General features: G+C 54.2%; 3 protein-coding genes across 20 annotated transcripts in view; 1 reads left to right on the forward strand and 2 right to left on the reverse strand.

The window, feature by feature from the left end:
• Positions 1–24140: 24140 nt before the first annotated feature.
• On the reverse strand, positions 24141–33050 carry MRPL55 (mitochondrial ribosomal protein L55). The gene is made up of 3 exons (XM_075315896.1): positions 32915–33050; positions 30483–30678; positions 24141–27862 (listed from the first exon to the last, which is right to left on the reverse strand). Exons 1-3 carry the CDS (start codon positions 32968–32970, stop codon positions 27710–27712), a joined length of 405 nt encoding a protein of 134 aa, XP_075172011.1. The 5' UTR covers positions 32971–33050; the 3' UTR covers positions 24141–27709.
• A 75-nt stretch (positions 33051–33125) lies between these two features.
• On the forward strand, positions 33126–88000 carry GUK1 (guanylate kinase 1). 2 transcript variants are annotated; one of them, XM_075316929.1, is made up of 9 exons: positions 33126–33289; positions 58747–58837; positions 69568–69681; positions 69774–69815; positions 70816–70912; positions 73172–73310; positions 86350–86434; positions 86544–86629; positions 87453–88000. In XM_075316929.1, exons 3-9 carry the CDS (start codon positions 69570–69572, stop codon positions 87486–87488), a joined length of 597 nt encoding a protein of 198 aa, XP_075173044.1. In that variant the 5' UTR covers positions 33126–33289; positions 58747–58837; positions 69568–69569; the 3' UTR covers positions 87489–88000. The 2 variants fall into 2 exon arrangements, with proteins under 2 accessions (XP_075173044.1, XP_075173042.1); XM_075316927.1 differs by lacking the exon at positions 58747–58837 and having other exon boundaries at positions 33127–33289.
• Positions 88001–104156: 16156 nt separating this feature from the next.
• OBSCN (obscurin, cytoskeletal calmodulin and titin-interacting RhoGEF) overlaps positions 104157–142219 on the reverse strand; it is an 882373-nt gene continuing 844310 nt past the window's right edge. For all 17 annotated transcript variants that reach the window (XM_075315914.1, XM_075315911.1, XM_075315913.1 and 14 more), the window contains 10 exons: positions 142081–142188; positions 141804–141971; positions 139477–139599; positions 137956–138123; positions 126287–126371; positions 124913–125152; positions 123344–123567; positions 123048–123123; positions 112930–113073; positions 104157–106000 (listed from right to left, as the gene is read on the reverse strand). In XM_075315914.1, coding sequence (XP_075172029.1) covers positions 105823–106000; positions 112930–113073; positions 123048–123123; positions 123344–123567; positions 124913–125152; positions 126287–126371; positions 137956–138123; positions 139477–139599; positions 141804–141971; positions 142081–142188 — 1514 coding nt within the window. In that variant the 3' untranslated portion in view covers positions 104157–105822. The remainder of the gene's footprint in view (positions 106001–112929; positions 113074–123047; positions 123124–123343; positions 123568–124912; positions 125153–126286; positions 126372–137955; positions 138124–139476; positions 139600–141803; positions 141972–142080; positions 142189–142219) is intronic.

The raw sequence follows: 142219 nt of genomic DNA on the forward strand, positions 1-142219 counted from the left end.
TCTTCCATGTCCATGGACAGTTCGTCCTCCATTTCTTCATGTTCTCCTGCACCTTCCTCAACATTTCACCTGCTACCATGCGCCCTTGTTGATCCCTGTCCCCCATGGTCCCATGCCTGCCGCGTTGGTGATGATGAACGTCTGGACGTTGGTGATGTTGTTGTGTCTTGCGCATATGAATCCTCCTGTAGTTCCTCTCCTTCCTGTTGTCCCACCGCCTGACTCCGAATAGTGTTTAGCGTGTGCTCCAGCATGTAAATGACTGGAATTGTCATGCTGATAATGGCATTGTCAGTGCTAAACATATTCGTCGCCATGTCGAAACTGTGCAGAAGGGTGCATAGGTCCTTGATCTGAGAGCACTCCATCAGGGTGATCTGCCCCACCTCTGCATCTCGTTGGCCCAGGCTATACGTCATGACGTATTGCACCAGGGCTCGGCGGTGCTGCCACAGTCTCTGTAACATGTGGAGAGTCGAATTCCAGCGTGTCGGCACATCGCATTTCAGGCGATGAACCGGCAGGCCGAAAGACTTCTGGAGAGATGCAAGTCGCTCTGCTGCGGCGGTTGAACGGCAGAAGTGAGCAGACAGTTTTCGTGCCCTGGTCAGAAGGCCATCTAGGCCGGGATAGTGTGTTAAGAATTGCTGGACAACAAGGTTCAACACGTGAGCCATACAAGGCACGTGTGTCACCTTGCCCAGGCGAAGGGCCGCACCCAGGTTTGCAGCATTGTCGCACACGGCCTTACCAGGCTGCAGGTTGAGTGGAGACAACCATTTATTAAACTCGGACCGCAGAGCTGACCACAACTCCTCAGCTGTGTGACTCCTATTCCCAAGACATGTCAAGCTAAAGACCGCCTGATGCCGTTGCGCTCTGCTGCCAGCATAGTAATGAGGGGTGCGTGATTCCTTCTGCGCAGTGAGAACGCTGGTGGCCTGACCAGGCAGGCTTGGGGCGGAGGTGGAGGACCCAGATGAGGTGGAGGAGGCAGAAGCAGTGGCGGAACTTGGACAGACAGAGGATTGACACACAAGTCGTGGGGACGGCAAGACTTGTGCAGCAGACCCTTCACCATCTATCATCATAGTTACCCAGTGCCCAGTCAGCGACATGTAACGTCCCTGTCCATGCTTACTGGTCCAAGTATCGGTGGTGAAATGCACCCGTTCACACACAGAGTTTCTCAAGGAAGCGGTGATGTTGTGTGCGACATGCTGGTGTAGCGCGGGCACACCTTTCTTAGAGAAGTAGTGGCGACTAGGCATCTGGTACTGGGGCACAGCGACAGACATAAGGTCTCTAAAATCCTGTGTGTCCACTAGGCGGAAAGGCAGCATTTCGGTAGCCAAGAGCTTACAGAGGGATAGAGTCAACCTCTTAGCTTTGTCATGGGTCGCAGGAAATGGCCTTTTATTTGACCACATCTCAGGGACAGAGATCTGGCTGCTGTGTGTACACGGTGTTGAGTAGGGTGTCCCTGTAAAAATGCAGGTTTGTGAGGAAAGTGCAGGTGGAGACATGATGTTGCCTTCATCCAACGTTGGTGCTATCGATGTCTGAGAGAGCTGTACACACGCACTTGTTTCCCCTTCCAAACCAACTGACCTACCAAGCAAACTGCCTGTTGCGGTTACAGTGGTGGAAGTTGTGCGTGGAAAACCAGGTGTGACAGCTGTCCCCACAGTCCTAGAAGATGAAGAGTGCGCGGATGCACTGGAAGGGGCAGGCCGTGGATGGTTCGCTCCGCTAGGCCGCATTGCAGCACAGTGAGCTTCCCACCGGGACCTATGATATTTATTCATGTGACGATTCATGGAAGAAGTTGTCAAACTGCTGAGGTTTTGACCTCTACTAACAGAATCACGACAAATTTTACACATCACATAATTTGGGCGATCTTTTTCTATGTCAAAAAAGGACCAGGCTAGGCAAGGCTTAGAGGGCATGCGATCTGCTGAGCCCCCCCGACTAGTGCTCAGAGGCAGAGTGGTGGCTGATGATGCAGTTGTAGACGTGCTACCAGTGCTCCGACTCTGTCCAGGAAGGCGCAAGGTAACTTCGTCGTTGGTTGCATCCTCCTCCACCGCCTCTGTTGACCTCCTCGAGTGCCTGACTGGGGGTTGACAGTAGGTGGGATCTAGAACTTCATCATCAATTGTTGTGTTTGCACTCCCCTCCCCCTCAGACCGAGCCTCTTCTTGCCCTGACCGAATATTTAAGTTGTCATCCCAATCTGGTATCTGGGTCTCATCGTCATCAGTATGTTCCTCATTGTCTATAACCACAGGTGTTACAGTTTGTGAAAAAGGGTCAACATTACGCTCAGAAACTTGGTCCTCACGGCCTGAATCAGAGTCACAAAGGTTCTGGGCATCACTGCAGACCATTTCCTGGTCTGTACTCACTGTAGCTTGGGAGCAGACCTCTGATTCCCAGGCTATAGTGTGACTGAACAGCTCTGCAGACTCAGCCATCTCAGTTCCACCATACTGTGCAGGGCTGATGGAGACTTCAGAGCTGGGAGAAAGCAAGTTTGATTGGGATGACAACTCAGAGGACTGGTGTTTTTTGGATGCGGTACTTGAAGTGGCTGAGAGGGCACTTGTTGGACCACTTGAGATCCATTCAAGCATTTTCCTTTTTTGGCCATCATCTAGCTTTGTTCCTGTTGTTCGTGTCCGTAAAAAAGGGAGCACATCGGATTGTCCACGGTAAGTAGTAGACATCTTACTTTTGCTGGTAGATGGTCTATCTTCAGCAGATGATAATGGAGCTTTGCCACCTTCCCCACGGACAAACCCTTTTTTTCCTTTTTCACCACGCCTCTTCCCCTTTCCACCAGCATCTGTCATTTTGCCACTCATGTTGATTGCGACAAGATTGTGCACTGAAAATGTGGTAGTAAAAATTGAGAGGTGGTGTAGATTGCAGCGGTGGTCTAGCTTTATTAACAGCAGAATAATAAAGAATAAATATCCCTGACAATGCAACTACGGCCCTTAAACTGGCAGCATCAATTGCTAGTATAATGGCTTAGTAACAATGAGTTGGAGTGTGCAATGCAGGCAGACGTGCTGCAAATATCTGTGCACTACTGGGACTATACAGAAGTCCAACAGCCACGTTTAGGATGACACTAAGTTCACTCAGTGTTTGCTAGTATAATGGCTTAGTTATAATGAGTTGGAGTGTGCAATGCAGGCAGAGGTGCTGCAAATATCTGTGCACTACTGGGACTATACAGAAGTCCAACAGCCACGTTTAGGATGACACTAAGTTCACTCAGTGTTTGCTAGTATAATGGCTTAGTAACTATCAGTTTGAGTGTGCAATGCAGGCAGACGTGCTGCAAATATCTGTGCACTACTGGGACTATACAGAAGTCCAATAGCCACGTTTAGGATGCCACTAAGTTCACTCAGTGTTTGCTAGTATAATGGCTTAGTTATAATGAGTTTGAGTGTGCAAAGGGCAGGAGGGTACAGTGGCAGGGTTGTGGGTCTCTGGGTAGAGGAAAGGAAGCCTGCCTTTCTATCCCTCCTAATGGGGAAATGCAGCGAGGAAATCCCTGACCTTAGCTACACAGACGCTGTCATCTTGTGTAGCTGTTAAACTCTGTTTTCACGGACCTATCACCTATGGCTCTGACCCTGCCGGTATTAGCCCTTAAAAGGACTGATAGAAAGTGCTCTCCCTAAGCTGTCCAGCGCTGTGTATGGAGCGTATACAGCAGTATCGGCGATAGGAGCTGCACCAGTGATGTCTGTCACCAGGGACGCAGAAGGCAGATAATGGCGTGCTGGAGGAAAATGTCCGTTTTTATAATGCAGGGACATGTGACATGGACATCCTATCACACATGCCGTTGCTTCTCTGGCTAAAAGTCCACTTAGCTGTGTGTGTGTCTGGGATTGGCTGACATGCTGGCCCGCCACACTACACGCACGCGCTTAGGGAAGGAAGACAAGGAAAAAAAAAAAAAATTGCGATCGCCATTATCCAAACAGCAGTGATCTGAATGCGCTGTTCCCGCACACTATACACTGAAATGTCATAATAGTGTGAGTCACAGAGTGACTTACACTATTACAGCGGAAAGCCAGCTAGGAATTAGCTGGGTTTTTTGCTGCTAGAACCGTTCTCGAACGTATCTAGAACTATCGAGCTTTTGCAAAAAAGCTCGAGTTCTAGTTCGATCTAGAACAGCCCCAAAAATCACTCGAGCCGCGAACTGGAGAACCACGAACCTAGAACCGCGCTCAACTCTACTCAGTAGGCACAACACAGGACTTAGACACGGCACGATGTCCAAGTACCTGTGTAAAGAGGCTTTTCGCACTAAGTGTGGGAGCATGCTCAGTAGCCTGAACCGAGGACTTAGCCTCAAAAATGGCACTATCAGGCTGAGCATGCTCACTAGGCGAAACACTGGACTTAGGCTCCGGCTGGGGTAAATCGGGGCGCTCATGCGCACTAGCCGCCTCTCCACACTTAGACGTGGAGCCAGCTGGACGACCCGAGGCACGGCCAAAAACGGCAGCTGGCGCCTGGGTGCAACAGGAACCGCAGCAGGCGGCTTGCGGTTATGGCGGCGCCGATTTGTAACAATAACACAGTTTGGTACATTTCTTCCAATTTGTATGAGATATGTTTTGTTTTTTTTTTTAAAAATCTTTTGCAATATTTAGATATATCTAATATTTAATGTTATATTATTAACAAATCTTAACATGTTTTTTTCTTGGCAGATGACTGTATCAGGAGCTTCAAGAAACATCTGATATCTTTAGAATTGAAAGAAGATGATTGTAGTATCACAGAAGACACATGTACCGACCGGCGTGCCGACATCTCAGATATATCCCCGGCCGTTCACAGCAGAGATCGATCATCTGATTATTTTAATGAAGTATTATCTCCGAATTTATCACAGACTAATTTACAAAATAAAAGTCACAAAACAAATAATGAAGATAAAAGACATTCTACAAGGATGAAGCCATATTCCTGTTCAGAATGTGGGAAATGTTTTACTCAGGAATCAGCTTTTAATAGACATGAGAGAATTCACACAGTGGAGAAGCCATATTCATGTTCAGAATGTGGGAAATGTTTCTCATGGAAATCAGCTCTTGTTATACATGAGAGAATTCACACAGGAGAGAAGCCATATTCATGTGCAGAATGTGGGATAGGTTTTATTCAGAAATCAGCTCTTGTTAAATATGAGACAATGCACACAGGAGAGAAGTCATATTCATGTTCAGAATGTGGGAAAGGTTTCACTCATAAATCAATTCTTATTACACATCAGAGAATTCACACAGGAGAGAAGCCATATTCCTGTTCAGAATGTGGGAAATGTTTTACTCAGAAATCAGCTCTTAATAGACATGAGAAAATTCACACAGGAGAGAAGCCATATTCATGTTCAGAATGTGGGAAATGTTTCTCATGGAAATCAGCTCTTGTTATACATGAGAAAATTCACACAGGAGAGAAGCCATATTCATGTTCAGAATGTGGGAAATGTTTCTCATGGAAATCAGCTCTTGTTATACATGAGAAAATTCACACAGGAGAGAAGTCATATTCATGTTCAGAATGTGGGAAATGTTTTACTGGTAAATCAAATCTTGTTGTACATGAGAGAATTCACACAGGAGAGAAGCCATATTCATGTGCAGAATGTGGGAAATGTTTTACTAATAAATCAGAACTTGTTATACATAAGAGAATTCACACAGGAGAAGAGCCATATTCATGTTCTGAATGTGGGAAATGTTTTATAAGTAAATCACATCTTGTTACACATGAGAGAATTCATACAGGAGAGAAGCCATATTCATGTGCAGAATGTGGGAAATGTTTTACTCAGAAATCAGCTCTTATTGCACATGAGAGAATTCACATAGGAGAGAAGCCATACTCATGTTCAGAATGTAGGAAATGTTTTGCATGGAAATCACTTCTTTTTAAACATGAGAAAATTCACACAGGGGAGATGCCATATTCATGTTCAGAATGTGGGAAATGTTTTCATCAGAAATCAGCTCTTATTGCACATGAGAGAATTCACACAGGGGAGAAGCCATATTCATGTTCAGAATGTGGGAAATGTTTTGCATGGAAATCATATCTTGTTATACATGAGAGAATTCACACAGGAGAGAAGCCATATTCATGTGCAGAATGTGGGAAATGTTTTACTCAGAAATCACAACTTGTTGTACATGAGACAATTCACACAGGAGAGAAGCCATATTCATGTTCAGAATGTGGGAAATGTTTTACTGCTAAATCAAATCTTGTTATACATGAGAGAATTCACACAGGAGAGAAGCCATATTCATGTTCAGAATGTGGGAAATGCTTTAGTTTGAAATTAAATCTTGTTACACATGAGCGAATTCACACAAGATAGAACATATTTTCATTTTAAGAGTGTTTTGCTCAGAAATCAAGTATAAAGATGCATATGAGAATTCACACAGAGATGACATTTTATAGTCTGAATGTATCAAAAGTACACAGCGTCTTGAGACCTTAGGTTTCTATGGTCCTATCACTTTTCTGAAGTGACTCTCCTGCTCTTAAACTCTTTGGCTACAAGCCACCATCATAGTTACACAGGCGGCGGTCACTATGATAATCTTTTGTTGCGGCTCCACACCGGTAGTAATCTACCACAAGCGGGAGGGTGATGGCGCCTCTTCTCATGTACAGAAGTCCCATCCATCTCATGTGACCCTCCAGGCTGCAGACGGCAGATACATTACTCACATTTCACTTTCTCACAATTGATGAATGTTCTTCTTGTGAAATCTCGTTCCTGTGACTGGAAACTGACAATTTCTCTTTGCTTTTCTGTGTTCTGCTCTTCTGTCTTCAGCATTATTGATTATGTGCACATTAGATCTAAGGTTTCTCTCCTGATGCCTTTTTCCCGCTTTGTTTGTTACTCTTTGTGGCTCGGGGAAGATACCGATATGATACGATGAATCTTGTAGCCACTGACCACCAATAAATGAAGCTTTCTGGCCACACACTGGTTTGTATCGTCCTTGTCAGACGTGGCAGCATCATGGATTCTCTATTGGAGTTCATGGTATGATTGGAGAGTCGCGGACAGGGGGCCGGATCATGGCAGGGGATCTGCTCGGGACACTCAGATCCGGAATCATGGCTGGGGCTCGAGTGGCAGCCGGATCCGAAGCTCGGACAGAGGCCCGTCCTCACAACTTTGAAAAAGGGGGGATAGGTTTGATGATGTATTTACAGGGGATGATGATGATAATTTAAGTTCGTGACACCACCCGTGGGTTGCGGTGATGGTGAGTAGCACCGCCGCTGTCGTGATATGGGGGTGCTGGAGCTGATGGAGCGAGGGCAGCTAGGTGGTATCCCCTCCACAGGTAGGGCAGGTGTAGTCCCAGGACCAGAGTGCAGGTGGGATGGAAGGGTGCCGGGGCGCACTCAACGGGGCTGGACCAGGTGATACCGGTGTACTCACAGTTCTTGAATAACGGCACACGAAGACAGCCAGTAAACCAAAGTGCCAGTGACCGGTAACCTCCGGCGGTTGTATCCGGTCTCCGCACCCTGGTACGGCAAACCGGGGTCCCTTCCTCCTGCACTAAGTGTTGGTGTTTTCTGTTCTGACTCCTCCGCTTGGAACGGGGGAGTCCGCTCCCGGTACTTCTTCATGTTGGGAGCTGTGGCCCGCGAAAACTGACCAGTGGGATCTCTGTGTGTTCTGGTGGACACTCTTTCCCCCTTGGTGGGCTTCCGTTTCGCTCTCTGGGCTGGTTGGTGGGACAAGACGTGCAACCTTGCCCTCGACTGGCTAATTGGAGAGGTGCTTGCAGCGTTCCCTCGCCTTAGGGTCCAGGTATCCCGACAGTGTGTGACACTCCAGGGTTCAGATGCCATAAATATACCTGTACCTGGGGAAGGGAAGGATCTCCACACCAGGTAATCCCACAAACAACACTTCCACTCCAAGCCTGGAGGGGAAGCTCTACAAGCTGAGTTCAGTTGAAGTCCCCTTTAAATCCAGGTTTGGAGGTGGAGTCAGACAGACAGTTGACAGTTGGAGAAAAGAGACTGTGCGAGCAAAGAGTGAGGGAAGACATCAAAATGGAGAGGGCAGTGTTTAGCCCGTACGAGTAGCTGTGTGACAGCCTGAGGGATCAGGAGTGAGGAAAAAGAGGAGTGACCGGGGAGGTGGAGCCAGACTGGTTCACCCCCCAAGGAAAAGCGCTGACTACCGGACACCGGCGTCCGAGATTGTGAGGGTGTCGCGGGCGGAGGAGGGGACGCTGCGCTCTCCCACTGCTCGGGTCCGGCTGCCGCTGCGGCCGCTGCTGCTCAGTGGTGGCTCGAGCGATGGGCCGGATCCCGGGGACTCGAACGGCGCTACTTGCCCGTGAGTGAAAAGGGGTTTGGTTTTGGGGATTTATTGTCCGTGATGCCACCCACGGTTGTGGTGATTTTTGGTAACACCACCGCTGCTCTGTATGGGGATCCCGGGAGCGGTGACAGGGAGCAGCAGAGTTGTTAGTTCTCCCCTCCGTGGGTAGGGGTTGGTTGTCCCGGGGCCCAGTGATGGGGTGGAGGATGAGGGATGGCAGGCCAGGTGCGGGGCCTGGTGAGGTGCAGGGTCGCGGGGGGGGCAGCGTTGTGCCTCACAGCACTGTGGTACTCACTCAGCCTGAGGCGGTGACACAGTTCTCGGTAAAACACACGGCTGGAAAGACGGTTCCCACGGACAGCTGCTGTTGCTTTTCCCCGGTAGTTAACGGTGACTGTCTCTTTCCCTGCACCTTGTGTAATGTTGGTAGCGATGGGTTCCCACCGGTAACCCGCTCCCCGACTTGGATATGGGCCGGAGGAGCCCCTCTTTGCCCGCAGGCGCTGGCCCTGAGAAACTGGTGCCTTGGCGGTGACGGTGTCTCTCTCATACGGTTGGACTGTTGCCTTCAATCGGGACTTAGTTGTTTGGAAACCCGGAGGTCCCCTTCACTGACGGATTTGGCAAATTTACGGCGACTCCTAGCCTTGCCGGGATCCGAAAGGCCCCTGCCAATGGTGCTGGCTTTTCCTTGTGTACCGGTCCGGTACCGCCGGGTCACCACCCGTCCACGGTCCTCACGGCACCTCCGATAGGCCACTCCTGCAGACGGTCACCGCCGTCTGCTAACCTTGCTGTCTCCGTCCGGGCCACAGACCCGGACTAACTTCAGGCTCTTAAGCTGTCACTTTCCTCTTTTCACTTCCTCCTCCAAACTCTGTCTCTCCTCTCACTTCCCTAGCTTCACTCTCACTGCCTGTGTTCTCCCTCCTCCAGGACTGTGAACTCCTTGGTGGGTGGAGACCAACCGCCTGGCTCCACCCCCTGGTGTGGACATCAGCCCCTGGGGAGGGCAACAAGGGTTTCTGGTTTAGCTTTGATGTGCCTAACCGGGGTGTAGGGTGTGGTGATGTCATTACCTGTGACCCCTGGCTTGTCCAGGGCGCCACAAGGGATCTAATCTGCCCAGCAATAAAGACCGGAGTCCAGGGAGACTGCAGATCTCCTGGCCGCAGCAGCACCTGAAGGCAAAGCCGCTACACAGAGCTTAGGGACCGCAGTGAGTATAGCAAGGCCCCTTAGAGAAGCTCCCGCCGCCTGCCATACAGGTGAAGACAGTGCGAGAGGGACAAGGTATGGCTCCAGGCACCCTAGTACCAAGGAGAGACACAGCGCAGCAGGGAGGCCACACAACTGACCTGGTGCAGAGATCCTGAACTGTTCCCAGATTACCCAAAAACTGTCACATCAGAAACTGAACCCATTTTTAATAACACCTGCAAGTAAAACCTGGTCAGAGTTAAAGGGAACCTGTCAGCAGAAATGTCCCCTAAAACCTAACAGATTCCCCCTCTGCAGCTCCTGGGCTGCATTCTATAAAGGTCCCTGTTATGATTGTGCCCACTTTCTGACCGAAAAAAAGTGTTTATAAAGTTGTACCTTTTTGGCTTCTGATTCTGTAAATCCGTCACGGGGGCGGGCTGCCTGATGGCCGTTATTCTGCCCCCTGGTCCTGTATGCCGCCCCCATCGCTGATTTCAATACTTCTGGACGCCGCCCACTGCTCCAGCCATCCCCGCGCATGCCCAGTGCCCATCTCTCGGGGATGAGCACTGTGCCCAGCGTCACGTGCACGCAGGGTTAAGATTATGGGCGGTGCTGTGATGTTTATTCCTAAGCAACCGCCCATAATCGCGGGACCGCGCTTTCGGTGTAGTCACTGCTCCGCGCTCTTCCCATCTATTTCCTGCCTCGGGGCAAGATGGGAAGGAGGCGAAGTGAGGTCAGCAGCAGCGCGCTTGCGCAGAAAGAAGCAGGCCGAGGGGGAAAGCGCGGTCCCGCGATTATGGGCGGTTGCTTAGGAATAAACATCACAGCACCGCCCATAATCTTAACCCTGCGTGCACGTCACCAGCGGTGACGCTGGGCACAGTGCTCATCCCCGAGAGATGGGCACTGGGCATGCGCGGGGATGGCTGGAGCAGTGGGCGGCGTCCAGAAGTATTGAAATCAGCGATGGGGGCGGCATACAGGACCAGGGGGCAGAATAACGGCCATCAGGCAGCCCGCCCCCGTGACGGATTTACAGAATCAGAAACCAAAAAGGTACAACTTTATAAACACTTTTTTTCGGTCAGAAAGTGGGCACAATCATAACAGGGACCTTTATAGAATGCAGCCCAGGAGCTGCAGAGGGGGAATCTGTTAGGTTTTAGGGGACATTTCTGCTGACAGGTTCCCTTTAATGAATTGGTGTGAAGTGTGAACCCCTCACCTGCAGCGACCATCTCTGGGGCCTCGGGGACTTGTCTCCACCTCCAGGGACGCAACAGGGTCTTCACGTGCTGGAAATCTTCTGGCAACAGGTATGTCAGGTTAACTTCAATAGGAATCGTGACGCCACTCTCGGTTTTGCGGTCAGGGTGATGAGGGGACCGCCACTGCAGTTTAGCGAGCGTCTGGGGCTGATGGTATATGCAGTTAGATGGTGTGGCCTCCCGAGAGTAAGGCTGGCCCCAGGGGCTTGGGTGTATGTGTGTAGTACCACAGGTCGCAGAAGAACTCACACACAGTCCAGAAATGTCTTTTAGGGTTTTTACTCACGTTCAGTTGTTCACTGTGAGGTAACCCGGGCGATGCTGAGATAGACTGCAGGGGGAACAAGGTATCCTTCAGGCTGGTCCAGGGGTGACTGTCAACTCGCTTTCCTAGCCCTTCTTGTTTCGGATAACCCCTAAATTGAAGTATTGCGGGATTCACCCAGGGAAATCGCAACTGCCTTTCTCCCCTTTCTGGCCTGTTTGCTGGCAGCGTGGACCAAGTAAAGATGGCTTCTTGCCCTATCTCACTTATGGGCCCCCTCGTTGCTGCTGATGCTGCGGACTCTGTGTTGGTCGGTGAGGCACATCCAGCTCCCTCTCCGGCAGGTTTAGCAGACTGATTAATTGGCTTGCTGCTCTAGGGACCCGTTTCCCCGTGCGGGCCTGGTCCACCAGGAGTCCCCGTACTCAGTCACTCCGCTTCTTCCTGAGGGGCCTTTCAGGCCGACTGTGTGGCAACTGAACTCCCCCGCCGACAGCCAACACACGTGCAGGGTCTGACTAGTGACCCCGCGCACGTCCTCCTTTTGCGACTGCACGCTGCGCTTCCTCACTTCAGACTGGTTCACTACTGCCTCCCCACTGTGCCTGCCACTGCAACCTAGCAACCAGCTTCTCCACCCACCACTAGCTGGGATGTGGAGGCCACGTCCCGTCCTGGGTCTGCCCAGGGGTCCCCTCTATGGTGTGTGTGTGTGACCTAGTCACTATGTATCTGTGTGTCCACACCCTATTCCAACAGGATTACCTGTTTGTACTGACCCAGCGTGGATGCAGTATTCAGTGGTGCCTGACCAGGTCAGGGGCGCCACATGACGCACTTTATTTCTTCATCTGAGGAGCCATAGGCTGCTGCACTAAAGTGACAGTTGAAAAGGCTGTGAAGAAAAAACGCCATATCTGTGTAGAGACTGCTAAAACTGCCCTGGGGACCCCGCTTCACCTACGGGAAGCGTAAACAACTGGCTGCCTAACCATCACCCCAGAGGTCTGACCTGCAGCCCCAGTCACCATACTGGAACCGTAGGTGGCGTCACAAAATACTTTTATTTATTTATTTTTATTATTTATTTATTTTTCTTTATTATTTTTTTATTTTATTTTTAATTATTATTATTTACTGACTTTCAGCGACCACCAGGGCCACAGGATCGGGCACAGGCCCCCGTGCCATAATCCCATTAACTAACACCCAGAACCGAGTACCCCACGGCCCTGGGGGCGGGTCAGCTTTTGGCGTCACGAACAGGATGAACAAGGCCCAGTTACCCTGGGTAACGTGTGCCTTAAAAACTGTTTAATAATAACTGAACTTTGCCGCCATTTTGAGCATTTGAAATATTAACTGCGCCACAGTGAGGATGGAGACGCAAGGCGATGCTGATGCCGCTGGAGCAGCTGCAGCACCTGAAGCTGTGGCCCCGATCATGCCACTTGTGTTACGCCCTGGGCACCCAGTGGTCACATGTAGCTACATTCACCACATACACCCCCACACTAGAAAGGTACCACCCATCAACCACAAAGACCTGATTGCCTCCCTCAGTCAGACAGGCACACCAGGTGGGCGGAGTCAGGCGGAAAGACACGCCCTCTGAGGACTGTGCCCTGCATCATCTCCCCAACCGGGCCCCGGGACCAACCGCCCCTACCCACGGAGGGGTCAACACCTAGCTGCGCCACTACACCGCTGCCGGGAGTCCCCGTACCTTCACCGCAGCGGTGGTGTCCACCATCACCACAACCCGTGGGTGGCGTCACGAACAACCATCCCAAAACCAAACACCCGCATCCCCCGCGCATAGCGCCAACCTCCCTTGCAGAGCGATGTGACCCCCGTGTCCATGAGAGGCTCGAGCCGAGGCCGCGGAGCGGTACACATCGACTCTCCTGGCTTCACAAACAGGATCGACCCAGTCTACTTACCAGTAGAAGTGCGCCTTGTGGTTCCCGTTAGCGGCGTCCCGCTGAAAAATCTGAAGCCCCGCCCCCAAAAGAGAGAAGTGCCGAAGAAAAACAAAGGGGGGGGGGCGGGTGAAGAGCTGGCCCCATGTGATCCCGGGGATAAGAAGCAGGGATGCCAGGACTCTGCACCAGTCTTGTTCTTGGACCCCGAGCAAGAAGCATGTCCGCCCCGTCCAGCATGCCCGAGAAGCCCGAGACTCCGGAGCCTGCGCCTGGAACAGCGGCGTGGATGAGAGCACGAACTGCCGAGATTAGTCAACGCCACCGGAGCCAAATCCGTCTCCTGATGGAGCAGTGGACCGCAGAGGCGGAAGAGCTGGCGGCGATCGCCCGGGGGCATGAGATGGAGGCCATTTTAGCAGAGCTGGTAAGTGACCCACGCCCCTATGTCCCCAAGGGACTGGCCGCTGCGGCTGAGGGACCCGGTCTACCGCCGGCCCCTATACGGTCTCCTCCGTCGCCCGTGCTGACCGCCGCTGCTAGTCTGCCTGGTTTGCTACCCCCTGCAATGGCAGTAGGACCTGAGGCGCCGCTTAAAGAAGGTCTGGAGGTCAGAGAGGCTGAAGGAGCAGCGAGCCCAGAGGCTGTGGCCGCTGGCGGCAACCCGCCTGATGCAGAGGGCGGGACGGCCCCGGCAGTCCGCCTGGCCCAGATGGAAGCAATACCTGACCACGCGGAGACGGATAGCCGTGACTCCGGGCCCGATACAGAACCGGTCTCCGACTCAGAGGAGGCATATGAAAGCAGCCTTAACGGCAGTGCCCCAGCTGCCACTTACATCCTGCGGAGCCTGCTGCGTGTTAGAGATGTTTGAAGCGGAGGTCGAGTCTGCGTCGGAGGAAGAGCTGGAGTAAAGTTAAAAAGTTACAGTCCACTTTGCGACCTACAAGTTTTGTGGTAGCCCGTTGGCTGCTGAAGTGCCCGTCCCTGTTGGGACTGATGTTGTCCCTTTTTCCTAAAGACAAGGCTGAGAACTTGCAAGCCACCCAAAAACTATTGGGCTTATAAATAGTCCCCAACTGCCCTTTCCCGCAATTGTCAGGCTCCGGAGAGGCTGGTTGGAGGATGGACCCGCAGCAGAGCAGGCTGGGGCCCGGTCACCATCAAAACAAGTGGCCATCCTCCGGATCAGGGGTCCCCTTGGACGTGGGGCCTCTGAATGACTGCCGGGTGCGTATTACTGTACTGGTTCTCGCTTGGGTGGCCTGGGCCAGTTCCCGTTTTCCGAACTGGGGAAGAGGGGTGCTGCCTGTTTCTTAGGGGCAGCATCAAGGTTCAGGTTGCTTGGGTGGGAAAGCGGATGGACCCGTTCCCGAATGTTATTAAAAATGTTCCCGTTTGTAACGGTTCAAGTAATGTGCCTCCCGTAAGGGAAGAAATGAAAATGCTTTTTGAATGTTTACCTGTTATTTATCTTTTTGCAGTTAACAACAAAATAAACCGGTGTGGACGGGCAGCCCGCGGACGGTCTGCATTATACCAAGGGGGAGTGTGACGCCCTGGGCACCCAGAGGTCACAGGTCACTACATTCACCACATACACCCCCACACTAGGAAGGTACCACCCGTTAACCACAAAGACCTGATTGCCTCCCTCAGAGTCAGACAGGCACACCAGGTGGGCGGAGTCAGGCGGAAAGACACGCCCTCCGAGGAGTCTGCTGGCCTGAGGCAGGAAAAATAATAGACAAGACAGTACAGTACAGTACAGTTCAGTACAGTGGAGTGGAGAGTAGCAAAGTACAGCTCTGCGCGGGGCCTGGGCAGGAGCCTAGGACCCCCAAACAGTCAGGCAGGCAGACGGCAGTGGCCGCCTGCAGGAGACCGGGAATACGACCGGTGGAACCGTAAGGGACCGGGTAGTGGCCCGCCGGAACTGAACCGGGGAGCCAACAGGATACCGGAGCACCAGGCAGGGTACTCAGACCCCGAACTAGGCTATAGGCCACCACCATAGTCGAATTAACTGATTGAGGTCTGGACTTTAGGTTCATTCCCACCAAAGTCCCGATTGAAGGCAACAGCCCAACCCGTCCGGATAGTAGCCACCGCCAAAGGCCAGAGATCCAAGGGCCAGCGTATGCGGGCAAAGGGGCTCCTACGACACATAGACGCCGGGGTGCGGACTACCAGTGCTCAGGCACAGTGGTCAAACTACAAACACAGGTGCAGGAGAAAGGCGGACATTGCCAACTCGACTAGGAAACTGCAGCCGGCTGCGGGCCCCGTTCATCACTTCGTTTGGTTTACCAGTGACTCTGTGTGATTCAATCGTGAGTACACCTGTGCCCTCGGGCACCGCACCACGCCGCACCGCAGCACTGCGCCCTGCATCATCTCCCCAACCGGGCCCCGGGACCAACCGCCCCTACCCACGGAGGGGTCAACACCTAGCCGCGCCACTACACCGCTGCCGGGAGTCCCCGTACCTTCACCGCAGCGGTGGTGTCCACCATCACCACAACCCATGGGGGGCGTCACGAACAACCATCCCAAAACCAAACACCCGCATCCCCCGCGCGTAGCGCCAACCTCCCTTGCAGAGCGATGTGATCCCCGGGTCCGTGAGAGGCTCGAGCCACCACCCTTAGAACGCAAGCACGGATCAGAGCGGCTCGGCGGTCGCAGCCGAGGCCGCGGGGCGGTACACATCAACTCTCCTGGCTTCACGAACAGGATCGACCAAGTCTACTTACCAGTAGAAGTGCGCCTTGTGGTTCCCGTTAGCGGCGTCCCGCTGAAAAATCTGAAGATCCGCCATCTTGGGCGTAAAAGTTTCCCGCTCGAGTCGTCTTCCCCGCGCAGTGAAGGTGCAAAAGTGAAGCCCCGCCCCCAAAAGAGAGAAGTGCTGAAGAAAAAACAAGGGGGGGGCGGGTGAAGAGCTGGCCCCATGTGATCCCGGGGATAAGAAGCAGGGATGCCAGGACTCTGCACCCGTCTTGTTCCTGGACCCCGAGCAAGAAGCATGTCCGCCCCTTCCAGCATGCCCGAGAAGCCCGAGACTCCAGAGCTCACGCCTGGAACAGCGGCGTGGATGAGAGCACGAACCGCCGAGATTAGTCAACGCCACCGGAGCCAAATCCGTCTCCTGATGGAGCAGTGGACCGCAGATGCGGAAGAGCTGGCGGCGATCGCCCGGGGGCATGAGATGGAGGCCATTTTAGCGGAGCTGGTAAGTGAACCACGCCCCTATGTCCCCAAGGGACTGGCCGCTGCGGCTGAGGGACCCGGTCTACCGCCGGCCCCTATACGGTCTCCTCCGTCGCCCGTGCTGACCGCCGCTGCTAGTCTGCCTGGTTTGCTACACCCTGCGATGGCAGTAGGACCCTGTAACTTTGCAGGCTTGATCATAAACATGTGGAAACTGGGTTGTTAGCAACCAGGCTGCAATGCCTGCAAGCTTCGTGGACCCGCCGATCCACTGCAAAAAGTCAGTAAAATTTTTTTTTTTTTTCCGGGGAAGTACCTCTTAGGCCATTGCCCTTAGCAACCAGGCTGCCATGCCCGCATTCTCCACCATAATGTGAGGTAGCGGCATTGCTTGGGGGAAAACGTGAGGCAGCAGCGTGTTCACACCAACAGTCTATTTATTGTTGCAGCATAAATAGATCCAATTTCCCACAATCAAAGTCTCTTCCGGATCACAGCCGGTGCATATAGACAAATCCTTGGTATAAAAAGTCTTGTTACCTTAGGACCCCGTTAACCGCAGGGGTCTTGTTAAGGTTCTCCTAGGCTCACACTCTTAGCCTGTGTTCACTCCACACAGAGCCAGCTCAGCTCACACAGCATGTGGTAGCTTCACCAAGCCTGGCTCTCACCTGAGACACACCCTGCTGTGCTCTGCATGATTTAACCTAAAATGCCGGACATGAGGATTGCTACAAAACCTGGACTGGGAGGAGGGATCTGTCTCCCTGTTACCCTTTGTGCTATACTCCCAGTAATAGCTATAGCAAACTCAGAGGGTTTCCAGACATATTCTGGGGGACACATAGCGGCCTTCAAATATTACCCGTCACTGCCTCACACTATATATATATATACTGGAGTCCATGCACCTAGTGCAAACATTATGTTAACTTTTCTTAATCTGGTAAGATTCTCTGTTAATTAAACCCGGTGTGATTACTCAGCATTTTTTTTTTCTATAAACAATACTATTTATTACTATTCAAGAAAAATAAACTATGGAAAATAATAAAGGAAAACACAGATTTTCTTTTATCATTGCTAACTTTAAATGGCCGGGTCCCGCACCATGATTCTTTGCGGCAACGCACCACGGACGCCAGCAAGAACTCCTCCTCAACCATCACTTGCTTGGTTACATCCAGGGCATAGTACGTAACCATAATGGCTCTAGATTCCACCCGGGGTGTCCCCTGGGGAGGTGCGGTGCCACATCCCGCCGGGACACAAACACCCCAGCTGTGAGGCCTGCTTCTCGGATGAACCCCCATCCGTGGTTGGGGTCAAAACAATCCACGAGGCCACAGCACTGCGGCCCTCGGACTCGGGAAGCATAATTTCTCACCTGGTCCTCTTTTTGGGTACGGGTGGCAATCTCCCATAGTCGCCGGTCTCGTGTCGTTATCTCCTGGTGTAGCTTACGCTGGTATTGTTCCCAGTAGGGGGAATCAGCGTCCAACCTCGCCTCCCTGCTGGCATGGGTTGTAGGTGTACTCCTGCGGCCCCAACTGCTGCTGGGTTGCAGCGCGGTGGCGGAACCGGTAGTTCCTCAGGTTCCGCCCTTGCCACTTCATGAAGAAGGACCGACTGCTCCACAGCCGAGGGTGCAGAGTCCGGGTGCTCCGTTTCAAGGTGCGGGCCCGGTGATGCGGCCGGGTCTGGTCGGGCCGGTGTCGGGGTGACCGCTGTCATGGCCTGGTCGGGTGACGGGGCCGGAAGCTCCGCAGCTGGCTTCTCATAGATTGGGGCTGAAGGTTCCGCTGCCGTGGTTGGAGTAGGCAGCTTGGCGTCTGCCGAGGATGGGGGTGATGGTGGTGAAGAGCTTGCCATGAGCGGGGGCGGTCCGGATCCCACAGCCGCATCGGCCGGATTAGTGGAATCAACTGGGACTGGGTATCCGCTTACCCGCTCCTCACGTGGGATTTCAATTTGACAGGCTCGCACTGCCACTGCTAGGCTCCTCATCTCTTCCCTCCAGAGGTCCAGTATGAAGAGGAATTGCGTCCGCATCCTGCTGCAAAGCTGCTCCGTCTGTGGCCTTGGGTCATCCAAAAAGCGGGTTAAGATCTTTTCCCAAATCAGGCGTTGTGGGGCTCAGCTGGTGACGTTGGTCGAAACTCACCTCACAAGGGACATGGCTAAGTTGGTGAAGAAACCATGGGTACAATGGGTGGCACATACATTTCACACCAGCTATTCTAGGGGAGATTCCCTTTTGGTACATAGATCTGTCCGGTGGGAAGCCAAAGTGGTTAGAAGAGACCCAGAAGGGAGGTTTGTATTTGTATCTATAGATTCCGGGGACTATGTTCTATTATGTATTTATAATCCTCCACCTGCCCGTACTTCAGTTCTCAAACAAGCGCTGAGCTTCGCCCTTAATTATCCGGATGCGTATATCCTATGTATGGGGGACTTTACCTTAGTGGTCGACGAGGACTTGGATAGGTTTAGGCTAGATGGGGGGGCGGTCCGCGACCTCGACTTTGCCTGACCTAAGACAGTGCATAGAGGGAGGAGGGTGGGTGGACCTCTGGAGGCTGCGACATCCTAATACACGGGAGTTCACCTGCCATTCTTCCACGAGACGCACGTTGTCCCGTCTGGACTATATTTTTAGGTCGAGCAACGTAGCAACCTGGGTAGATAATGTGGTCCATGGGGTAGGGGGTATTTCAGACCATTGTCCGGTGACCCTGACCCTTAAATTTGGCCAGACTATTAATAGACCTTCCTGGCGGCTAAATCCCTTTTGGCTCAGATTAATTGATCAAAGTGACAGAACCCCGCTTCAACTAGAGGAATTCTTGGCAGTCTACCCTAAACCTCGAAATAACTTGGTATGGGATACCCTCAAAGGTTATCTTCGTGGGTGTCTGTCCTCGACTATTACATATATAAAACGGCTGACTAAACAAGAAGACGAAGAAATTGAGGGGCGACTTAGGACCCTAGAGGCAAGGTATAGATCAAACCCGACAGTGGGGATTAGGATGGAATGGTTACATTCATATAGAGCGTATGTGCAGCACTCCGAGACCAAGTCTAAGCGTGAACTGTTCTTTACTCGGCAGTCATATTGTGAGTTGGGGAACCAGTCCAGTAAAGTGTTGGCATATATGGTTAGACAGCATAACGCCTCTAATACAGCCCTGGGTGTGCGAGAAGCTGACCGTACGATTGCCACATCCCCAGCAGACATTGTACAACGTTTCTGCACCTTTTCTAAAACACTTTATAGCTCCAGAAGCGTTCATGAAACCCAGGACTGCTTACACTGTCTTGCAGATTTAGAGTTCCCCACTTTGAGTCACAGCGCCGCCACTAGGAATTTTAGGGCCCCATACTGGCAACATTTTTGGGACTCCGCCCAGGCTCCACCCCCAGCTCCGCCTCCACCACTCAAACTTTCTACAAGTCTCACTGTCACTCTTGCAAAAACATATATGTATGTACAGTATAATTATTTATCTAATATATAAAGCTGAATGTTTGTGTGTGTGTGTGTGTCCCTGGGATTGGCATCCGCACCGTCGCAGCTACAGCCACAAAATTTTGCACACTCACACGTCTGGACCCCAAGAGCGTCATAAGCTATGTTTTGAGGGGAAATTTTAACCCCGCGCTTTACAGTTATTCACCAAAAAACCTGCCTCCATTAAAGCGAATGGAGCTGGGAGCCACAGTGCAGCCAGAACTTCAGAAGAATGCACAGCCACGTCCTTATATGGAATGTTGGCGTGTCACAATGCAGCCAGGGAAAGAGGCAGACACAGACAGGGAAAGAGGCAGACACACACAGGGTAAGAGACAGACACAAAGAGACAGACACAGACAAAGAGACAGACTGACAGGGAAAGAGACAGGGAAAGAGAGAGACAGGTTAAGAGACAGACACACACAAAGAGACAGAGACAGACACAGGGAAAGAGACAGACAGGGTAAGAGACAAACAAAGACAGGTAAAGAGACAAAGACAAAGAGAAAGAGACAAAGACAAAGAGAAAGAGACAAAGACAAAGACAAAGAGACAGACAAAGAGAAAGAGACAAAGACAAAGAGAAAGAGACAGACAAAGAGACAGACAAAGAGAAAGAGACAGACAAAGAGAAAGAGACAGACAGGGAAAGAGACAGACAAAGAGAAAGAGACAGACAAAGAGAAAGAGACAGACAAAGAGAAAGAGACAGACAGGGAAAGAGACAGACAGGGAAAAAGACAGACAGGGAAAGAGAGGGATAGACTGACAGGGAAAGAGATTGAGACAGACGGAGAAAGAGACAGAGACAGTCAGAGACAGACAAGGAAAGAGACAGACAGACAAAGAGATAGAGAAACAGAGATATATACAGAGGGGGAGACAGACATTATAATTACATTTCTATCTATTTGTTTTGTGGTGTGCAGAATACATTTTTGTTAATACATTCTATTTTGTTAACAGCAGTTATTAACCCGGGCGAAGCAGGTAGTACAGCTAGTATATATATAGATATATACACATATATATATATATATATATATATATATAGATATATAAACATATACATATATATATAGATATATACACATATACATATATAAAGTCATGGCCAAAAGTGTTAGCACCCTTGAAGTCGTTTCCCTCAGAAAATTACACAGACTGTATACACAGACAGACTGTATACACAGACAGAAAGACAGACTGTATACACAGACATATAGTATACACAGACACACTGTATATACAGACTATACACAGACAGACTGTGTATAGTATCTGTATGTATATACTGTGTGTATTCAGTCTGTCTGTGTATACTGTCCGTCTATACTGTGTATGTCTGTGTACACTATCTGTATGTATATACTGTCTGTCTGTGTATACAGTCTGTGTATAGTATCTGTATGTATATACTGTCTGTGTATTCAGACTGTATACACAGACAGACAGTATATACATACAGATAGTATACACAGACATACACAGTATAGACAGACAGTATACACAGACAGATTGAATACACAGACTGAATACACAGACAGACAGTATACACAGACAGTTTTTAAGACAGACAGTATATACAGACAGACAGTAAGTATACACAGACAGATAGTATACATAGACAGACAGACAGTATACATAGATAGTATACATAGACAGACAGACAGTATACATAGACAGTATACATAGACTGTATACATAGATAGTATATATAGACAGACAGCTACATATTGCACACTATACAGGACACACATATCTTATACATAACACATACAGGCAGCACATAACACAGACAGCACATTACACAGTCACAGACAGCACATTACACAGTCACAGACAGCACATTACACAGACAGCACATTACACAGACAGCACATTACACAGACAGACAGCACATTACACAGACAGCACATTACACAGACAGCACATTACAAGGCAGCACATTACACAGACAGCACATTACACAGACAGCACATTACACAGACAGCACATTACACAGACAGCACATAACACATGATTCACATTATACTCACCTGCTCGTGATGCAATTCAGCGCCCTCCCGCGCATCTAGCTGAGGTAAGGCAGGGGTTGGGGTCGGCAGCCCCCCCCAGTCTAAGATCAGCTGAACCTGGCTGGGATCAGCGCCCCTTTACCTGGTCTGAGATAAGCGGGCCCCCCCGGGCTGAGATGAGCGGGCGGGCCACCTCACCACCCCTCTGGGCTGAGATGAGCGGGCGGGTCACCTCACCACCTCACACACCCCCGGCGAATGTCTTCAGCTCACAGCGCTTACCTGTCCCCCTGGCTGCCGCGTCCTCGCCACCTCTGCCGCTGTTACTTGCAGGAGTGTAATGAGGTCGCAGAGTGATGACCTCACTACACTGCTGCAAGGCCCAGTGATGACGCGCCGGTGCCCTGCTCCATTGACTCTGCCTCCACTCCACCACATGGCTAATTTGCATGCTCCGCCCCGTCGCATTTACATTAGTCATGTAAGGAGGTGAAGCGACACCGCCGGGCCCCACTGCTGCTGCTGTGACTGGGGCCTGGTGAAGAGGAGGGGCCCGTCCTGCCGAGGGCTTAATAAAGATAAGTATTTACTCCGGGCCTGGCCGGGCCTCCTCTCTTCACCGGGCCCCCTACACCAGGCACAGTAGTAATGCCCTGATGGCGGCCCTGTTGAGTCAGGCACAGCGCGAGTTCTTAGATGCAGATATTACAATAGAAGAGATAACTACGGCCATATCTGAGATGGCAAGGGGGCAGGCCCCGGATGGCTTTCCTATAGAATTCTATGTCAAGTATTCTGAGACCCTGGCCCCGGTTCTTCTGGAGGTTTTCTCGCATTTCTCTGATGGTGGTTTGTTGCCTGCTTCCTTCTATGAGGCACATATTATTGTTTTGAAGAAAGAGGGAAAGGACCCTTTGGAACCCTTGGAGTGTGGATCCTATCGACCTATATCATTAGTTAATGTTGATTATAAGATCTTCACCAAAATATTGGCATCCCGGCTCAACTCTGTCATACTGGACATCGTACATCCGGATCAGACCGGCTTTATGCCAGGGATAAATACCTCTAGAAATATTAGACGGGTCCAGTCTATAGTGCAGTACAGTACATTGGTTCCAGATAACGAGTGGGCCTTGGCTTCGCTGGATGCGGCCAAGGCATTTGGCTCGGTGGAATGGCCCTTCTTATCAGCTTGTCTTCAGTTCAGTAACTGGATTCACATGTTATATAGATCCCCTACAGCTAGACTCCTAGTCAATAACGTATCATCTGCACCTTTTTCTTTGGGACGAGGTACATGTCAGGGGCGCCCTTTGTCTCCTGCCCTATTTTTATCGAGGCCTTGGCAATTCAGATCCGTACTCATCCATCTATCACGGGAATGGCGGCTGTGGTGTGTGGGGAGCTGGTGATGTCTGTATGAGCTCAGTAATGGCGGCTGTCGTGAGTGGGGAGCTGGTGATGTCTGTATGAGCTCAGTAATGGCGGCTGTGGTGTGTGGGGAGCTGGTGATTGCTGTATGAGCTCAGTAATGGCGGCGGTGGTGTGTGGGGAGCTGGTAGTTGCTGTTTGAGCTCAGTAATGGCGGCTGTGGTGTATGTGTTGCTGGTGATTGCTGTATGAGCTCAGTAATGGCGGCTGTGGTGTGTGGGGAGCTGGTGATTGCTGTATGAGCTCAGTAATGGCGGCTGTGGTGTATGTGTTGCTGGTGATTGCTGTATGAGCTCAGTAATGGCGGCGGTGGTGTGTGGGGAGCTGGTAGTTGCTGTTTGAGCTCAGTAATGGCGGCTGTGGTGTATGTGTTGCTGGTGATTGCTGTATGAGCTCAGTAATGGCGGCTGTGGTGTGTGGGGAGCTGGTGATTGCTGTATGAGCTCAGTAATGGCGGCTGTGGTGTGTGGGGAGCTGGTGATTGCTGTATGAGCTCAGTAATGGCAGCTGTGGTATGTGGGGAGCTGGTGATTGCTGTATGAGCTCAGTAATGGCGGCTGTGGTGTATGTGTTGCTGGTGATTGCTGTATGAGCTCAGTAATGGCGGCGGTGGTGTGTGGGGAGCTGGTAGTTGCTGTGTGAGCTCAGTAATGGCGGCTGTGGTGTGTGGGGAGCTGGTAGTTGCTGTATGAGCTCAGTAGTGGCAGTTGTGGTGTGTGGAGAGCTGGTGATTGCTGTATGAGCTCAATAATGGCGGCGGTGGTCTGCGGGGAGCTGGTAGTTGCTGTATGAGCTCAGTAATGGCGGTTGTGATGTGTGGAGACTGAAAGTTCAGGAGAAAAGACGGTGTGCAAAATAACAGGGATACACCTGTATAACAGTACAAAAAGGTCTTTATTTATAACATATTATGTGGACACAAACATGTTAAAACCACTTAAAAAGGCGTATAGAGCCTATATAAATCATTTTATCCCCTGTAAAGGATAAACAACATCCCCCTGGCACAATAAAGAGGTCACAAGGTTAGCCCAGTCAGGCTGTAGCTGATATAAAGTGGATCCTAGTAATACAGCATTATGATAGATTTAAATGTGTTAGTTTGGGACGGCAAATGTAGTTACCCAGAGCAGCATAGATCACAATAACAATGCAGGGTAACAGCATAGATAGTAACCCAGACAACATAAAGCTGATAGTGATATAACCACCAAGTACCATAGATCCCCCAAGAAAGTCACAAGGTTAACCTGGTAAGGCTGTAGCTAATACATAGGAGATCCTAGTAATGCAATATCATGATAGATATAAACAGCAGATGTAATTACCCCAAGTAGTATAACCACCATAGATCATAATAGCAGTACTGGGTATCACTGCAATAGTGGCCCAGATAACATAAAAGCTGATAGTGGTATAGCCACCAAGTACTATAGATCACAATAACAGTACAGGGTATTAACATGAATAGAAGCCCAAACAGCATAAAGCTGATATAAACGTGTTAAAATACACAGGAAGATCACTTGCATAGGGTAAGACAATCACCAGGATATCTTTACAAAGTAACAGCATAGATAACAGCCCAGAAAATACAAAGAGCCCAGGATAATCAGATTACCAGCCCATACTGAGGACACCATGTAGAGATTCAAATAATAGCCAGGGTGGAGTGGAAGAGTCCCCACGCATATCGCTGTCCCCTAGGACAGCTTCATCAGGGGTAGGATGTGTGGAGACTGGTAGTTGCTGTATGAGCTCAGTAATGGCGGCTGTGGTGTGTGGAGAGCTGGTAGTTGCTGTATGAGCTCAGTAATGGCAGCTGTGGTGTGTGGGGAGCTGGTAGTTGCTGTATGAGCTCAGTAATGGCGGCTGTGGTGTGTGGGGAGCTGGTAGTTGCTGTATGAGCTCAGTAATGGCAGCTGTGGTGTGTGGGGAGCTGGTAGTTGCTGTATGAGCTCAGTAATGGCGGTTGTGGTGTGTGGGGAGCTGGTAGTTGCTGTATGAGCTCAGTAATGGCGGCTGTGGTGTTCGGGGAGCTGGTGGTTGCTGTGTGAGCTCAGTAATGGCGGCGGTGGTGTTTGGGGAGCTGGTAGTTGCTGTGTGAGCTCAGTAATGGTGGCTGTGGTGTGTGGGGAGCTGGTAGTTGCTGTGTGAGCTCAGTAATGGCAGCTGTGGTATGTGGGGAGCTGGTGATTGCTGTATGAGCTCAGTAATGGCGGCTGTGGTGTGTGGGGAGCTGGTAGTTGCTGTGTGAGCTCAGTAATGGCGGCGGTGGTGTTTGGGGAGCTGGTAGTTGCTGTGTGAGCTCAGTAATGGTGGCTGTGGTGTGTGGGGAGCTGGTAGTTGCTGTGTGAGCTCAGTAATGGCAGCTGTGGTATGTGGGGAGCTGGTGATTGCTGTATGAGCTCAGTAATGGCGGCTGTGGTGTGTGGGGAGCTGGTGATTGCTGTATGAGCTCAGTAATGGTGGCTGTGGTGTGTGGAGAGCTGGTAGTTGCTGTATGAGCTCAGTAATGGCGGCGGAGGTGTGTGGGAAGCTGGTAGTTGCTGTGTGAGCTCAGTAATGGTGGTGGTGGTGTGTGGGGAGCTGGTAGTTGCTGTATGAGCTCAGTAATGGCGGCTGTGGTGTGTGGGGAGCTGGTGATTGCTGTATGAGCTCAGTAATGGCGGCTGTGGTGTGTGGGGAGCTGGTAGTTGCTGTGTGAGCTCAGTAATGACTGCTGTGGTGTGTGGGGAGCTGGTAGTTGTATGAGCTCAGTAGTGGCAGCTGTGGTGTGTGGAGAGCTGGTAGTTGCTGTGTGAGATCAGAAATGGCAGCTGTGGTGTGTGGAGAGCTGGTAGTTGCTGTGTGAGCTCAGTAATGGTGGCTGTGGTGTGTGGAGAGCTGGTGATTGCTGTATGAGCTCAGTAATGGCGGCTGTGGTGTGTGAGGAGCTGGTAGTTGCTGTATGAGCTCAGTAATGGCGGTTGTGGTGTGTGGAGACTGGTAGTTGCTGTATGAGCTCAGTAATGGCGGCTGTGGTGTGTGGGGAGCTGGTAGTTGCTGTATGAGCTCAGTAATGGCAGCTGTGGTGTGTGGGGAGCTGGTAGTTGCTGTATGAGCTCAGTAATGGCGGCTGTGGTGTGTGGGGAGCTGGTAGTTGTTGTATGAGCTCAGTAATGGCGGCTGTGGTGTATGTGTTGCTGGTGCTTGCTGTATGAGCTCAGTAATGGCGGCTGTGGTGTGTGGGGAGCTGATAGTTGTTGTATGAGCTCAGTAATGGCGGCTGTGGTGTGCGGGGAGCTGGTGGTTGCTGTGTGAGCTCAGTAATGACGGCGGTGGTGTGTGGGGAGCTGGTAGTTGCTGTGTGAGCTCAGTAATGGTGGCTGTGGTGTGTGGGGAGCTGGTAGTTGCTGTGTGAGCTCACTAATGGTGGCTGTGGTGTGTGGAGATCTGGTAGTTGCTGTGTGAGCTCACTAATGGTGGCTGTGGTGTGTGGAGATCTGGTAGTTTGCTGTGTGAGCTCAGTAATGGTGGCTGTGGTGTGTAGAGATCTGGTAGTTTGCTGTGTGAGCTCAGTAATGGTGGCGGTGGTGTGTGGGGAGCTGGTAGTTGCGGTGTGAGCTCAGTAATGGCGGCGGTGGTGTGTGGGGAGCTGGTAGTTGCTGTGTGAGCAGCTGGTAGTTGCTATGTGAGCTCAGTAATGGCGGCTGTGGTGTGTGGGGAGCGGATAGTTGTTATATGAGCTCAGTAATGGCGGTAGTGGTGTGTGGGGAGCTGGTAGTTGCTGTGTGAGCTCAGTAATGGCGGCGGTGGTGTGTGGGGAGCTGGTAGTTGCTGTGTGAGCAGCTGGTAGTTGCTATGTGAGCTCAGTAGTGGCAGCTGTGGTGTGTGGAGAGCTGGTAGTTGCTGTGTGAGATCAGAAATGGCAGCTGTGGTGTGTGGAGAGCTGGTAGTTGCTGTGTGAGCTCAGTAATGGCGGCTGTGGTGTGTGGGGAGCTGGTAGTTGCTGTATGAGCTCAGTAGTGGCAGCTGTGGTGTGTGGAGAGCTGGTGATTGCTGTATGAGCTCAGGAATGGCGGCGGTGGTCTGCGGGGAGCTGGTAGTTGCTGTATGAGCTCAGTAATGGCGGTTGTGGTGTGTGGAGACTGGTAGTTGCTGTATGAGCTCAGTAATGGCGGCGGTGGTCTGCGGGGAGCTGGTAGTTGCTGTGTGAGCTCAGAAATGGCGGCGGTGGTGTGAGGGGAGCTGGTAGTTGCTGTGTGAGCTCAGTAATGGCGGCGGTGGTGTGTGAGGAGCTGGTAGTTGCTGTGTGAGCTCAGTAATGGCGGCGGTGGTGTGAGGAGCTGGTAGTTGCTGTGTCAGCTCAGTAATGGCGGTGGTGGTGTGCACAGTCAGACACAACTCCATGTTGAGCACAGAATTGGTTTATTACGTCCCCCCCCCTCGCTCATTTTCCTGATCACTTCTTCTTCCAGAACTGACTGTATTCCTCCGGGTTAAAGTCGTCGTACACTTCCTTCTCCTTCTTGGCACCGGTCTTCCGGATCTGGTTCCTCTGACGCACTCGGGCTTTCCGCTCGTCTTCTGACAACGTGCTGATGTCTATGGGCATCTGAAGAAAGAATAGACACCGCAGGTCAACACACAGAGGGGGGGAGGGAGGGCAACACACACAGAGGGCGGCGGGGAGAGGGATGGCAACACACACAGAGGGCGGCGGGGAGGGGGGGGAGAGGGAGGGCAACACACACAGAGGGCCAGCGGGAAGGGAGGAGGGACATACAGAGGGCGACCCACATAGAGGACTGGAGGGAAGGCGGAAGAGTGTGGGACACACACACACACACACACACACACACACGGAGGGGGTCAACACACAGAGGGTCGGCGGGGAGGGGGGAGAGTGTGGAAGGGGACACATACAGAGGACCAACAGGGAGGGGAGAACAGTGTGGGGAGGACACACACAGAGAACCGGCGGGGAGGGGGGGGGGGGAGAGGGTTTGTGTGGGGGGGTGGGGCACACAGAGGGTTGGATGGGAGGGGGAAGAGTGAAGGCGACGCACACACAGGGCTGGCAGGGAGAAGAGTGAAGGCGACGCACACACAGGGCTGGCAGGGAGAAGAATTAAGGCGACGCACACACAGGGCTGGCAGGGAGGAGAGTGAAGGCGGCGCACACACAAGGCTGGCAGGGAGAAGAGTGAAGGCGACGCACACACAGGGCTGGCAGGGAGAAGAGTGAAGGCGACGCACACACAGGGCTGGCAGGGAGAAGAGTGAAGGCGACGCACACACAGGGCTGGCAGGGAGAAGAGTGAAGGCGACGCACACACAGGGCTGGCAGGGAGAAGAATGAAGGCGACGCACACACAGGGCTGGCAGGGAGAAGAGTGAAGGCGACGCACACACAGGGCTGGCAGGGAGAAGAGTGAAGGCGACGCACACACAGGGCTGGCAGGGAGAAGAGTGAAGGCGACGCACACACAGGGCGAAGAGTGAAGGCGACGCACACACAGGGCTGGCAGGGAGAAGAGTGAAGGCGGCGCACACACAGGGCTGGCAGGGAGGAGAGTGAAGGCAGTGCACACACAGGGCTGGCAGGGAGGAGAGTGAAGGCGGCGCACACACAGGGCTGGCAGGGAGGAGAGTGAAGGCAGTGCACACACAGGGCTGGCAGGGAGGAGAGTGAAGGCAGTGCACACACAGGGCTGGCAGAAAGGAGAGTGAAGGCAGTGCACACACAGGGCTGGCAGGGAGAAGAGTGAAGGCGACGCACACACAGGGCTGGCAGGGAGAAGAGTGAAGGCGGCGCACACACAGGGCTGGCAGGGAGGAGAGTGAAGGCGGTGCACACACAGGGCTGGCAGGGAGGAGAGTGAAGGCAGTGCACACACAGGGCTGGCAGAAAGGAGAGTGAAGGCAGTGCACACACAGGGCTGGCAGGGAGAAGAGTGAAGGCAGTGCACACACAGGGCTGGCAGGGAGGAGAGTGAAGGCAGTGCACACACAGGGCTGGCAGGGAGGAGAGTGAAGGCGGTGCACACACAGGGCTGGCAGGGAGGAGAGTGAAGGCGGTGCACACACAGGGCTGGCAGGGAGAAGAGTGAAGGCGACGCACACACAGGGCTGGCAGGGAGGAGAGTGAAGGCGACGCACACACAGGGCTGGCAGGGAGAAGAGTGAAGGCGACGCACACACAGGGCTGGCAGGGAGGAGAGTGAAGGCAGTGCACACACAGGGCTGGCAGGGAGGAGAGTGAAGGCGACGCACACACAGGGCTGGCAGGGAGGAGAGTGAAGGCGGTGCACACACAGGGCTGGCAGGGAGGAGAGTGAAGGCGACGCACACACAGGGCTGGCAGGGAGGAGAGTGAAGGCGACGCACACACAGGGCTGGCAGGGAGGAGAGTGAAGGCGACGCACACACAGGGCTGGCAGGGAGGAGAGTGAAGGCAGTGCACACACAGGGCTGGCAGGGAGGAGAGTGACGGCGGCGCACACACAGGGCTGGCAGAGAGGAGAGTGACGGCAGTGCACACACAGGGCTGGCAGGGAGGAGAGTGAAGGCGACGCACACACAGGGCTGGCAGGGAGGAGAGTGAAGGCAGTGCACACACAGGGCTGGCAGGGAGGAGAGTGACGGCGGCGCACACACAGGGCTGGCAGAGAGGAGAGTGAAGGCAGTGCACACACAGGGCTGGCAGGGAGAAGAGTGAAGGCGACGCACACACAGGGCTGGCAGGGAGGAGAGTGAAGGCGACGCACAGACAGGGCTGGCAGGGAGGAGAGTGAAGGCGACGCACACACAGGGCTGGCAGGGAGAAGAGTGAAGGCGACGCACACACAGGGCTGGCAGGGAGGAGAGTGAAGGCAGTGCACACACAGGGCTGGCAGGGAGAAGAGTGAAGGCGACGCACACACAGGGCTGGCAGGGAGAAGAGTGAAGGCGACACACACACAGGGCTGGCAGGGAGGAGAGTGAAGGCAGTGCACACACAGGGCTGGCAGGGAGAAGAGTGAAGGCAGTGCACACACAGGGCTGGCAGGGAGGAGAGTGAAGGCAGTGCACACACAGGGCTGGCAGGGAGGAGAGTGACGGCGGCGCACACACAGGGCTGGCAGAGAGGAGAGTGACGGCGGGGCACACACAGGGCTGGCAGAGAGCGGGGAGAATGAGGGCGACATACAGAAGGCGCAGGGGAAGAGCTCCTGATGCCGGCGCAGTCTTACCACCAGCATCCTCCGCGGCTCCTTGTACTCTATAGTGATGGTGGATCCGTCCGGCTGCAGCAGGAGGACGGGGTAGCTTCTCAGGAAAGTTGTGCGGCCGGAGCGCCCTATGCCGGCCCTGTTAGAGTTCTGCTCTGCAGCTGAAGTGTGAACCGGACAGGAGTCAAAACTGCGGATCACGGAACCAGGAGCAGCACTGCGAGGCGGGAACACAGGAGGAGGAACATCAGAAAACCACAGCACTGACGACAGCAGGAGGGGCAAATGCTCCCCAACGCCTGTATAATACTCCAGAGCTGCACTCATTATTCAGCCAGTGCAGTATAATACAGGAGATAACTCAGAATCAGTAATGTAATGTGTGTACACAGTGACTGCAGCAGCAGAATAGTGAGTGCAGCTCTGGAGTATAGTACAGGAGGTAACTCAGGATCAGTAATGTATGTACACAGTGACTGCACCAGCAGAATAGTGAGTGCAGCTCTGGAGTATAATACAGGAGGTAACTCAGAATCAGTAATGTAATGTGTGTACACAGTGACTGCACCAGCAGAATAGTGAGTGCAGCTCTGGAGTATAGTACAGGAGGTAACTCAGGATCAGTAATGTATGTACACAGTGACTGCACCAGCAGAATAGTGAGTGCAGCTCTGGATTATAATACAGGAGGTAACTCAGAATCAGTAATGTAATGTGTGTACACAGTGACTGCACCAGCAGAATAGTGAGTGCAGCTCTGGAGTATAATACAGGAGGTAACTCAGGATCAGTAATGTATGTACACAGTGACTGCACCAGCAGAATAGTGAGTGCAGCTCTGGAGTATAATACAGGATGGAACTCAGGATCAGTAATGTATGTACACAGTGACTGCACCAGTAGAATAGTGAGTGCAGCTCTGGAGTATAATACAGGAGGTAACTCAGGATCAGTAATGTATGTACACAGTGACTGCACCAGCAGAATAGTGAGTGCAGCTCTGGAGTATAATACAGGAGGTAACTCAGGATCAGTAATGTATGTACGCAGTGACTGCACCAGTAGAATAGTGAGTGCAGCTCTGGAGTATAATACAGGAGGTAACTCAGGATCAGTAATGTATGTACACAGTGACTGCACCAGCAGAATAGTGAGTGCAGCTCTGGAGTATAATACAGAAGGTAACTCAGGATCAGTAATGTATGTACACAGTGACTGCACCAGCAGAATAGTGAGTGCAGCTCTGGAGTATAATACAGGAGGTAACTCAGGATCAGTAATGTAATGTATGTACACAGTGACTGCACCAGCAGAATAGTGAGTGCAGCTCTGGAGTATAATACAGGAGGTAACTCAGGATCAGTAATGTATGTACACAGTGACTGCACCAGCAGAATAGTGAGTGCAGCTCTGGAGTATAATACAGGAGGTAACTCAGGATCAGTAATGTATGTACACAGTGACTGTACCAGCAGAATAGTGAGTGCAGCTCTGGAGTATAATACAGGAGGTAACTCAGGATCAGTAATGTATGTACACAGTGACTGCACCAGCAGAATAGTGAGTGCAGCTCTGGAGTATAATACAGGAGGTAACTCAGGATCAGTAATGTAAGTACACAGTGACTGCACCAGCAGAATAGTGAGTGCAGCTCTGGAGTATAATACAGGAGGTAACTCAGGATCAGTAATGTAATGTATGTACACAGTGACTGCACCAGCAGAATAGTGAGTGCAGCTCTGGAGTATAATACAGGAGGTAACTCAGGATCAGTAATGTAATGTATGTACACCGTGACTACAGCAGCAGAATAGTGAGTGCAGCTCTGGAGTATAATACAGGAGGTAACTCAGGATCAGTAATGTATGTACACAGTGACTGTACCAGCAGAATAGTGAGTGCAGCTCTGGAGTATAATACAGGAGGTAACTCAGGATCAGTAATGTATGTACATAGTGACTGCACCAGCAGAATAGTGAGTGCAGCTCTGGAGTATAATACAGGAGGTAACTCAGGATCAGTAATGTAAGTACACAGTGACTGCACCAGCAGAATAGTGAGTGCAGCTCTGGAGTATAATACAGGAGGTAACTCAGGATCAGTAATGTAATGTATGTACACAGTGACTGCACCAGCAGAATAGTGAGTGCAGCTCTGGAGTATAATACAGGAGGGAACTCAGGATCAGTAATGTATGTACACAGTGACTGCACCAGCAGAATAGTGAGTGCAGCTCTGGAGTATAATACAGGAGGTAACTCAGGATCAGTAATGTAATGTATGTACACAGTGACTGCACCAGCAGAATAGTGAGTGCAGCTGTGGAGTAAAATACAGGAGGTAACTCAGGATCAGTAATGTATGTACACAGTGACTGCACCAGCAGAATAGTGAGTGCAGCTCTGGAGAATAACGCTAAATGCGGCGCTGTTCGGGCAGATATGAGCAGTTACCGGAGGAGGGCGCTGATGCTGTGGATCGTGCGGCTCGTCCTCACCAGTGCGGCCATCGGAGGTCACCTCTGCATCTAAAGAAACAGGAGAGAAACGAGGAGGAAACGCATGCAAGGAAAATGTCGGCATCTGACGTCATCACTGTGCGCCCTGTCATAAACACTACAGCCGCCATGTTATTGGAGCCCGGAGGTTAGAGGAAGTGACGTTCCCCAGACCGCATTTTAAGGACCGGGCGTCACTATGGTGACAGGACACGACCATTAGGCTGTGGCACTCCTCGCTGCAAAATCCCGTGCACGCGGCTCCGCCCCTCAGTCCAGACTGATGCGTCCATGAATCGGGGGAGACTCCTGAGAGCCGCAGTGTCTGCAGGTACGAACCCCCCCCCCCCCGGAGAATGGTGCGGCCCGGTGTATGTAAGAAAGCCCCCCCCCCCATCCCGGAGAATGGTCTGCCCCCCCTGTATATAACGAGGCCGCCTGCTCCCCCAGTTATGTCTGCCCCCCCCCCCCCCCCCCCCTGTATATAATGAGGCCGCCTGCTCCCCCAGTTATGGTCGGCCCCCCCCCCCCCCCTCCCCTGTATATAATGAGGCTGCCTGCTCCCCCAGTTATGGTCTGCCCCCCCCCCTGTATATAATGAGGCTGCCTGCTCCCCCAGTTATGGTCTGCCCCCCCCCCTGTATATAATGAGGCTGCCTGCTCCCCCAGTTATGTCTGCCCCCCCCCCCCCCCCCCCTGTATATAATGAGGCCGCCTGCTCCCCCAGTTATGCTCTGCCACCCCCCCCCCCTGTATATAATGAGGCCGCCTGCTCCCCCAGTTATGGTCTGCCCCCCCCCCTGTATATAATGAGGCCGCCTGCTCCCCCCAGTTATGGTCTGCCCCCCCCTGTATATAATGAGGCTGCCTGCTCCACCAGTTATGGTCTGCCCCCCCCCCTGTATATAATGAGGCTGCCTGCTCCCCCAGTTATGGTCTGCCCCCCCCTGTATATAATGAGGCCGCCTGCTCCCCCAGTTATGGTCTGCCCCCCCTGTATATAATGAGGCTGCCTGCTCCCCCAGTTATGGTCTGCCCCCCCCCCTGTATATAATGAGGCCGCCTGCTCCCCCAGTTATGGTCTGCCCCCCCCCCTGTATATAATGAGGCCGCCTGCTCCCCCCAGTTATGGTCTGCCCCCCCCTGTATATAATGAGGCTGCCTGCTCCCCCAGTTATGGTCTGCCCCCCCCTGTATATAATGAGGCCGCCTGCTCCCCCAGTTATGGTCTGCCCCCCCCCCTGTATATAATGAGGCTGCCTGCTCCCCCAGTTATGGTCTGCCCCCCCTCTGTATATAATGAGGCCGCCTGCTCCCCCAGTTATGGTCTGCCCCCCCCCCTGTATATAATGAGGCCGCCTGCTCCCCCAGTTATGTCTGCCCCCCCCCCTGTATATAATGAGGCCGCCTGCTCCCCCAGTTATGGTCTGCCCCCCCCCCCCTCCCCTGTATATAATGAGGCTGCCTGCTCCCCCAGTTATGGTCTGCCCCCCCCCCCTGTATATAATGAGGCTGCCTGCTCCACCAGTTATGGTCTGCCCCCCCCCCTGTATATAATGAGGCCGCCTGCTCCCCCAGTTATGGTCTGCCCCCCCCCCTGTATATAATGAGGCCGCCTGCTCCCCCAGTTATGGTCTGCCCCCCCTCTGTATATAATGAGGCCGCCTGCTCCCCCAGTTATGGTCTGCCCCCCCCCCTGTATATAATGAGGCCGCCTGCTCCCCCAGTTATGGTCTGCCCCCCCCCCTGTATATAATGAGGCCGCCTGCTCCCCCAGTTATGGTCTGCCCTCCCCCTGTATATAATGAGACCGCCTGCTCCCCCAGTTATGGTCTGCCCCCCCCTGTGTATAATGAGGCTGCCTGCTCCCCCAGTTATGGTCTGCCCCCCCCCCCCCTGTATATAATGAGGCTGCCTGCTCCCCCAGTTATGGTCTGCCCCCCCTGTATATAATGAGGCCGCCTGCTCCCCCAGTTATGGTCTCCCTCCCCCTGTATATAATGAGGCTGCCTGCTCCCCCAGTTATGTCTGCCCCCCCTGTATATAATGAGGCCGCCTGCTCCCCCCAGTTATGGTCTGCCCCCCCCTGTATATAATGAGGTCGCCTGCTCCCCCAGTTATGGTCTGCCCCCCCCCCTGTATATAATGAGGCTGCCTGCCCCCCCAGTTATGTCTGCCCCCCCCTCTGTATATAATGAGGCCGCCTGCTCCCCCAGTTATGTCTGCCCCCCCCTCTGTATATAATGAGACCGCCTGCTCCCCCAGTTATGGTCTGCCCCCCCCTCTGTATATAATGAGGCTGCCTGCTCCCCCAGTTATGGTCTGCCCCCCCCCCTGTATATAATGAGGCCACCTGCTCCCCCAGTTATGGTCTTCCCCCCCCCTGTATATAATGAGGCCGCCTGCTCCCCCAGTTATGGTATGCCCCCCCCCCTGTATATAATGAGGCCGCCTGCTCCCCCAGTTATGGTATGCCCCCCCCCCTGTATATAATGAGGCCGCCTGCTCCCCCAGTTATGTCTGCCCCCCCCCTCTGTATATAATGAGGCCGCCTGCTCCCCCAGTTATGGTCTGCCCCCCCCCCCTGTATATAATGAGGCCGCCTGCTCCCCCAGTTATGGTCTGCCCCCCCCTGTATATAATGAGGCCGCCTGCTCCCCCAGTTATGGTCTCCCTCCCCCTGTATATAATGAGGCCGCCTGCCCCCCCAGTTATGGTCTGCCCCCCCCCTGTATATAATGAGGCCGCCTGCTCCCCCAGTTATGGTCTGCCCCCCCCTGTATATAATGAGGCCGCCTGCTCCCCCAGTTATGGTCTGCCCCCCCCCCTCTGTATATAATGAGGTCGCCTGCTCCCCCAGTTATGGTCTGCCCCCCCCCTGTATATAATGAGGCCGCCTGCTCCCCCAGTTATGGTCTGCCCCCCCCCCCTGTATATAATGAGGCCGCCTGCTCCCCCAGTTATGGTCTGCCCCCCCCTGTATATAACGAGGCCGCCTGCTCCCCCAGTTATGGTCTGCCCCCCCCCCTCCCCTCCCCTGTATATAATGAGGTCGCCTGCTCCCCCAGTTATGGTCTGCCCCCCCCCTCCCTGTATATAATGAGGCCGCCTGCTCCCCCAGTTATGTCTGCCCCCCCCCCCCCTCTGTATATAATGAGGCCGCCTGCTCCCCCAGTTATGGTCTGCCCCCCCCTGTATATAACGAGGCCGCCTGCTCCCCCAGTTATGGTCTGCCCCCCCCCCCCCCCCTGTATATAATGAGACCGCCTGCTCCCCCAGTTATGGTCTGCCCCCCCCCTGTATATAATGAGGCCGCCTGCTCCCCCAGTTATGGTCTGCCCCCCCCTGTATATAATGAGGCTGCCTGCTCCCCCAGTTATGGTCTGCCCCCCCCCCCTGTATATAATGAGACCGCCTGCTCCCCCAGTTATGGTCTGCCCCCCCCCCCTGTATATAATGAGGCCGCCTGCTCCCCCAGTTATGGTCTGCCCCCCCCCCCACTGTATATAATGAGGTTGCCTGCTCCCCCAGTTATGGTCTGCCCCCCCCCCCCTGTATATAACGAGGCCGCCTGCTCCCCCAGTTATGGTCTGCCCCCCCCCCCCCCTGTATATAATGAGGCTGCCTGCTCCCCCAGTTATGGTCTGCCCCCCCCCCCCCCTGTATATAATGAGGCTGCCTGCTCCCCCAGTTATGGTCTGCCCCCCCCTGTATATAATGAGGCCGCCTGCTCCCCCAGTTATGGTCTGCCCCCCCCCCCTGTATATAATGAGGCCGCCTGCTCCCCCAGTTATGGTCTGCCCCCCCCCCTGTATATAATGAGGCCGCCTGCTCCCCCAGTTATGGTCTGCCCCCCCTGTATATAATGAGGCCGCCTGCTCCCCCCAGTTATGGTCTGCCCCCCCCCCCCTGTATATAATGAGGCTGCCTGCTCCCCCAGTTATGGTCTGCCCCCCCCCCTGTATATAATGAGGCTGCCTGCCCCCCCAGTTATGGTCTGCCCCCCCCCTGTATATAATGAGGCCGCCTGCTCCCCCAGTTATGGTCTGCCTCCCCCTGTATATAATGAGGCCGCCTGCTCCCCCAGTTATGGTCTGCCCCCCCCTGTATATAATGAGGCCGCCTGCTCCCCCAGTTATGGTCTGCCCCCCCCCCTGTATATAATGAGGCCGCCTGCTCCCCCAGTTATGGTCTGCCCCCCCCCCTGTATATAATGAGGCTGCCTGCTCCCCCAGTTATGGTCTGCCCCCCCCTGTATATAATGAGGCCGCCTGCTCCCCCAGTTATGGTCTGCCCCCCCCTGTATATAATGAGGCTGCCTGCTCCCCCAGTTATGGTCTGCCCCCCCCCCCCCTGTATATAATGAGGCTGCTTGCTCCCCCAGTTATGGTCTGCCCCCCCCCTGTATATAATGAGACCGCCTGCTCCCCCAGTTATGGTCTGCCCCCCCTCTGTATATAATGAGGCCGCCTGCTCCCCCAGTTATGGTCTGCCCCCCCCCTGTATATAACGAGGCCGCCTGCTCCCCCAGTTATGGTCTGCCCCCCCCCCCCCCTGTATATAATGAGGCTGCCTGCTCCCCCAGTTATGGTCTGCCCCCCCCCCTGTAAATAATGAGGCTGCCTGCTCCCCCAGTTATGGTCTGCCCCCCCCCTGTATATAATGAGGCCGCCTGCTCCCCCCAGTTATGGTCTGCCCCCCCCCTGTATATAATGAGGCCGCCTGCTCCCCCAGTTATGGTCTGCCCCCCCCCCCTGTATATAATGAGGCTGCCTGCTCCCCCAGTTATGGTCTGCCCCCCCCCTGTATATAATGAGGCCGCCTGCTCCCCCCAGTTATGGTCTGCCCCCCCCTGTATATAATGAGGCTGCCTGCTCCCCCAGTTATGGTCTGCCCCCCCCCTGTATATAATGAGGCCGCCTGCTCCCCCCAGTTATGGTCTGCCCCCCCTGTATATAATGAGGCCGCCTGCTCCCCCCAGTTATGGTCTGCCCCCCCCTGTATATAATGAGGCCACCTGCTCCCCCAGTTATGGTCTGCCCCCCCCTGTATATAATGAGGCCGCCTGCTCCCCCAGTTATGGTCTGCCCCCCCCCTGTATATAATGAGGTCGCCTGCTCCCCCAGTTATGGTCTGCCCCCCCCCTGTATATAATGAGGCTGCCTGCCCCCCCAGTTATGGTCTGCCCCCCCCCCCCCCTGTATATAATGCGGCTGCCTGCTCCCCCAGTTATGGTCTGCTCCCCCCCTGTATATAATGAGGCTGCCTGCCCCCCCAGTTATGGTCTGCCCCCCCCCCCTGTATATAATGAGGCCGCCTGCTCCCCCAGTTATGGTCTGCCCCCCCCCTGTATATAATGAGGCTGCCTGCCCCCCCAGTTATGGTCTGCCCCCCCCCCCTGTATATAATGAGGCCGCCTGCTCCCCCAGTTATGGTCTGCTCCCCCCTGTATATAATGAGGCTGCCTGCCCCCCCAGTTATGGTCTGCCCCCCCCCTGTATATAATGAGGCCGCCTGCCCCCCCAGTTATGGTCTGCCCCCCCCACTGTATATAATGAGGCCGCCTGCTCCCCCCAGTTATGGTCTGCCCCCCCCTGTATATAATGAGGCCGCCTGCTCCCCCAGTTATGGTCTGCCCCCCCAGTTATGGTCTGCCCCCCCTGTATATAATGAGGCCGCCTGCTCCCCCAGTTATGGTCTGCCCCCCCCCTGTATATAATGAGGCTGCCTGCTCCCCCAGTTATGGTCTGCCCCCCCCTGTATATAATGAGGCCGCCTGCTCCCCCAGTTATGGTCTGCCCCCCCAGTTATGGTCTGCCCCCCCTGTATATAATGAGGCCGCCTGCTCCCCCAGTTATGGTCTGCCCCCCCTCTGTATATAATGAGGCCGCCTGCTCCCCCAGTTATGGTCTGCCCCCCCCCTGTATATAATGAGACCGCCTGCTCCCCCAGTTATGGTCTGCCCCCCCCTCTGTATATAATGAGGCCGCCTGCTCCCCCAGTTATGGTCTGCCCCCCCTCTGTATATAATGAGACCGCCTGCTCCCCCAGTTATGGTCTGCCCCCCCCTCTGTATATAATGAGGCCGCCTGCTCCCCCAGTTATGGTCTGCCCCCCTCTGTATATAATGAGGCCGCCTGCTCCCCCAGGTATGGTCTGCCCCCCCCCTGTATATAATGAGGCCGCCTGCTCCCCCAGTTATGGTCTGCCCCCCCTGTATATAATGAGGCCGCCTGCTCCCCCAGTTATGGTCTGCCCCCCCTCTGTATATAATGAGGCCGCCTGCTCCCCCAGTTATGGTCTGCCCCCCCCCTGTATATAATGAGACCGCCTGCTCCCCCAGTTATGGTCTGCCCCCCCCCTGTATATAATGAGACCGCCTGCTCCCCCAGTTATGGTCTGCCCCCCCCTGTATATAATGAGGCCGCCTGCTCCCCCAGTTATGGTCTGCCCCCCCAGTTATGGTCTGCCCCCCCTGTATATAATGAGGCCGCCTGCTCCCCCAGTTATGGTCTGCCCCCCCCCTGTATATAATGAGGCCGCCTGCTCCCCCAGTTATGGTCTGCCCCCCCCTGTATATAATGAGGCTGCCTGCTCCCCCAGTTATGGTCTGCCCCCCCCTGTATATAATGAGGCCGCCTGCTCCCCCAGTTATGGTCTGCCCCCCCAGTTATGGTCTGCCCCCCCTGTATATAATGAGGCCGCCTGCTCCCCCAGTTATGGTCTGCCCCCCCTCTGTATATAATGAGGCCGCCTGCTCCCCCAGTTATGGTCTGCCCCCTCCTGTATATAATGAGACCGCCTGCTCCCCCAGTTATGGTCTGCCCCCCCCTCTGTATATAATGAGGCCGCCTGCTCCCCCAGTTATGGTCTGCCCCCCTCTGTATATAATGAGACCGCCTGCTCCCCCAGTTATGGTCTGCCCCCCCCTCTGTATATAATGAGGCCGCCTGCTCCCCCAGTTATGGTCTGCCCCCCCCTCTGTATATAATGAGGCCGCCTGCTCCCCCAGTTATGGTCTGCCCCCCCCTGTATATAATGAGACCGCCTGCTCCCCCAGTTATGGTCTGCCCCCCCCTGTATATAATGAGGCCGCCTGCTCCCCCAGTTATGGTCTGCCCCCCCCTCTGTATATAATGAGGCTGCCTGCTCCCCCAGTTATGGTCTCCCTCCCCCTGTATATAATGAGGCTGCCTGCTCCCCCAGTTATGGTCTGCCCCCCCCTCTGTATATAATGAGGCCGCCTGCTCCCCCAGTTATGGTCTCCCTCCCCCTGTATATAATGAGGCCGCCTGCTCCCCCAGTTATGGTCTGCCCCCCCCCTGTATATAATGAGACCGCCTGCTCTCCCAGTTATGGTCTGCCCCCCCCTGTATATAATGAGGCCGCCTGCTCCCCCAGTTATGGTCTCCCTCCCCCTGTATATAATGAGGCTGCCTGCTCCCCCAGTTATGGTCTGCCCCCCCCCCTGTATATAATGAGGCCGCCTGCTCCCCCAGTTATGGTCTGCCCCCCCCTCTGTATATAATGAGGCCGCATGCTCCCCCAGTTATGGTCTGCCCCCCTCTGTATATAATGAGGCCGCCTGCTCCCCCAGTTATGGTCTCCCTCCCCCTGTATATAATGAGGCCGCCTGCTCCCCCAGTTATGGTCTGCCCCCCCCTGTATATAATGAGGCCGCCTGCTCCACCAGTTATGGTCTGCCCCCCCCTCTGTATATAATGAGGCCGCCTGCTCCCCCAGTTATGGTCTGCCCCCCCCTGTATATAATGAGGCTGCCTGCTCCCCCAGTTATGGTCTCCCTCCCCCTGTATATAATGAGGCCGCCTGCTCCCCCAGTTATGGTCTCCCTCCCCCTGTATATAATGAGGCCGCCTGCTCCCCCAGTTATGGTCTCCCTCCCCTGTATATAATGAGGCCGCCTGCTCCCCCAGTTATGGTCTGCCCCCCCCTGTATATAATGAGGCCGTCTGCTCCCCCAGTTATGGTCTCCCTCCCCCTGTATATAATGAGGCCGCCTGCTCCCCCAGTTATGGTCTCCCTCCCCCTGTATATAATGAGGCCGCCTGCTCCCCCAGTTATGGTCTGCCCCCCCCCCCCTGTATATAATGAGGCCGCCTGCTCCCCCCAGTTATGGTATGCCCCCTCTGTATATAATGAGGCCGCCTGCTCCCCCAGTTATGGTCTGCCCCCCTCTGTATATAATGAGGCTGCCTGCTCCCCCAGTTATGGTCTGCCCCCCTCTGTATATAATGAGGCCGCCTGCTCCCCCAGTTATGGTCTGCCCCCCCCCTGTATATAATGAGGCCGCCTGCTCCCCCAGTTATGGTCTGCCCCCCCCTGTATATAATGAGGCCGCCTGCTCCCCCAGTTATGGTCTGCCCCCCCCCCCCTGTATATAATGAGGCTGCCTGCTCCCCCAGTTATGGTCTGCCCCCCCCCCTGTAAATAATGAGGCTGCCTGCTCCCCCAGTTATGGTCTGCCCCCCCCCCTGTATATAATGAGGCCGCCTGCTCCCCCCAGTTATGGTCTGCCCCCCCCTGTATATAATGAGGCCGCCTGCTCCCCCAGTTATGGTCTGCCCCCCCCCCTGTATATAATGAGGCTGCCTGCTCCCCCAGTTATGGTCTGCCCCCCCCCCCCTGTATATAATGAGGCTGCTTGCTCCCCAGTTATGGTCTGCCCCCCCCCTGTATATAATGAGACCGCCTGCTCCCCCAGTTATGGTCTGCCCCCCCTCTGTATATAATGAGGCCGCCTGCTCCCCCAGTTATGGTCTGCCCCCCCCCTGTATATAACGAGGCCGCCTGCTCCCCCAGTTATGGTCTGCCCCCCCCCCCCTGTATATAATGAGGCTGCCTGCTCCCCCAGTTATGGTCTGCCCCCCCCCCTGTAAATAATGAGGCTGCCTGCTCCCCCAGTTATGGTCTGCCCCCCCCCTGTATATAATGAGGCCGCCTGCTCCCCCAGTTATGGTCTGCCCCCCCCCTGTATATAATGAGGGCCGCCTGCTCCCCCAGTTATGGTCTGCCCCCCCCCCTGTATATAATGAGGCTGCCTGCTCCCCCAGTTATGGTCTGCCCCCCCCCTGTATATAATGAGGCCGCCTGCTCCCCCCAGTTATGGTCTGCCCCCCCTGTATATAATGAGGCTGCCTGCTCCCCCAGTTATGGTCTGCCCCCCCCCTGTATATAATGAGGCCGCCTGCTCCCCCCAGTTATGGTCTGCCCCCCCCTGTATATAATGAGGCCGCCTGCTCCCCCCAGTTATGGTCTGCCCCCCCCTGTATATAATGAGGCCACCTGCTCCCCCAGTTATGGTCTGCCCCCCCCTGTATATAATGAGGCCGCCTGCTCCCCCAGTTATGGTCTGCCCCCCCCCTGTATATAATGAGGTCGCCTGCTCCCCCAGTTATGGTCTGCCCCCCCCCTGTATATAATGAGGCTGCCTGCCCCCCCAGTTATGGTCTGCCCCCCCCCCCCCTGTATATAATGCGGCTGCCTGCTCCCCCAGTTATGGTCTGCTCCCCCCCTGTATATAATGAGGCTGCCTGCCCCCCCAGTTATGGTCTGCCCCCCCCCCCCTGTATATAATGAGGCCGCCTGCTCCCCCAGTTATGGTCTGCCCCCCCCCCTGTATATAATGAGGCTGCCTGCCCCCCCAGTTATGGTCTGCCCCCCCCCCCTGTATATAATGAGGCCGCCTGCTCCCCCAGTTATGGTCTGCTCCCCCCTGTATATAATGAGGCCGCCTGCCCCCCCAGTTATGGTCTGCCCCCCCCCTGTATATAATGAGGCCGCCTGCCCCCCCAGTTATGGTCTGCCCCCCCCACTGTATATAATGAGGCCGCCTGCTCCCCCCAGTTATGGTCTGCCCCCCCCTGTATATAATGAGGCCGCCTGCTCCCCCAGTTATGGTCTGCCCCCCCAGTTATGGTCTGCCCCCCCTGTATATAATGAGGCCGCCTGCTCCCCCAGTTATGGTCTGCCCCCCCCCTGTATATAATGAGGCTGCCTGCTCCCCCAGTTATGGTCTGCCCCCCCCTGTATATAATGAGGCCGCCTGCTCCCCCAGTTATGGTCTGCCCCCCCAGTTATGGTCTGCCCCCCCTGTATATAATGAGGCCGCCTGCTCCCCCAGTTATGGTCTGCCCCCCTCTGTATATAATGAGGCCGCCTGCTCCCCCAGTTATGGTCTGCCCCCCCCCTGTATATAATGAGACCGCCTGCTCCCCCAGTTATGGTCTGCCCCCCCCTCTGTATATAATGAGGCCGCCTGCTCCCCCAGTTATGGTCTGCCCCCCTCTGTATATAATGAGACCGCCTGCTCCCCCAGTTATGGTCTGCCCCCCCCTCTGTATATAATGAGGCCGCCTGCTCCCCAGTTATGGTCTGCCCCCCTCTGTATATAATGAGGCCGCCTGCTCCCCAGGTATGGTCTGCCCCCCCCCTGTATATAATGAGGCCGCCTGCTCCCCCAGTTATGGTCTGCCCCCCCCTGTATATAATGAGGCCGCCTGCTCCCCCAGTTATGGTCTGCCCCCCCTCTGTATATAATGAGGCCGCCTGCTCCCCCCAGTTATGGTCTGCCCCCCCCCTGTATATAATGAGACCGCCTGCTCCCCCAGTTATGGTCTGCCCCCCCCCTGTATATAATGAGACCGCCTGCTCCCCAGTTATGGTCTGCCCCCCCCTGTATATAATGAGGCCGCCTGCTCCCCCAGTTATGGTCTGCCCCCCCAGTTATGGTCTGCCCCCCCTGTATATAATGAGGCCGCCTGCTCCCCCAGTTATGGTCTGCCCCCCCCCTGTATATAATGAGGCCGCCTGCTCCCCCAGTTATGGTCTGCCCCCCCCTGTATATAATGAGGCTGCCTGCTCCCCCAGTTATGGTCTGCCCCCCCCTGTATATAATGAGGCCGCCTGCTCCCCCAGTTATGGTCTGCCCCCCCAGTTATGGTCTGCCCCCCCTGTATATAATGAGGCCGCCTGCTCCCCCAGTTATGGTCTGCCCCCCCTCTGTATATAATGAGGCCGCCTGCTCCCCCAGTTATGGTCTGCCCCCTCCTGTATATAATGAGACCGCCTGCTCCCCCAGTTATGGTCTGCCCCCCCCTCTGTATATAATGAGCCGCCTGCTCCCCCAGTTATGGTCTGCCCCCCCTCTGTATATAATGAGACCGCCTGCTCCCCCAGTTATGGTCTGCCCCCCCCTCTGTATATAATGAGGCCGCCTGCTCCCCCAGTTATGGTCTGCCCCCCCCTCTGTATATAATGAGGCCGCCTGCTCCCCCAGTTATGGTCTGCCCCCCCCTGTATATAATGAGACCGCCTGCTCCCCCAGTTATGGTCTGCCCCCCCCTGTATATAATGAGGCCGCCTGCTCCCCCAGTTATGGTCTGCCCCCCCCTCTGTATATAATGAGGCTGCCTGCTCCCCCAGTTATGGTCTCCCTCCCCCTGTATATAATGAGGCTGCCTGCTCCCCCAGTTATGGTCTGCCCCCCCCTCTGTATATAATGAGGCCGCCTGCTCCCCCAGTTATCGTCTCCCTCCCCCTGTATATAATGAGGCCGCCTGCTCCCCCAGTTATGGTCTGCCCCCCCCCTGTATATAATGAGACCGCCTGCTCTCCCAGTTATGGTCTGCCCCCCCCTGTATATAATGAGGCCGCCTGCTCCCCCAGTTATGGTCTCCCTCCCCCTGTATATAATGAGGCTGCCTTATGGTCTGCCCCCCCCCCTGTATATAATGAGGCCGCCTGCTCCCCCAGTTATGGTCTGCCCCCCCCTCTGTATATAATGAGGCCGCATGCTCCCCCAGTTATGGTCTGCCCCCCTCTGTATATAATGAGGCCGCCTGCTCCCCCAGTTATGGTCTCCCTCCCCCTGTATATAATGAGGCCGCCTGCTCCCCCAGTTATGGTCTGCCCCCCCCTGTATATAATGAGGCCGCCTGCTCCACCAGTTATGGTCTGCCCCCCCCTCTGTATATAATGAGGCCGCCTGCTCCCCCAGTTATGGTCTGCCCCCCCCTGTATATAATGAGGCTGCCTGCTCCCCCAGTTATGGTCTCCCTCCCCCTGTATATAATGAGGCCGCCTGCTCCCCCAGTTATGGTCTCCCTCCCCCTGTATATAATGAGGCCGCCTGCTCCCCCAGTTATGGTCTGCCCCCCCTGTATATAATGAGGCCGTCTGCTCCCCCAGTTATGGTCTCCCTCCCCCTGTATATAATGAGGCCGCCTGCTCCCCCAGTTATGGTCTGCCTCCCCCTGTATATAATGAGGCTGCCTGCTCCCCCAGTTATGGTCTCCCTCCCCCTGTATATAATGAGGCCGCCTGCTCCCCCAGTTATGGTCTGCCCCCCCCCCCCCCTGTATATAATGAGGCCGCCTGCTCCCCCCAGTTATGGTATGCCCCCCTCTGTATATAATGAGGCCGCCTGCTCCCCCAGTTATGGTCTGCCCCCCTCTGTATATAATGAGGCTGCCTGCTCCCCCAGTTATGGTCTGCCCCCCTCTGTATATAATGAGGCCGCCTGCTCCCCCAGTTATGGTCTGCCCCCCCTGTATATAATGAGGCCGCCTGCTCCCCAGTTATGGTCTGCCCCCCCCTGTATATAATGAGGCCGCCTGCTCCCCCAGTTATGGTCTGCCCCCCCCCCCCTGTATATAATGAGGCTGCCTGCTCCCCCAGTTATGGTCTGCCCCCCCCCCCTGTAAATAATGAGGCTGCCTGCTCCCCCAGTTATGGTCTGCCCCCCCCCCTGTATATAATGAGGCCGCCTGCTCCCCCCAGTTATGGTCTGCCCCCCCCCTGTATATAATGAGGCCGCCTGCTCCCCCAGTTATGGTCTGCCCCCCCCCCCTGTATATAATGAGGCTGCCTGCTCCCCCAGTTATGGTCTGCCCCCCCCCTGTATATAATGAGGCCGCCTGCTCCCCCCAGTTATGGTCTGCCCCCCCCTGTATATAATGAGGCCGCCTGCTCCCCCAGTTATGGTCTGCCCCCCCCCTGTATATAATGAGGCCGCCTGCTCCCCCAGTTATGGTCTGCCCCCCCCCTGTATATAATGAGGCCGCCTGCTCCCCCCAGTTATGGTCTGCCCCCCCCCTGTATATAATGAGGCCGCCTGCTCCCCCCAGTTATGGTCTGCCCCCCCCTGTATATAATGAGGCCACCTGCTCCCCCAGTTATGATCTGCCCTCCCCTGTATATAATGAGGCCGCCTGCTCCCCCAGTTATGGTCTGCCCCCCCCTGTATATAATGAGGCCGCCTGCTCCCCCCAGTTATGGTCTGCCTCCCCCTGTATATAATGAGGCTGCCTGCTCCCCCAGTTATGGTCTCCCTCCCCCTGTATATAATGAGGCCGCCTGCTCCCCCAGTTATGGTCTGCCCCCCCCTGTATATAATGAGGTCGCCTGCTCCCCCAGTTATGGTCTGCCCCCCCCCTGTATATAATGAGGTCGCCTGCTCCCCCAGTTATGGTCTGCCCCCCCCCCCTGTATATAATGAGGCTGCCTGCCCCCCCAGTTATGGTCTGCCCCCCCCCCCCCTGTATATAATGAGGCTGCCTGCTCCCCCAGTTATGGTCTGCTCCCCCCCTGTATATAATGAGGCTGCCTGCCCCCCCAGTTATGGTCTGCCCCCCCCCCCCCCTGTATATAATGAGGCCGCCTGCTCCCCCAGTTATGGTCTGCCCCCCCCCTGTATATAATGAGGCTGCCTGCCCCCCCAGTTATGGTCTGCCCCCCCCCCCCCCTGTATATAATGAGGCCGCCTGCTCCCCCAGTTATGGTCTGCTCCCCCCTGTATATAATGAGGCCGCCTGCCCCCCCAGTTATGGTCTGCCCCCCCCCTGTATATAATGAGGCCGCCTGCCCCCCCAGTTATGGTCTGCCCCCCCCACTGTATATAATGAGGCCGCCTGCTCCCCCCAGTTATGGTCTGCCCCCCCCCTGTATATAATGAGGCCGCCTGCTCCCCCAGTTATGGTCTGCCCCCCCAGTTATGGTCTGCCCCCCCTGTATATAATGAGGCCGCCTGCTCCCCCAGTTATGGTCTGCCCCCCCCCTGTATATAATGAGGCTGCCTGCTCCCCCAGTTATGGTCTGCCCCCCCCTGTATATAATGAGGCCGCCTGCTCCCCCAGTTATGGTCTGCCCCCCCAGTTATGGTCTGCCCCCCCTGTATATAATGAGGCCGCCTGCTCCCCCAGTTATGGTCTGCCCCCCCTCTGTATATAATGAGGCCGCCTGCTCCCCCAGTTATGGTCTGCCCCCCCCCTGTATATAATGAGACCGCCTGCTCCCCCAGTTATGGTCTGCCCCCCCCCTCTGTATATAATGAGGCCGCCTGCTCCCCCAGTTATGGTCTGCCCCCCTCTGTATATAATGAGACCGCCTGCTCCCCCAGTTATGGTCTGCCCCCCCCTCTGTATATAATGAGGCCGCCTGCTCCCCCAGTTATGGTCTGCCCCCCTCTGTATATAATGAGGCCGCCTGCTCCCCCAGTTATGGTCTGCCCCCCCCCTGTATATAATGAGGCCGCCTGCTCCCCCAGTTATGGTCTGCCCCCCCCCTGTATATAATGAGGCCGCCTGCTCCCCCAGTTATGGTCTGCCCCCCTGTATATAATGAGGCCGCCTGCTCCCCCAGTTATGGTCTGCCCCCCCTGTATATAATGAGGCTGCCTGCTCCCCCAGTTATGGTCTCCCTCCCCCTGTATATAATGAGGCCGCCTGCTCCCCCAGTTATGGTCTCCCTCCCCCCTGTATATAATGAGGCTGCCTGCTCCCCCAGTTATGGTCTCCCTCCCCCTGTATATAATGAGGCCGCCTGCTCCCCCAGTTATGGTCTGCCCCCCCCTGTATATAATGAGGCCGTCTGCTCCCCCAGTTATGGTCTCCCTCCCCCTGTATATAATGAGGCCGCCTGCTCCCCCAGTTATGGTCTCCCTCCCCCTGTATATAATGAGGCCGCCTGCTCCCCCAGTTATGGTCTGCCCCCCCCCCCCCCTGTATATAATGAGGCCGCCTGCTCCCCCAGTTATGGTATGCCCCCCTCTGTATATAATGAGGCCGCCTGCTCCCCCAGTTATTGTCTGCCCCCCTCTGTATATAATGAGGCTGCCTGCTCCCCCAGTTATGGTCTGCCCCCCTCTGTATATAATGAGGCCGCCTGCTCCCCCAGTTATGGTCTGCCCCCCCCTGTATATAATGAGGCTGCCTGCTCCCCCAGTTATGGTCTGCCCCCCCCTGTATATAATGAGGCTGCCTGCTCCCCCAGTTATGGTCTGCCCCCCTCTGTATATAATGAGGCCGCCTGCTCCCCCAGTTATGGTCTGCCCCCCCCTGTATATAATGAGGCCGCCTGCTCCCCCAGTTATGGTCTGCCCCCCCCCCTGTATATAATGAGGCTGCCTGCTCCCCCAGTTATGGTCTGCCCCCCCCCCTGTAAATAATGAGGCTGCCTGCTCCCCCAGTTATGGTCTGCCCCCCCCCCCCTGTATATAATGAGGCCGCCTGCTCCCCCCAGTTATGGTCTGCCCCCCCCCTGTATATAATGAGGCCGCCTGCTCCCCCAGTTATGGTCTGCCCCCCCCCCCTGTATATAATGAGGCTGCCTGCTCCCCCAGTTATGGTCTGCCCCCCCCCTGTATATAATGAGGCCGCCTGCTCCCCCAGTTATGGTCTGCCCCCCCCTGTATATAATGAGGCTGCCTGCTCCCCCAGTTATGGTCTGCCCCCCCCCTGTATATAATGAGGCCGCCTGCTCCCCCCAGTTATGGTCTGCCCCCCCCTGTATATAATGAGGCCGCCAGCTCCCCCCAGTTATGGTCTGCCCCCCCCTGTATATAATGAGGCCACCTGCTCCCCCAGTTATGGTCTGCCCCCCCCTGTATATAATGAGGCCGCCTGCTCCCCCAGTTATGGTCTGCCCCCCCCTGTATATAATGAGGTCGCCTGCTCCCCCAGTTATGGTCTGCCCCCCCCCTGTATATAATGAGGTCGCCTGCTCCCCCAGTTATGGTCTGCCCCCCCCCTGTATATAATGAGGCTGCCTGCCCCCCCAGTTACCCCCCCCCCCCTGTATATAATGAGGCTGCCTGCTCCCCCAGTTATGGTCTGCTCCCCCCCTGTATATAATGAGGCTGCCTGCCCCCCCAGTTATGGTCTGCCCCCCCCCCCCCCCTGTATATAATGAGGCCGCCTGCTCCCCAGTTATGGTCTGCCCCCCCCCCTGTATATAATGAGGCTGCCTGCCCCCCCAGTTATGGTCTGCCCCCCCCCCCCCCTGTATATAATGAGGCCGCCTGCTCCCCCCAGTTATGGTCTGCTCCCCCCTGTATATAATGAGGCCGCCTGCCCCCCCCAGTTATGGTCTGCCCCCCCCCTGTATATAATGAGGCCGCCTGCCCCCCCAGTTATGGTCTGCCCCCCCCCACTGTATATAATGAGGCCGCCTGCTCCCCCCAGTTATGGTCTGCCCCCCCCTGTATATAATGAGGCCGCCTGCTCCCCCAGTTATGGTCTGCCCCCCCCCAGTTATGGTCTGCCCCCCCTGTATATAATGAGGCCGCCTGCTCCCCCAGTTATGGTCTGCCCCCCCCCCTGTATATAATGAGGCTGCCTGCTCCCCCAGTTATGGTCTGCCCCCCCCTGTATATAATGAGGCCGCCTGCTCCCCCAGTTATGGTCTGCCCCCCCCTGTATATAATGAGGCCGCCTGCTCCCCCAGTTATGGTCTGCCCCCCCAGTTATGGTCTGCCCCCCCTGTATATAATGAGGCCGCCTGCTCCCCCAGTTATGGTCTGCCCCCCTCTGTATATAATGAGGCCGCCTGCTCCCCCAGTTATGGTCTGCCCCCCCCCCCTGTATATAATGAGGCCGCCTGCTCCCCCAGTTATGGTCTGCCCCCCCCCTGTATATAATGAGACCGCCTGCTCCCCCAGTTATGGTCTGCCCCCCCCCTCTGTATATAATGAGGCCGCCTGCTCCCCCAGTTATGGTCTGCCCCCCCTCTGTATATAATGAGACCGCCTGCTCCCCCAGTTATGGTCTGCCCCCCCCCTCTGTATATAATGAGGCCGCCTGCTCCCCCAGTTATGGTCTGCCCCCCTCTGTATATAATGAGGCCGCCTGCTCCCCCAGTTATGGTCTGCCCCCCCCCTGTATATAATGAGGCCGCCTGCTCCCCCAGTTATGGTCTGCCCCCCCCCTGTATATAATGAGGCCGCCTGCTCCCCCAGTTATGGTCTGCCCCCCCCTGTATATAATGAGGCCGCCTGCTCCCCCAGTTATGGTCTGCCCCCCCTCTGTATATAATGAGGCCGCCTGCTCCCCCAGTTATGGTCTGCCCCCCCTGTATATAATGAGACCCGCCTGCTCCCCCAGTTATGGTCTGCCCCCCCCTGTATATAATGAGACCGCCTGCTCCCCCAGTTATGGTCTGCCCCCCCCTGTATATAATGAGGCCGCCTGCTCCCCCAGTTATGGTCTGCCCCCCAGTTATGGTCTGCCCCCCCTGTATATAATGAGGCCGCCTGCTCCCCCAGTTATGGTCTGCCCCCCCCCTGTATATAATGAGGCTGCCTGCTCCCCCAGTTATGGTCTGCCCCCCCCTGTATATAATGAGGCCGCCTGCTCCCCCAGTTATGGTCTGCCCCCCCAGTTATGGTCTGCCCCCCCTGTATATAATGAGACCGCCTGCTCCCCCAGTTATGGTCTGCCCCCCCCTCTGTATATAATGAGGCCGCCTGCTCCCCCAGTTATGGTCTGCCCCCTCTGTATATAATGAGACCGCCTGCTCCCCCAGTTATGGTCTGCCCCCCCCTCTGTATATAATGAGGCCGCCTGCTCCCCCAGTTATGGTCTGCCCCCCCCTCTGTATATAATGAGGCCGCCTGCTCCCCCAGTTATGGTCTGCCCCCCCCTGTATATAATGAGACCGCCTGCTCCCCCAGTTATGGTCTGCCCCCCCCTGTATATAATGAGGCCGCCTGCTCCCCCAGTTATGGTCTGCCCCCCCCTCTGTATATAATGAGGCTGCCTGCTCCCCCAGTTATGGTCTCCCTCCCCCTGTATATAATGAGGTCGCCTGCTCCCCCAGTTATGGTCTCCCTCCCCCTGTATATAATGAGGCTGCCTGCTCCCCCAGTTATGGTCTGCCCCCCCCTCTGTATATAATGAGGCCGCCTGCTCCCCCAGTTATGGTCTCCCTCCCCCTGTATATAATGAGGCCGCCTGCTCCCCCAGTTATGGTCTGCCCCCCCCCTGTATATAATGAGACCGCCTGCTCCCCCAGTTATGGTCTGCCCCCCCCTGTATATAATGAGGCCGCCTGCTCCCCCAGTTATGGTCTCCCTCCCCCTGTATATAATGAGGCCGCATGCTCCCCCAGTTATGGTCTGCCCCCCTCTGTATATAATGAGGCCGCCTGCTCCCCCAGTTATGGTCTGCCCCCCCCTGTATATAATGAGGCCGCCTGCTCCCCCAGTTATGGTCTGCCCCCCCCTGTATATAATGAGGCTGCCTGCTCCCCCAGTTATGGTCTCCCTCCCCCTGTATATAATGAGGCCGCCTGCTCCCCCAGTTATGGTCTGCCCCCCCCTGTATATAATGAGGCCGCCTGCTCCCCCAGTTATGGTCTGCCCCCCCCTGTATATAATGAGGCCGCCTGCTCCCCCAGTTATGGTCTGCCTCCCCCTGTATATAATGAGGCCGCCTGCTCCCCCAGTTATGGTCTGCCCCCCCTGTATATAATGAGGCCGCCTGCTCCCCCAGTTATGGTCTCCCTCCCCCTGTATATAATGAGGCCGCCTGCTCCCCCAGTTATGGTCTGCCCCCCCCCTGTATATAATGAGGCTGCCTGCTCCACCAGTTATGGTCTGCCCCCCCCTCTGTATATAATGAGGCCGCCTGCTCCCCCAGTTATGGTCTGCCCCCCCCTGTATATAATGAGGCTGCCTGCTCCCCAGTTATGGTCTCCCTCCCCCTGTATATAATGAGGCCGCCTGCTCCCCCAGTTATGGTCTCCCTCCCCCTGTATATAATGAGGCCGCCTGCTCCCCCAGTTATGGTCTCCCTCCCCCTGTATATAATGAGGCCGCCTGCTCCCCCAGTTATGGTCTCCCTCCCCCTGTATATAATGAGGCTGCCTGCTCCCCCAGTTATGGTCTGCCCCCCCCCTGTATATAATGAGGCCGTCTGCTCCCCCAGCTATGGTCTCCCTCCCCCTGTATATAATGAGGCCGCCTGCTCCCCCAGTTATGGTCTCCCTCCCCCTGTATATAATGAGGCCGCCTGCTCCCCCAGTTATGGTCTGCCCCCCCCCCCCCCTGTATATAATGAGGCCGCCTGCTCCCCCAGTTATGGTCTGCCCCCCTCTGTATATAATGAGGCTGCCTGCTCCCCCAGTTATGGTCTGCCCCCCTCTGTATATAATGAGGCCGCCTGCTCCCCCAGTTATGGTCTGCCCCCCTCTGTATATAATGAGGCCGCCTGCTCCCCCAGTTATGGTCTGCCCCCCCCTGTATATAATGAGGCTGCCTGCTCCCCCAGTTATGGTCTGCCCCCCTCTGTATATAATGAGGCCGCCTGCTCCCCCAGTTATGGTCTCCCCCCCCCCCTGTATATAATGAGGCCGCCTGCTCCCCCAGTTATGGTCTGCCCCCCCCCTGTATATAATGAGGCCGCCTGCTCCCCCAGTTATGGTCTCCCTCCCCCTGTATATAATGAGGCCGCCTGCTCCCCCAGTTATGGTCTGCCCCCCCTGTATATAATGAGGCCGCCTGCTCCCCCCAGTTATGGTCTGCCCCCCCCTGTATATAATGAGGCCGCCTGCTCCCCCAGTTATGGTCTGCCCCCCCTGTATATAATGAGGCCGCCTGCTCCCCCAGTTATGGTCTCCCTCCCCCTGTATATAATGAGGCCGCCTGCTCCCCCAGTTATGGTCTGCCCCCCCCTGTATATAATGAGGCTGCCTGCTCCCCCAGTTATGGTCTGCCCCCCCCTGTATATAATGAGGCTGCCTGCTCCCCCAGTTATGGTCTGCCCCCCCTGTATATAATGAGGCCGCCTGCTCCCCCAGTTATGGTCTGCCCCCCCTGTATATAATGAGGCCGCCTGCTCCCCCAGTTATGGTCTGCCCCCCTGTATATAACGAGGCCGCCTGCTCCCCCAGTTATGGTCTGCCCCCCCTGTATATAATGAGGCCGCATGCTCCCCCAGTTATGGTCTGCCCCCCCCTGTATATAATGAGGCCGCCTGCTCCCCCAGTTATGGTCTGCCCCCCCCCCCTGTATATAATGAGGCCGCCTGCTCCCCCAGTTATGGTCTCCCTCCCCCTGTATATAATGAGGCTGCCTGCTCCCCCAGTTATGGTCTGCCCCCCCTGTATATAATGAGGCCGCCTGCTCCCCCAGTTATGGTCTGCCCCCCCTGTATATAATGAGGCCGCCTGCTCCCCCAGTTATGGTCTGCCCCCCCTGTATATAATGAGGCCGCCTGCTCCCCCAGTTATGGTCTCCCTCCCCCTGTATATAATGAGGCCGCCTGCCCCCCAGTTATGGGTGCGTGCCCCCCCCCTGTATATAATGAGGCCGCCTGCTCCCCCAGTTATGGTCTGCCCCCCCCTGTATATAATGAGGCCGCCTGCTCCCCCAGTTATGGTCTGCCCTCCCCCTGTATATAATGAGGCCGCCTGCCCCCCCAGTTATGGTCTGCCCCCCCCCTGTATATAATGAGGCCGCTCTGCTCCCCCAGTTATGGTCTCCCTCCCCCTGTATATAATGAGGCCGCCTGCTCCCCCAGTTATGGTCTGCCCCCCCTGTATATAATGAGGCCGCCTGCTTCCCCAGTTATGGTCTGCCCCCCCTGTATATAATGAGGCCGCCTGCTCCCCAGTTATGGTCTCCCTCCCCTGTATATAATGAGCCGCCTGCTCCCCCAGTTATGGTCTCCCCTCCCCCTGTATATAATGAGGCCGCCTGCTCCCCCAGTTATGGTCTCCCTCCCCCTGTATATAATGAGGCCGCCTGCTCCCCCAGTTATGGTCTGCCCCCCCCCTGTATATAATGAGGCCGCCTGCTCCCCCAGTTATGGTCTGCCCCCCCCTGTATATAATGAGGCCGCCTGCTCCCCCAGTTATGGTCTGCCCCCCCTGTATATAATGAGGCCGCCTGCTCCCCCAGTTATGGTCTGCCCCCCCCTGTATATAACGAGGCCGCCTGCTCCCCCAGTTATGGTCTGCCCCCCCCTCTGTATATAATGAGGCCGCCTGCTCCCCCAGTTATGGTCTGCCCTCCCCCTGTATATAATGAGGGCCGCCTGCTCCCCAGTTATGGTCTGCCCCCCCCTGTATATAATGAGGCCGCCTGCTCCCCCAGTTATGGTCTGCCCCCCTGTATATAATGAGGCCGCCTGCTCCCCCAGTTATGGTCTGCCCCCCCCTGTATATAATGAGGCCGCCTGCCTCCCCCAGTTATGGTCTTGCCCCCCCCCTCCCCCCCTGTTATATAATGAGGCCGCCTGCTCCCCCAGTTATGGTCTGCCCCCCCCTCCCCCCCCTGTATATAATGAGGCCCGGAGCGTATATAATTTTGTGAATTTCTACTGCGAGTCTCTCCAATGCAAGTCTATGGGAGCGTGTAAATAATCGGATGTCACGGGTCGGCACTCACCATCCTAGTGACATCCGATTTTCTAAATACATTTCTCGCATGTTCCTAATACACTGGAAATGAGCGATGTCTCACAATGTGTCAATCACTATTCTCTGTCAGTCGGTCTCTCCCTCTCGCTCTCTATTTTCTCTCTGTCGGTCCGTCACTATCTCTGTCCCTCTCTCACAGTCTGTCGGTCATTTTCCCCTCCTCTCTCATACTCACCGATCCCCGGCCCGGCTCTGCACGGCATTCACACTGCTGCGGCGGCTTTTACTATTTTGAAAAAGCCCGCCGCTCATTAAACAATCTCGTATTCCCTGCTTTCCCCGCCCACCGGCGCCTGTGATTGGTTGCAGTGAGACACGCCCCCACGCTGAGTGACAGGTGTCTTACTGCACCCAATCACAGCAGCCGGAGGGCGGGTCTATACTGTGCAGTGAAATAAATAAATAATTAAAAAAAACGGCGTGCGGTCCCCCCCAATTTTAATACCAGCCAGATAAAGCCATACGGCTGAAGGCTGGTATTCTCCGGATGGGGAGCTCCACGTTATGGGGAGCCCCCCAGCCTAACAATATCAGCCAGCAGCCGCCCAGAATTGCCATATACATTATATGCGACAGTTCTCGGGGCTGTACCCGGCTCGTCCTGATTTACCCTAGTGCGTTGGCAAATCGGGGGTAATAAGGAGTTAATGGCAGCCCATAGCTGCCACTAAATCCTAGATTAATCATGTCAGGCGTCTATGAGACACCCTCCATGATTAATCTGTAAATTACAGTAAATAAACACACACACCCGAAAAAATCCTTTATTAGAAATAAAAAACACAAACACATTCCCTCATTACCAATTTAATAAGCCCCAAAAAGCCCTCCATATCCGGCGTACTCCACGGACCTCCAGCGTCGCTTCCAGCATGAAGGTGACAGGAGCTGCAGAAGACACCGCCGCTCCTGTCACCTCCAAGCAGCAACTGAGGTGAGTAGCGCGATCGGCTGAGGTGTCACTGAGGTTAATCGCGGCCACCGCTGGATCCTCCAACAGTGACAGCTCAGCCGATCGCGCTACTCACCTCAGTTGCTGCTTGGAGGTGACAGGAGCGGCGGTGTCTTCTGCAGCTCCTGTCACCTTCATGCTGGAAGCGACGCTGGAGGTCCGTGGATTACGCCGGACATGGAGGGCTTTTTGGGGCTTATTAAATTGGTAATGAGGGAATGTGTTTGTGTTTTTTATTTCTAATAAAGGATTTTTTCGGGTGTGTGTGTGTTTATTTACTGTAATTTACAGATTAATCATGGAGGGTGTCTCATAGACGCCTGACATGATTAATCTAGGATTTAGTGGCCGCTATGGGCTGCCAATAACTCCTTATTACCCCGATTTGCCAACGCACCAGGGCAAATCGGGAAGAGCCGGGTACAGTCCCAGAACTGTCGCATATAATGTATGTGGCAATTCTGGGCGGCTGCTGGCTGATATTGTTAGGCTGGGGGGCTCCCCATAACGTGGAGCTCCCCATCCCGAGAATACCAGCCTGCAGCTGTATGGCTTTCTCTGGCTGGTATTAAAATTGGGGGGGACCGCACGCCATTTTTTTTAATTATTTAATTATTTATTTCACTGCACAGTATAGACCCGCCCACCGGCTGCTGTGATTGGGTGCAGTGTGACACCTGTCACTCAGCGTGGGGGCGTGTCTCACTGCAACCAATCATAGGCGCCTGTGGGCGGGGAAAGCAGGGAATACGAGATTGTTTAATGAGCGGCCGGCTTTTTCAAAATAGTAAAAGCCGCCGGAGCAGTGTGAACGCCGTGCAGCGCAGCGCCGCGCCGGGGATCGGTGAGTATGAGAGAGGGCAGCTAACTTCAGTCACTCGGGGGATTAGTGGTCACCGGTGAACCCTTCACTGGTGACCGCTAATCAGGACGCGGCACAGACAGAGCCGCAGCATGACAATGAAGTCGGGTTAAGTTCACCTGAGTTCATTCTGACAGTGCGGCTCTGTCTGTGTCTGCTGTCATCTGCCATTCAGCTCTGCTACATGGCTGTCTGTGTCTGCTGTCAGCGGCCATGTAGCAGAGCTGAATGGCAGATGACATAGTAAAAAATACGCATTACACACGCATTACACACGCTAGTAAAATCATTAATTTATTCAGAAATAGCATCACACTTGCGTTACACTCGCACCTAACGTGAACTAAAATCAGCCGAGTTTTTTTTCAGCCCAGTCGGACCGATTTTACTCGCATAGATGTGTTTCCAGCCACACACAGTCATTCACACTCAGGTCCAGACCAGGCGAGCGTTATATTCCTGGTAGACACCCACACACAGTCATTCACACTCAGGTCCGGACCTGGCGAGCGTTATATTCCTGGTAGACAACCACACATAGTCATTCACACTCAGGTCCGGACCAGGTGAGCGTTATATTCCTGGTAGACAACCACACACAGTCATTCACACTCAGGTCCGGACCTGGCGAGCGTTATATTCCTGGTAGACACCCACACACAGTCATTCACACTCAGGTCCGGGCCAGGTGAGCGTTATATTCCTGGTAGACAACCACACATAGTCATTCACACTCAGGTCCGGACCAGGCGAGCGTTATATTCCTGGTAGACAACCACACACAGTCATTCACACTCAGGTCCAGACCAGGCGAGCGTTATATTCCTGGTAGACAACCACACACAGTCATTCACACTCAGGTCCGGACCAGGCGAGCATTATATTCCTGGTAGACAACCGGACACAGTCATTCACACTCAGGTCCGGACCTGGCGAGCGTTATATTCCTGGTAGACAGCCACACACAGTCATTCACACTCAGGTCCGGACCAGGCGAGCGTTATATTCCTGGTAGACAGCCACACACAGTCATTCACACTCAGGTCCGGACCAGGCGAGCATTATATTCCTGGTAGACAACCACACACAGTCATTCACACTCAGGTCCGGACCAGGCGAGCATTATATTCCTGGTAGACAGCCACACACAGTCATTCACACTCAGGTCCGGACCAGGCGAGCATTATATTCCTGGTAGACAACCACACACAGTCATTCACACTCAGGTCCGGACCTGGCGAGCGTTATATTCCTGGTAGACAACCACACACAGTCATTCACACTCAGGTCCGGACCTGGCGAGCATTATATTCCTGGTAGACAGCCACACACAGTCATTCACACTCAGGTCCGGACCAGGCGAGCATTATATTCCTGGTAGACAGCCACACACAGTCATTCACACTCAGGTCCGGACCAGGCGAGCATTATATTCCTGGTAGACAGCCACACACAGTCATTCACACTCAGGTCCGGACCTGGCGAGCGTTATATTCCTGGTAGACAGCCACACACAGTCATTCACACTCAGGTCCGGACCTGGCGAGCGTTATATTCCTGGTAGACAACCACACACAATCATTCACACTCAGGTCCGGACCTGACGAGCGTTATATTCCTGGTAGACAACCACACACAGTCATTCACACTCAGGTCCGGACCAGGCGAGCATTATATTCCTGGTAGACAGCCACACACAGTCATTCACACTCAGGTCCGGGCCAGGTGAGCATTATATTCCTGGTAGACACCACACATAGTCATTCACACTCAGGTCCGGACCTGGCGAGCGTTATATTCCTGGTAGACAACCACACATAGTCATTCACACTCAGGTCCGGACCAGGCGAGCGTTATATTCCTGGTAGACAACCACACACAGTCATTCACACTCAGGTCCAGACCAGGCGAGCGTTATATTCCTGGTAGACAACCACACAGTCATTCACACTCAGGTCCGGACCAGGCGAGCATTATATTCCTGGTAGACAACCGGACACAGTCATTCACACTCAGGTCCGGACCTGGCGAGTGTTATATTCCTGGTAGACAGCCACACACAGTCATTCACACTCAGGTCCGGACCAGGCGAGCATTATATTCCTGGTAGACAACCACACACAGTCATTCACACTCAGGTCCGGACCAGGCGAGCATTATATTCCTGGTAGACAGCCACACACAGTCATTCACACTCAGGTCCGGACCTGGCGAGTGGTTTTTGTCAGCCATATGTTTGTATTTTTTTCTCATTCATCAGCTTCAAAGTACTCTGAACCCCTCGCCATACAGGAGAGAGCGATGAGGCAAAACGCTCCTCAGGAACTCCAGAAGCCCCTCCACCACTAAAGGTACCAAATTGTGGATGAAAACCGTATGCACTAAAGAATGGTGACTTCCCAGTAGACTCCTGGTGACATTATTTACAGCATATTCGGCCAATGGTAAATAAGATGCCTGATCCTCCTGGTTCTCTGAGACAGAGCACCTAAGATAAGTTTCCAAATTTTGAGTTATGCACTCGGTCTGCCCATTTGACGGATGGAGGCAGAAGAGAAAGACAACTGCACCCCGCATCAAGCACAAAATGCTTTCCAAAATTTGGAAACAAACTGGCTTCCATGATCTGAGACCACATCGGAAGGAACCCCGTGAAGCTTCACGATCTCATTAATGAACACCTGAGTCAGGGTCTTGGCATTCGGAAGTGCTGGTAACGCAATGAAATGCGTCATCTTACTGAACCTATCCACAACCACCAAAACCACAGTCTCTCCCGAAGACAAAGGTAGGTCAGTCATGAAATCCATGGATAAATGTGTCCATGGTCTATTCGGGATAGCCAACGGCAGGAGAGATCCCGATGGACGAGTGTGTGTTACCTTGTAACGTGCACAAATCTACAAGCAGACCCATAGTTAACCACATCCTGATGCAACTTCGGCCACCAAAAATGATGAGACAGGAGGTCTCCGGTTGCTTTACTACCTGGATGACCCGCAAGTACAGAATTGCGATGTTCCCTAATTAGTTTACGGTGCAAAGTGAGAGGCACAAACAACTTCCCCGAAGGGCAAGAGGCCGGGCCTCCCCCCGAGCCTCCAACACAACTTGCTCAACAAGTTAAAAGCCGAGACGACCACCCATTCTACAAAATGGGTACAGGGCTTACATGATCACTGCCACCAGAGAAGCTCCAAGATAATGCATCTGCTTTGATGTTTTTAATTGGTGGATGGTAAGTGACAGAAAAATGTAAACCTGGTAAAAAGAAAACATCTCGTCTGCCTTGGATTGAGACGTTAGGCAGACTCCAGATATGACCGGTTTTATCGTCTGTGATTACTGTAATGGGATGCACTGTCCTCTCCAGCCAATGGCGCCATTCCTAGAAAGCCAACTTAAATGCCAACAGCTCTGTTACCAACATCATAGTTTCTCTCGGCTGAGGACAGTTTATTGGAAAAGAAAGCACAAGGATGACATTTACCAGATGACGGACCCTGTGACAACACAGCCCCCACCCCCACCTCAGATGCATCGACCTCCATGATAAAAGGCGGCAAAACATCAGGCTGACTGAGTATAGGTGCAGTGGAAAAACATCTTTTTTAAAGAGGAAAAGCCTCTGACCATTTAGAGCAAGGGTGGGGAACCTCCGGCCCGCGGGCCGCATGCGGTCCGCCATGACCTTTTATGCGGCCCCCCGGGCACATTCCCGGGGGCTGCAGTGCTGGGGCCGCCAGCCCTTTAAATGACCACATGCACTGTTTGGGAGAACCAATGGGCTCTCCCGCTGTCAGGTAGCGTAATCAGCGGTGTGTGCCCGCCCCTCTGTCCCCTCGTGCTGTGTGTTCCCGCCCCTCTGCCCTCCGGAGCGATGTGCCCGCCCCTTTCCCCTCGTGCGGTGTGCCCTCCTTTCTGCCCTCCGGCGCGATCTGCCCGCCCCTCTTTCCCCTCGTGCGGTGTGCCCGCCCCTCTGCCCTCCGGAGTGATCTGCCCGCCCCTCTTTCCCCTCGTGCGGTCTGCCCGCCCCTCTGCCCTCCGGAGCGATGTGCCCCCTCTGCCCTCGGAGCGATGTGCCCGCCCCTATGTCCTGTCGTGTGGTGTGACCGCACCTTTCAACTTCAGAGTGATCTGCCCGCCCCTCTGCCCTCCGGCCTGCACTGTCTCCGGCGCTGTGTGCGCGCGCCTGCATCCGGCTCCCCGTCCAGTACTTTGTGTACCCTCCCCCCAGAGTTGTGTGCAACGATCAGTGCTGTGGCCCTCACCCCATTCTGTCTATCACCTCAGGTTTGTGGCTCCCCAGTAATGTCAGGGCTCTGCAGGTGCTGTGTGCAGAGCCCTGACATTACTGGGGGGCAGTGCTGTGTGCCCTCCCAATGCTGTGCATCACCCCCAGTGTTGTGTTCCCCCAGTGATGTCTGTGCCCCCCTCAGTGATGGCTTTGCCCCCAGCTCCTCTTGCGTTCTGTATGCCCCCCAGCCCCTCTTGCGTTCTGTATGCCCCCCAGCCCCTCTTGCGTTCTGTATGCCCCCCAGCCCCTCTTGCGTTGTGTATGCCCCCCAGCCCCTCTTGTGTTGTGTATGCCCTCCAGTGTCTCCTGTTATGTGTATGCCCCCCAGCATCTCTTGCGTTGTGTATGCCCCCCAGCACCTCTTGCGTTGTGTATGCCCCCCAGCGTCTCCTGTTATGTGTATGCCCCCCCAGCCCCTCTTGTGATGTTTTCCTTCAGCGTCTCCTGTGACTTATACATCACATTGGAGATTCTGGGGGCATATACATCACAGGAGACACTGGGGACATACACAACACAGGAGGGGCTGTGGGCATTTACATCACAGGAGGGGCTGGGAGCATATATAGCTCCTCATGAGATGTATGTGCCTCCAGTGTCTCCTGTGATGTGTATATACAGCAGTCCCAGCGTTTCCTTTCTGTTGTGTATACGTCAGTCCCAGCGTTTTCAATGTGATGTATATGCCCCCAGCCCCTCCAGTGATGTATGTGCCTTCAGTGACTCCTGTAATGTATATAGAGCAGTCCCAGTGTCTCCTATGTGTTGTGTGTGCCTCCAGCGTCTCCTATGTGCTGTGTGTGCCTCCAGTGTCTCCTATGTGCTGTGTGTGCCTCCAGTGTCTCCTATGTGTTGTGTGTGCCTCCAGCGTCTCCTATGTGTTGTGTGTGCCTCCAGCGTCTCCTATGTGATGTGTGTGCCTCCAGCGTCTCCTATGTGATGTGTGTGCCTCCAGCGTCTCCTATGTGTTGTGTGTGCCTCCAGCGTCTCCTATGTGTTGTGTGTGCCTCCAGCGTCTCCTATGTGTTGTGTGTGCCTCCAGCGTCTCCTATGTGTTGTGTGTGCCTCCAGCGTCTCCTATGTGTGTTGTGTGTGCCTCCAGCGTCTCCTATGTGTGTTGTGTGTGCCTCCAGCGTCTCCTATGTGTGTTGTGTGTGCCTCCAGCGTCTCCTATGTGTGTTGTGTGTGCCTCCAGCGTCTCCTATGTGTGTTGTGTGTGCCTCCAGCGTCTCCTATGTGTGTTGTGTGTGCCTCCTGCGCTTCAGACAGAGACAGAAAAGCAGTTGTGAGAAGAAACATGATTAGTATCATCCAACATCACAGCCGCACCAAAGAGAAGCCGCTCCGGCCGCCACAGTAGGGGTGAGTTAATTGACCAAATATAGCCGGGTAATTTTCACATTGATAATTTTGTGCGGCCCCCGAAGGTTGGCAGAAATTTCCAAATGGCCCCCGGCTGAAAAAAGGTTCCCCACCCCTGATTTAGAGAAATCCGTCCCTTCTTTGTCCGGTCAGTGAGAGGCTTTACAATTACTGAATAGTTCTGAATAGATTTCCAATAAAAATTGGTAAGTCCTAGTAAGCGCTGTAACGCTTTCAGATTTTCCGGAGGATCCCAGTGAGGTACAGCACGGCCCTTCTCTGGATTCATCTGAAGACCACAGTAGGTGCTCCACATATTGCACCTCTTGGACAGTGAACACACGTCTCCAGTTTGTTATACAGTTTGTCATCTCCAGAATTCTGTTACACCTGTCTTACATGTACCTGATGAGTCTCCATATCCAGTGAGTAGAGCAAGATATTGTCCAAATAAACCACCACAAACCTGCCCAACAAATGGTGAATAATATCATTCCCAAAATGCTGGAAACCAGCGGGGGCATTAGTGAGACTGGATGATGTGACCAGACTTTCTCAGGTGTATAGAAAGCCGTCATCCATTCATCCCCTTCTCTGATTCTACCAGATTGTAGCCCCCCTTACCTCCATCTTGGAGAACCCCTTAGCTCCCTCAATCTGGGTGAATAAATCCGGAATCAGACGGAGAGGATAAGGGTCTCAGACAGTAATCTGATTCAATTCCTGAAAATCCAAACAAGGGCAAAGACCTTAATACTGACGAACCCCACTGCTACGAGTGAAGAGGAGGGTCTGATACGTGCCTTCTCCAGACTCTCAGCAATGTAACCCTTCATGGCCTGTCTCTGGACCAGAAAGATTATATAGTCTGGATTTGGGACGTTTTCCTCCAGGAAGCAGATTAATAGGACAGTTATATACACGATGGGGAGGCAAATCCTGACACCCCCTCTCCGAAAATACATCCTCAAACCCAGACAAAATGCCGGTAAGGAGTCCATAGACACCGGAGAGAGAAGTGTTCAGATAATTATCAATACAGTAGTGTCCCCTCTCCACAATCTCCCTGCATTGCCATCCACTACCGGATTATGCTTCACCAACCAGGGTAGACCCAGTACAATGTGAGTGGGAATTCCCTCCGGGACATAGCAGGAAATTACCTCATAATGCAGGGTCCTACCCTCAGCGTTATACCATGCACCATCTGTGTCAGGCATCCCCGAGCAAGCAGTGCTGAGACAATGGCGTAGATGGAGATGGGGTTAGCCTCATACTGCAGAGTCCTACCCTCAGTGTTACACCATGCACCATCTGTGTCAGGCATCCCCGAGCAAGCAGTGCTGAGACAATGGCGTAGATGGAGATGGGGTTAGCCTCATACTGCAGAGTCCTACCCTCAGTGTTACACCATGCACCATCTGTGTCAGGCATCCCCGAGCAAGTGCTGCTGAGACAATGGCGTAGATGGAGATGGGGTTAGCCTCATACTGCAGGTGAGCCCATGAGTCCTTACACACCGAGCCTCCACCATGCTGACTCCTGCTCGACTGTCCAAACACAGACATATTCTCTACCCTACTCTCTAGCGCCCCCTGTGCTGTCAGGAGAAAGTGAGAATTACATATGGAAGACAAGCACACCCTGATTGTCCATCAAGGGATAAGCCGAGTCCCAGATGTTCCTTTTTGCTTGGGACGGAGGCACACACTCCAATAAAATGACCCATCTTTACCACAAAAAAACGGCCTCCCTTCTTTTTGTGGATTTTAGTGGGAACATGTGAAGTAGTGGCCCCTCCTCGCTGTGTGGGCGCCTCCAAACCCATGAGGGATGGTTCACCCCCAGCTTGCTCCCCCGCCAAGGCATCAACAGGATCCATGAGGGCAAAAAAAGCCACGTGTCAGGTGGTGATAATGTCACGTTAGGAAGGGGAAGGACCAAGCGAAAAGGAAGGGAAGCCCTGTGTCTAAGGAAAGGAAGACCGTGACCCCCTGAGACCCCTGACCAAACCTACTCCTGGACCCTGGGGTCCCTCACCACCCTAGATAGGTTCCACACCTATGCACTGAGCCGGATACCCGACCCGAGGTATCCCTAGCGCTTGACCCTAAAAAAAGAACGAATGAGATGAGCTCTCCTCAACCCCACTAACCCTATTAGACGAAGGAGGACACACAGGAAAAGCATGAACTACTGATCCACAGGTGACTCAGGCAGGAGTTCAGCAAAGCTTCAGCAATGATACCACAGAGGAGTACAAGCCACCTGCTTGCAACTAAGGCTTGAGTGAACTGAAAATATCACCAGCTCCAGTCCAAGGAAGGAAGGGTATTTAAAGGGGACCTATCTGGGTGCATATTGCTAATCCCTGCCTAACTGTCCCTGTATCAAGTAGCATAGATAAGGGAGGATAAAGTATGTCTAAAGATCCTTTATGATATGCTAATGAGCGCAGGGACTAGTCACAAGGGCGTTAGCTGCTGCACTCAGTCCGCCTTCTTTGTTCACCCCTGTGGGCATGCTAACATACTATTTTATGGCCATCACTTCAGACACCGAGCAGTGCGTCGCATGATCAGAATTCCCCGGCACTTCCGGTCATACATTTTCTATAGATCTCTTTATGTATGCTACCAGATGCAGGGATTAGCAATATACACCCAGAACTGCCCGTGGTCCGGGGGCAGATTGCACCAGGCACCAAGATGATGCTGATGATCAGCAGCTGGGAGGAAAGGGAGATCCTGCTGGGTCCAAAAGGGGGAGAGATGAATCCAGCAGGAAAGCTCCTATTCCAATGTATACTGACAGGAGGAACAATGGAGCGTCAGGAATCACCCCGCGCAGCCAAACGCTGTGACCTCCTATGGCCAGAAACCACAGGACTGTCTGTCACCCGTGACGGTTACTTAGGAAATAAACACACCTAGGTCGCCTTCCTCCACACGACCAGAGGACACATTATTTGAAAGGTGTTGCTTGTTTGGGGAGGACGGGTCCGGTATTAGGGAAAGTTACAGGGGGAGGAGGAGGATGGGTCCGGTATTAGGGAAAATTACAGGGGAGAAGGAGGACTGGTTCGGTATTAGGGAAAGCTACAGGGGAGAAGGAGGACTGGTTCGGTATTAGGGAAAGTTACAGGGGAGGAGCAGGATGGGTCCAGTATTAGTAAAAGTTACAGGGGAGGAGCAGGATGGGTCCAGTATTAGGGAAAGTTACAGGGGAGAAGGAGGACTGGTTCGGTATTAGGGAAAGTTACAGGGGAGGAGGAGGATGGGTCCGGTATTCGGGAAAATTACAGGGGAGAAGGAGGACTGGTTCGGTATTGGAGAAAGTTACAGGGGGAGGAGGAGGATGGGTCCGGTATTAGGGAAAGTTACAGGGGAGGAGGAGGACGGGTCCGGTATTAGGGAAAATTACAGGGGAGAAGGGAAGGAGGACTGGTTCGGTATTAGGGAAAGCTACAAGGGAGAAGGAGGACTGGTTCGGTATTAGGGAAAGTTACAGGGGAGGAGCAGGATGGGTCCAGTATTAGGGAAAGTTACAGGGGAGGAGGAGGATGGGTCCGGTATTAGGGAACGTTACAGGGGAGAAGGAGGACTGGTTCGGTATTAGGGAAAGTTACAGGGGAGGAGGAGGACTTGTCCAGTATTAGGGAAAGTTACAGGGGAGGAGGAGGAGGACTGGTCCGGTATTAGGAAAAGTTACAGGGGAGGAGGACGGGTCCGGTATTAGGGAAAGTTACAGGGGAGGAGGAGGACTTGTCCGGTATTAGGGAACGTTACAGGGGAGGAGGAGGACTTGTCCGGTATTAGGGAAAGTTACAGGGGAGGAGGAGGACTTGTCCGGTATTAGGGAAAGTTACAGGGGAGGAGGAGGACTTGTCCGGTATTAGGGAAAGTTACAGGGGAGGAGGAGGACTTGTCCGGTATTAGGGAAAGTTACAGGGGAGGAGGAGGAGGACTTGTCCGGTATTGGGGAAAGTTACAGGGTAGGAGGAGGACGGGTCCGGTATTAGGGAAAGTTACAGGGTAGGAGGAGGACGGGTCCGGTATTAGGGAAAGTTACAGGGGAGGAGGAGGAGGACGGGTCCGGTATTGGGGAAAGTTACAGGGGAGGAGGAGGACGGTTCCGGTATTAGGGAAAGTTACAGGGGAGAAGGAGGACTGGTCCGGTATTAGGGAAAGTTACAGGGGAGGAGCAGGATGGGTCCGGTATTAGGGAAAGTTACAGGGGAGGAGCAGGATGGGTCCGGTATTAGGGAAAGTTACAGGGGGGAAGGGAGACGGGTCCGGTATTAGGGAAAGTTGCAGGGGAGGAGGAGGACGGGTCCGGTATTAGGGAAAGTTACAGGGGAGGAGGAGGACGGGTCCGGTATTAGGGAAAGTTACAGGGGAGGAGGAGTTTGTTGCAGCTGCTGCACCACCTGAGAAGGCGGATCCGTAATCTGCTGCGATCGGGTAGACATCAGGTAGGGTAGGCTGCAGAGAGATGGGCTCCGGTCAGAACTCCAGCAGCTCCTTCCACCTAGGTGGCCAAGGCTGATGGGTAATGCCACTATTGGGTGATGTGCGTGGTCACAGAACGGCTGCACCTGACATTGACTGCTAGAAAGCTGCTAGTAACAAAACTGACATTAACCCTTCATACACCAAAGGAAACACTTAGAGACTCCGGACCCCAACCTGTCACAAGTCTCTAAATACTGAGAGACCACCGTGACAATATGTGACTGATATCAGCCCCTCTTATAACGCTCCAGCAGTGATATAACCCCAGACATTACATGTGACTGATATTCTCTTATAACGCTCCGGCAGTGGTATAATCTCCGGGGAGTGTCTCTGGAGATGATGCAGATTTCTCCTCTCCGGAGTCTCAGCTTTAATCTCAGTTCAGTCACTGAGGAGCACAGACAGGTGAGTGCGGGGGCCGCTGTGCTGTGTGCCTGCATATGGGACCCCCGGGGCCGCTCCTCCTCCTGCCTGCATATGGGACCCCCGGGACCGCTCCTCCTCCTGCCTGTATATGGGACCCCCAGGAGCTCTGCTCCTCCTCCTGCCTGTGTATGAGACCCCCGGGACCGCTCCTCCTCCTGCCTGTATATGAGACCCCCGGGACCGCTCCTCCTCCTGCCTGTATGAGACCCCCGGGAGCTCTGCTCCTCCTGCCTGTATATGGGACCCCCGGGAGCTCTGCTCCTCCTCCTGCCTGTATATGGGATCCCCAGGAGCTCTGCTCCTCCTCCTGCCTATATATGAGACCCCCAGGAGCTCTGCTCCTCCTCCTGCCTGTATATGGGCTCCCCAGGAGCTCTGCTCCTCCTCCTGCCTGTATATGAGACCCTCGGGAGCTCTGCTCCTCCTGCCTGTATATGAGACCCTCGGGAGCTCTGCTCCTCCTCCTGCCTGTATATGAGACCCCCAGGAGCTCTGCTCCTCCTCCAGCCTATATATGGGACCCCAGGAGCTCTGCTCCTCCTCCTGCCTGTATATGGGACCCCCAGGAGCTCTGCTCCTCCTCCAGCCTATATATGGGACCCCCAGGAGCTCTGCTCCTCCTCCAGCCTATATATGGGACCTCCAGGAGCTCTGCTCCTCCTCCTGCCTGTATGTGGGACCCCCAGGAGCTCTGCTCCTCCTCCTGTCTGTATATGGGACCCCCAGGAGCTCTGCTCCTCCTCCTGCCTGTATATGGGACCCCCAGGAGCTCTGCTCCTCCTCCAGCCTATATATGGGACCCCCAGGAGCTCTGCTCCTCCTGCTGCCTGTATATGGGACCCCCAGGAGCTCTGCTCCTCCTGTCTGTATATGGGACCCCCAGGAGCTCTGCTCCTCCTCCTGCCTGTACATTGTGCCTGGAAAAAGAATGGAAATGTCTGTTATTGGCATTTTCTTTGATGTGTCAGGGAAGGAGCTGGGTGTCCTGAATACTGAATATTGTGTGTGTGTGTGTGTGTGTGTGTGTGTGTGTGTGTATATGTGTGTGTGTATATATATATGTATATGTATATAATATAATATATATATATATATATATATGCCAAGAATTGAGGTGCATTAGTATTCAGCCCCCCAGGAGTCAGTACTTTGTAGGACCACCTTTCTCTGTCTTTTGGGGTCTGTCTCTTCAGCTTTGCACATCTAGAGGTGACATTTTCCTCTCCTCTCGCTCAGTGAGATTGGTTGGAAACGTCTGTGATCTCGATGGATTTGGGTCTGGACTGTGTCTCGGCCGCCTCCACCATGTGTGACGGTGGGAATGGTGTTCTCAGGGAATGTGCAGGGTTAGTTTCCACCATACACAGCGTTTTGCGGTTAGCCCAGTTCTCCTTTGTTCTCCTCTGAGTCATTGACAACTAGTCGTCCTGTGGACAGATTCTCCCCCAGAGCTGTGATCTCTACGGCTCCACCAGTGGCCTGGGGCCTCTTGGCTCTTCTCTCGTTAGCACTCTCCTTCTTGGGATGTCAGTTTCGGTAGATGGATATTTCTTGGTAGGTGTTTGCTGTTGTGCCGTACTCCTTCCATTTTTGGATGATGGATTGAGCAGCGCTCCGTGGGATGTTCAGAGCTTGGGCTTTTCTCTAGAAACTTACCACATTTTCCTACTTTTTATCCCTTTCTGGTGAGCTCCTTGGTTTTCATGATGCTATTTGATCCCTGACCTGTCTGGTGGGCTCCTTGGTTTTCATGATGCTGTTTGATCACTGACCTGTCTGGTGGGCTCCTTGGTTTTCCATGCTGTTTGATCCCTGACCTGTCTGGTGGGCTCCTTGGTTTTCATGATGCTGTTTGATCACTGACCTGTCTGGTGGGCTCTTTGGTTTTCCATGCTGTTTGATCCCTGACCTGTCTGGTGGGCTCCTTGTTTTTCATGATGCTGTTTGATCACTGACCTGTCTGGTGGGCTCCTTGGTTTTCATGATGCTATTTGATCCTGATGTTCTCACACAATCCTCTGGAGCCTTCACAGCTGTGGTTATACTGAGGAGAAATCACTCAGGAGGAGGCAATGTACTGATTATCTGAATGTAGTGGGCAAGTGTCACTCAGGACTACAGGGGGCTGAATATTAATGCACGTCACATTTGTCAGATGTAGAAATCCAGGTGTCATTTCCTTTACACATTACAAATATTTGTACTTGGTGTTGGTTTTCACATAAAATTCTAATAAAAATACATCTGTTTATGGGTGTAACATGATGAAATGTGGATAAGTTTATGGGGTGTGAAAACTTTTTCAAGGCTCAGGAAGCTCGGCTCCTCTCCATACAATGGCCACCTCGGAGACTTTCTGTCCTCTGGTTCCCCGTCTTTGTGTCCGGTCTGTGGCCCCTGTGATTAGTGGCCCTCGTGGCCGCCTCTTTCTGCACCTCGTGGTTTTCCTCGTTGACTTTAGGATTTTGTTTTCCTGCAGTGATGGCAGGACCCCGGCCCGTGGTGCTGAGCGGACCCTCCGGTGCAGGAAAGAGCACGCTCCTGAAGAGGTTACTGAAGGACTATGATGGCGTCTTTGGGTTCTCCGTGTCCCGTAAGTATCTGGATGCCATGATGGTGATGACTGCATGTGGGGATGTGATGACCGCTGCAAATCCACCATATGTTCTCTCTCTACAATTCTAGACACCACGAGGGGCCCGCGACCCGGAGAAATCAACGGGAAAGGTAGAGACCCCCAACTGATGTCTGATAGTTCTGGTGTATTGCCATATCTCGAGGGTGGGCTTTTTCTTCTTCGTCGGGTGTTGACTTTTTTCCTTGTTCCTTGGTATAATTTGGTGGAGAATGCGGGTGAAGGTCACAGATGAAAAACACAAGACCAGAGACTACCTTAAATCACAGACCGCTTCACCCCAGGGCTGTGTGTGAGGGCTCAGCCGGTGCTGGACAGGGGCGCTGTGATTTCGGGGTGTTTTCTGGTGTTGGGTAGTTTCCTTGGTATAATTTGGTGGAGAATGCGGGCACACGTCACAGATGAAAAACACAAGACCAGAGACTACCTTAAATCACAGACCGCTTCACCCCAGGGCTGTGTGTGAGGGCTCAGCCGGTGCTGGACAGGGGCGCTGTGATTTCGGGGTGTTTTCTGGTGTTGGGTAGTTTCCTTGGTATAATTTGGTGGAGAATGCGGGCACACGTCACAGATGAAAAACACAAGACCAGAGACTACCTTAAATCACAGACCGCTTCACCCCAGGGCTGCGTGTGAGGGCTCAGCCGGTGCTGGACAGGGGCGCTGTGATTTCGGGGTGTTTTCTGGTGTTGGGTAGTTTCCTTGGTATAATTTGGTGGAGAATGCGGGCACACGTCACAGATGAAAAACACAAGACCAGAGACTACCTTAAATCACAGACCGCTTCACCCCAGGGCTGCGTGTGAGGGCTCAGCCGGTGCTGGACAGGGGCGCTGTGATTTCGGGGTGTTTTCTGGTGTTGGGTAGTTTCCTTGGTATAATTTGGTGGAGAATGCGGGCACACGTCACAGATGAAAAACACAAGACCAGAGACTACCTTAAATCACAGACCGCTTCACCCCAGGGCTGCGTGTGAGGGCTCAGCCGGTGCTGGACAGGGGCGCTGTGATTTCGGGGTGTTTTCTGGTGTCAGTTTTTTCATCTGTGACATCTTTGGCCTCTCGTGTGTCACGGCTTTTCCTTCTGTCGTAGATTACCACTTTGTGAGCCGGGAGGACATGCAGCACGGCATCGATCACGGGGACTTCATAGAGAACGCGGTGTTTTCAGGGAACATGTATGGGACCAGGTATGTGATGCCGGGGCCCGGAGGGGCCTCCTGTGCAGCTCCTACCTCCAAGCGCTCAGTGGCTGCTAACAGAGGACACTAGCTCACTGGCAGTTGGTTAGAAGCACATCATCTCTCCTTATGTAAGTGTCCTCCTGGGAGCAGCTCCTCCGCACGAGCCTCGAGGCACAGGACGCCTCCAATTAGCCAAATCTCCTCATCCAGTAATCGGCTTATAGCGCAGGGCAGATGGTGCCGCATGTGACTGAGCCCGGGCGGCTTGTCTTTCATTATCCGCTTTACACGGGTCAGAAGGTCAGAAAGCAGCAGCACAGAGTATTTCAGGAGCCGCTTCATATGTATACAGCGGGGGGGCTGATCACCTGTAACGTTGTGCCCCTCCAGTAAAGCGGCAGTGCAGCAGCACAGAGTATTTCAGGAGCCGCTTCATATGTATACAGCGGGGGGACTGATCACCTGTAACATTGTGCCCCTCCAGTAAAGCGGCAGTGCAGCAGCACAGAGTATTTCAGGAGCCGCTTCATATGTATACAGCGGGGGGACTGATCACCTGTAACATTGTGCTCCTCCAGTAAAGCGGCAGTGCAGCAGCACAGGGTATTTCAGGAGCCGCTTCATATGTATACAGCGGGGGGACTGATCACCTGTAACATTGTGCTCCTCCAGTAAAGCGGCAGTGCAGCAGCGCAGAGTATTTCAGGAGCCGCTTCATATGTATACAGCGGGGGGACTGATCACCTGTAACATTGTGCCCCCTCCAGTAAAGCGGCAGTGCAGCAGCACAGAGTATTTCAGGAGCCGCTTCATATGTATACAGCGGGGGGACTGATCACCTGTAACGTTGTGCCCCTCAGTAAAGCGGCGGTGCAGCAGCACAGAGTATTTCAGGAGCCGCTTCATATGTATACAGCGGGGGGGACTGATCACCTGTAACATTCTGCCCCTCAGTAAAGCGGCGGTGCAGCAGCACAGAGTATTTCAGGAGCCGCTCCATATGTATACAGCGGGGGGACTGATCACCTGTAACATTCTGCCCCTCAGCAGCAGCACATAGTATTTCAGGAGCCGCTCCATATGTATACAGCGGGGGGACTGATCACCTGTAACATTCTGCCCCTCAGTAAAGCGGCAGTGCAGCAGCACAGAGTATTTCAGGAGCCGCTCCATATGTATACAGCGGGGGGGCACTGATCACCTGTAACATTGTGCCCCTCCAGTAAAGCGGCGGTGCAGCAGCACAGAGTATTTCAGGAGCCGCTCCATATGTATACAGCGGGGGGACTGATCACCTGTAACATTCTGCCCCTCAGTAAAGCGGCAGTGCAGCAGCACAGAGTATTTCAGGAGCAGCTTCATATGTATACAGCGGGGGGGCACTGATCACCTGTAACATTCTGCCCCTCAGTAAAGCGGCAGTGCAGCAGCACAGAGTATTTCGGGAGCCGCTCCATATGTATACAGCGGGGGGGCACTGATCACCTGTAACATTGTGCCCCTCAGTAAAGCGGCAGTGCAGCAGCACAGAGTATTTCAGGAGCCGCTTCATATGTATACAGCGGGGGGACTGATCACCTGTAACATTGTGCCCCGCCAGTAAAGTGGCAGTGCAGCAGCACAGAGTATTTCAGGAGCCGCTTCATATGTATACAGCGGGGGGGGCTGATCACCTGTAACGTTGTGCCCCTCCAGTAAAGCGGCGGTGCAGCAGCACAGAGTATTTCAGGAGCCGCTTCATATGTATACAGCGGGGGGGCACTGATCACCTGTAACATTCTGCCCCTCAGTAAAGCGGCAGTGCAGCAGCACAGAGTATTTCGGGAGCCGCTCCATATGTATACAGCGGGGGGGCACTGATCACCTGTAACATTGTGCCCCTCAGTAAAGCGGCAGTGCAGCAGCACAGAGTATTTCGGGAGCCGCTCCATATGTATACAGCGGGGGGGCACTGATCACCTGTAACATTGTGCCCCTCAGTAAAGCGGCGGTGCAGCAGCACAGAGTATTTCAGGAGCCGCTCCATATGTATACAGCGGGGGGGCTGATCACCTGTAACATTCTGCCCCTCAGTAAAGCGGCAGTGCAGCAGCACAGAGTATTTCGGGAGCCGCTCCATATGTATACAGCGGGGGGCACTGATCACCTGTAACATTGTGCCCCTCAGTAAAGCGGCGGTGCAGCAGCACAGAGTATTTCAGGAGCCGCTTCATATATATATACAGCGGGGGGGTAACTGATCACCTGTAACATTGTGCCCCTCAGTAAAGCGGCGGTGCAGGCGGTGCAGGCCCAGAACCAGATCTGCATCCTGGACATCGACATGCAGGGAGTGAAGAACATAAAGAAAACCGACCTGAACCCCATCTACATCTCCATCCACCCCCCGTCTGTGCAGATCCTGGTAAGTGCAGCTTCAGAGCTGAAATCTCCCAGCATTCCCTGCTTCCATCTGTGTGCACAGTGCGCCGTCTACTGTTATCTAGTATTAAAAAAAAAAGTAACTGCCCCCTAATATCCGCCCAGGTGAGCAGAGCGGGCCGTGTGCACAAGCTTGCTGACTGTTTCCAGTGACCCCTGACACAGGCACAGTCCTGCCCCTCTCGGCCGCGCTCCGTGTTACTCTAGTGTCGGGTTTTTGGAGGGAAAATGGGAAAAGCTGAAAACGCATCAAATTATTCAGCATAATTCGAGCGAGTGCTAGTCCGCTATTCCCTCCAGATGCTGGCGCCTAAAAGAACCGGAACCGCTCACTGACATTGGGCGCACAGTACACCTATTGCCGGGTCTCGGGGTGTCGGCGGGTTGTCACAGGGGGGCCGGGACCGCAGGGGGGGTGGCCGAGACCGCAGGAGGCTGAGATCTTAGTCATATGCCAGGGCTGGGACCCCGGGGAACAAAGACCACAGGGGGGCCAGGACCGCAGGAGGCCGGGACCGCAGAGGGGTGGGACCGCAGGGGGGCCAGGACCGCAGGGGCGCAGAGACTGCAGGAGACCCAGATCTTAGCCATATGCCAGGGCAGGGACCACAGGGCAATTGCTTATATATCCAGAAATATTCCCTCTTCATCAGCGTACCATACCTGTCACATAAAGAGTCAGGAATATATAATGTATAGTTATAACTGGGAAGGATCTGTCCAGTGTGTGTCCAGTGTGTGTCCAGTGTGTGTCCAGTGTGTGTCCAGTGTGTGTCCAGTGTGTGTCCAGTGTGTGTCCAGTGTGTGTCCAGTGTGTGTCCAGTGTGTGTCCAGTGTGTGTCCAGTGTCCAGATCTGATATTGTGTCTGTGTGTATTAAGTCTGCAGTGCATAGGCTGAACCGTTCTGCCTATGCACTGGAGACCACATGTACATTCCAACATGTAAATTACGTACGAGGTATTGCAGGTCAGATCCTGGTGCCCAGGGAAACCTCCCCATGTCCCCAACTTCCCCCCCGAACTGATGGTGGTGGAACTATGAGCAATAGGGCAGCAGAGACCTGTAATGTTCCCACATCTATATACACCTATTGTATATACCTATTGGCCCCTGTGGGGTACTGTTTTTGGTATTGGCTGGTTTTGTGGGTATCGGGTGTACCCTCCTCGGGGCGATCATGTAGATCACCCGTATTTCAGGACAAACCAGAACTTCCGGATCATTGCTTCCATCGCTAAATGTCAGTTATCAGACGTCGTCTCCCTGTGACTTGTGGATGTTTTTGGAGGTGGATTTATTACTCGTCTCTTCCAAACAATCGTTCTGAGAAAACAATGGTTTTCACTTTTCACTATTCCCCCCCGGATAACTCTTCTCGTGGAATCTAGACCTCAAAACTTGTGATTCCTTCAAAAAATCCTGATCCCTACTCAAATTTTTCCTTACTCGCCAGTATTGTCCGTGGCGTGTGTTACCCTTTGCGTTGTAGCGGAGTGGATTTATTTTTTACATTGATGTCTGGGGCCTTGCCTCTCCCGGGCCTCGCCTCTCCTCTACTATGCCTCTCCTCTACTATGCCTTGCCTCTCCCGGGCCTTGCCTCTCCCGGGCCTTGCCTCTCCCGGGCCTCTCCTCTCCCATGCCTCGCCTCTCCCATGCCTCTCCTCTACCATGCCTCGCCTCTCCTCTACCATGCCTCGCCTCTCCCGGGCCTCGCCTCTCCTCTACCATGCCTCGCCTCTCCCATGCCTCGCCTCTACCATGCCTCGCCTCTCCCGGGCCTTGCCTCTCCTCTACCATGCCTCGCCTCTCCCATGCCTCTCCTCTACCATGCCTCGCCTCTCCCGGGCCTTGCCTCTCCTCTACCATGCCTCGCCTCGCCTCTCCCATGCCCCGCCTCTCCCATGCCTCTCCTCTACCATGCCTCGCCTCTCCCGGGCCTTGCCTCTCCTCTACCATGCCTCGCCTCTCCCGGGCCTCGCCTCTCCTCTCCCATGCCTCGCCTCTCCCATGCCTCGCCTCTCCCATGCCTCGCCTCTCCCGGGCCTCGCCTCTCCCGTGCCTCTCCTCTACCATGCCTCGCCTCTCCTGGGCCTTGCCTCTCCTCTACCATGCCTCGCCTCTCCCGGGCCTCGCCTCTCCTCTCCCATGCCTCGCCTCTCCCATGCCTCTCCTCTACCATGCCTCGCCTCTCCCGGGCCTCTCCTCTACCATGCCTCGCCTCTCCCGTGCCTCTCCTCTACCATGCCTCGCCTCTCCCGGGCCTCGCCTCTCCCGGGCCTCGCCTCTCCCGGGCCTCTCCTCTACCATGCCTCTCCTCTACCATGCCTCGCCTCTCCCGGGCCTCGCCTCTCCCGGGCCTTGACCACATTCAGTCGTAGTTCCCACTGTTTCCCGGCAGATTTTTCTGTTTATTTTTTTGCTGTATTAATAATGTTGCTGTGAATTTTCCTCCTTCCATTAACCCCGTAGAACATTCTAAAACCTAATTGTCCCGATGGTCGGTGAATTCTTTGTCCAGTGGTGATGAATAATGGCGCATCCTCACTCCCCGAGGCACAATGCATTAATAAATATCCGGGTGTCTCCGATCGTTGGCGCCCCGGATTTCTCGCTGGGTCTTTCTGACACTCACTGGCCACCTCGCACACCATGATATACAGCTCCGCGGACCTGCCTCCGCCCAGGTTCCTCTTGCAGTGGGAGTCGGACATGGGCCTCAGCCTTTCGACTTCGCAGAGAAACAAGGTGCTGTCACTCACAAAACATCAATTAGTTCAAAACTTCAAGAAGCCAACTACAAATGCATCTCTCGGTGGTACAGGGTCCCGACAAAACGCCACAGGATGTTCCCAGGAGTGGATTCTAGCTGTTGGAGATGTGGGGCTGGGGAAGGAAACTTCCTGCACATATTTTGGGAGTGCCCGGTGTTGCAGCGGTTTTGGGAGGGGGTACGGGGAGTGATCGGGCATGTGACTGGACAACCGCAGACCCTGGGTCCGGAACTCTTCCTACTCCAATTATCCGAATCCTCTGTTCGTGCATATAAAGGGTCTCTGTTAAGCCTCCTGGTGATGGCTGCCAGGACGTGCATCCCCCTGAGATGGAGATCCTCCGCTCCGCCGATGTTATCAATGTGGGCAAACAGGGTGAAGGAACTGTTGTACATGGAGGACCTGACGGCGTCTCTCCATGACAGACAAGAGGCTTTTCACAAGACGTGGTTTTCCGGGATCGAGTTTAAATATTCCACGGACTACGGCACTTGGATTCCCCCTGACTGAGGGCGCCCCACTGCTGCCGCGAGACAGAGGTGCTCTGAGAAGGTGGATTTCTGCTTTGTGGCTGTTTGTCCCCCATTGTCTCACCCTCACCCCTCCCCCTCTTTCCTATTGTGTCCCCCCCCCCCGGGCCGGCTCCAGGTTTTTGTGGGCCCCATCCATACACAGACACCGATACGAACACGTACATATACATATTTAAAGACAAACTCACAAAAATACATATAAACAGACAAACCTATACAGTCATATACACTTACAGACACACACACACACACACAACTCTGCTACATACAGACACACACACAACTCTGCTACATACAGACAGACACACACACACACACACCTCTGCTACATACAGACAGAGACACACACACACACACAACTCTGCTACATACAAACACACACAACTCTGCTACATACAGGCAGACAAACACACACAACTTTGCTACATACAGGCAGACAAACACACAACTCTGCTACATACAGGCAGACAAACACACACAACTCTGCTACATACAGGCAGACAAACACACACAACTCTGCTACATACAGGCAGACAAACACACACAACTTTGCTACATACAGGCAGACAAACACACACAACTCTGCTACATACAGGCAGACAAACACACACAACTCTGCTACATACAGGCAGACAAACACACACAACTCTGCTACATACAAACACACACAACTCTGCTACATACAGGCAGACAAACACACACAACTCACACACAACTCTGCTACAGACAGGCAGACAAACACACACACACAACTCTGCTACATACAGGCAGACACACACACACACAACTCTGCTACATACAGGTAGACAAACACACACAACTCTGCTACATACAGGCAGACAAACACACACAACTCTGCTACATACAGGCAGACAAACACACACAACTCTGCTACATACAGGCAGACAAACACACAACTCTGCTACATACAGGCAGACAAACACACACACACAACTCTGCTACATACAGACAAACACACACAACTCTGCTACATACAGGCAGACAAACACACACAACTCTGCTACAGGCAGGCAGACAAACACACACAACTCTGCTACAGGCAGGCAGACAAACACACACGACTCTGCTACATGCAGGCAGACAAACACACACACAACTCTGCTACATGCAGGCAGACAAACACACACACAACTCTGCTACATGCAGGCAGACAAACACACACACAACTCTGCTACATGCAGGCAGACAAACACACACACAACTCTGCTACATGCAGGCAGACAAACACACACAACTCTGCTACATACAGGCAGACAAACACACACAACTCTGCTACATACAGGCAGACAAACACACACAACTCTGCTACATACAGGCAGACAAACACACACAACTCTGCTACATACAGGCAGACAAACACACACAACTCTGCTACATACAGGCAGACAAACACACACAACTCTGCTACATACAGGCAGACAAACACACACAACTCTGCTACATACAGGCAGACAAACACACACAACTCTGCTACATACAGGCAGACAAACACACACAACTCTGCTACATACAGGCAGACAAACACACACAACTCTGCTACATACAGGCAGACAAACACACACACACACACAAGTCTGCTGCATACAGACAGACACACACACACACAACTCTGCTACATACAGACAAACACACACAACTCTGCTGCTCTGTAGGGCCCGCACCCGCGGCATCGGCGGGGACAGCACCCGCGGCATCGGCGGGGGGGGGATTGTCAGGGCATACATCTGGGGGGGGTAGAAGCAGCTCACGGGGGCCCATAATGGGGAGGCGGGGAGGGCACTCGATTAGGTCACGGTGGAGAGGGGGCCCACACAGTGCCGGACAGAAGCTCGCCTCCTTCATCTGTGGGACTGAGAAGGCGGTAGCTCCGCCCACAGATGAAGTTCAAACCAGGATGTCTGCGCGCCTTAAAGTGACGGCGCCGCAGATTTGCTGCCGAGGACTGCGGTCCCCAGAACTCGGCCGGGGGCAGCAGAACTGTAAAGGCGAGTGGGCCCCGGCCAAGGGACAGGAGAACTGACGAGGCCGAATGGGCCCCCCCGGCTCTCCAGGGCCCCGACATTTGCCCGGGTTTGCCGGGTGCTGACGCCGGCCCTGCCCCCCCCCCCCCCCCTGCCCGTTTCTTATCTAGTCTCTTCTGCCTTACTTGTTTCTCTCTTCTTCTTAACTCACCACAGTATCTCTATATTTGAAAACTCCCAGTAAACATGGAGTCCAAGTGTTGTAGTTAAGTTCACACAGTGCGTTTTTCCCGGCGTTTTTCGGTTGTGTTTTTGCTCAGAAAACGCAGTGACATTGCTTCCCCCAGCAAAGTCTATGAGTTTTCATTTTTGCTGTCCGCACACATCTGTTTTTTTTCAGCTGTGTTTTTGTGGTGCCCACAAAAACGCAGCATGTCAATTATTCCCGCGTTTTTCACCGCGTTTTTCATCCATTGAGTGCAATGGGATGTTGAAAGACGCAATGAGAAACGCAAATTGTTATTATAGCTGCGTTTTGGTGCGTTTCTAAGACCAAAAACGCAGCTATAAACGCAGGAGGTGGGTAGTAAAGTGACGTGTACAGGAAGAGGATTCCTTCTGTCAGTATATACAGAAGCGTGAATCCTCCCGGTACCGTCACCGCTGCGTCCACCTCCCGTCCTGTGCATGTCAGCTCTCGTGCGGCGCCATGTCTGGGCGGGAGGTGGAGGCAGCTGTGAAAACAAAATTGAACAGTAGAAAAAATAAATGTCATACTCACCTGTCTGCAGACTCCCGGTGCCATGTCCGCTCCCAATACCGCCACTACGGCTGTGTGCAGTCTCCCCGGGCACCTCCGATAGCTGCAGGACCTGGCGATGGATCACCTGATGCAGTCAGCTGATCGTAAGTCTCGGGGTGACGCTGGCGCCCGGCCGGTTTCACCTATCAGCTGATGCCGTCAAGAGACTTCATCAGCTGATTACCGGCAGCTCCTGCAGCGATAGGACAGGATCAGACTCTCCAGGAGCTGCCGGTAATCAGTACATAAGTGAGTATTTTTTTTTTTTTCTACTGATACATCATCTGATTGTATAAACGGCTTTCATACAATCAGCTGCTGTGTGATGTGATTCCCATCCTGGAACCTGACACATCATCTGATCGCTTTGCCTTCCACCAACCCGATCAGATGATATTGGATCCGGATTGGATGGCGCGGGACCCTTGACCCAGGATTACTGCGGAGGGGGGTTCTTTATTTCAGTAAAGATGGAGTCACTAATTGTGTTGTGTTTTATTTCTAATAAAAATATTATTCTGTGGGTTTTTTTTGTTTTGTTTTTTTTATCGGTACTAGAAATTCATGGTGGCCATGTCTAATATTGGCATGACACCATGAATTTCGGGCTTAGGGCCAGCTGATAATATAAAGCTAGCCCTAACCCCATTATTACCCAGTGAGCCACCGTCAACAGGGCAGCTGGAAGAGTTGGACACAGCGCCAGAAGATGGCGCTTCTAAGAAAGCACCATTTTCTGGGGTGGCTGCGGACTGCAATTTGCAGCAGAGGGGCCCAGAAAGCTTGGGCACCCTAGACTGCGGATTCCAATCCCCAGCTGCCTAGTTGTACCTGGCTGGACACAAAAATTAGGCGAAGCTCACGTCATTATTTTTTATTTTTTTTTTTTTAAATTATTTCATGAAATAATTTAAACAAAAAAAAAAGGGCTTCCCTATATTTTTGGTTCCCAGCCGGGTACAAATAGGCAGCTTTAGGGGGGAGGAAAGAAATCCTGCATGCAGTCCTGGAAGGAGGATGCTGAGCCTTGCAGTTCGACAGCTGCTGTCTGCTCTCCTGCATACACTATTGGATGGAGCATGCTGAGCCTTGTAGTTCTGCAGCTGCTGTCTGCTCTCCTGCATACACTATTGGATGGAGTTTGCTGAACCTTGTAGTTCTGCTCCCCCTGCCTGTCTCTCCAGCATACAGTCCTGGATGGAGCATGCTGAGCCTTGTAGTTCTGCAGCTGTCTGCTCTCCTGCATACACTAGTGGAGAATGAAGAACATATGGAAGAAGGAAATGACATCAGACCTTTTTTTTTCTTCAACAATCTTTGATGCCAATGTTCACTGATAAAAAAAAAAAAACGCAGAAAAACGCAGTGAGCAAAAACGCGGTAAAAACGCATGCGTTTTTTCATGCATTTTTAAAGATGCTGCATTTCTGTGCGTTTTTAACGCTAAAAACCGCACAAAAACGCAGCGTCAAAAAAACGCAGTGTGTGCACTTAGCCTTAGCCGGATAGGAGATAACATACAATGGATGCGAAATGTAAAGCTGCTGAATCTGATTGATGTGATTCCATGTTTTTCGGTTAAATAAAGAATTATAAAAAAAAATAAATATCCGGGTGCTGAGCAATTTCCTCCTACATGTACCTCATATTTATGCAATAAATCCTTCATTACTTTGGGGCCCTCGGGAGTCTCTACAGAGCGGTGTCACCATCACTACAACTAATGTATCTTGTCATAGGGAGGTCCTGTCCGTCATATGAAATCCCATCACAATCGGTGACGAGCATCACCCACCCATCACTGTAACAGCAGCGCTCGGGTCTGTTTTGTTTCCTCATAGCTTGTCACTGGGCAGCCATTGGGTGCGGGCGGCTTGTCACTGGGCGGCCTTTGTAGGGGTCTAGCAGCTCATGGGCAGCCATTGGGTGCGGGCGGCTTGTCACTGGGCGGCCTTTGTGGGGGTCTAGTAGCTCATGGGCAGCCATTGGGTGGGGGCGGCTTGTCACGGGCGGCTTTTGTGGGGGTCTAGCAGCTCATGGGCAGCCATTGGGTGGGGGCGGCTTGTCACTGGGCGGCCTTTGTGGGGGTCTAGTAGCTCATGGGCAGCCATTGGGTGGGGGCGGCTTGTCACGGGCGGCTTTTGTGGGGGTCTAGCAGCTCATGGGCAGCCATTGGGTGGGGGCGGCTTGTCACTGGGCGGCCTTTGTGAGGGTCTAGCAGCTCATGGGCAGCCATTGGGTGGGGGCGGCTTGTCACTGGGCAGCCTTTGTGGGGGTCTAGCAGCTCATGGGCAGCCATTGGGTGGGGGCGGCTTGTCACTGGGCGGCCTTTGTGGGGGTCTAGTAGCTCATGGGCAGCCATTGGGTGGGGGCGGCTTGTCACGGGCGGCTTTTGTGGGGGTCTAGCAGCTCATGGGCAGCTATTGGGTGGGGGCGGCTTGTTACTGGGCAGCCTTTGTGGGGTTCTAGCAGCTCATGGGCAGCCATTGGGTGGGGGCGGCATGTCACTGGGCAGCCTTTGTGGGGGTCTAGTAGCTCATGGGCAGCCATTGGGTGGGGGCGGCTTGTCACTGGGCGGCCTTTTGTGGGGGTCTAGTAGCTCATGGGCAGCCATTGGGTGGGGGCGGCTTGTCACTGGGCGGCCTTTTGTGGGGGTCTAGCAGCTCATGGACAGCCATTGGGTGGGGGCGGCTTGTCACTGGGCGGCCTTTATGGGGGTCTAGCAGCTCATGGACAGCCATTGGGTGGGGGCGGCTTGTCACTGGGTGGCCTTTGTGGGGGTCTAGCAGCTCATGGACAGCCATTGGGTGGGGTCAGCTTGTCACTGGGCGGCCTTTGTGGGGGTCTAGTAGCTCATGGGCAGCCATTGGGTGGGGGCGGCTTGTCACTGGGCGGCCTTTATGGGGGTCTAGCAGCTCATGGACAGCCATTGGGTGGGGGCGGCTTGTCACTGGGTGGCCTTTATGGGGGTCTAGCAGCTCATGGACAGCCATTGGGTGGGGGCGGCTTGTCACGGGCGGCCTTTGTGGGGGGTGATAAAAATATAGTCCAGCACGTAAAAACCTCGATATGACGAAGATTTCTCTCGGACTATCTAGACCTGGTATTTCATATATTTCTATGTCTGCGATTTTGAAGATTTTACCCCCAAAAAAATGTTGGAATAGAGGCTGAGTCTTGCGTGCTGGACTCGCTGTATTTTCTGTTTCCCTGGGGTGATGGTTTCTGCACTGTGACAGGGGAGCGGTTTTTTGGTTCTAGCCTTCTGCTGTCCTTTTGTGAGGGTGGCAGCTCATCACTGCCCGTCCTTTTTGGGGTGAAGTGACTCATGGGCAGGTTTTGGGTGGGGGTGGCAGCTCGTCACTGCCTGTCCTTTGTGGGGAGGTTTTGGGTGGGGGTGGCAGCTCGTCACTGCCCGTCCTTTTTGGGGTGAAGTGACTCATGGGCAGGTTTTGGGTGGGGGTGGCAGCTCGTCACTGCCCGTCCTTTTGTGGGGAGGTTTTGGGTGAGGGTGGCAGCTCGTCACTGCCCGTCCTTTGTGGGGGGGTTTTGGGTGGGGGCGGCAGCTCGTCACTGCCTGTCCTTTGTGGGGGGGTTTTGGGTGGGGGCGGCAGCTCGTCACTGCCTGTCCTTTTTGGGGTGAAGTGACTCATGGGCAGGTTTTGGGTGGGGGTGGCAGCTCGTCACTGCCCGTCCTTTGTGGGGAGGTTTTGGGTGGGGGCGGCAGCTCGTCACTGCCCGTCCTTTCTGGGGAGGTTTTGGGTGGGGGCGGCAGCTCGTCACTGCCCGTCCTTTTGTGGGTCAATAGCCGCCTGTCACTGGAGAAGCTTTGGGCCTGTAGATCAGGATTAGTTTGCCATCTTCCTCCCTCGCCCATCGCAGGTCAGACATCTTGGAGAACGGACGAGGATGAGCAGCTTCTCTGTAAGTAGCGGAGGTCTCCTCTGGATGATGTAGGGATGATTTCTGGGGTCTTCAGTGACAATTTCCCAGATATGGCAGACAGTCCTTAGGCTGCAGGGTACGGACAGCACCAGGGCTGACGGGTGACTTTCGCACTAGGGTGGTCTTATATAGATAGGACTAGGGGGACGGTCAGTATCTGGGTAGATGTGGAGGGGTCTTGGTGCTGCTGCCGGTTTTGCGTTTGCTATAAAGCTTCTACCTTGAGGACTTCACTTTCTTTACATGTGGAGCTGAGAGGAGGCCGCGGTCTCCGGAGAGGGGGATCTGGGTGGTTTCCGGCTGTGGTCTCCGGGGAGGGGGATCTGGGTGGTTTCCGGCTGTGGTCTCCGGGGAGGGGGATCTGGTTGGTCTCCGGCCGTGGCCTCTGGGGAGGGAGATCTGGGTGGTGTCTGGTTGCGATCTCTGGGACAAGAGAGCTGCGTGGTCTCCAGCTGCGGTGTCTTGGGCAGGAGATCTGGGTGGTATTTTGCTGTGGTCTCCGTGGAGGAGGATCTGGGTGGTCTCAGGTTGCGGTCTCTGAGGAGGGAGATCTGGGTGGTCTTCGGTTAGGGGGATCTGGGTGGTCTCTGGCCGTGGCCTCTGGGGAGGGAGATGTGGGTGGTCTCTGGCTGCGGTCATCGGGGAGGGGGATGTGGGTGGTCTTGGGTCACTGTGTGACGGGGCTTGTTTCCATGTCTGTGCAGGACGCGGCTCACATGGGACCTGTGGAAAGCTCCAACACGTCCGGAGCACAATGGAAAGGAAGGCGTCACGGGTTTCGGACCCTCCGAGGGTTCACACCACATCATTAGCCATGGGCCGTGTGTTCCGGACCCTCCGGGGATCACACCACATTATTAGCCATGGGCCGCGTGTTCTGGACCCTCCGGGGGATCACACCACATTATTAGCCATGGGCCGCGTGTTCCGGACCCTCCGGGGGGATCACACCACATCATTAGCCATGGGCCGCGTGTTCCGGACCCTCCGGGGGATCACACCACATCATTAGCCATGGGCCGCGTGTTCCGGACCCTCCAGGGGATCACACCACATCATTAGCCGTGGGCCGCGTGTTCCGGACCCTCCGGGGGATCACACCACATTAGAAGCCGTGGGCTGCGTGTTCCGGACCCTCCGGGGGATCACACCACATCATTAGCTGTGGGCCGCGTGTTCCGGACCCTCCGGGGGATCACACCACATTATTAGCCGTGGGCCGCGTGTTCCGGACCCTCTGGGGGATCACACCACATCATTAGCCGTGGGCCGCGTGTTCCGGACCCTCTGGGGGATCACACCACATCATTAGCCGTGGGCCGCGTGTTCCGGACCCTCCGGGGGATCACACCACATTATTAGCCGTGGGCCGCGTGTTCCGGACCCTCCGGGGGATCACACCACATCATTAGCCGTGGGCCGCGTGTTCCGGACCCTCCGGGGGATCACACCACATCATTAGCTGTGGGCCGCGTGTTCCGGACCCTCCGGGGGATCACACCACATCATTAGCCGTGGGCCGCGTGTTCCGGACCCTCCGGTGGATCACACCACATCATTAGCCGTGGGCCGCGTGTTCCGGACCCTCCGGGGGATCACACCACATTATTAGCCGTGGGCTGCGTGTTCCGGACCCTCCGGGGGATCACACCACATCATTAGCTGTGGGCCGCGTGTTCCGGACCCTCCGGGGGATCACACCACATTATTAGCCGTGGGCCGCGTGTTCCGGACCCTCTGGGGGATCACACCACATCATTAGCCGTGGGCCGCGTGTTCCGGACCCTCCGGGGGATCACACCACATTATTAGCCGTGGGCCGCGTGTTCCGGACCCTCTGGGGGATCACACCACATCATTAGCTGTGGGCCGCGTGTTCCGGACCCTCCGGGAGATCACACCACATTATTAGCCGTGGGCCGCGTGTTCCGGACCCTCTGGGGGATCACACCACATCATTAGCCGTGGGCCGCGTGTTCCGGACCCTCCGGGGGATCACACCACATTATTAGCCGTGGGCCGCGTGTTCCGGACCCTCCGGGGGATCACACCACATCATTAGCTGTGGGCCGCGTGTTCCGGACCCTCCGGGGGATCACACCACATCATTAGCTGTGGGCCGCGTGTTCCGGACCCTCCGGGGGATCACACCACATCATTAGCCGTGGGCCGCGTGTTCCGGACCCTCCGGGGGATCACACCACATCATTAGCCGTGGGCCGCGTGTTCCGGACCCTCCGGGGGATCACACCACATCATTAGCCGTGGGCCGCGTGTTCCGGACCCTCCGGGGGATCACACCACATCATTAGCTGTGGGCGGCGGGTTCCATCACTAATTGTTTGTTTTGTAGTTTCCGGTTTGGAGCCATTTAACCCTTTTCGTGCCTCCGCAGCCCCCGGAGCTCGGGTCTTGGGGGTCCCGCTGTAGTTTGGATTATTCGCAGTTGTTGTGTGTTTCGCTCATCGCCGCTGATCACGAGATCCGCTCTGGACTTTATTATTTATGTTCCATATCAGAATTTCTCACCTGCATGGTCTCCTGAGCCCGGGGGTCTTTTCTGCCTCCGTTCGTGGGGCTGGATTTGGCGGTTCTTTGCGCTCGGAACTCTTTTATTTGAGCCATTTTTGGGAACGTGCGACATTTTGATCACTTTTATAGTATTTGTAAAGTGCGGCCACTAAGGGTCCGGTCCTGGGCGCCTGTGCGCTCCTGTTTCCCATGGTAGTCGCTCGGCTCCCTGTGATCGCGCCGTTGGTGCTCACTGGAATCACCAGACCCAATCGTGTAACCTGGCGCCTGAGCCCCCTCCTTGCTGTGTGTCACTCGTGGGTTGGTGCGGAGCTGGCGCTGCGGCGGGGGATCTGTGGTGGGCGTCAGGGCCTGGCACTATTGGGGCACTTCTGGTCGCTGATGTTCGGGTGGACGGGGCTCGCGGGCGATGCCATTACCATCTCATTGTGACGCTGACACTCCTCATTACAGGAGCAGAGACTGCGCGACCGAAACACGGAGTCCGAGGACAGTCTACAGAAGAGGCTACAGGCGGCCATAAGCGACATGGAAATAAGTAAGTGCACCCTCCAATAAAGGAAAACCACGAGGCACTGCTGCTAAACGCGGGATTCTCATGAGGCTCCGCCCACCACCAACATAACTCCGCCTTATATTGTCCACAGGCAAAGAGCCCGGCCTCTTCGATGAAATTATTATTAACGATAACCTGGAGGAGGCCTACGCCAAACTGAAGAGCGCCCTGACCGAGGTGAGAGCCGCCCGTCCGCTGCGCAGGATGATGTACGGTGGTTGTACCTGTGCAGGATCACAGGCCGGCGGCTGCACTCACTGTACCTATACACTATACCTCCTGTATTATACTGCAGAGCTGCGCTCACTATTCTGCTGGTGCAGTCACTGTGTACATACATTACATTACTGATCCTGAGTTACCTCCTGTATTATACTCCAGAGCTGCACTCACTATTCTGCTGGTGCAGTCACTGTGTACATACATTACATTACTGACCCTGAGTTACCTCCTGTATTATACTCCAGAGCTGCACTCACTATTCTGCTGGTGCAGTCACTGTGTACATACATTACATTACTGACCCTGAGTTACCTCCTGTATTATGCTCCAGAGCTGCACTCACTATTCTGGTGGTGCAATCACTGTGTACATACATTACTGATCCTGAGTTACCTCCTGTATTATACTCCAGAGCTGCACTCACTATTCTGCTGGTGCAGTCACTGTGTACATACATTACATTACTGACCCTGAGTTACCTCCTGTATTATGCTCCAGAGCTGCACTCACTATTCTGGTGGTGCAATCACTGTGTACATACATTACTGATCCTGAGTTACCTCCTGTATTATACTCCAGAGCTGCACTCACTATTCTGCTGGTGCAGTCACTGTATACATTACTGATCCTGAGTTACCCTCCAGAGCTGCACTCACATTTTAGCTTTAGAGCTGAATTCTCCCAGCATTTTTCTGGTAAGTGTTGGTTTTGTGAATGCCGCTCTGGAGTATAATGCAGGAGGTTGAGGAGATGATGTCTCTGTCCCTCTTTCCTGCAGGAGATCACGGCTGTGCAGACGTCTGAGGACTCGTGACCGGACGCTTCACTCCCTTCCGCAGTCATTCCTAGGCGACTCCCGCCATCTGCTAGTGTCCATTCCTGCGGCTCAGGTTCTCATTTTTAGATTCTGTTACCCTTCCCCCGCACCCGTGCAGCGCATGACTTCTGTGGAGAGCCGCACTCGCGGTGCCGGCGTGTCCTCCACCTTCGCACAATCGCTAGTCTTCCAGCCTCGGCAGTGTTCTGTGGTGATGATGAAAGGACAAGGGTCTTGTATCAACAATGGCGCTAATATGGTGAAACACTGACCGCTACCATCGGCGCTTCGTGCTCGGCTCATTACCGTCACTTTAAGAGTCATGCACAATATGGCGACAGTGTAGGCTCCTCCTGTGCCAGGATGATTGGCACCGCCATGCTGATGTGTGAGTCGGCCGTGCTGCCGTTCACCGGAATATTACACAGTAGTCGTTGGTGTCTGTCAATCATCTGTAGCTGCAGAGCTCGTCATGTCCTTTTAATTGTGAAATAAATGGTCTGTCTGGTGCTGTGTGCATCATTCACCCTCCCCCATAACAGTGCAGCTGCGGCAACCAGTAATCCAGGTGGGCACCAGTACAATTGAAGCCCTGCCTGGATGACATCGCACCGTGATCAGGCCATCTGATTATGGTGCTGCTATCACTCCTGCCCCGCAGAGGACATGTTCGGCAGCAAGGTGAGTATGATAGGAGACTGTATGGGCAGGAGGGAAGAGGGTGGAGTGTGTGAGGAGACAGTGTGGGCAGGGGGCTGGCAATGTGTGAGGAGACAGCATGGGGGCTGAGGGGGCTGGGAATGTGTGAGGAGACAGTATGGGCAGGGGGCTCGCAATGTGTGAGGAGACAGCATGGGTGCTGAGGGGGGCAGGAAATGTGTATGGAGACAGGTATGTGCAGAGAGCTCGCAATGTGTGAGGAGACAGCATGGGGGCTGAGGGGGCTGGAATTGTGTGAGGAGACAGTATGTGCAGGGGGCTGGCAATGTGTGAGGAGACAGCATGGGGGCTGAGGGGGCAGGAAATGTGTATGGAGACAGTATGTGCAGGGAGCTCGCAATGTGTGAGGAGACAGCATGGGTGCTGAGGGGGCAGGAAATGTGTATGGAGACAGTATGTGCAGGGAGCTCGCAATGTGTGAGGAGACAGCATGGGTGCTGAGGGGGCGGGAAATGTGTGAAGAGACAGCATGGGCAGGGGGCTGGCAATGTGTGAGGAGACAGCATGGGTGCTGAGGGGGCGGGAATTGTGTGAGGAGACGGCAGGGGGCTGGCAATGTGTGAGGAGACAGCATGGGTCCTGAGGGGGTGGGAAATGTGTGAGAAGACAGCATGGGTGCTGTGGGGGCGGGAAATGTGTGAGGAGACAGTATGTGCAGGGAGCTCGCAATGTGTGAGGAGACAGCATGGGCAGGGGGCTGGCAATGTGTGAGGAGACAGCATGGGTGCTGAGGGGGTGGGAAATGTGTGAGAAGACAGCATGGGTGCTGAGGGGGCGGGAAATGTGTGAGGAGACGGCAGGGGGCTGGCAATGTGTGAGGAGACAGCATGGGTCCTGAGGGGGTGGGAAATGTGTGAGAAGACAGCATGGGTGCTGTGGGGGCGGGAAATGTGTGAGGAGACAGTATGTGCAGGGAGCTCGCAATGTGTGAGGAGACAGCATGGGCAGGGGGCTGGCAATGTGTGAGGAGACAGCATGGGTGCTGAGGGGGTGGGAAATGTGTGAGAAGACAGCATGGGTGCTGAGGGGGCGGGAAATGTGTGAGGAGACAGTATGTGCAGGGAGCTAGCAATGTGTGAGGAGACAGCATGGGTGCTGAGGGGGGCTGGAAATGTGTGGGGAGGGGGCTAGCAATGTGTGAGGAGACAGCATGGGTGCTGAGGGGGGCTGGAAATGTGTGGGGAGACAGTGTGGGCAGGGGGCTAGCAATGTGTGAGAAGATAGCATGGGTGCTGAGGGGGGCTGGAAATATGTGAGGAGACAGTATGTGCAGGGGGCTGGCAATGTGTGAGGAGACAGCATGGGTGCTGAGGGGGGCTGGAAATATGTGAGGAGACAGTATGTGCAGGGGGCTGACAATGTGTGAGGAGACAGCATGGGTGCTGAGGGGGGCTGGAAATATGTGAGGAGACAGTATGTGCAGGGGGCTGGCAATGTGTGAGGAGACAGCATGGGTGCTGAGGGGGGCTGGAAATATGTGAGGAGACAGTATGTGCAGGGGGCTGGCAATGTGTGAGGAGACAGCATGGGTGCTGAGGGGGGCTGGAAATATGTGAGGAGACAGTATGTGCAGGGGGCTGGCAATGTGTGAGGAGACAGCATGGGTGCTGAGGGGGCGGGAAATGTGTGAGGAGACAGTATGTGCAGGGGGCTGGCAATGTGTGAGGAGACAGCATGGGTGCTGAGGGGGGGCTGGAAATGTGTGGGGAGACAGTGTGGGGAGGGGGCTAGCAATGTGTGAGGAGACAGTATGGGTGCTGAGGGGGGCTGGAAATGTGTGGGGAGACAGTGTGGGCAGGGGGCTAGCAATGTGTGAGGAGACAGCATGGGTGCTGAGGGGGCTGGAAATGTGTGAGGAGACAGTAGGGGCAGGGGACTGGCAATGTGTGAGAAGATAGCATGGGTGCTGAGGGGGGCTGGAAATATGTGAGGAGACAGTATGTGCAGGGGGTTGGCAATGTGTGAGGAGAGACAGCAAGGGTGCTGAGGGGGCTGGAAATATGTGAGGAGATAGTACGTGCAGGGAGCTCGCAATGTGTGAGGAGACAGTATTGGAGGTGGGACTTTGAATGTGTCAGGAAACCGTATGGGCAGGAGGAATGTGGGGAGACTGTATGGGCTGGGAGGCTGGGAATGTGTGAGGAGACATGGGAAAAAGAGGGGCATGTGGAATGTGTGAGGAAACAGTATGAGGAGGGAATGTGTGAAGAAACTGCATGGACAGGTGCGGTGTGTGGAATGTGTGAGGAGACTATGGGTAGAGCAGTCTGGAAATGTGGGAGGAGACAACATGAATAGGGCGAAATGTGTGTGGAAACGGTATGGGTAAGTGGGTGGAATATGTTAAATGAATAACACAGCATGGGCACGTGTGAACTGTCTCTATACTGATGACAAGGTGAGGAGGCGTAAGTAGACAGTATGTAGAAAAGTGTACAGGGGCAGTGTGAAGGGGACAGTGTACAGAGGGTGTGAGTGTGAGGAGGTGCACATTATAGAGACTAGGCAGTATAGGGGGGGGGGGGCACAATGTGAAGGGACAAAGTGGAGGTTATTTTGTGCAGTGCGTAAAGTGGGGCAATCATTTAGGGGCACAGCGTTAGGGCAGGTAATTTTATTCAGGAACATTATAATCATGCTGTAATATTAGGGCATCGTGTCGGGATGTGCTGCAAAAGAGATGAGAAGATGGAGGTCTGCAGAGACCAGCTGTGGGTGTGAAAAGTCATCATGAAGATGGAGGTCTGCAGAGACGAGCTGTGGGTGTGAAACGTCGTCATGAAGATGGAGGTCTGCAGAGACCAGCTGTGGGTGTGAAAAGTCGTCATGAAGATGGAGGTCTGCAGAGACGAGCTGTGGCTGTGAGAGGTCAGTATGGCGTCTGGACAAGATGGAGAAAAGAAAGTTATGACTCCGATCACAGATGACGTCATCTATAAGGGACTGGATGTAAATGTTTATTTGTACCCCTGCCTACGTCTCATCAGTGCTGTGGTCCCTGTATGGCCGCAGTCTGGTGATGATTGGTAATTCCCAGCATCTCCTTACCATTAAGTACATACTGGGCGTTGGGGAGTTGTAAATCTTTTATTAGATCTTTCCCTGGGACAGCGCTGCAGATCTGACAATGTGCTATAATGTACAGTGTCAGTGCGCAGCTTGTATAATAGTGTAAATAACTCCACACACAATCATTAATGTCTAAACCGCTGGTAAAAAAGTGAGTACACCCCTAAGTGAAAATGGCCAAAGTGTGCCCAACTATTCATTGTATTCCTCAACTCCTCCCCGGTGTCATGTGACTCATTAATGTTACAAGGTCTCCAGTGTGACTTAAGGAGCAGGTGTGTTACATTCGGTGATATCGCTCACACACTCTTATACCGGTCACTGGTAGTTCAGCATAGTTCTTCATGGCAAAAAATTCTCTGAGGATCTAAAAAAAAAAAAAAAATTGTTGCTCTACATAAAGATGGTTGAGGCTATAAGAAGATTGTCACCACCCTGACACTGACCTGCAGCACGATGGCCAAGACCATACAGAGGTATAACCAGACAGGATCCACTAAGAACAGACCTCACCATGGCCGACCGCAGAAGCTGAGTGCACAAGCTCAGCGTCATATCCAGAGGTCGTCTTTGTAGAATAGACATGAGAGCAGCTGGCATTGCTGCAGAGTGGGGTTCAGCCTGTGGAGGATCCGCCTTTCACCACACACTGCAGCGGTTACAGGGGTAGGGGGTCTATCTGGCAGAGGATACAGAGGTGGGGGGGTCCGCTTGTCAGTGCTCAGAACATATGCCACACACTGCAGAGGATACAGGGGTGGGGGGTCCGCCTGTCAGTGCTCAGACCATACACCCGCACACTGCAGAGGTTACAGGGGTGGGGGGTCCGCCTGTCAGTGCTCAGACCATACACCACACACTACAGGGGTTGGGGGGTCCATCTGGCAGTGGTCAGACCATACACCGCACACTGCAGAGTTTGCAGGGGTGGGGGGTCCGCCTGTCAGTGCTCAGACCATACACTGCACACTGCAAAGGTTACAGGGTGGGGGGTCCGCCTGTCAGGGGTCAGACCATACACTGCAGAGGTTACAGGGGTGGGGGGTCTGCCTGTCAGGGGTCAGACCATACACTGCAGAGGTTACAGGGGTGGGGGGTCCGCCTGTCAGTGCTCAGACCATACACTACACACTGCAGAGGTTACAGGGGTGGGGGGTCCGCCTGTCAGTGCTCAGACCATACACCGCACACTGCAGAGGTTACAGAGGTGGGGGGTCCGCCTGTTAGTGCTCAGACCATACACTGCACACTGCATCACATTGCTCTGCATAGCTGTCATCCCAGGAGGAAGGCTCTTCTAAAGATGCACAAGAGAGCCGCAGACAGTTTGGTGAAGACAAGCAGACTAAGGACATGGATTACTGGAACCGTCCTGGGGTCTGATGAGACCAAAATAAACTTATTTGGTTCAGATGGTGTCAGCGTGTGCAGCTGCTCCAAGGGTGGAGGACAAAGACCAGTGTGTCCTGCCTACAGTCAGGCATGGTGGTGGAGGGTCATGGTTTGGGGCTGCATGAGCGCTGCTGGCTGTTGGTGCTACAGATCGTTGAAGGAGCCATGAGTGCCGACATGTCCTGTGACACTGAAGCAGAGCAGGATCCCTCCCTTTATATTCCAACATGATAATGACTCCAAACACCTCCGAGACCACCACTGCCTCGCTACAGAAACTGAGGGTGAAGGTGCTGGACTGGCCGAGGGTCTCCAGAGCTGAACCCTATGGAGCATCTGTGGGGCCTCCTCACATGGTAGGTGGAGGAGCGCAAGGTCTCCAGCTGCGGCCGCATGTGACCTTATCTTGCTGCGATTCCATTTAACTGTATTGAACTGTAGCGCATTTCTGATAGGTCCGGCATTGCGGCAGAATACCGCTGATGGGAAACCAGCCTAACCTTGGCATACCAGCCAGACTAAAGAACTGAGATGGGCTTCCAGGATTGCTGAGCGCAGATGGAAGAAATCCCAATCCTACGAGCACTTCATCACATTCAAATAGTCCTCTGCCAATTTCAACAACAGACGGCTGCAAAACAAACTGACTTGTCATCCCTCATATCCACTGTTTCACAACCCTAGACAGCTGTTCAGCACTTTCAGTTCTCTCCTCCGTCCCCGGTGCATCCTCCGCTCCTCGCAGCTGAAGACGTTTCCTCATTCTTCAAAGACCGAAAATATCAGAGCACGCTTGAGCCACAGTCTCCACAGCCCCTCCTCATAACTACCGAGCCCTGTTCCTCCATAATTAGCTTCTCCACTAGTGTTGAGCGAACCCGAACTTGAAAAATCCGGATCCGCGCGGTTTGAGCAGCAGATCCGAGTCCGACCCGGACCGGGGATTCCGGGTGCACGATCCGGATTCGGGTCTCTTTCTCCCTTTCTCTCTCTTTTCCCGGATTGCGTTCCTCATAGCCATATATTGGCCGGATTCCGGATCGGATCTCGGACTCAACCCGACAATGATCCGCCGAACCCGGATTATAAGCGATCCGCTCAACTCTATTCTCAAACCATGACAGAAGATAACCTTTACTCTCTACCTGTGCACGTGACCCGTGCCCGTCACCCTCATCCCCAACCTCACCGCAGTCTTCATCACACCCCCAACCCATCTCTTCAACCCATCACTCACAACTGGTGCCTTCCCTTCATGATGTACACACGCCTCGATCACACCCATCCTCACAAGGCCCTCCCTTGACCCATCCTCTGTCTACCTATCGCCCCATATCCCTGCTCCCAAGTATTCGTAATCTTTTATTTTTCATTTTTGTTTTTATTCTTTCTACTTCCACTCAGTTTGTTCTTTCAGTCTATTTCTATTTTTTTCTCCCCCTGTTCATTCTTACACTATGTGCCCAGGTACATTATATATATATATATATATATATATATATATATATAGATATATATATAGATATAGATATCTCTATATATCTCTGTATATATTTATCTCTCTCTCTCTCTCTCCATATATATAGAGAGAGAGAGAGAGTTCACCCATATCCTGTCCACCGCCATTAACTTGAGAACGACGGCAGCTACAGGCATAGAAGTATAGAAGTGGTGTCTAGGTATAGAAAAGTAGCCATGTGCTACGCAATGAATCCACCTATAGCGCCACCTGGTGGAAAACAACGGAGTTAGCATTTTTATCTTGAAAACGGAACGAGATAGAGAAAAAAAGTGAATTACAAAGTTTTGGCCATCATCAATTCAATACGAATCAACACTTTGCATACAGAAATGCTCTGATATGAAACCCATGACCCCCCAAACATTGAATGCTGGTCACGCATATGGCGCTCATTAGTGGCCCCTGTCAGCTGCAATGCACATCTGGCCTCTGCACAGCATACTGTATCTTGCTGCAATGCACATCTGGCCTCTGCACAGCATACTGTATCTTGCTGCAATGCACATCTGGCCTCTGCACAGCATACTGTATCTTGCTGCATGCTGTGCAATATGGTAGGTGACACGTCTGCACAAGCATCTGTGATACGTGGTGGTAGGTCCTGCAATGTTGGGGGAGGGGTCGCATACACCTGCTGTTTGATGTGACCTCACAGAAAGAAGTCCAATGGGGTCAGGTCAGGTGAGCGGAGGCCACTCCACACAGCTCCATACCCAATGACTTGTAGGAAGGTCTCCATGAGGTGTCGCTTCACGTCCGCAGCCTTGTGAGTTTTACACGTTCTAATCCTAGCATTTCTGTGCAAGGTGTTGATTCGTATTGAACTGATGATGCCCAAAACTTTGTAATTCGCTTTTTTTCTCTCTCTCGTTCCATTTTCGATATAAAAATGCTAACTCCGTTGTTTTCCACCAGGTGGCGCTATAGGTGGTTTCATTGCGTAGCGCATGGCTGCTTTACTATACCTAGACACCACTTCTATACCTATAGCTGCCGCCGTGCTCAAGTTAATGGCGGTGGACAGGATATGGGTAGACACACTGTATATCTATCTATCTATATATATATATATATATATATATATTTACACTACTTCACTCCTCCTGCTGCTTTATTTTTTTCCGGCCATTTCCTATTGTGCGTTATGTCCCGATATTCGGGTGGACCCCCATACTGGGTACTACCTGTGTGACTCAGAGGGAATCTGCGTTCCACCACCGTAGTACACGACACTTTCGGTCCCGGCTACTGCACTTGCACTCCACAGTGGACGCATGCACTGTCCTACAATGACGGCCACCATCCATACTACCAGATACGTGCGCTCCACCCTGGGCGCTGACGCTGCACCTATTCACGTCCCTTCCTCTCCTCGATTCCTCGTGGGCGTTACAAAGGATGACGCGTGTTCCACCAATACGAAATGAGCTACACACGCACCCGTCCGTGGACCATATATGATATCCACTACGGTTCTATCACCGCACGCCATCTGCTAAGATTTGCCCAATGCCATGCGCCAAGAGCCAGGTCTTCACCCATCTGCTTCTATGGAGCGTGGTGCTTATTACAGCCAGATTCCGTCCAGGCCATTGAGCTCATGCGGTCTATGCTGTTACAGTCCACCCTTACCCCCGGTGTCCCTGACCCCGACTCCACGCCCCTGGCGGAGGGTAAGCCCCTGATCGTACCTGTTCTAGGTGTTTCCGTCTTTCATTCTTTTCTCCATTGGCTGCCATTACTCGGATTCGCCCTCACACGTGTGGGACTGTTGCGTCGCTCTATTGCACAATTGTATTTTGGACCTTTGGTCCCTTCACTTCTTCATTTACCTGATGTTTTGTCATTAGAACATTGGACGTTGCGATCACAGATCTCTGTGTATTTACTTATATCACATTATTTTCTTCTTCTCTTATTGTATTGATTCCACTTTTTTTTTTGTATCTTCTTGTATTCTGATGAAGGTCTGAGTAAAAGGCTTCACTATGAAATAAATATTCAAATAATCCATCCTAGGAGGGCCAGGTTATTGATTATCGGGAGTGGTGTGCCATCTGAGCACCCATACATGCTCATATCGGTGGAGTAACATACAGTTAGGTCAATAAATATTTGGACAGTGACCAGTATATGAATGTGTAATGTTTGAATATATATATATACAGTTAGGTCCAGAAATCTTTGGCCAGTGACACAATTTTGGCGAGTTGGGCTCTGCATGCCACCACATTGGATTTGAAATGAAACCTCTACAACAGAATTCAAGTGCAGATTGTAACGTTTAATTTGAAGGTTTGAACAAAAATATCTGATAGAAATTGTAGGAATTGTCACATTTCTTTACAAACACTCCACATTTTAGGAGGTCAAAAGTAATTGGACAAATAAACCAAACCCAAACAAAATATTTTTATTTTCAATATTTTGTTGCGAATCCTTTGGAGGCAATCACTGCCTTAAGTCTGGAACCCATGGACATCACCAAACGCTGGGTTTCCTCCTTCTTAATGCTTTGCCAGGCCTTTACAGCCGCAGCCTTCAGGTCTTGCTTGTTTGTGACTCTTTCCGTCTTAAGTCTGGATTTGAGCAAGTGAAATGCATGCTCAATTGGGTTAAGATCTGGTGATTGACTTGGCCATTGCAGAATGTTCCACTTTTTTGCACTCATGAACTCCTGGGTAGCTTTGGCTGTATGCTTGGGGTCATTGTCCATCTGTACTATGAAGCGCCGTCCGATCAACTTTGCGACTTTTGGCTGAATCTGGGCTGAAAGTATATCCCGGTACACTTCAGAATTCATCCGGCTACTCTTGTCTGCTGTTATGTCATCAATAAACACAAGTGACCCAGTGCCATTGAAAGCCATGCATGGACTCTAAGGGCTGCAATTAACTCTGAAGACGTCTCCCTCGTTAACCTGTAATCAATGAACTAGTTAAAAGGTCTGGGGTTGATTACAGGTGTGTGGTTTTGCATTTGGAAGCTGTTGCTGTGACCAGACAACATGCGGTCTAAGGAACTCTCAATTGAGGTGAAGCAGAACATCCTGAGGCTGAAAAAAAAAGAAAAAATCCATCAGAGAGATAGCAGACATGCTTGGAGTAGCAAAATCAACAGTCGGGTACATTCTGAGAAAAAAGGAATTGACTGGTGAGCTTGGGAACTCAAAAAGGCCTGGGCGTCCACGGATGACAACAGTGGTGGATGATCGCCGCATACTTTCTTTGATGAAGAAGAACCCGTTCACAACATCAACTGAAGTCCAGAACACTCTCAGTGAAGTAGGTGTATCTGTCTCTAAGTCAACAGTAAAGAGAAGACTCCATGAAAGTAAATACAAAGGGTTCACATCTAGATGCAAACCATTCATCAATTCCAAAAATAGACAGGCCAGAGTTACATTTGCTGAAAAACACCTCATGAAGCCAGCTCAGTTCTGGAAAAGTATTCTATGGACAGATGAGACAAAGATCAACCTGTACCAGAATGATGGGAAGAAAAAAGTTTGGAGAAGAAAGGGAACGGCACATGATCCAAGGCACACCACATCCTCTGTAAAACATGGTGGAGGCAACGTGATGGCATGGGCATGCATGGCTTTCAATGGCACTGGGTCACTTGTGTTTATTGATGACATAACAGCAGACAAGAGTAGCCGGATGAATTCTGAAGTGTACCGGGATATACTTTCAGCCCAGAGTCAGCCAAATGCCGCAAAGTTGATCGGACGGTGCTTCATAGTACAGATGGACAATGACCCCAAGCATACAGCCAAAGCTACCCAGGAGTTCATGAGTGCAAAAAAGTGGAACATTCTGCAATGGCCAAGTCAATCACCAGATCTTAACCCAATTGAGCATGCATTTCACTTGCTCAAATCCAGACTTAAGACGGAAAGACCCACAAACAAGCAAGACCTGAAGGCTGCGGCTGTAAAGGCCTGGCAAAGCATTAAGAAGGAGGAAACCCAGCGTTTGGTGATGTCCATGGGTTCCAGACTTAAGGCAGTGATTGCCTCCAAAGGATTCGCAACAAAATATTGAAAATAAAAATATTTTGTTTGGGTTTGGTTTATTTGTCCAATTACTTTTGACCTCCTAAAATGTGGAGTGTTTGTAAAGAAATGTGACAATTCCTACAATTTCTATCAGATATTTTTGTTCAAACCTTCAAATTAAACGTTACAATCTGCACTTGAATTCTGTTGTAGAGGTTTCATTTCAAATCCAATGTGGTGGCATGCAGAGCCCAACTCACCAAAATTGTGTCACTGTCCAAAGATTTCTGGACCTAACTGTACTTCACTGAGAGTGTTCTGGACTTCAGTTGATGTTGTGAACGGGTTCTTCTTCACCAAAGAAAGTATGCGGTGATCATCCACCACTGTTGTCATCCGTGGACGCCCAGGCCTTTTTGAGTTCCCAAGCTCACCAGTCAATTCCTTTTTTCTCAGAATGTACCCGACTGTTGATTTTGCTACTCCAAGCATGTCTGCTATCTCTCTGATGGATTTTTTCTTTTTTTTCAGCCTCAGGATGTTCTGCTTCACCTCAATTGAGAGTTCCTTAGACCGCATGTTGTCTGGTCACAGCAACAGCTTCCAAATGCAAAACCACACACCTGTAATCAACCCCAGACCTTTTAACTACTTCATTGATTACAAGTTAAGAGGGAGACGCCTTCAGAGTTAATTGCAGCCCTTAGAGTCCCTTGTCCAATTACTTTTGGTCCCTTGAAAAAGAGGAGGCTATGCATTACAGAGCTATGATTCCTAAACCCTTTCTCCGATTTGGATGTGAAAACTCTCATATTGCAGCTGGGAGTGTGCACTTTCAGCCCATATTATATATATAATTGTATTTCTGAACATGTTTTTGTAAACAGCTAAAATAACAAAACTTGTGTCACTGTCCAAATATTTCTGGCCCTGACTGTATATAAACCCAATACTTGATCTCTTCATACCTAACAGACCGGACATTCAGCGTCTCCCACCACCTCCTCCTCTCGCCCCGTATCTGTCGGAGTCCCCCAAGCTTCAGTTCTTGGACCCCTGCTGTTCTCCATCTACACCTTCGGCCTGGGACAGCTCATAGAGTCCCACGGCTTCCAGTATCATCTCTTTGCCGATGACACACAGATCTACCTCTCTGGACCTGACATCACCTCTCTACTAACCAGAATCCCACAATGTCTGTCTGCTATTTCATCCTTCTTCTCTGCGCGATTCCTAAAGCTGAACATGGACAAAACAGAATTCATTATCTTTCCTCCTCCTCGCTCAACCCACCCTCCCACCCCCCTCCTCCCGACACATCCATCAATGTCAATGGCTGTTCACTCTCCCAGTCCCATGTGCTCCTGCTCCCTGCCTAGGAGTAACTCTGGACTCTTCTCTCCTTCAGTCCACACATCCAAGCCCTCTTCACCTCCTGCCACCACCAAGTCAATAATATTTCCTGTATTCGTAACATTTAACAAAGAATCAGCAAAACCCTACTGCACGCCCTCATCATCTCCCACCTCGACTACTGCAACCTCCTGCTCTGTGGCCTCCCTTCTAACAGTCTCACACCCCTCCAATCTATCCTAAACTCTGCCACCTGCTGACAGATTTATGAGGACGCCTGGACAGATGTGTCGCCACATCCATCACTGCCAGTAAGGGTTTGTTCAGTGTCCTAATTGAGACAAGAAAAGTGTAGAGATTTGACGAAATTTCAAATGAACATCTATGGGGGAAGCTTGAAGGATGAGGTATGAGGGCAGCCTGAAGGATGAGGTATGGGGCTCAGCTATGGGAGAAGCCTGAAGGATGAGGTATGGGGCTCAACTATGGGGGAAGCCTGAAGGATGAGGTATGGGGCTCAACTATGGGGGAAGCCTGAAGGATGAGGTATGGGGCTCAACTATGGGGGAAGACTGAAGGATGAGGTATGGGGCTCAACTATGGGAGAAGCCTGAAGGATGAGGTATGGGGCTCAACTATGGGGGAAGCCTGAAGGATGAGGTATGGGGCTCAACTATGGGGAAGCCTGAAGGATGAGGTATGGGGCTCAACTATGGGGAAGCCTGAAGGATGAGGTATGGGGCTCAACTATGGGGGAAGCCTGAAGGATGAGGTATGGGGCTCAGCTATGGGAGAAGCCTGAAGGATGAGGTATGGGGCTCAGCTATGGGGGCATCCTGAAGGATGAGGTATGGGGCTCAGCTATGGGGGCATCCTGAAGGATGAGGTATGGGGCTCAGCTATGGGGGCAGCCTGAAGGATGAGGTATGGGGGCAGCTTGAAGGATGAGGTATGGGGCTCAACTATGGGAGAAGCCTGAAGGATGAGGTATGGGGCTCAACTATGGGAGAAGCCTGAAGGATGAGGTATGGGGCTCAACTATGGGGGAAGACTGAAGGATGAGGTATGGGGCTCAACTATGGGAGAAGCCTGAAGGATGAGGTATGGGGCTCAACTATGGGGGAAGCCTGAAGGATGAGGTATGGGGCTCAACTATGGGGGAAGCCTGAAGGATGAGGTATGGGGCTCAACTATGGGGAAGCCTGAAAGATGAGGTATGGGGCTCAACTATGGGGGAAGCCTGAAGGATGAGGTATGGGGCTCAGCTATGGGAGAAGCCTGAAGGATGAGGTATGGGGCTCAGCTATGGGGGCAGCCTGAAGGATGAGGTATGGGGCTCAGCTATGGGGGCATCCTGAAGGATGAGGTATGGGGCTCAGCTATGGGGGCAGCCTGAAGGATGAGGTATGGGGCTCAGCTATGAGGGCAGCTTGAAGGATGAGGTATGGGGCTCAACTATGGGGACAGCCTGAAGGATGAGGTATGGGGCTCAGCTATGGGGGAAGCCTGAAGGATGAGATATGGGGCTCAGCTATGGGGACAGCCTGAAGGATGAGGTATGGGGCTCGGCTATGGGGACAGCCTGAAGGATGAGGTATGGGGCTCGGCTATGGGGGCATCCTGAAGGATGTTGCTGTCTGGCCTGGTGTCGGATAGCTGGGATATCACCAGACTCCTACTATGGTTGTTCTAATCCTGTGATGAAGTCCAGAGTGTGGCCATCTTTGTGAGTAGCTTCCAAGGACCATTGGGTGAGGCCGAAGGAGGAAGCGAGTGTTAGAAGTTTAGAGACAGATCAGTGGGAAGTGTCAATGGGGATGTTAAAGTCACCCATGATGATGGTGGGGATGTCAGTGGAAAGGAAATGAAGTAGCCAGGTGGTGAAATGGTCCAAAAAGGTGGTGGCCGGCCCTGCAGGGCGGTAAATGATAGCCAGTTGGAGGTGGAGTATATGCAGAGTGCACCTCAAAAGAGGTGAGAGTAACAGAGGGTGGCGGTGGAATTGGTGTAAAGGAGCATTGGTTGGACAGAAGCAAACCAACTCCACCATGCTTGTTACTGGGGCGGGGGGTGTAAGAGAGATGGAGAGCACCATAAGAAAGTGCAGCAGGAGAGGGAGCGTCGGAGGGGGTGAGCTGGGAGAGGAAGTGTCGGAGGGGGTGAGCCAAGAGAGGCGGCGTCGGAGGGGGTGAGCCGGGAGAGGCGGCGTCGGAGGGGGTGAGCCGGGAGAGGCGGCGTCGGAGGGGGTGAGCCGGGAGAGGCGGCGTCGGAGGGGGTGAGCCGGGAGAGGCGGCGTCGGAGGGGGTGAGCCGGGAGAGGCGGCGTCGGAGGGGGTGAGCCAGGGGAGGCGGCGTCAGAGGGGGTGAGCCAGGGGAGGCAGCGTCAGAGGGGGTGAGCCAGGGGAGGCAGCGTCAGAGGGGGTGAGCCAGGAGAGGCAGCGTCAGAGGGGGTGAGCCAGGAGAGGCAGCGTCAGAGGGGGTGAGCCAGGAGAGGCAGGGTCAGAGGGGGTGAGCCAGGTTTCTATGATGGCGAGGAAGTAAAGTTTATTAGTGATGAAAAGATCATCGATGTAGGAAAGTTTGTTGCAGACAGAGCGAGCGTTCCATAGAGCTCCTGTTAGTGGGACAGGGGGAGTTGGGGCTGGGTGGATGGATATAAGGTTAGAAGGATTGTGGAAATTTGTCTTAGATTGTGGTTGTCAGAAGTGACAATGGGGATGTGGTGAGGAGGACCAGGATTAGGAGAGATGTCCCCAGCAGTGAGGAGAAGCAGAGAGAGTGTTAGTAAGTGGGAACAGGAGGGGCCGTGTGTGGCTGGAGACACTGGGTGTTATATGGAGGAATAGATCTGAGGAGAAGGTGAGATGGGTGGGGAGCATGGACGGAGAGATGGGTGGGGAGGATGGAAGGAGAGATGGGTGGGGAGCATGGAGGGAGAGATGGGTGGGGAGGATGGAGGGAGAGATGGGCGGGGAGGATGGAGGGAGAGATGGGCGGGGAGGATGGAGGGAGAGATGGGCGGGGCGGATGGAGGGAGAGATGGGCGGGGAGGATGGAGGGAGAGATGGGTGGGGAGGATGGAGGGAGAGATGGGTGGGGAGGATGGAGGGAGAGATGGGTGGGGAGGATGGAGGGAGAGATGGGTGGGGAGCATGGAGGGAGAGATGGGTGGGGAGGATGGAGGGAGAGATGGGTGGGGAGCATGGATGGAGAGATGGGTGGGGAGGATGGAGGGAGAGATGGGTGGGGAGGATGGAGGGAGAGATGGGTGGGGAGCATGGAGGGAGAGATGGGCGGGGAGGATGGAGGGAGAGATGGGCGGGGCGGATGGAGGGAGAGATGGGCGGGGCGGATGGAGGGAGAGATGGGCGGGGCGGATGGAGGGAGAGATGGGCGGGGAGGATGGAGGGAGAGATGGGCGGGGAGCATGGAGGGAGAGATGGGCGGGGAGGATGGAGGGAGAGATGGGCGGGGAGGATGGAGGGAGAGATGACCAGGTCATTACAGGGTTTAGGGATCAGAGAAGTAAGTAATAAGTGAAGTATTATAGGGGTGAAAGTGGAGAGACACAAACATTGTTTACAGTGACTATGTAGCCAGTTACCTTCCGGTCACTTCCGGCCTAATTCGTATCACACAGCCTGAAATGGAGAGACTGCAGCTTCATCCCCCTCCTCCCTCTCCACACTCCGAATCACACAGCCTGAAATGGAGACACTGCAGCTTCATCCCCCTCCTCCCTCTCCACACTCAGAATCACACAGCCTGCAGTGGAGAGACTGCAGCTTCATCCCACCTCCACACTTAGGGCGGCTTTGCACACTACGACATCGCAGGTGCGATGTCGGTGGGGTCAAATTGAAAGTGACGCACATCCGGCATCTCATGCGATATCGTAGTGTGTAAAGCCTTGATGATACGATTAACGAACGCAAAATCGTCGTAATCGTATCATCGTTGCAGCGTCGGCGTAATTCATAATTACGCTGACGCGACGGTCCGATGTTGTTCCTCGTTCCTGCGGCAGCACACATCGCTGTGTGTGAAGCCGCAGGAGCGAGGAACATCTCCTACCGGCGTCACTGCGGCTTCCGTAGGATATGCGGAAGGAAGGAGCTGGGCAGGATGTTTACATCCTGCTCATCTCCGCCCCTCCGCTCCTATTGGCTGCCTGCCGTGTGACGTCGCTGTGACGCCGCACGACCCGCCCCCTTAGGAAGGAGGCGGGTCGCCGGCCAGAGCGACGGTCGCAGGGCAGGTGAGTGCGTGTGAAGCTGGCGTAGCGATAGTTTTCGCTACGCCAGCTATCACACGATATCGTACCTGCGACGGGGGCGGGCACTATCGCGTGCGACATCGAAGCATCGGCCTGCGATGTCGCAACGTGCAAAGCCCGCCTTAGAAACACACAGGCTGAAGTGGAGAGACTGCAGCTTCATCCCCCCTCCGCACTTAGAAACACACAGGCTGAAGTGGAGAGACTGCAGCTTCATCCCCCTCCTCCCTCTTACAGCACACAGACATTGAGCACCATCATGCAGTGGGGAAATTGAAGTATGGCCGATACTCCCAGCTCTCATATACTTTTCCACTAATAAATCATCGCCAGATTGCCAAATTACTTAAAACTTTATTGAAAAAAGTTCAAACAGACAAATCTGACACCAGTAAGCTGTATAAATGCGACTGAGACGAGAAAAACTCTGTTCCCTTAACTCTAAATAAAGAAAAAAGACAATTATAAGAATTCTAAAAACTGCTGGAAAACATCTTGAAATACCGATCATCCGCGGTGGGTGGAGCCTGAAGTGGCAAAACCTTCCACTCCGGAGATCTGCACCATCCACCCCAACGCACGTCACGTTCTCCAACAGAACGGTTAGTAAATGTTCACACGGAAACTCCACACCGGAAACGTCACGTCCTACATGAGAAAGGTTTGTAGAATGGCTGTATGAGAACGCCACACCCTGGAGAGCTGTACACACACCGCAGTCCTGGGGGGCTACGGCCTCGCACTCCGCAGTACGGGGGGCGACGTCAGTCACACACACACACACACCACAGTACTGGGGGCTACAGCCGCCACCGCGCACACACCGCAGTCCTTAGGGCTATGGCTGAGTTGCACACCACAGTCCTAGGGGCTACGAATGCCACACACACTATAGTACTGGTGGCTACAGCGGCCGCACACACAGTATAGTTCTGGGGGCTACAGCCGCAGCTGCGCACACAGCATAGTCCTGGGGACTACAGCCACACACAGCACAGTTCTGGAGTCTATAGCTGCCACGCACACACCACAGTCCTGGGGGCTATGGCCACCGCGCACACCACAATTCTGGGGCCTATGGCCGCCGCGCACACCACAGTTCTGGGGGCTATAACCGCAGGTGCACACACACAGCACAGTTCTGGGGTCTATAGCTGCTGCACACACACCACCATCCTGGGGACTACGGCCGCTGCACATACCACAGTCCTGGGGGCTACGGCCGCACACACCACAGTTCTGGGATCTATAGCTGCCGCACACACACCACACTCCTGGGGGCTACGGCCGCACACACAGCACAGTTCTGGGGTCTATAACTGCCGCACACACACACCACACTCCTGGGGGCTACAGCTGCTGCACACGCCATAGTCCTGGGGGCTACAGTAGTCACACACACACCACAGTCCTGGGGGCTACAGCCGCTGCACACACCACAGTCCTGGGGGCTACAGTAGCCGCACACACACCACAGTCCTGGGGGCTACAGTAGCCGCACACACACCACAGTCCTGGAGGCTACAGTAGCCGCACACACACCACAGTCCTGGAGGCTACAGTAGCCACACACACACCACAGTCCTGGAGGCTACAGTAGCCGCACACACACCACAGTCCTGGAGGCTACAGTAGCCGCACACACACCACAGTCCTGGAGGCTATGTCCGCCGCACACACCACAGTCCTGGGGTCTACGGCCACCACACACACACCACAGTCCTGGGGTCTACAGCCACCACACACACACCATAGTTCTGGGGGCTACAGCCACCGCGCACACCATGGACCGGTGGGCTATGAATGAGCGGCAATACAGTGGGGTACAGCTCCGGTTTGTGCAGCCCTTGCACAGGCTCCTTTTTAGCAGACAAGAGAGGGGGCTTCTTGGAAAGACGGAAGTACAAGTAATGGCGGAAGCCTCCTGTCCTCCGATCTGGTAGAAAGGAGCGCGGTGCCGTCTGTTGTGCTGCTCGCTCTTTCTGGCGTAGCGGATTTCTTCAGGAAGACTCTAGAGGTCGCTGCATCTTCTGCGCTGCTGCCTCGCGCCTCCTCCTCTCCTGCAGGAAGCTCCTCAGTTTTGCACTGGGAAATATGACCGGTGGCTCCTGTGACGTGGCCAGTCCGGCTTCCTGTAGCCACGGCATCTTCAGACAGTCAGAGGCAGACGGACGCCCCCTGGAGTTGACAAAGCAGGAAAAAAAAAACAGGGTTACTGTGAAAACTTAGGATATGATGGAGTACAGTGATGTAACGTGAGGCAACATAAGGCTGACCGATATCATGGAGGATCGCCCGATCAGCAGCACGATAACAAAGTGTCAGTGAGAATGATGTGAGGGTCCACAAATAAGATGTCGCCAACCACAGCGAGACACAGACTGGCGGACATGCAGCTGAAATACCCACTGTGTCTTCTCATGTATGAGGTTCCTCACCCACCAGTCCTGACAAGTCACCAGGATGGAGTCCTGTGGGTGAAGGTTCCCCGGTTTCCCCTCAGAGATCTGGGGTTGTGAGGCTCGGCCTCTGCACAGCCTCCACTTGTACTAAGCAGTCTGTCACCACCAATAAAGGGGTAATCCTGCTCCTCTCACTTCCATGTCTGTTGACCCCGGCCTCCTCCTGCAGGAGACGTGGCGGCTCCGGCCTCCTCACCTCCCGGCCTCCTCACCTCCCGGCGTGAAATTGGGTGGATCAGAAATAAACCTTAGAGGTTTGTTCTGTGCCAGATAGGAAAATGCTTCCTACATACTTCACCACTTCATTCACAGATGGTCCCTCACATCTTCCTGTAGTTTGTTAAGGAATTTTCAAGATACAAATCTCTGTTGTCAGACACATGCACAGCCGGACAGTGATGCAGGTCTTCTATACAATGGTGTCACCTCAGGACATGTCAGGGCCCGCATGTTGGATTATACTAATGTCTTCAGCAGGTTCTGGTGAAAGAAGAAGAGCAAGAAGATGGTTTTCCTCCACCAGATAGTGAGGAACATAACGGGTGCCTTCATACTGGTGAACCATCTGTACAAGATCTGCTGATGCTGAAGGACTATGGCCAACCAAGACCATCTGCAGCGATGAAGGAGTCATTCTCTTGTAGTGCGCAAGTCTATGGGGTACTTTGCACGTTGCGACATCGCTGGCCGATGCTAGCGATGCCAAGCGCGATAGTACCCGCCCCCATCGCACATGCGAGATCTGGTGATGCACTGCCCTGCGACGTCGCTTTGGCCGGCGAACCGCCTCCTTCCTAAGGGGGCAGGTCGTGCGGCGTCATAGCGACGTCACACGGCAGGCGGCCAATAGAAGCGAAGGGGTGTAGATGAGCGGGACGTAAACATCCCGCCCACCTCCTTCCGCATAGCCGGTGGAGGCAGGTAAGGAGATGTTTCTCGCTCCTGCGGCTTCACACACAGCGATGTGTGCTGCCGCAGGAACGACGAACAAATCCGTAACATCGGTCGTCCCGAAATTATGGAAATGACCGACGCTACACAGATCGCCGATTTACGACGCTTTTGCGATCGTAAAGCTGCGCATCTAGGCTTTACACGTTGCGACATCGTTACTGGCGCCGGATGTGCGTCACTTTCGATTTGATCCCGACGATATCGCAGTAGCGATGTCGCAACGTGCAAAGTACCCCTTATTGTTGGTGTGTGCAGCCTCCCAGCCACTGCAAAGTGATGTGACCACCGGCTGCTGATCACGTTCACTCCTCATCTGAGGAAATAGTACAAAAAATCATAAAGTCCATCAGGCTGGGGATAAAAATATTGACCATAGTGAAGGTCAAGTGTCTACTGGAAGGCCCCATAAACATGAGACGGCCGACTCATGGATTACACTGCACGTCTGACACTAAAGTTCAACTCCAAGCTGTCAAACTGCAATCTCATCTCCTTGGCTTTGTCCGACGGCTCCAAAGATGTCTCAGTTCTGCTCCTTTACGTTAGGCCAAATATGAAGACTCATTTCTTCAGGATCCAGAAATGAAGGTTGAATCCTCCAAAGCTTCTCTGGACGTTCGTGATCTTCACACTCATATTCTCCTGCTCCACAGAAAGCCACTAAGAACAGCTGAGCAGATAGAGCATCTGTAGGGGAGAAACCCACCATAAGGACCAAAGACCTGCAGGTCCTCACGAGACCTCGGACGCTCTGCTGCCAAGAGGGAGAACTGGAGGATCACATTTTGTGGCAGTGTCTTATGACACTGACTTATCAAATTCCTATCAAAATCGAGCCCTGGCGTAGAAGGATATGGGTGCAATAGATCTTCAGAGCTAACTTCCATCAGATAATGTCCAGGTGACGAATTATGGATCCTCACTGTTGTCTTAAGAGAAAATCCAATGAAATCCTGGGTGTCACAACCTGGAAGGTGGCTTGCGACATACTGATACCTTCGGCCATCTGTGCATATCCCAGGCTACCTCAGTCTCGTTTTGGAGACAGTCCACCGGCCCCAGGAGGACGGATGGATGAAAATGATCCCCTGCGGTGTAGGCCATGCATTTATCAAGGAGGTTCAGGCTGTTATACATGTTATACATGAGGATACCAATCCACCATCATTGTGCTGCTGCTAGGACAAGTCACCGATCCCCCATCATTGTGCTGCTGCTAGGACAAGTCACCGATCCCCCATCATTGTGCTGCTGCTAGGACGGACGAGTCACCGATCCCCATCATTGTGCTGCTGCTAGGACAAGTCACCGATCCCCCATTATTGTGCTGCTGCTAGGACGGACGAGTCACCGATCCCCATCATTGTGCTGCTGCTAGGACAAGTCACCGATCCCCCATCATTGTGCTGCTGCTAGGACGGACGAGTCACCGATCCCCATCATTGTGCTGCTGCTAGGACAAGTCACCGATCCCCCATCATTGTGCTGCTGCTAGGACGGACGAGTCACCGATCCCCCATTATTGTGCTGCTAGGACGGACGAGTCACCGATCCCCATCATTGTGCTGCTGCTAGGACGAGTCACTGATCCCCATCATTGTGCTGCTGCTAGGACGAGTCACCGATCCCCCATCATTGTGCTGCTGCTAGGACGAGTCACCAATCCCCCATTATTGTGCTGCTGCTAGGACGAGTCACCGATCCCCCATTATTGTGCTGCTGCTAGGACGAGTCACCGATCCCCATCATTGTGCTGCTGCTAGGACGAGTCACTGATCCCCATCATTGTGCTGCTGCTAGGACGGACGAGTCACCGATCCCCATCATTGTGCTGCTGCTAGGACAAGTCACCGATCCCCCATTATTGTGCTGCTGCTAGGACGAGTCACCGATCCCCATCATTGTGCTGCTGCTAGGACAAGTCACCGATCCCCCATCATTGTGCTGCTGCTAGGACGGACGAGTCACCGATCCCACATCATTGTGCTGCTGCTAGGACGAGTCACCGATCCCCCATCATTGTGCTGCTGCTAGGACAAGTCACCAATCCCCCATTATTGTGCTGCTGCTAGGACAAGTCACCAATCCCCCATCATTGTGCTGCTGCTAGGACGAGTCACCGATCCCCATCATTGTGCTGCTGCTAGGACGGACAAGTCACCGATCCCCCATTATTGTGCTGCTGCTAGGACGAGTCACCGATCCCCCATTATTGTGCTGCTGCTAGGACGAGTCACCGATCCCCCATCATTGTGCTGCTGCTAAGACGGACGAGTCACCGATCCCACATCTTTCTGCAGGTGCTAGGATGAGTCACCGATCCCCATCATTGTGCTGCTGCTAGGACAAGTCACCGATCCCCCATTATTGTGCTGCTGCTAGGACGGACGAGTCACCGATCCCCCATCATTGTGCTGCTGCTAGGACGAGTCACTGATCCCCCATCATTGTGCTGCTGCTAGGACGGACGAGTCAGAGTCACCGATCCCCCCATTATTGTGCTGCTGCTAGGACAAGTCACCGATCCCCCATTATTGTGCTGCTGCTAGGACGAGTCACTGATCCCCCATTATTGTGCTGCTGCTAGGACGAGTCACCGATCCCCCATCATTGTGCTGCTGCTAGGACGAGTCACCGATCCCCATCATTGTGCTGCTGCTAGGACAAGTCACCGATCCCCCATCATTGTGCTGCTGCTAGGACGAGTCACCGATCCCCCATCATTGTGCTGCTGCTAGGACAAGTCACCGATCCCCCATTATTGTGCTGCTGCTAGGACGAGTCACTGATCCCCCATCATTGTGCTGCTGCTAGGACGAGTCACTGATCCCCATCATTGTGCTGCTGCTAGGACGGACGAGTCACCGATCCCCATCATTGTGCTGCTGCTAGGACGGACGAGTCACCGATCCCCATCATTGTGCTGCTGCTAGGACGGACGAGTCACCGATCCCCATCATTGTGCTGCTGCTAGGACAAGTCACCGATCCCCATCATTGTGCTGCTGCTAGGACGAGTCACCGATCCCCATCATTGTGCTGCTGCTAGGACAAGTCACCGATCCCCCATCATTGTGCTGCTGCTAGGACGAGTCACCGATCCCCCATCATTGTGCTGCTGCTAGGACAAGTCACCCATCCCCCATTATTGTGCTGCTGCTAGGACGAGTCACTGATCCCCCATCATTGTGCTGCTGCTAGGACGAGTCACTGATCCCCATCATTGTGCTGCTGCTAGGACGGACGAGTCACCGATCCCCATCATTGTGCTGCTGCTAGGACGGACGAGTCACCGATCCCCATCATTGTGCTGCTGCTAGGACGGACGAGTCACCGATCCCCATCATTGTGCTGCTGCTAGGACGGACGAGTCACCGATCCCCATCATTGTGCTGCTGCTAGGACGAGTCAACCGATCCCCCATCATTGTGCTGCTGCTAGGACGAGTCACTGATCCCCAATCATTGTGCTGCTGCTAGGACGGACGAGTTACCGATCCCCCATCATTGTGCTGCTGCTAGGACGAGTCACCGATCCCCCATCATTGTGCTGCTGCTAGGACAAGTCACCGATCCCCCATCATTGTGCTGCTGCTAGGACGAGTCACCGATCCCCCATCATTGTGCTGCTGCTAGGACAAGTCACCGATCCCCCATCATTGTGCTGCTGCTAGGACGAGTCACCGATCCCCCCATCATTGTGCTGCTGCTAGGACAAGTCACCGATCCCCCATTATTGTGCTGCTGCTAGGACGAGTCACTGATCCCCATCATTGTGCTGCTGCTAGGACGAGTCACTGATCCCCATCATTGTGCTGCTGCTAGGACGGACGAGTCACCGATCCCCATCATTGTGCTGCTGCTAGGACAAGTCACCGATCCCCCATCATTGTGCTGCTGCTAGGACGAGTCACCGATCCCCATCATTGTGCTGCTGCTAGGACGAGTCACCGATCCCCATCATTGTGCTGCTGCTAGGACGAGTCACTGATCCCCATCATTGTGCTGCTGCTAGGACGGACGAGTCACCGATCCCCATCATTGTGCTGCTGCTAGGACGAGTCACCGATCCCCCATCATTGTGCTGCTGCTAGGACGAGTCACCGATCCCCCATCATTGTGCTGCTGCTAGGACAAGTCACCGATCCCCCATCATTGTGCTGCTGCTAGGACGAGTCACCGATCCCCCATCATTGTGCTGCTGCTAGGACGAGTCACCGATCCCCCATCATTGTGCTGCTGCTAGGACAAGTCACCCATCCCCCATTATTGTGCTGCTGCTAGGACGAGTCACTGATCCCCCATCATTGTGCTGCTGCTAGGACGAGTCACTGATCCCCATCATTGTGCTGCTGCTAGGACGGACGAGTCACCGATCCCCATCATTGTGCTGCTGCTAGGACGGACGAGTCACCGATCCCCATCATTGTGCTGCTGCTAGGACGGACGAGTCACCGATCCCCATCATTGTGCTGCTGCTAGGACGGACGAGTCACCGATCCCCATCATTGTGCTGCTGCTAGGACGAGTCACCGATCCCCCATCATTGTGCTGCTGCTAGGACGAGTCACTGATCCCCAATCATTGTGCTGCTGCTAGGACGGACGAGTTACCGATCCCCCATCATTGTGCTGCTGCTAGGACGAGTCACCGATCCCCCATCATTGTGCTGCTGCTAGGACAAGTCACCGATCCCCCATCATTGTGCTGCTGCTAGGACGAGTCACCGATCCCCCATCATTGTGCTGCTGCTAGGACAAGTCACCGATCCCCCATCATTGTGCTGCTGCTAGGACGAGTCACCGATCCCCCATCATTGTGCTGCTGCTAGGACAAGTCACCGATCCCCCATTATTGTGCTGCTGCTAGGACGAGTCACTGATCCCCATCATTGTGCTGCTGCTAGGACGAGTCACTGATCCCCATCATTGTGCTGCTGCTAGGACGGACGAGTCACCGATCCCCATCATTGTGCTGCTGCTAGGACAAGTCACCGATCCCCCATCATTGTGCTGCTGCTAGGACGAGTCACCGATCCCCATCATTGTGCTGCTGCTAGGACGAGTCACCGATCCCCATCATTGTGCTGCTGCCAGGACGAGTCACTGATCCCCATCATTGTGCTGCTGCTAGGACGGACGAGTCACCGATCCCCATCATTGTGCTGCTGCTAGGACGAGTCACCGATCCCCCATCATTGTGCTGCTGCTAGGACGAGTCACCGATCCCCCATCATTGTGCTGCTGCTAGGACGAGTCACCGATCCCCCATCATTGTGCTGCTGCTAGGACGAGTCCTTCACTTGTATAGGGTCAGACATCCCCCATTATTACACCCCACATAACAGCTCTCACTACAGATTATTACTGGTGGATTATAGGATCACACACATATGGGAACAGCAGGTCTCACAGGAAGGATCTATACTCCATCCTGCAGGGGGAGCAGCGGAGGGGGTGGGGAAGGAGTGGAGGGGGTGGGGGAGCAGCGGAGGGGGGGGGGGGAGCAGTGGAGGGGGTGGAGAAGGAGTGGAGGGGGAGGGGAGCAGCGGAGGGGGGGGGGGAAGGAGCGGAGGGGGTGGGGAAGGAGCGGAGGGGGTGGGGGAGCAGCGGAGGGGGGGGGGAAGGAGTGGAGGGGGTGGGGGAGCAGCGGAGGGGGTGGGGAAGGAGCGGAGGGGAGGGTTAGGCTCATACCAGGGATTTGCCCATAATGTGCTCTGCAGGAAGCGGACAGCTCCCCCTGACAACCCGGCGTAACAGCGACCAAATCTGACCAGTCCTTTCTTTATCTCTGACTCCAGACCCGGCTCCGAGCAGAAGGGAAGATCCGCACTCAACCTGCAAGAAAGCGAGATCAGACCAGCGAGCCTCATTATCAGGCGCAGCAGTAGGAGCGCAGTACATGAGTATGGATATACTGTATACACAGATATACGGTATACACAGAGCACCGCACATCATAGACCCCGGACACATCCAGGATTTTATGTGACACCAACACGAAGTGAAAGCCGCTGTGACGTGTGACGACACCTGGATGTGTAAATATTTATACAAATAAATCTGAGAATTGGGAGGTGCATTAGTAATCAGCCCCCGGAGTCAGCACTTTGTAGGACCACCTTTCTCTGCCTTGCATTTGTCTTCAGCCCCCGGAGTTAGCACTTTGTAGGACCGCCTTTCTCTCTCTTGCATTTGTCTTCAGCCCCAGGAGTCAGCACTTTGTAGGACCGCCTTTCTCTGCCTTGCATTTGTTTTCAGCCCCCGGAGTCAGCACTTTGTAGGACCACCTTTCTCTCTCTTGCATTTGTCTTCAGCCCCTGGAGGCAGCACTTTGTAGGACCGCCTTTCTCGGCCTTGCATTTGTCTTCAGCCCCCGGAGTCAGCACTTTGTAGGACTCATCTTTGTAGGACTCATCTAGAGGTGACATTTTCCTCTTCTCCTCTCGCTCAGTGAGGTTGGATGGAGACGTCTGTGGTCTCGGTGGATTCGGTCTGGACCGTGACTCGGCCGCTCACACACAGGAATAAGCTCTGATCTGAACACTCCATTGTGGCTCTGCAGGTTTTTAAGGTCGATTTCCTGCTGGAAGGTGAACCTACGCCCCGGTTTCAAGTCTTCTGCAGCGTCTAACAGGTTTTCCTCCAGGATTTCCCTGTATTTAGCGCCATCTTTCATCACCTCTGACCGGCTTCCCTGCCCCTGCTGAAGAAAAGCCTCCTAACAGCAGGATGCCGCCTCCACCATGTGTGACAATGGGGATGGTGTTCTCAGGCGATGTGCAGGGTTAGTTTCCTCCACACAGTGTTTTGTATTTAGCTCAGTTCTCCTTTGGTCTCCTCTGACCAGAGTCTTTTCCTCCTCTGCTCGCTGTGGCCCCTACATGGCTTCTTCTTGCCGATCTTCCATAAAGGGCAAATTTGTGGAGTCTACAACTAATACCATAGTTGTCCTGTGGACAAATTCTCCCCCCCGAGCTATGATCTCTGCGGCTCCTCCAGTCACCAGGGGCCTCTCAGCTTCTTCTCTTATTAGCACTTTCCTTCTTGGGATGTGAATCTCTGTGGACCGCCATGTCTTGTAAGTCTGCAGTTGTGCTGTACTCCTTCCATTTTTAAATGATGGATTGAGCAACCCTCTGTGAGATGTTCAGAACTTGAGCTATTTTTATAACCTAACCCTGCTTTCCTCCTCTTTATCCCTGACCTGTCTGGTGGGCTCCTTGGTTTTCATGATGCTGTTTGATCCCTGACCTGTCTGGTGGGCTCCTTAGTTTTCATGATGCTGTTTGATCCCTGACCTGTCTGGTGGGCTCCTTAGTTTTCATGATGCTGTTTGATCCCTGACCTGTCTGATGGGCGCCTTGGTTTTCATGCTGCTGGTTGATCACTGATGTTCTTACACAAACCTCTGAGGTTTTCACAGAACAGCTGTAGTTATACTGAGGAGAAATCACCCAGGAGGAGGCAATGTACTGATTATGTGACTTCTGGGAGTAAAGGTCTCTCAATTTTCAGATTTTTATAGAAAATATTTAGAAAACAAGGTGCAATGTCCTTTACACTTCAGAAATATGTGTATTAGTGTTGGTGTCACATAAAATCTCAATAAAATACATTAAAAGTTTGGGTGTAACATGAGAAAATGTAGAAAAGTTTACAGGTATGCAAATATGGTTATATACTCCAGTCACCTCCAGAGCAGCAGTCACTATTCTGCTGTTACATTATGGCATGTCTTATCCTCCAGTCACCTCCAGAGCTGCAGTCACTATTCTGCTATTACATCGTGTCTTATCCTCCAGTCACCTCCACAGCTGTGCTCACTATTCTGCTGTTATATTTTGTCTTCTCCTCCAGTCATCTCCAGAGCTGCAGTCTACATCATCTATCATGTCTTATCCTCCAGTGACACCCAGAGCTGCAGTGAAACTCGTGTGAGTCCTGATGTCGCACCTTGTCCCCGCCCTCCTGTCGTGTTGCACTGTGGGAGATGTACAGTGCCTTGTGAAAGTATTTACCCCTCTTGAATTTTTCACCCTTTTCCCACATTTCAGGCTTCAAACATAAAGATAAAATGTGAATGTTCTGGTGAAGAATCTACAACAAGTGACACAATTGTGAAGAGGAAGGAAATTTATTGCTTATTTTAAACTTTTGTAAAAAAATAAATAACTGTAAATTGTTGCGTGCAATATTATTCACCCCCTTTACTGTCAGTGCAGTAAACTCACTCCAGAAGTTGATTGAGGGTCTCTGAATGATGCAATGTTGTCCTAAATGACTGATGATGATAAGTATAAGCCCCTGTGTGTAATCAAGTCTCCGTATAATGCCCCTGCTCTGTGATAGTCTCATGTTCTGTGTAAAGCGCAGAGAGCATCATGAAGACCAAGGAACACAACAGGCAGGTCCATGATACTGTTGTGGAGAAGCTTAAAGCCGGATTTGGTTACAAAAAGATTTCCACAACTTTACACATCCCAAGAAGCCCTGTGCAAGCGATCATATAGAAATGGTAGGAGCATCATACCACTGCAAATCTACCAAGACCCGGCCGTCCATCCAAACTATCATCTCACACAAGGAGAAGACTGATCAGAGACGCAGCCAAGAGGCCCATGATCCCTCTGGATGATCTGCAGAGATCTACAGCTGAGGTGGGAGAGTCTGTCCATAGCACAACAATCAGTCTACACTGCACAAATCTGGCCTTTATGGAAGAGAGGCAAGAAGAAAGCCATTTCTCAAAGATATCCATAAAAGTGTTGTTTAAAGTTTACCACAAGCCACCTGGAGACACCAAACACGTGGAAGAAGGTGCTCTGCTCAGAGGAAACCAAAGAAGGGAATTTTGTTACTTACCGTAAATTCCTTTTCTTCTAGCTCCTATTGGGAGACCCAGACGATTGGGTGTATAGCTACTGCCTCCGGAGGCCACACAAAGCATTACACTAAAAAGTGTAAGGCCCCTCCCCTTCTGGCTATACACCCCCAGTGGGATCACTGGCTCACCAGTTTTAGTGCAAAAGCAAGAAGGAGGAAAGCCAATAACTGGTTTAAACAAATTCACTCCGAAGTAGCATCGGAGAACTGAAAACCATTCAACATGAACAACATGTGGACCCGAAAAACCAACCAAAAATCCCGAAGGACAACAGGGCGGGTGCTGGGTCTCCCAATAAGAGCTAGAAGAAAAGGAATTTACGGTAAGTAACAAAATTCCCTTCTTCTTCGGCGCTCCATTGGGAGACCCAGACGATTGGGACGTCCAAAAGCTGTCCCTGGGTGGGTAAAGAAATACCTCATGTTAGAGCTGCAAAGACAGCCCTCCCCTACGGGGAGGCAACTGCCGCCTGCAGGACTCTTCTACCTAGGCTGGCGTCCGCCGAAGCATAGGTATGCACCTGATAATGTTTGGTGAAAGTGTGCAGACTCGACCAGGTAGCTGCCTGGCACACCTGTTGAGCCGTAGCCTGGTGTCGTAATGCCCAGGACGCACCCACGGCTCTGGTAGAATGGGCCTTCAGCCCTGATGGAACCGGAAGCCCAGCAGAACGGTAGGCTTCAAGAATTGGTTCCTTGATCCATCGAGCCAGGGTGGCTTTGGAAGCCTGCGACCCTTTGCGCTGACCAGCGACAAGTATAAAGAGTGCATCCGAGCGGCGCAGGGGCGCCGTGCGGGAAAAGTAGATTCTGAGCGCTCTCATCAGATCCAACAAATGCAAATCCAATTCATATCGATGAACTGGATGAGGACAAAAGGAAGGTAAGGAGATATCCTGACTGAGATGAAAGGGGGATACCACCTTAGGGAGAAACCCCGGAATCAGGCGCAGCACTACCTTGTCTTGGTGAAACACCAGGAAAGGAGCTTTGGATGACCGCGCTGCTAGCTCGGACACTCTCTGAAGAGACGTGACCGTTACCAAAAAGGCCACTTACTGTGACAGTCGAGAAAGTGAAAAAACATCCCTCAGAGGCCCCAAGGGCGGCTCCTGGAGAACAATTAGTACCCTGTGCAGATCCCATGGGTCTAACGGCCTCTTGTACGGAGGGACAATGTGACCAACCCCCTGCAGGAACGTGCGTACCTGAGGAAGTCGTACTATGCGATTCTGAAAGAATACAGACAGCGCTGGGACTCGTCCGTTAAGGGAGCCGAGCGACAAACCTTTTCCCAAACCAGATTGCAGGAAGGAAGGAAAAGTAGGCAATGCAAATGTCCAGGGAGACACTCCCTGAGCAGAGCGCTAAGAGAAGAATATCTTCCACGTCTTGTGGTAGATCTTGGCAGACGTCAGCTTCCTAGCCCGTCTCATGGTGGCAATGACGACTTGAGATAATCCTGAAGACGCTAGGATCTCGGACTCGATGGCCACACAGTTAGGATCAGGGCCGTAGAATTCAGTGGAAAAAACGGCCCTTGGGACAGTAAGTCTGGCCGGTCTGAGGGTGCCCACGGTTGGCCAACCGTGAGATGCCACAGATCCGGGAACCACGACCTCCTCGGCCAGTCTGGGACGACGAGGATGGCGCGGCGGCAAGCAGAGCTAAGCTTGCGTAGCACTCTGGGCAACAGTGCCAGAGGTAGAACACATAGGGTAGCTGGAACTGCGACCAATCTGAACTAGGGCGCCTGCCGCCAGAGCACTTTGCTCGTGAGACCGCGCCATGAAAATCGGGACCTTGTTGTTGTGCCGAGACGCCATTAGGTCGACGTCCGGCATCCCCCAGCGGCTACAGATTTCCTGACACCATTCTGGGTGCAGAGGCCATTCCCCTGCGTCCATACCCAGGCGACTGAGGAAGTCTGCTTCCCAATTTCCTACGCCCGGGATGTGAACTGCGGATATGGTGGATGCTCTGTCCCCCACCCACATCAGAATCCGCCGGATTGCCTGGTAGGCTTGGCGATGCGTGTTCCGCCTTGGTGGGCGATGTCTGCCACCGCTGTGGAATTGTCCGACTGAATTCGGATCTGTTTTCCTTCCAGCCACTGCTGGAAGGCTTGCAGGGCAAGATACACTGCCCAGATTTCCAGAACATTGATCTGAAGGATGGACTCCTTGACCGTCTGAGAAGGGAAACGTTCCTGTCTAGGGACGTCGACTCCCCAACCCATTGGCAAAGCATGTCCCATTGAAGTGGACGCAGATGAAACTGCGCGAAAGTGACTGCCTCTGCATGAGACGTCTTAAGGGGTGTGACTGGCCTTGAAGGAGAGACTGCACCCCCGTCTGTAGTGAACGCTGCTTGTCCAGCGGAAGCTTCACTATCGCTGAGGGAGTGTGAAACTCCATGCCCAGATATGTCGGCGATTGGGTCGGTGCCCGATGTAACCTTGAAAAGTTGATGATCCACCCGAAACTCTGGAGAGTCTCCAGCGCCACGTTCAGGCTGTGTTGGCATGCCTCTTGAGAGGGTGCCTTGACAAGTGGATCGTCCCAGTAAGGATCACAGAGTGACCCTGAGAGTGCAGGACTGCTCCCACTGCTGCCCTGAACTTGGTGAAAACCCGTAGGGCTGTCGCCAGACCGAAGGGCAGGGCTACGCACTGAAGATGCTCGTCTTCAATAACGAAAACGTAGCAAACGCTGGTGCTCTGGAGCAATCGGCACGTGGAGATAAGCATCCTGATGTCTATTGATGCTAGGAAGTCTCCTTGCGACATTGAGGCAATGACGGAGCGGAGGGTTACATCCGGAACCGCCTGGCCTTCACGTGCTTGGTGAGCAGTGTTAGGTCCAGAACGGAACGGAAAGAGCCACCCCTTTTTTGGCACCCCAATCAGATTGGAGGAAAAAACCGTGTCTTGTTCCTGAAGAGGAACAGGGATTACCACTTCTTCTGCCTGCAGAAGAGCATCGGCTCGGTGGGGGGAAGGGGGGGGAAGTGCTGAAGAATCGAGCCGGAGGACGAGAACAGAGCTCTATCCTGTACACGTGAGACAAAATGTCTCTCACCCACCGGTCTGTGACCTGTGGCAGCGAAATGTCCCCAAGCGGGAGATTCTGCCACCAACCGCGGATGCGGAGAGAGAGAGCTGACAGTCATGAGGAGACCGCCTTGGTAGCGGTTCCTCCTGCTGCCTTCCTTGGGCGTGATTGAGCCCGGCCGGAATCTGAGCCCCTCTGAGCCTTTTGAGCCCTTTAGGAAGAGGACAATTGGGACCTGCCCGAGCCTGGGAAGGACCGACCTCAACTGTCCCTCCAGGACAGCGTTACTAGGGTAAGTCGCAATGCAGACATTGCGAGGTTAAGGACACCACCTGCGGCACAGATGTACATGTGCTCAAGACCAGCTGCGCAAGCCCAGCTGAAATAGGTTAGAGTGCCCATACGGCTGCGAATGCCGGAGCAACCGACACGCTGATAGCTTCACAGACAGATTTCAACCAGAGGTCTATCTGTCTGTCAATGGCATCTTTAAGTGAAGTCCCATCTTCACTGCAACTATGGATCTAGCCGCAAGCCTGGAGATTGGGGGATCCACCTTTGGACCCTGGGTCTTCAGGTGAAAGGGATAACGTGTATCCTTAAAACGTTTGGAGAAAACGCTTATCTGGTTAGCGTGGTGTTTCTGAACTGCTGCTCTGAAGTCAGCGCCAGAAAAATACGCAATATACGCATGAGTACTGAAAAAGGATTTCTCCTGCTGTAAAGCTGACTCCTCCACTGGGGGAGCTGAGGGAGAAATATCCAACATGCCATTGATGGACGCTATAAGATCATTCACTATGGCGTCACCATCCGGTGTATCCGGATTGAGAGCGGTGTCAGGACCAAAGCCCTGATCAGCTACGTCTGCCTCATCATACAGAGAGCCCTCCTGCTGGGACCTTGACCAGTGATGAAGCCGAGTGCCGCACCCAGCGAGCTAGCTTAGGCTGTCTGGGACTGCCGTCCGTGTCAGAGCCTTCACCCTGGAATGCCTGGGACCCCCCCGGAGCACTGAGTACGTTCCAAATGAGGGTGGCCAGGGAGCATTAATCAAGATTGCCCATGGCCTGTCTGGACTGCAAAGTCTCTATCCCATGACAATCCATCAGCCGAAACTGCAACTCCGTCCCTGTCCCTGGACAGGGTTCACGGATGGTTCCTTTGGCCACCTCTAGTAGAGACCCCGGCTGACCAAGTGCTACAGGGGTGCATTGCACACAATGGGGGTCAGTGGAACCTGCCGGTGGAACAGTATCACATGCAGGAAAAACAGCATAGGAAGCCTTGTTGCTTTTTTGCTGCTGTATGCAATCCATCTATGCAATGTATAGCATACAAGCATAAACACTTCAGCACATGCAATACAAGCAGCATAGAAAGCCTGTGCCTTGGCACCCTTGCTTTTTTGCTGCTGTAGTCTAGCCATCTAGGAGAATATAGCCCAGAGTAGCGACCGTACAGTGCAATGTATATCATACAAGCATAAGTACAAATGAACACTTCAGCACATGCAATACAAGCAGCCTATAAAGCCTGTGCCTTGGCACCCTTGCTTTTTTGCTGCTGTAGTCTAGCCATCTAGGAGAATATAGCCCAGAGTAGCGACCGTACAGTGCAATGTATAGCATACAAGCATAAGTACAAATGAACACTTCAGCACATGCAATACAAGCAGCCTATAAAGCCTGTGCCTTGGCACCCTTGCTTTTTTGCTGCTGTTGTCCAGCCCTCTAGGAGAATATAGCCAAGAATAGCGACCGTACAGTGCAATGTATATCATACAAGCATAAGTACAAATGAACACTTCAGCACATGCAATACAAGCAGCCTAGAAAACCTGTGCCTTAGCCCCCTTGCGTTTTTGCTGCTGTTATCTCGCCATCTAGGAGGGCATATAGCCAAAGATAGCGACCGTACAGTGCAGTGTATAGCATACAAGCATAAAATACAAATGGACACTTCGGTAGTTAGTGGGGTCAGCACTTCAGGTGCTGCTTACCGCCCGCCTGTAACGCGGGTGTGTGGTCGCCAGAGCCCTGTGTTGGTTGCCCAGAGCATGTCTCCGTTCCCCAGCTCGGACTGCGTGCAGGAATGGCTGCCGGCGTCCTTCTCCAGCTCGTGTGACGAGGGGCGGGCCGTGGGCGTGCCCCAGACAAGAGCGGGAAACTGGCGTCCCACTGTGTCCAGTGAAGGGGGCTGGAGAATGCAAAGCAGACTCCAGCCCTCGGCGCTGACTGTCTATACAGCGTCCCGCCTCTCCCCTGACTGGCAGGGCTGGAGGCGGGAACGAAACGAAAACTAGGCCGCAAAGCCGGGGACTCGAGTAATAAGCGCGGCCGTCCATGTGCACGGCCAGCGCGGAAGTCCCCGGCGCACCACAAGTCCCAGCCGCGCCACAATGTAAAAAACACCCAGCAGCGGCCGGCGCGGCAGTTCCCAATACATAAATTCACTCAGCTAAGCTGCAGTGAATAATAGCACGAGCGCTCCGCGCTGTTGCCCCCGGCGCACTAACACTCCCAGCAATGCTGGTGTGTGTGTGCGCGCTTGTCCGGGGACACAGAGTACCTTAATGTAGCAGGGCCCTGTCCCTGACGATACTCAGCTCCATATCCAGCAGGTTCTCTGGGTCTGTGGATGGAGCCCGGTCTCAGTGCCTGGAGACCTGTAAGATCCCACTTCACCAGAGCCCTCAGGGGGATGGGGAAGGAAAGCAGCATGTGGGCTCCAGCCTCCGTACCCGCAATGGGTACCTCAACCTTAACAAACACCCGACAAAAGTGGGGTGAGAAGGGAGCATGCTGGGGGCCCCATATGGGCCCACTTTTCTTCCATCCGACATAGTCAGCAGCTACTGCTGACTAAAAACAGTGGAGCTATGCGTGGATGTCTGACCTCCTTCGCACAAAGCAGAAAACTGGTGAGCCAGTGATCCCACTGGGGGTGTATAGCCAGAAGGGGAGGGGCCTTACACTTTTTAGTGTAATGCTTTGTGTGGCCTCCGGAGGCAGTAGCTATACACCCAATCGTCTGGGTCTCCCAATGGAGCGACGAAGAAATCACACTATATGGGCACAATGCCAAACAATAAAAGCAACACAGCTCATCACCCTGAACACACCATCCCCACTGTCAGACATGGTGGAGGCAGCATCATGGTTTGGGCCTGCTTTTCTTCAGCAGGGACAGGGAAGATGGTTAAAATTGATGGGAAGATGGATGGAGCCAAATACAGGACCATTCTTGAAGAAAACCTGTTGGAGTCTGCAAAAGACCTGAGACTGGGACGGAGATTTGTCTTCCAACAAGACAATGATCCCAAACATAAAGCAAAATCTACAATGGAATGGATCACAAATAACCGTATCCAGGTGTTAGAATGGCCAAGTCACAGCCCAGACCTGAACCCAATCGACAACCTGTGGAAAGAGCTGAAAACTGCTGTTCACGAACGCCTCCATCCAACCTCACTCAGCTCCAGCTGTTTACAAAGGAAGAATGGGCGAGAATTTCACCCCTCCATGTGCAAAACTGATAGATACATACCCCAAGAGACTGCAGCTGTAATCGCAGCAAAAGGGGGCGCCACAAAGGATTCACTTACAGGGGATGAATAATATTGCACGCCACAATTAACAGTTATTTATTTGTTATAAAAGTTTAACATAAGCAATAAATTTCGTTCCTCTTCACAATTGTGTCACTTGTTGTTGATTCTTCACCAGAACATTAACATTTTATCTTTATGTTTGAGCCGGAAATGTGGGAAAAGGTTGAAAAATTCAAGGGGCTGAATACTTTCGCAAGGCACTGTAGTCTTTACACCTGGTGCGGTGGGTATGTGTGCATTATCGGGTTGGTGACACTCACATGATAAACGTTGTAATCCCCACGGCCCAGATATCGGTGGGCGGTGCGGCCCCCTGCCCCTCCAGCAGCTCCGGAGCTGAGAACAACAAACACAGCAGATAAAGGGCAAAACGGAAACTTCACCACTGACTCCAACCGCGACTCTAACCCCGAACCTGAGCCCAATCCTGGAACCCGGTCACATGGGGGTCATTCACAGGGGTCATACACGGGGGTCACACACGGGGTCACACATGGGGGTCACACACGGGGTCACACACAGATTTCCCCCGATGTATGGAGTCCCATCTTCTTACCCATGGTCTCCAGAAAGTCTGTGTATCTCTGGGGGGAGATCACTTTTTCGGGGCAGTAGCTCTGGGCGTTTCCGAAGTCCAAGAGCTTCAGCAGTTTGTGCTCGGTGACGACCATGTTCTCTGCCCTCAGGTCCAGGTGCAGAATCTGCCGCTCATGCAGGAATTCCACCGCGCTGAGGATCTGCCACAGGTAATCACGGACGTCCAGCTCCGAGTACGAAGCCCTGGAAGGAGAACGGAGGACGATGTGCAGCCCACAAAAGCACCGAGCATCTGTGCTCCTACGTCCCTCATCAACTGGCATATGTGTGACGTGTAGGATGTGTAATATGTACAATATGCGATAAGTGTGTGCTGAAGGTTGTGTGATACGTACAATGTGCGAGACGTGTGATCTGAAGGATGTGTGATACGTACAATGTGCGATAGGTGTGATCTGAAGGTTGTGTGATATGTACAATGTGCGAGACGTGTGAGCTGAAGGTTGTGTGATACGTACAATGTGCGATAAGTGTGATCTGAAGGATGTGTGATACGTACAATGTGCGAGACGTGTGATCTGAAGGATGTGTGATACTTACAATGTGCGATAAGTGTGATCTGAAGGTTGTGTGATACGTACAATGTGCGATAGGTGTGAGCTGAAGGTTGTGTGATACGTACAATGTGCGATAAATGTGATCTGAAGTATGTGTGATACGTACAATGTGCGATAGGTGTGAGCTGAAGTATGTGTGATACGTACAATGTGCGATAGGTGTGAGCTGAAGGTTGTGTGATACGTACAATGTGCGATAGGTGTGAGCTGAAGGTTGTGTGATACGTACAATGTGCGATAAGTGTGATCTGAAGGATGTGTGATACGTACAATGTGCGATAAGTGTGATCTGAAGGATGTGTGATACGTACAATGTGCGATAAGTGTGATCTGAAGGTTGTGTGATACGTACAATGTGCGATAAGTGTGATCTGAAGTATGTGTGATACGTACAATGTGCGATAGGTGTGAGCTGAAGTATGTGTGATACGTACAATGTGCGATAGGTGTGAGCTGAAGGTTGTGTGATACGTACAATGTGCGATAGGTGTGAGCTGAAGGTTGTGTGATACGTACAATGTGCGATAAGTGTGAGCTGAAGGTTGTGTGATACGTACAATGTGCGATAAGTGTGATCTGAAGTATGTGTGATACGTACAATGTGCGATAAGTGTGATCTGAAGGTTGTGTGATACGTACAATGTGCGATAAGTGTGATCTGAAGGATGTGTGATACGTACAATGTGCGATAGGTGTGATCTGAAGGATGTGTGATACGTACAATGTGCGAGACGTGTGATCTGCAGAATGTGTACAAGGTGTGTGAAATGTGATACCTGTGATATATACAATGTGTGATATGTAGGATGTGTGATGTATGCAATGTGTGACCCATGATTGGAGCTGGATGACTGTGTATTACTCCACACCCTGGACTAGTTCACACTCCACCGCCCTCTAGTGCTCAGTGCTGGTAATTATCAGACAGACTGTTTGCTCCTAGATCTGCTCTGTGCAGCAGGTGCTATTACCCCGCAGAGAGGCGGTGCAGCAGCCGCTGGCCCTCGCACAGCTCCAGGATCAGCACCAGGTCCTGAGGGCTGAGATATGCCGCGTGCAGCTGCACAACATTGCTGTGGTGGAGACTCTTCAGCATCTGATACTCGCGCAGCGTTGCCTCCTTGGTCTCCTCCTTGTACGGGATCATCTTCATTGCAAACGTTCGGCCCGAGGACTTCTCTGTGCACAATTTGACCTCCCCGAACCGACCCCTGTGGAGCAAAGAAACAACCGAAAATGAGCGGCATCCTCCACATGGCATCTATCAACCACAGGACAGGGATTATCTGCAACCCTCCAATTCTGATGGCTAAAATACCTGACCCTGACCGCAAAAATAACCAACCCTGACCACAAAGACAACCAACCCTGACCACAAAGACAACCAACCCTGACCACAAAGACAACCAACCCTGACCACAAAAATAACCAACCCTGACCGCAAAAATAACCAACCCTGACCACAAAGACAACCAACCCTGACCACAAAGACAACCAACCCTGACCACAAAGACAACCAACCCTGACCACAAAGACAACCAACCCTAACCACAAAGACAACCAACCCTGACCACAAAGACAACCAACCCTGACCACAAAAATAACCAACCCTGACCACAAAAATAACCAACCCTGACCACAAAGACAACCAACCCTGACCACAAAAACAACCAACCCTGACCACAAAAATAACCAACCCTGAAAAGGGAAAATACCAGACCCTGACCACAAAAATAAGAGACTCTGACCGTGAAAATACCCGACCCTGACCACAAAAATAACCAACCCTGAAAAGGGAAAATACCAGACCCTGACCACAAAAATACGCGACTCTGACCGTGAAAATACCTGACCCTGACCACAAAAATAACAAACCCTGATCGCAAAAACACCCGACGCTGACCGCTAGAATACTCAACCTTGAAAAGGGAAAATATCCAACCCTGACCATGACAATAACTAACCATGACCAAATACTCAACGCTGACAAAGGATAACACCCAACCCTGACTGTGAAAATACCTGACGCTGACACAAAAATACCCGACTCTGAGCACAAAACACCCGTCTCTGAAAATACCTGACCCTGACAGCAAAAATACCCGACCCTGACCGTGAAAACACCCGATCCTGACCGTGAAAACACCCGACCCTGACCGTGAAAACACCCGACCCTGACCGTGAAAACACCCGACCCTGACCGTGAAAACACCTGACCCTGACCGTGAAAACACCCGACCCTGACCGTGAAAACACCCGACCCTGACCGTGAAAACACCCGACCCTGACCGTGAAAACACCCAACCCTGAAAATACCCGACACCAATATCACCAGATCTTCTCACCTCCTTCCTTCCATCTGTAAATCTGCGCAGAATCCTCGCCCTGATGAATCCTGATGCTCCGAAGCTCCGGATGATTGTACAATCGCTACATAAAGTGAGGATGATGGGAGTCATTACTATTAAAGGCACAGTACTCACACAGGAAACACAAATCTATTCTCAGTCATTTCAGGCTGACATTATATAAACTGTTGATATCTGTTGTCAGCCACTTGAGGCCGTAGTGCAGATGTAACAAGATCTGTAAAACCCATATTCAAGGTGTTCAGCAGGGTCTGTGAGAGGGAGAGGAGGGGGATGGTGCTGCAGCAGGGTCTGTGAGAGGGAGAGGAGGGAGATAGTGCTGCAGCAGGGTCTGTGATAGGGAGAGGAGGGGGATGGTGCTGCAGCAGGGTCTGTGAGAGGGAGTGGAGGGGGATGGTGCTGCAGCAGGGTCTGTGAGAGGGAGTGGAGGGAGATGGTGCTGCAGCAGGGTCTGTGATAGGGAGAGGAGGGGGATGGTGCTGCAGCAGGGTCTGTGATAGGGAGAGGAGGGGGATGGTGCTGCAGCAGGGTCTGTGAGAGGGAGAGGAGGGAGATAGTGCTGCAGCAGGGTCTGTGATAGGGAGAGGAGGGGGATGGTGCTGCAGCAGGGTCTGTGATAGGGAGAGGAGGGGGATGGTGCTGCAGCAGGGTCTGTGATAGGGAGAGGAGGGGGATGGTGCTACAGCAGGGTCTGTGAGAGGGAGTGGAGGGAGATGGTGCTGCAGCAGGGTCTGTGAGAGGGAGTGGAGGGAGATGGTGCTGCAGCAGGGTCTGTGAGAGGGAGTGGAGGGGGATGGTGCTGCAGCAGAGTCTGTGATAGGGAGAGGAGGGAGATAGTGCTGCAGCAGGGTCTGTGATAGGGAGAGGAGGAGGATTGTGCTGCAGCAGGGTCTGTGAGAGGGAGAGGAGGGGGATTGTGCTGCAGCAGGGTCTGTGAGAGGGAGTGGAGGGAGATGGTGCTGCAGCAGGGTCTGTGATAGGGAGAGGAGGGGGATGGTGCTGCAGCAGAGTCTGTGATAGGGAGAGGAGGGAGATAGTGCTGCAGCAGGGTCTGTGATAGGGAGAGGAGGAGGATTGTGCTGCAGCAGGGTCTGTGAGAGGGAGAGGAGGGGGATTGTGCTGCAGCAGGGTCTGTGAGAGGGAGTGGAGGGAGATGGTGCTGCAGCAGGGTCTGTGAGAGGGAGTGGAGGGAGATGGTGCTGCAGCAGGGTCTGTGAGAGGGAGTGGAGGGAGATGGTGCTGCAGCAGGGTCTGTGATAGGGAGAGGAGGGGGATGGTGCTGCAGCAGAGTCTGTGATAGGGAGAGGAGGGAGATGGTGCTGCAGCAGGGTCTGTGATAGGGAGAGGAGGGGGATGGTGCTGCAGCAGGGTCTGTGAGAGGGAGTGGAGGGAGATGGTGCTGCAGCAGGGTCTGTGAGAGGGAGTGGAGGGAGATTGTGCTGCAGCAGGGTCTGTGATAGGGAGAGGAGGGGGATAGTGCTGCAGCAGGGTCTGTGATAGGGAGAGGAGGGAGATTGTGCTGCAGCAGGGTCTGTGATAGGGAGAGGAGGGAGATGGTGCTGCAGCAGGGTCTGTGATAGGGAGAGGAGGGGGATGGTGCTGCAGCAGGGTCTGTGAGAGGGAGTGGAGGGAGATGGTGCTGCAGCAGGGTCTGTGAGAGGGAGTGGAGGGAGATGGTGCTGCAGCAGGGTCTGTGAGAGGGAGTGGAGGGAGATGGTGCTGCAGCAGGGTCTGTGATAGGGAGAGGAGGGGGATGGTGCTGCAGCAGGGTCTGTGATAGGGAGAGGAGGGAGATGGTGCTGCAGCAGGGTCTGTGAGAGGCAGAGGAGGGAGATGGTGCTGCAGCAGGGTCTGTGAGAGGGAGAGGAGAGGGATTGTGCTGCAGAAGGGTCTGTGAGAGGGAGAGGAGGGAGATGGTGCTGCAGCAGGGTCTGTGAGAGGGAGTGGAGGGAGATTGTGCTGCAGCAGGGTCTGTGATAGGGAGAGGAGGGGGATGGTGCTGCAGCAGGGTCTGTGAGAGGGAGAGGAGGGAGATAGTGCTGCAGCAGGGTCTGTGATAGGGAGAGGAGGGGGATGGTGCTGCAGCAGGGTCTGTGATAGGGAGAGGAGGGGGATGGTGCTGCAGCAGGGTCTGTGATAGGGAGAGGAGGGGGATGGTGCTGCAGCAGGGTCTGTGAGAGGGAGTGGAGGGAGATGGTGCTGCAGCAGAGTCTGTGATAGGGAGAGGAGGGAGATAGTGCTGCAGCAGGGTCTGTGATAGGGAGAGGAGGGGGATTGTGCTGCAGCAGGGTCTGTGAGAGGGAGTGGAGGGAGATGGTGCTGCAGCAGGGTCTGTGAGAGGGAGTGGAGGGAGATGGTGCTGCAGCAGGGTCTGTGAGAGGGAGTGGAGGGAGATGGTGCTGCAGCAGGGTCTGTGATAGGTAGAGGAGGGGGATGGTGCTGCAGCAGAGTCTGTGATAGGGAGAGGAGGGAGATGGTGCTGCAGCAGGGTCTGTGATAGGGAGAGGAGGGGGATGGTGCTGCAGCAGGGTCTGTGAGAGGGAGTGGAGGGAGATGGTGCTGCAGCAGGGTCTGTGAGAGGGAGTGGAGGGAGATGGTGCTGCAGCAGGGTCTGTGATAGGGAGAGGAGGGGGATAGTGCTGCAGCAGGGTCTGTGATAGGGAGAGGAGGGGGATGGTGCTGCAGCAGGGTCTGTGATAGGGAGAGGAGGGGGATGGTGCTGCAGCAGGGTCTGTGATAGGGAGAGGAGGGGGATGGTGCTGCAGCAGGGTCTGTGATAGGGAGAGGAGGGAGATGGTGCTGCAGCAGGGTCTGTGAGAGGCAGAGGAGGGAGATGGTGCTGCAGCAGGGTCTGTGAGAGGGAGAGGAGAGGGATTGTGCTGCAGAAGGGTCTGTGAGAGGGAGAGGAGGGAGATGGTGCTGCAGCAGGGTCTGTGAGAGGGAGTGGAGGGAGATTGTGCTGCAGCAGGGTCTGTGATAGGGAGAGGAGGGGGATGGTGCTGCAGCAGGGTCTGTGAGAGGGAGAGGAGGGAGATAGTGCTGCAGCAGGGTCTGTGATAGGGAGAGGAGGGGGATGGTGCTGCAGCAGGGTCTGTGATAGGGAGAGGAGGGGGATGGTGCTGCAGCAGGGTCTGTGATAGGGAGAGGAGGGGGATGGTGCTGCAGCAGGGTCTGTGAGAGGGAGTGGAGGGAGATGGTGCTGCAGCAGAGTCTGTGATAGGGAGAGGAGGGAGATAGTGCTGCAGCAGGGTCTGTGATAGGGAGAGGAGGGGGATTGTGCTGCAGCAGGGTCTGTGAGAGGGAGTGGAGGGAGATGGTGCTGCAGCAGGGTCTGTGAGAGGGAGTGGAGGGAGATGGTGCTGCAGCAGGGTCTGTGAGAGGGAGTGGAGGGAGATGGTGCTGCAGCAGGGTCTGTGATAGGTAGAGGAGGGGGATGGTGCTGCAGCAGAGTCTGTGATAGGGAGAGGAGGGAGATGGTGCTGCAGCAGGGTCTGTGATAGGGAGAGGAGGGGGATGGTGCTGCAGCAGGGTCTGTGAGAGGGAGTGGAGGGAGATGGTGCTGCAGCAGGGTCTGTGAGAGGGAGTGGAGGGAGATGGTGCTGCAGCAGGGTCTGTGATAGGGAGAGGAGGGGGATAGTGCTGCAGCAGGGTCTGTGATAGGGAGAGGAGGGGGATGGTGCTGCAGCAGGGTCTGTGATAGGGAGAGGAGGGGGATGGTGCTGCAGCAGGGTCTGTGATAGGGAGAGGAGGGAGATGGTGCTGCAGCAGGGTCTGTGAGAGGGAGTGGAGGGAGATTGTGCTGCAGAAGGGTCTGTGAGAGGGAGAGGAGGGAGATGGTGCTGCAGCAGGGTCTGTGAGAGGGAGTGGAGGGAGATGGTGCTGCAGCAGGGTCTGTGAGAGGGAGAGGAGGGGGATGGTGCTGCAGCAGGGTCTGTGAGAGGGAGAGGAGGGAGATGGTGCTGCAGCAGGGTCTGTGAGAGGGAGAGGAGGGAGATTGTGCTGCAGCAGGGTCTGTGAGAGGGAGAGGAGGGAGATTGTGCTGCAGCAGGGTCTGTGAGAGGGAGAGGAGGGAGATGGTGCTGCAGAAGGGTCTGTGAGAGGGAGTGGAGGGAGATGGTGCTGCAGCAGGGTCTGTGAGAGGGAGTGGAGGGAGATGGTGCTGCAGCAGGGTCTGTGAGAGGGAGTGGAGGGAGATGGTGCTGCAGAAGGGTCTGTGAGAGGGAGAGGAGGGAGATGGTGCTGCAGCAGGGTCTGTGAGAGGGAGTGGAGGGAGATTGTGCTGCAGCAGGGTCTGTGAGAGGGAGAGGAGGGGGATGGTGCTGCAGCAGGGTCTGTGAGAGGGAGAGGAGGGGGATGGTGCTGCAGCAGGGTCTGTGAGAGGGAGAGGAGGGAGATGGTGCTGCAGCAGGGTCTGTGAGAGGGAGAGGAGGGAGATGGTGCTGCAGCAGGGTCTGTGAGAGGGAGTGGAGGGAGATGGTGCTGCAGAAGGGTCTGTGAGAGGGAGAGGAGGGAGATTGTGCTGCAGCAGGGTCTGTGAGAGGGAGTGGAGGGAGATGGTGCTGCAGAAGGGTCTGTGAGAGGGAGAGGAGGGAGATGGTGCTGCAGCAGGGTCTGTGAGAGGGAGTGGAGGGAGATGGTGCTGCAGCAGGGTCTGTGAGAGGGAGTGGAGGGAGATGGTGCTGCAGCAGGGTCTGTGAGAGGGAGTGGAGGGAGATGGTGCTGCAGAAGGGTCTGTGAGAGGGAGAGGAGGGGGATGATGCTGCAGCAGGGTCTGTGAGAGGGAGAGGAGAGAGATGGTGCTGCAGAAGGGTCTGTGAGAGGGAGTGGAGGGAGATGGTGCTGCTGCAGGGTCTGTTAGAGGGAGTGGAGGGAGATGGTGCTGCAGCAGGGTCTGTGAGAGGGAGTGGAGGGAGATGGTGCTGCAGCAGGGTCTGTGAGAGGGAGAGGAGGGGGATGGTGCTGCAGCAGGGTCTGTGATAGGGAGAGGAGGGGGATGGTGCTGCAGCAGGGTCTGTGAGAGGGAGATGGTGCTGCAGCAGGGTCTGTGAGAGGGAGTGGAGGGAGATGGTGCTGCAGCAGGGTCTGTGATAGGGAGAGGAGGGGGATGGTGCTGCAGCAGAGTCTGTGATAGGGAGAGGAGGGAGATAGTGCTGCAGCAGGGTCTGTGATAGGGAGAGGAGGAGGATTGTGCTGCAGCAGGGTCTGTGAGAGGGAGAGGAGGGGGATTGTGCTGCAGCAGGGTCTGTGAGAGGGAGTGGAGGGACATGGTGCTGCAGCAGGGTCTGTGAGAGGGAGTGGAGGGAGATTGTGCTGCAGCAGGGTCTGTGAGAGGGAGTGGAGGGAGATGGTGCTGCAGCAGGGTCTGTGATAGGGAGAGGAGGGGGATGGTGCTGCAGCAGAGTCTGTGATAGGGAGAGGAGGGAGATGGTGCTGCAGCAGGGTCTGTGATAGGGAGAGGAGGGGGATGGTGCTGCAGCAGGGTCTGTGAGAGGGAGTGGAGGGAGATGGTGCTGCAGCAGGGTCTGTGAGAGGGAGTGGAGGGAGATGGTGCTGCAGCAGGGTCTGTGATAGGGAGAGGAGGGGGATAGTGCTGCAGCAGGGTCTGTGATAGGGAGAAGAGGGAGATGGTGCTGCAGCAGGGTCTGTGATAGGGAGAGGAGGGGGATGGTGCTGCAGCAGGGTCTGTGAGAGGGAGTGGAGGGAGATGGTGCTGCAGCAGGGTCTGTGAGAGGGAGTGGAGGGAGATGGTGCTGCAGCAGGGTCTGTGAGAGGGAGTGGAGGGAGATGGTGCTGCAGCAGGGTCTGTGATAGGGAGAGGAGGGGGATGGTGCTGCAGCAGGGTCTGTGATAGGGAGAGGAGGGAGATGGTGCTGCAGCAGGGTCTGTGAGAGGCAGAGGAGGGAGATGGTGCTGCAGCAGGGTCTGTGAGAGGGAGAGGAGAGGGATTGTGCTGCAGAAGGGTCTGTGAGAGGGAGAGGAGGGAGATGGTGCTGCAGCAGGGTCTGTGAGAGGGAGTGGAGGGAGATGGTGCTGCAGCAGGGTCTGTGATAGGGAGAGGAGGGGGATGGTGCTGCAGCAGGGTCTGTGAGAGGGAGAGGAGGGAGATAGTGCTGCAGCAGGGTCTGTGATAGGGAGAGGAGGGGGATGGTGCTGCAGCAGGGTCTGTGATAGGGAGAGGAGGGGGATGGTGCTGCAGCAGGGTCTGTGATAGGGAGAGGAGGGGGATGGTGCTGCAGCAGGGTCTGTGAGAGGGAGTGGAGGGAGATGGTGCTGCAGCAGGGTCTGTGAGAGGGAGTGGAGGGAGATGGTGCTGCAGCAGGGTCTGTGATAGGGAGAGGAGGGGGATGGTGCTGCAGCAGAGTCTGTGATAGGGAGAGGAGGGAGATAGTGCTGCAGCAGGGTCTGTGATAGGGAGAGGAGGGGGATTGTGCTGCAGCAGGGTCTGTGAGAGGGAGTGGAGGGAGATGGTGCTGCAGCAGGGTCTGTGAGAGGGAGTGGAGGGAGATGGTGCTGCAGCAGGGTCTGTGAGAGGGAGTGGAGGGAGATGGTGCTGCAGCAGGGTCTGTGATAGGGAGAGGAGGGGGATGGTGCTGCAGCAGAGTCTGTGATAGGGAGAGGAGGGAGATGGTGCTGCAGCAGGGTCTGTGATAGGGAGAGGAGGGGGATGGTGCTGCAGCAGGGTCTGTGAGAGGGAGTGGAGGGAGATGGTGCTGCAGCAGGGTCTGTGAGAGGGAGTGGAGGGAGATGGTGCTGCAGCAGGGTCTGTGAGAGGGAGTGGAGGGAGATGGTGCTGCAGCAGGGTCTGTGATAGGGAGAGGAGGGGGATAGTGCTGCAGCAGGGTCTGTGATAGGGAGAGGAGGGGGATGGTGCTGCAGCAGGGTCTGTGATAGGGAGAGGAGGGGGATGGTGCTGCAGCAGGGTCTGTGATAGGGAGAGGAGGGAGATGGTGCTGCAGCAGGGTCTGTGAGAGGCAGAGGAGGGAGATGGTGCTGCAGCAGGGTCTGTGAGAGTGAGAGGAGAGGGATTTTGCTGCAGAAGGGTCTGTGAGAGGGAGAGGAGGGGGATGGTGCTGCAGCAGGGTCTGTGATAGGGAGAGGAGGTGGATATGCTGCAGCAGGGTCTGTGAGAGGGAGTGGAGGGAGATTGTGCTGCAGAAGGGTCTGTGAGAGGGAGAGGAGGGAGATGGTGCTGCAGCAGGGTCTGTGAGAGGGAGTGGAGGGAGATGGTGCTGCAGCAGGGTCTGTGAGAGGGAGAGGAGGGGGATGGTGCTGCAGCAGGGTCTGTGAGAGGGAGAGGAGGGAGATGGTGCTGCAGCAGGGTCTGTGAGAGGGAGAGGAGGGAGATTGTGCTGCAGCAGGGTCTGTGAGAGGGAGAGGAGGGAGATGGTGCTGCAGAAGGGTCTGTGAGAGGGAGTGGAGGGAGATGGTGCTGCAGCAGGGTCTGTGAGAGGGAGTGGAGGGAGATGGTGCTGCAGCAGGGTCTGTGAGAGGGAGTGGAGGGAGATGGTGCTGCAGAAGGGTCTGTGAGAGGGAGAGGAGGGAGATGGTGCTGCAGCAGGGTCTGTGAGAGGGAGTGGAGGGAGATTGTGCTGCAGCAGGGTCTGTGAGAGGGAGAGGAGGGGGGTGGTGCTGCAGCAGGGTCTGTGAGAGGGAGAGGAGGGGGATGGTGCTGCAGCAGGGTCTGTGAGAGGGAGAGGAGGGAGATGGTGCTGCAGCAGGGTCTGTGAGAGGGAGAGGAGGGAGATTGTGCTGCAGCAGGGTCTGTGAGAGGGAGTGGAGGGAGATGGTGCTGCAGAAGGGTCTGTGAGAGGGAGAGGAGGGAGATGGTGCTGCAGCAGGGTCTGTGAGAGGGAGTGGAGGGAGATGGTGCTGCAGAAGGGTCTGTGAGAGGGAGAGGAGGGAGATGGTGCTGCAGCAGGGTCTGTGAGAGGGAGTGGAGGGAGATGGTGCTGCAGCAGGGTCTGTGAGAGGGAGTGGAGGGAGATGGTGCTGCAGCAGGGTCTGTGAGAGGGAGTGGAGGGAGATGGTGCTGCAGCAGGGTCTGTGAGAGGAAGAGGAGGGGGATGGTGCTGCAGCAGGGTCTGTGAGAGGGAGAGGAGGGGGATGGTGCTGCAGCAAGGTCTGTGAGAGGGAGAGGAGGGGGATTGTGCTGCAGCAGGGTCTGTGAGAGGGAGAGGAGGTGGATATGCTGCAGCAGGGTCTGTGAGAGGGAGTGGAGGGAGATGGTGCTGCAGAAGGGTCTGTGAGAGGGAGAGGAGGGGGATGGTGCTGCAGCAGGGTCTGTGAGAGGGAGAGGAGAGAGATGGTGCTGCAGAAGGGTCTGTGAGAGGGAGTGGAGGGAGATGGTGCTGCTGCAGGGTCTGTTAGAGGGAGTGGAGGGAGATGGTGCTGCAGCAGGGTCTGTGAGAGGGAGTGGAGGGAGATGGTGCTGCAGCAGGGTCTGTGAGAGGGAGAGGAGGGGGATGGTGCTGCAGCAGAGTCTGTGATAGGGAGAGGAGGGGGATTGTGCTGCAGCAGGGTCTGTGATAGGGAGAGGAGGTGGATATGCTGCAGCAGAGTCTGTGATAGGGAGAGGAGGTGGATATGCTGCAGCAGGGTCTGTGGTAGCGAGAAAAAGGGGATTGTGCTGCAGCAGAGTCTGTGATAGGGAGAGGAGGGGGATTGTGCTGCACCAGGGTCTGTGGTAGGGAGAGGAGGGGGATTGTGCTGCAGCAGGGTCTGTGGTAGGGAGAGGAGGGGGATTGTGCTGCAGCAGGGTCTGTGGTAGGGAGAGGAGGGGGATTGTGCTGCAGCAGGGTCTGTGGTAGGGAGAGGAGGGGGATTGTGCTGCAGCATGGTCTGTGATAGGGAGAGGAGGAGGATTGTGCTGCAGCAGGGTCTGTGGTAGGGAGAGGAGGGGGATGGCGCAGCAGCAGAGTCTGTGGTAGGGAGAGGAGGGGGATGGTGCTGCAGAAGGGTCTGTGATAGGGAGAGGAGGTGGATATGCTGCAGCAGAGTCTGTGATAGGGAGAGGAGGGGGATGGTTCTGCAGAAGGGTCTGTGGTAGGAAGAGGAGGGGGATGGTGCTGCACCAGGGTCTGTGATAGGGAGAGGAGGGGGATGGTGCTGCAGAAGGGTCTGTGGTAGGAAGAGGAGGGGGATGGTGCTGCACCAGGGTCTGTGATAGAGAGAAGAGGGGGATATGCTGCAGAAGGGTCTGTGGTAGGGAGAGGAGGGGGATCGTGCTGCACCAGGGTCTGTGGTAGGGAGAGGAGGGGGATGGTGCTGCAGAAGGGTCTGTGGTAGGGAGAAGAGGGGGATGATGCTGCATCAGGATGTAAGGTAGGGAGTGGAAGGGGATGGTGCTGCACCAGGGTCTGTGATAGGGAGATGAGGGGGATGGTGCTGCAGAAGGGTCTGTGATAGGGAGATGAGGGGGATGGTGCTGCAGAAGGGTCTGTGTTGGTATCCTGTGCGGGGAGGAGGGGCAGCACTTTGTCTTGTTGTCAGAGCACAGATCTGATACTACGCCTGCACGGCTCTCAGCTGATGGTTTGTTATAGTGTATTCTCAGAGTTGGACAGGGCCCTCCGATCTCTCCTGTCCTGACCTCCTGCCTCAGTGTGCTACATATATACACACACACATATCTATATACACACACACATATCTATATACACACACATATCTATACACACACACACACACTGCAGACCAAAAGTTTGGACACACCTTCTCATTCAAAGAGTTTTCTTTATTTTCATGACTCTAGAAATTGTAGATTCACATTGAAGTCATTAAAACCATGAATTATCACATGTGGAATGAAATAGTTAACAAAATAGTATGAAAAAAACTGACAATATGTCTTATAGTCTAGGTTCTTCACAGTCGCCACCTTTTGCTTTGATTACTGCTTTGCACGCTCTTGGCATTCTCTTGATGAGCTTCAGTCACCGGAAATGGTTTTCCAACAGTCTTGAAGGAGTTCCCAGAGATGCTTAGCACTTGGCCCTTTTGCCTTCACTCTGCGGTCCAGCTCACCCCAAACCATCTCGATTGGGTTCAGGTCTGGTGACTGTGGAGGCCAGGTCATCTGGCGTAGCCCCCATCACTCTCCTTCTTAGTCACATAACATTCTTTTTTGCTGCATTTCACACTTCCAGGCTGATCTACAGTCCAAATGTCACAATGCCAAGTTATTCCGAATGTGTAAACCTGCTAAATCTGCAGGGGGTTGAATACTACTTGTAGGCACTGTACATACATCAAAAGTATTGGCGCCCTTGAAATGTTTCCAGGTAATGGGGTATTTCTCCCAGATGATGATTGCAGTTGCACCTTTTGTTATACACAGGATTATTTCCTTTGTGGTTTGGAACAACACAACAAAAAAAGACAAATTGGAGATAATTTAAATATTTGTTTTTTCGCCCTTTACCCTCTGGAATAAATCCCTTCCATCAGCCGCCTCCTGTCCCCGTCCACAGCTTCTCCCTCCTCTCACCTGGAATCCTGCACTCTTCTTTATAAATGTCTTCTCTTCTCTTCCCTCTTCTCTCCTCTCCCCTCTCCTCTTCCCCCAATCTTCAGATCTCTCCACAGGTATCAATGGGGTTTAGATCCGGACTCATTTGTTCCACTTCACAACTCTCCAGCGCTTTGTTTCTCTCCATTTCTGGGGCTTCTTGAAGTGTTTGGGGTCATTCTCCTGCTGGAGACCCCTGACCTAGGACTATACCCGGCTTTCTGACTCTGGATGCTACATTATCACCCAGAATCCTCTGGTATCTTCACATTTCATGTCTTACACACAGTCAAGGCCCCCAATGCAACAGGCTGCAAAACAACCCCAAAATATCTTTGACCTCCACCATGTGTGACTGTAGGTGCTGTGATCTTTACTTTGTTGCCTCGTTCCTTTTTTGGTAAACAGTAGACTGATGTGCTTTACCATAAACCTCTATCTTGGTCTCATCTGTCCACAAGATACTTTCCCAGAAGGATTTTGGTTCCTCATGTACATTTTCTGTGTTAGCAGTGGGGTCCTCCGGAGTCTCCTCCAAAGTGTTTCATGTGATTCAGCTGTGGATGAATATTTTGTGCTGACCTTGTGCTTGTGATGCCCCTGAGCCTGCAGGATGGCTTGGATCACTCTGGACCTTCATTGGGGCTTATCCACCATCCGGACTTTCCTGTGCTACAACCTTTCATCAATATTTCATTGCCATCCACATCCAGGGAGATTAGCTGCAGCGCCATGGGTTGTAAACTTCTTCATTATGTTGCGCACCATGGACAAACGTCAAGATCTCTGGAGATGGACTTGTAACCTTCAGATGGTTGATATTTTTCAACAATTTTGATTCTGGAGTCCTCAGACAGTTCTCTTCTTCTCTTTCTGTTCTCCATGCTTAATGCGGCACACACAGACAGTGCAAAGATAGAGGAAACTTCTCCCCTTTTTATCTGGTTTCAGGTGTGATTTTCATATTGCCCGCACCTGTTACTTGGCACAGGTGACTTGTAATGAGCGTCATATGCTGGAAACAAAGCTGTTTTCCCACAATTTTGAAACATGCCAACAATGTTATCCAGACCAGTTTTAGTGTTTTGTGTGAAATTTTGTCCAATATACGGTATATATCTCTCTCTAATGGACTGACCTGGGCTCGGCCTCCCGATCCTCACCCCGGCAGACGGCTCGCTGTACGGCCCCATCCCTGCCTTACTGATGCAGGCGATGCGGAAGGCGTAGACCTGACCCTCGCACAGGCTGTGGGCAGAGTAGCAGCAGTCAGAGATGTCCAGCGTCAGCGCCCGCCACTCCTCACCTGTCAGAAGAGACACACACAGGTCTAGAGGGCTGCAGCTGCTGAGATGTGCATGATGAGGTTCTGCAGCTGCTGAGGTGTGCATTATGAAGTTCTGCAGCAGCTGAGGTGTGCATTATGAAGTTCTGCAGCAGCTGAGGTGTGCATTATGAGGTTCTGCAGCAGCTGAGGTGTATTATGAGGTTCTGCAGCAGCTGAGGTGTGTATGATGAAGTTCTGCAGCAGCTGAGGTGTGCATTATGGAGTTCTGCGGCAGCTGTGGTGTGTATGATGAGGTTCTGCAGCAGCTGAGGTGTGTATTATGAGGATCTGCAGCAGCTGAGGTGTGTATTATGAGGTTCCGCAGCAGCTGAGGTGTGTATTATGAGGTTCTGCAGCAGCTGAGGTGTGCATTATGAGGTTCTGCAGCAGCTGAGGTGTATTATGAGGTTCTGCAGCAGCTGAGGTGTGTATGATGAAGTTCTGCAGCAGCTGAGGTGTGCATTATGGAGTTCTGCGGCAGCTGTGGTGTGTATGATGAGGTTCTGCAGCAGCTGAGGTGTGTATTATGAGGATCTGCAGCAGCTGAGGTGTGTATGATGAGGTTCTGCAGCAGCTGTGGTGTGTATGATGAGGTTCTGCAGCAGCTGAGGTGTGTATGATGAGGTTCTGCAGCAGCTGAGGTTTATGATGAGGTTCTGCAGCAGCTGAGGTGTATGATGAGGTTCTGCAGCAGGTGAGGTGTGTATTATGAAGTTCTGCAGCAGCTGAGGTGTGTATGATGAGGTTCTGCAGCAGCTGAGGTGTGTATGATGAGGTTCTGCAGCAGCTGAGGTGTGTATGATGAGGTTCTGCAGCAGGTGAGGTGTGTATTATGAGGTTCTGCAGCAGCTGAGGTGTGTATGATGAGGTTCTGCAGCAGCTGAGGTGTGTATGATGAGGTTCTGCAGCAGCTGAGGTGTGTATGATGAGGTTCTGCAGCAGGTGAGGTGTGTATTATGAAGTTCTGCAGCAGCTGAGGTGTGTATTATGGGGTTCTGCAGCAGCTGAGGTGTGTATGATGAGGTTCTGCAGCAGCTGAGGTGTGTATTAAGAGGTTCTGCAGCAGCTGAGATGTATTATGAGGTTCTGCAGCATCTGAGGTGTATTATGAGGTTCTGCAGCAGCTGAGGTGTGTATGATGAGGTTCTGCAGCAGGTGAGGTGTGTATGATGAGGTTCTGCAGCAGCTGAGGTGTATGATGAGGTTCTGCAGCAGGTGAGGTGTGTATGATGAGGTTCTGCAGCAGGTGAGGTGTGTATGATGAGGTTCTGCAGCAGGTGAGGTGTATGATGAGGTTCTGCAGCAGCTGAGGTTTTGCAGGACATTGCTCACCCTCCTTTCTATATTGCAGGAAGTAGGTGACCGGAGTGCTGGACTCCACGGGTCTCCACACGATCAGCGCTCCGTCCCGGTAGGTCTGGGCCACCTCTGGGCTTCGGGGGCAGCACGGGATCTCTGGGGGTTACACACACATGGTCATTACCCGGGCAGTGGAGATAGTGCAGGGTCACTGGAGAGGGGTCCCCCTGTGTAGGTGGTGCGGGGGCTCGTCTCTCTGGGAGTCACCCTGTGTAGGTGGTGCGGGGCTCGTCTCTCCAGGTTGGTCTCCGGGGGTCTCCCTGTGTAGGTGGTGCGGGGCTCGTCTCTCCGGGGGTCCCCCTGTGTAGGTGGTGCGGGGCTCGTCTCTCCGGGGCCCCCCTGTGTAGGTGGTGCGGGGCTCGTCTCTCTGGGGGTCCCCCTGTGTAGGTGGTGCGGGGCTCGTCTCTCCGGGGTCCCCCTGTGTAGGTGGTGCGGGGCTCGTCTCTCTGGGGGTCCCCCTGTGTAGGTGGTGCGGGGCTCGTCTCTCCGGGGTCCCCCTGTGTAGGTGGTGCGGGGCTCGTCTCTCTGGGGGTCCCCCTGTGTAGGTGGTGCGGGGCTCGTCTCTCCGGGGGTCCCCCCTGTGTAGGTAGTGCGGGGCTCGTCTCTCTGGGGGTCCCCCTGTGTAGGTGGTGCGGGGCTCGTCTCTCCGGGGGTCCCCCTGTGTAGGTAGTGCGGGGCTCGTCTCTCTGGGAGTCACCCTGTGTAGGTGGTGCGGGGCTCGTCTCTCCGGGGTCCCCCTGTGTAGGTGGTGCGGGGCTCGTCTCTCTGGGGGTCCCCCTGTGTAGGTGGTGCGGGGCTCGTCTCTCCGGGGTCCCCCTGTGTAGGTAGTGCGGGGGCTCGTCTCTCTGGGGGTCCCCCTGTGTAGGTGGTGCGGGGCTCGTCTCTCCGGGGGTCCCCCTGTGTAGGTAGTGCGGGGCTCGTCTCTCTGGGAGTCACCCTGTGTAGGTGGTGCGGGGCTCGTCTCTCCGGGGTCCCCCTGTGTAGGTGGTGCGGGGCTCGTCTTTCTGGGGGTCCCCCTGTGTAGGTGGTGCGGGGCTCGTCTCTCCGGGGGTCCCCCTGTGTAGGTAGTGCGGGGCTCGTCTCTCTGGGGGTCCCCCTGTGTAGGTGGTTCGGAGCTCGTCTCTCCGGGCTGGTCTCCGGGGGTCCCCCTGTGTAGGTGGTGCGGGGCTCGTCTCTCTGGGGGTCACCCTGTGTAGGTGGTGCGGAGCTCGTCTCTCCAGGTTGGTCTCTGGGGGTCACCCTGTGTAGGTGGTGCGGGGCTCGTCTCTCTGGGGGTCCCCCTGTGTAGGTGGTGCAGGGCTCGTCTCTCCGGGCTGGTCTTAGGGGGTCCCCCTGTGTAGGTGGTGCAGGGCTCGTCTCTCCGGGCTGGTCTCCGGGGGTCCCCCTGTGTAGGTGGTGCGGGGCTCGTGTCTCTGGGGGTCCCCCTGTGTAGGTAGTGCGGGGCTCGTCTCTCCGGGGGTTCCCCTGTGTAGGTGGTGCGGGGCTCGTCTCTCTGGGGGTCCCCCTGTGTAGGTGGTGCAGGGCTCGTCTCTCCGGGCTGGTCTCCGGGGGTCCCCCTGTGTAGGTGGTGCGGGGCTCGTGTCTCTGGGGGTCCCCCTGTGTAGGTGGTGCGGGGCTCGTCTCTCTGGGAGTCACCCTGTGTAGGTGGTGCGGAGCTCGTCTCTCCAGGTTGGTCTCCGGGGGTCCCCCTGTGTAGGTGGTGCGGGGCTCGTCTCTCCGGGGGTCCCCCTGTGTAGGTAGTGCGGGGCTCGTCTCTCTGGGGGTCCCCCTGTGTAGGTGGTTCGGAGCTCGTCTCTCCGGGCTGGTCTCCGGGGGTCCCCCTGTGTAGGTGGTGCGGGGCTCGTGTCTCTGGGGGTCCCCCTGTGTAGGTAGTGCGGGGCTCGTCTCTCCGGGGGTCCCCCTGTGTAGGTGGTGCGGGGCTCGTCTCTCTGGGGGTCCCCCTGTGTAGGTAGTGCGGGGCTCGTTTCTCCGGGGGTCCCCCTGTGTAGGTAGTGCGGGGCTCGTCTCTCCAGGTTGGTCTTTGGGGGTCCCCCTGTGTAGGTGGTGCGGGGCTCGTCTCTCCGGGGGCCCCCTGTGTAGGTGGTTCGGAGCTCGTCTCTCCGGGCTGGTCTCCGGGGGTCCCCCTGCCGTTCTCCGGGGGTCCCCCTGTGTAGGTGGTGCGGGGCTCGTCTCTCTGGGGGTCCCCCTGTGTAGGTGGTGCGGGGCTCGTCTCTCCGGGGGCCCCCCTGTGTAGGTGGTTCGGAGCTCGTCTCTCCGGGCTGGTCTCCGGGGGTCCCCCTGCCGTTCTTCGGGGGTCTCACCAGCTTTCTTTATGATGCAGCAGGTGGAGGCGCTGCCCAGCAGGTTGGTGGCCACGCAGGCGTAGATGCCCAGGTCCTGCGCGGTCACCACCAGGATGGTGAGCAGGTGGTAGTTCTTCAGCGTGGAGGAGATGAGGAGGCGCTCGCTGCTCTGGAGGGAAACGCCATCTGCAGAGACAGGGATCAGCAAAAGGGGAGGGATATCTGCCTGAACATGGAGACAAAGAAGACAGGAGCGACTGCACCGGGGGAACGGCGCCCCGAATATCGCAATTACCTTTATACCACTCCACGTCTGCCACAGCCTGCACCGTCCTACAGGACAACGTCACCAGGTGCCCGACCGCAACCGTCTGATCCGTCAGCTCCTCCACAAACGCTGGAGCTGGAGAACACAAGAAACACCCACATCCTCC

This window comes from Anomaloglossus baeobatrachus, chromosome 6, assembly GCF_048569485.1.
Source record: "Anomaloglossus baeobatrachus isolate aAnoBae1 chromosome 6, aAnoBae1.hap1, whole genome shotgun sequence".
Taxonomy (NCBI): Eukaryota; Metazoa; Chordata; class Amphibia; order Anura; family Aromobatidae; genus Anomaloglossus; species Anomaloglossus baeobatrachus.

Coding starts and splice junctions, on each gene's coding strand:
- MRPL55 (XM_075315896.1), bottom strand. CDS start 32,970: ATGGCCGCACTGGTGAGGACGAGCCGCACGATCCACAGCATCAGCGCC. Junction 30,679..32,914: donor AGCATCAGCGCCCTCCTCCG/GTAACTGCTCAT, acceptor CCCGCCTCGCAG/TGCTGCTCCTGGTTCCGTGA. Junction 27,863..30,482: donor AGCCGCGGAGGATGCTGGTG/GTAAGACTGCGC, acceptor TTCTTTCTTCAG/ATGCCCATAGACATCAGCAC.
- GUK1 (XM_075316927.1), top strand. CDS start 33,250: ATGAATCGGGGGAGACTCCTGAGAGCCGCAGTGTCTGCAG. Junction 33,290..69,567: donor GAGAGCCGCAGTGTCTGCAG/GTACGAACCCCC, acceptor GTTTTCCTGCAG/TGATGGCAGGACCCCGGCCC. Junction 73,311..86,349: donor CCCCGTCTGTGCAGATCCTG/GTAAGTGCAGCT, acceptor TCCTCATTACAG/GAGCAGAGACTGCGCGACCG.